Source organism: Harpia harpyja, chromosome 18 (assembly GCF_026419915.1).
Source record: "Harpia harpyja isolate bHarHar1 chromosome 18, bHarHar1 primary haplotype, whole genome shotgun sequence".
Classification (NCBI taxonomy): domain Eukaryota; kingdom Metazoa; phylum Chordata; class Aves; order Accipitriformes; family Accipitridae; genus Harpia; species Harpia harpyja.
The window spans coordinates 16,436,907-16,558,802 of record NC_068957.1 but is presented as its reverse complement, the minus strand read 5'-3'; the positions used below and the strand labels follow the sequence as shown (position 1 = coordinate 16,558,802).

General features: G+C 39.9%; 1 protein-coding gene across 13 annotated transcripts; it reads left to right on the top strand.

Annotated features, from left to right (window-relative positions):
- Positions 1-11,659: 11,659 nt before the first annotated feature.
- On the top strand, positions 11,660-99,091 carry KLHL13 (kelch like family member 13). 13 transcript variants are annotated; one of them, XM_052813404.1, is made up of 9 exons: positions 11,713-11,765; positions 22,300-22,364; positions 30,573-30,631; positions 76,840-76,981; positions 78,980-79,112; positions 79,307-79,503; positions 87,049-87,844; positions 95,414-95,527; positions 97,535-99,091. In XM_052813404.1, the coding sequence occupies exons 3-9, from the start codon at positions 30,612-30,614 to the stop codon at positions 98,020-98,022; spliced, it is 1,890 nt and encodes a 629-aa protein (XP_052669364.1). In that variant the 5' UTR covers positions 11,713-11,765; positions 22,300-22,364; positions 30,573-30,611; the 3' UTR covers positions 98,023-99,091. The 13 variants fall into 13 exon arrangements, with proteins under 13 accessions (XP_052669362.1, XP_052669365.1, XP_052669364.1 ...); XM_052813402.1 differs by lacking the exon at positions 30,573-30,631 and having other exon boundaries at positions 11,660-11,765; XM_052813405.1 differs by lacking the exon at positions 22,300-22,364 and having other exon boundaries at positions 11,664-11,765.
- The last annotated feature ends 22,805 nt before the right edge of the window (positions 99,092-121,896 follow it).

The following is a 121,896-nucleotide window of genomic DNA, read 5'->3' as shown; positions in this document are numbered from 1 at the left end:
TCTTTCTTCACAAAGAGACAATATATAGAGAGAGATATGATAAATTATTTCAGACATACGGTGGAACATCAACTATACAGTGAAACACTGAAGTTTGATTTTAATGTCTTTCCACTTAGCTGCAGGCTACAATTCAATTAAAATTCAAATGCCCTGTATTAAAGTGAGATTCCTCATCGCCCCTCAGGAGCTGCATAATAAAAAGCAGGCAGCATCCAGGACACCTGCCTGCATTTCTGAGCATCAGCAGCACCGTGGGCAAATATGAAGGATGCAGTGAGGCAGGAACAGTAATTTGTCACTTCAGGCTTCCTTGCTGATAATGTGGCGGGACCAGTGAAAGCTTCTGCTGTCAGAAATGTGTGTTTTTAATGGCAAGTCTGTTGATGAAAAAAAAAACACAGGAAGTACCTCAATGTCTTCTTTTCTCCTGAAAAGCCCAGGGACTTTGGGAGCTGCCTCTGGGACACTGCATACAAACCGTTCATGCAAGGAGGAGACCGAAAAGAGGGTTAAGCAGGTCAGCAATGATGCCTTGAGACAGAGCAGCTCTGAGCATGGACATGATTTTTCTCATTTAATGAGAATCCTCATTTCATTTCTGAATAAACTGACTCTGCCAGAAGGAGTCACAGAGGTGGCACATCACCCCACTGGGATGCACTGGCTGGCCAGGAAATGGAGTTGGATATAAAAAATATAAAATGATATTTAAAAAATGTTAAAAAAGATGCTTTAAATGGCTCCCTGAATAAAAAAAGGAATAAAGTTACTAATATTTTCAGGCAGCCCTGCATGGCCCAGCATGGCTCTGAGCATCCCAGCAGGCTGGAAACCGTGCGCAGCGGTGGCTGATGCCCTTGTGGGTGCACATCTGCCCATCCAAGGAAAATCGATTGCCCCTGGGGTATCCAGGGCACGCAGGTGGAAAGGAACAGCAAGAGCCCCTCCACCGGATAGTGGCAAGTGTGCCAAGGAGGGGAGGGGAGACAGAAGTTTGGTGTTAAATGGATGTGATAAATACACCTAGGCATGATGGGGTGGTCAGCGTCCTTGGGAAGGCACCCGCGATGTCAAAGGATTGTGCTTGGCCATGAGACGGCAAAGGATCATTAGCTGCATCCTTAAGCACGGACTCAACAGGGCTACCTGCAAGGCACAGCCCGTGGACTGAGCACGTTGCGACCTCTGCTTCTGAAGGGAAATGTAGAACCAGTTTTATTTTCCCCTCCCTGCTCAACCGCCTGGATTAAAGCTTCCCTGAGGATCCCTCCCTGGCGCTGAAGGGATTGCTAGAGAGCAGATATCCAGGGTGTCTGAAAGAAAATGGAGTCTCTGCCTAGTAAAGCCCCTCAAATTCCCAGCTGTGCAGGCTCCAATCATCACTTAAAAAACACTGTCACGGGGCCCAGACAACAAAATGCTGGAGAAAAGACGATCAGAGCTCGCTTCTGTGCCTCTGGTTTTAATGGCACAAAGAGGAGCGCTAGCTGTGCTCGCTCATCAGGCGCTCGCAGCTATTTCCAGGAGCCTTTCAAGGATATTTTGAAAATGCTTACTGTATAGTTTAATGGAAATTATTTTCAATGATGCGTTGAACCGAATGAATTACAGCTTCACTGACACAGACACCCTATATATTTGTATTACTTTCGATATTGCATTTCTGTTTTTTGTATGGGTTTGCCTCTATACCTCTATACCAGACGTTCTGTGTGATCCCTGTCCCATTATTCAAGAGCAATGTTTACAGCCATCACAACCCTGCAGCTGGGGCCAGCAGTAAATAAGGAATTTCAAAAGGAATTGGCTGGGTTCACCTCCAGTATTTATCGTGCTGCCAAGCACCTGTAATTTCCCTGCCAATACTGATGACCTGTAATTTACAACCCCCACTTTATGCTAATTCATTTTGTCTCATCGAAGGGAGGCTTGCATGCTGCTAAGAACTTCTGCCAAAACACAGAGAATCAAATTTTAAAATTAAAATAATATCTCTCCCCCCGCCCCTGGCAACAAAACAAGCGGGGTTTTACAGGCACTGGGGCACAGCAAGGAGGGCCGGTGGTGATCGAGATTTCTGTCAGCATTGACTCTCTTTGCTGTGCCCCCTCTTTCTCAAACACAAAATTTAGGATGACCTATTGATGGTTACAGAGCTCGTATATGCAGGAGCTTTTGCTCATGCAACCTCTACATGGCAATACACTGTATGGGAGATCGACTGGAACTAGTGAAACCATGACACTATGGCCTGATTGCTGTTGTTCATGGCCTAATGTGCCTCACTAAATGAAGCTCATGTTAGAAATATCATCAAGAGGGTAAATCTCAGTGGTCAGAACAGACATCCCTGAGCAGACCTTGCATAATGATCAGTCTGTTCAGGAGCTGGGCTGTGAACCTTGCAAGGAGCTCAGGTTGTTTCTCTTCTGATGTGTGTTGTGTTGTTATTTTTGTGAGTTTTACCTTCCTTGTGCCATTTACTTGGGCTCGGTGGGGGTCTCTGAAATTTGCCTCTGACCTCTTTGGTCTTACAGATCTTGGTCTTACCAACTCAGTATGCAAGTAGCTGAAATGTTCCCCTATTACTAAAGTATTGGACTGAATGGCTTCTTTGTTTTCCCTCCACAGTCAATATCCTTGTGCTGGACAGAAAGATAAGGGCATGGGCTTCTAGCACAGTCACAACTCAAAACTGAGGATTTATACCCGTACAGCATCTGCAGTAAAATACCCCGTAACGAGATAGCTGGTTTCATTAGATTCTGCTGATAGTGTGCACGCTGCAGTATCTCAGTGCTGCAAGCACATTTCATGACGATTTGTTTATCTCTGAAGAAATAACTTCGCAAATAAACCCTTCACCGTTGCTCCAGCAGTGCTGTTTAGCCTTAGTAGATGTGCCTAAATCTGCCTCAGGGCAGGAGAGCACTGTGAGTTTGACATGTGCTCCCTTGTTTTCGGGAATATCATAATGAGTGACAACATTTTATCCTGTGGCAACTTGAAACTTCTTTTTGAAGCATTGCTTTTGGAAATGTCCACTGGATAGTCCTGCATTGTTTCCCTGACCAGGTTTAGGAGTAGCTCAGAGGGTACTAAGGTGCTTTACTACTGGGTGAGCTCCGCTGATGGACGGAGTACTTCCACATCACTGACAGTTACTAAATTTGCTCCACTTGGAACCATCGAGCTGTTCTTGCTTGGAGACAGATTTGTTAATGTATTTCCTGACAGCAATGAATAATTTATTTTATATTCATTGTGATCTTTAATTGGAAGCGAACCTAAAGACGGATTGCTTGGATATAAGAACTATTGATTGCTGCAGAAAGCCCACTTAACAGCTTACATTCTGGAGGAGAAGAGTATACAGTTGCTTGCACCACTTTCGTGATGTTAGGGAAGGTAAGAGGCAGCTTCTGCCAGGAGGACATAGCTAGGTTGTGTCATAACCAACTTCAGTCAGGTCTTACAACTTTCACATGAGCACTGGTCCAGAGATCAGCATGAATGTTTGCAAAAGGCAAGCAAAATCTGGCTTTGAACACTTTTCTCATGATAGTAAAAATAATATATGACAGAAGTTTTGATATTGTTGTGATAAATGATAATTTATTAAGACATACAGGAGCTGTTAGAGTTCTAAATTTTCTATCCTTTGTGCTAATTATAAGGAAACAAAGGTGCATTGCTTTCTTCTATATGGAAAGAAAATCCCAGGTACCAAGCTAGCATATGGCTTATGCCATGTGCCTTGAGCAAAAGAGCAGTGCAGTGCTGTACTGCGCTGCTATATTGCCTCATCAAAAGCCACTGCTCTCCCTATTGCTCCAGGGGGAATTATATACATTAAGCCCTCCATCTGGCACAGGCCACTTTTCCTGCATCCTGGCTGAACTGTGCTGGCTGGAGCAGTTTCCTCTGCTGGCACTTGTTCCTTGTCCATCCCCACCTGTGGGAACTGGAAGGAAGATGAAAGTGATCTTCTTTATCCTGCCCCATTCCTGGCAAGACGAGGAGTGTTGAGCTCTCTGTTTCCTCTTTGTGATAAGAAAGACCTGTATCACCAGTTTTAGGAGTCAAAAGCAAGGTGATTTTACTGAAGTTTGAGATTTATTTTATTTTATTTTATTTTTTAATTCCTGTCATGTTCTTAAAGCTGACCTGAAGTCATATGAGAGGAGTTAGTACCATTTGCCAGCAGGGAACAAAAGCAAGTAAGCGTGCAATGATGAATTGTTTAGCCTGGAGAATATACAGTCTACAGAGGTGGAAGTAGTTATCTGCGGTGACTAGTAATCCTGTGCAAAAAGTATTACAGTTATTGCCCAAACTAGAAGAACAGTGAGGACTCGTAGAAGACATTGATTAACCCAGCATTTCTGTTGGCTGTTGGAATTTGTATACGGTAAATGAGAACGTAATTATTTCATAAGTCATAAAGCATCCCCATGCTGGCACATCAAAGCCCAATGCTGGTACATTCTGCTGTACAGACATTAAAAAAAAAGAGAGAGATTGATGGGAATGATAATAAAAGCCCCATTGTTGTGCATTTTGGAAATGTGTAGGGTTGAAGCTGAGTATTGTATCTTGTTTTTTTCCTTTGACATTTGTTGGAAACATTTCCCTACTTGTACTACTTCACTTATTGCCTAACGGCGAAGAAAGAATTACATCTGGCTATTTTTTTCCAAGATAGTAAAAGCTAGAAAAAAAGCCAAACCTTGGAAAAGAGACAATGAAGATACAAAGGTGGCTTAAAAAAACCCTGATAACAGAGACTTTGGACTTTATGGAAATCTATGACTCAAACTTCAAATTCCCACCCCTCTCCGGACTGTCTCAAAACGTGTATAAGAAATTAAGAAAAAAAGCAAGGTAGAGAAATAGTACAACTAAAATATTAAGTTGCCCCACTCCTCTTTATAAATATATATCTCAAAGAGAGCAAGCAAGGAAAGACTTTACAAGAAAATTCCTGTACGACTTAGAGTTGAAGGCGCTTGTGGAAGAACACCTGAATTACCAAAGAAATGGCTTGACTGAGTCCTGCACTGAGTTCTTGGGCACACCCTGCAGCCTTCCCCAGCTCCCCATATGGCTCTCTACTGCGACTACAGTGATATTTTATTATACTATTTTATAGCTAAAGAAATTTATTTTAAAAATAGCTATTCATCCAAATCTAAAATTCTGCTTCACTGAGATTAGCTGGAGGAAAACCACATAAACTCCAAAATTACTTTGGAGGAAATGACAACTTCCACTGCTATTTATTTTCTTTGAGTGAAATCCTTTGAGGTAAGGGAAGACTTGGGGCTGGGACTGGCAGACTGCAGTTGGTAAATGCTTGTTATTTGTCAGTCCTTATGTTCCCAAGGAAGGCTTCCAAAACAATTTAGTCAATTGAAGATGAGGAAGTCCTTGTTACAAATATAAGTGTTGCAACCATACAAGAATTTGCAAGGCAAAGAGGGTAAAACATTTTGTGCATCCACCATGATAACTTACACTCTGGGCAATGGACCTCTGGCCATGAAAGGGAGCAACGGACTGTCTGATCCTCACTTCACCTGTTTATACAAAGCTGGCATGATACAGTAGGTAAGATCTACTGCTATTTCTTAAAATGAATAACTGTCAGCAATCTTATCATATATAAGTTTAAAAAATAGGATTAAAATATCAGTGTTACTTTTATCTTAGCCCTTCATGTTCTCAAACTATAGAGGTTATTGTAGCACTGGACAACGTAAGGATGTAAGTGGCATATATAGGTCAGATACTGTTTTTATAGTTGCTATGTTAAATTTTGCAACCACTCCAAATTCCTGAGGCACTTAAACCTCCACTTGCACTGGATGGCCTCCTTTCTGCCTGAATGTTAGTTACGGACTGTACTCCCTGCAGTAGTCTTCTCTGATTTCCCCATCTTTACTTCCACTCCTTTCACATTTCATTTATCTTCCTGAACTCCTAAGGTTTGGATCAATTGTACCTTGAATGTTTTCTGCCTTTTTTTCCCCACACATGATGAATTTTAATGTTCAGTGGCCAAAATAATTCCCCTTTCCTACATATTTTAATATTTTGACTGTGTCTCTCCAGTGAGATGCTCCATTTACATTGTAAATGTTTCTCTGAGAATAGCAATGAAGTTTACACTGATTTCTTCCCTGTTTTGCTGCGTTTTTGCCTGGTAGAGAAGGGCAGTCTGTCAAAATAGCCTGTGATTCTCTGCTGCCCCAATAATTATCATTTCCACGGTGGGAGACTGTACAGAGGGCAAAGAGAGATGAGACATTAAGAGGGCAAAGAAAGACAAGACATTAAAAGTGGTATCAACAAAAATTAGTCTGTAGGTTTGTGTTTCACCGTCATTTTTACTTCTGTGGAAATGACTGTGGATGGTGAAAAAAGGTTGAAAATCAAGGCTTGCACCTGTGGGGTCTATCTGTATTATAATTGTAATTTAAAATGCTCATGCGTCCCAGCATATACCAGGCAGTTATTTCCTCTTCCAAGCACAGGGAAAAACTCTGATATCTGGTAATTTTGTAATTAAATGTGAATTTTTTGTAAAAAAAATGTAAAGGCACTGACTCTGCAAGGAGAGACATTTCAAATATCTTTTTCACAAAGCTTTAATATATATTTTAGTGTCATTTTCTTTGAGGGCTGCCTGTAGCTGTCTATACAGGCACAGCCATGGCTTGGTGAGCTTCAGCTGGCTCTGATCCTACCAGTGCTGGGGTGGTGAGGAAGGTAACACCTATTTCTCTGCCCTAAATCATGAGGCTGGAAGCTGGCATTTCCATTTTTCACTGTGGGCACCAAGGGTGTCTGGTGCTTGCAGCTCTGGGCAGGGAAAGAGGCTGCGAGGCTGTCTTTCCTTGCAGGAAGTATCATCTGGGAAATGGGAGAGGTGTTCCTTGCTGGTGTTCCTGGAAAGTGGCTGGTGCCTCCCCTGGGTGCTGCTGGAAGCAGAGATGGAGTAGGACAACGTGGCAGAGCACTGCTGGGACAGCGAACCTTCCGCTAGGGATTTTTATTTCAGTAACCCCCTCGGGGAAATTTCCAATTGGCACTGTGGGAAAACTGCAAGAATAGGATGTAGGTACGCTCCGCTCTGAGAAGATTTTTTATGAGGCTTCACCAGCCTCAGCAAACATGATTTATTACTGCTCAAATCCCTTCCTCCCTCTCAGAGGCTGGAGTAATACTCACGGAGCTGCTCCAGATGGTCGGCTGCTGAGCAGCTCCCGTCTGCATATCCTGCCTCTGGGATGGGATGCCAGCCTGCAGAAACAGCCATGAACCGGCTGCCTGCACTCAGCAGATGTTACTTTTTACTCCAGGTTAATAAAATGACTTGGAAAAACCATCTCTGTAGGATTTGTTGTGCATTAACGGATACCAGAGTAGTCAGCGAACTTTGGAAATGCACTGCGTACGGCTGGAATCAAGCTGTCTATAGCTGGGGGTGAGGGGGAAAGTCGAGGGCTTTAAAAATACTTAAAATGAATGATTTTTTTATCACAAAATATTTTCAGTGTTTACTGCTTGACAAATATGCACCTTGCCTCTCATTTTAGAAAGATTTTAATTTTGTGAGACTGTTATTGTGGCATGAATATGCAGATCTATCCAACACAGAACATTTTCAGTATAGAAAAAGTATAAATCCTGAAGGTAACTGTTTTCTAAACTGTAGAATGCAAAAGGTAAGAGGAAATAAAAAGTGCTCATGCAGCAGACGAGCTCACTTCAAGAGCTGGAAGCAGATAGATGAATCTCCGTCTACAGCATTGTACTTGGAGAAGGGGTCATGGATGGTACAGCTCACTTTGGCAGGCGATGCTAGTTGAAACAGCTGGAGAAATGCTGACTTAAATACACGTATAGGTACTCCCACTGCAACTCCTCACATGCTCAAATTAAGTTCACCAGTGACTATCTGCAGAACTGCAAATAGTGAATCTACCTCGTCACAAGCAATTGAAGCTTAATAGAGCTTAGTTCCTCTTCTACCCAAGTTCTGCGTTTGGCTTCGTAATAGATTCTGTTATAATTTATGGCAAGTGTTTCGAGCTCAGGTGGTGGTGGGTATGTGTTATCTTTTCTTTTAGATAAAATCAAGTTGTAGAATTTCTGAACAGGAAATACTGTTGCTTAATGGATATTGTTCTCTCCAGATAATCTGTAATATCAATGCAAAATGATTGCGAGGTGAATATAAACATGCTCTGTTTGAACTGGTAATTTTGTTCATTGCTTATACTGCTGTTAGATGCTGAAAACGTATCTTGCCACAGCAAACTGTGTTCAGTATAGTTGTCAAATGTCAGATTTGTGAGCATAAATACTTAGAATGATGATTTGAAAAGAACTATGCTATAAGTAGACTTTAATAGGAAATGTTTGTGATTACAGTCTTGTGGTAAAGTTATGTACAGCAACTTACCTTGTAAATTGCTTTATATTAGCAATTTTGTATGTTTGTCTTGTGTTGTGTTTATACTTTGAGAAGCCTGACAGAGAGTTTGCAGCAAATTTAAGGTGGATTTCTTGCAGAGAAATATGTAACAGAGACATTAAAAGCTTTGTAGAAAAGTATGCTCAGAACAATTTTATTAATGACAAAATAACATTTGAGCAACCCTAGTGCACGTATTTTCAATAAGAAATCCTTAGTGACAAAGCCGAGGTCTGCTGAACAGAGCTTTCCAGCCCTTCCCCTGCACAGCTGGGCTGTCATCTCCTGGGGGCTCCCAGAGGCACGTCTATGGGTTTTGGTGCTGAGATGTCCCAGGTAAAGCCTGGGAAAACTTGCGTGGTTTTCAATGTGGAACTGTTAGAAGAACACTGGAGCACTATTGGCACTTGATTCGCTTGCCAAGTCCTTAGCAAAAAAAGTGGGTATATTCAACTGTGAAATGAGATGGAACCTGGGCTGTAAAAAACTCACCTTCTGCCATGTAAGTAAGCAAAGATGGTCAGAAAGTTTCTGTGTGGTTAGAAGTGTGGGTTTGAAACTTGGACAAGAGCCCACGTTAAATGTGCATTGGAGACATTGCCTTGCCTTGGGAGTAAAAAGAGCTGCAAGAGCATTATATCTAGAGGGTCATGTGTTTTATAGCTACAGTCTGTTTAAATGGCAAATTTCACTTTCTTTCTAATGGAAAGAAATAAGTAAAAAGGTGAAGAACTCACTATTACAACCTGTCTTTTGTAAAACATTGTGAGCGAGCACATTCCAAGAGTGGAGTTATTCTGTTTGGGAACATTTGTGAAATATCCAGCGTATCACTATGTCCATGTCTCTTCTCAGCGGAGATGCGTTCCTCCCAAGGTTTTGTAAAGATAAGTTGATATTGGTACTGGCTCATGTGAGAGGTCATTTTCAAGGACAGAGGTAGGAAAAAATACACACAAAAAATGCTTTCTTTTGCAAATGAGATACTGAATTTCTTGTCAGCTTGAGTGTAGTGACGAGTTGGTTCTCTGTGTCTGAATTTGCTTCAGTTGCTGTTAATGATGTGAAGAGAACAGAAGTGAACCTGAAACTGCCCATAGCAAAATCTGTTAGAGAGTTACTTAACCAGAATCTCTTTCACTCTGACATAGACGATGCACTGGCTTTGATAAGCCAATTTCAAAAGTTTCCAGATAAAAAACAGCTTTAAAAGCAAGCAGTGTTGGAGATATGCAATTCTCAAATGATGTGGTATGGTCTCAAAGGTTGTTTAACCTTTCCTTTAGGGTTAAAGCTAGCATCTTTCAAGCCAAGGACATTTACCAAGCTGAACTTACAGAGCTGCTGTGAGGAGTGGGTTGCAGTCTTGGCTGGAAGGCTACCTACGGCTTCATAATTAGTTTTACATCCATTTCTGCCCTGAATTGCATTGCTGAAATTCCTGGAACTTCATTAGGGTTGACTGGGTTTAACTAAGGCATTATTTGCCCTAAGATACCTACACTCAAAAATTTGCTGAATGTTGGGGGTTCAGTAATTAAAGGTGTGTTTACAGAAAACAATACAGGCAGAATGGCAGAAAACAGTTCCCAAATCAAAGCCGCAGCCACATGAAAGAGAGAAGGGGCCTGCGAAGAAACTTCAGGATTACCATCCTGCAGTGCTACAGGAGCAGGTGAAGCAGTTTGGAGCTTTCTGGTAGCAAACGCCATGGCCAGGAGAGCAACTTGGGGCTGGCCTTTCACTTGCTAATAATGCTGGTCCCAAGTTAATCCCCTGGAGAACACAAGGAGATGTTTTTGTACATCTATCACTTACATTCGCTAAGTCACCAAGGACTGTTGCTGCCTCTTGCTGTCCTCCCTGGTCGTCCAGCCACTCTCCTGACCGTCCTCCTGGAGACAGACCCCATGCCGGCAGAGCTCCTGCCTCTGTGCACCCCAGCCCCCCCCCCCATCCACCCACCCATCCATCTATCTATCCATCCACCCATCTATCCATCCATCCACCCATCCATCCACCCATCCATCTATCTATCCATCCATCCATTTATCCATCCATCTGTCCATCCATCCACCCACCCACCCACCCATCCATCCACCCATCCATCCACCCATCCATCCATCCACCCATCCATCCACCCATCCATATATCTATACATCCATCCATCTATCCATCCATCCACCCACCCATCCATCCACCCATCCATCTATCCATCCATCCATCTATCCATCCATCTATCCATCCATCTGCCCATCCATCCACCCACCCACCCATCCACCCATCCACCCATCCATCCATTCATCCACCCATCCACCCATCCATTCATCCACCCACCCACCCATCCACCCATCCACCCACCCATCCACCCACCCACCCATCCACCCATCCACCCACCCATCCATCCATTCATCCACCCATCCACCCACCCACCCACCCACCCACCCATCCATCCATTCATCCACCCATCCACCCACCCACCCATCCACCCATCCACCCACCCATCCATCCATTCATCCACCCATCCACCCACCCACCCACCCACCCACCCATCCATCCACCCATCCATATATCTATACATCCATCCATCTATCCATCCATCCACCCACCCATCCATCCACCCATCCATCTATCCATCCATCCATCTATCCATCCATCTCTCCATCCATCTGCCCATCCATCCACCCACCCACCCACCCACCCATCCATCCATCTATCCATCCACCCATCCATCCATTCATCCACCCATCCACCCACCCATCCATCCATTCATCCACCCATCCACCCATCCACCCACCCATCCACCCACCCATCCATCCATTCATCCACCCATCCACCCATCCATCCACCCATCCACCCACCCATCCACCCATCCACCCATCCATTCATCCACCCACCCACCCATCCATTCATCCACCCACCCACCCACCCATCCCACCCCCCTCACCGTCCCGCGGGCACAGGGACCACGCCCCTTTCTTCTAGCCCCGCCCCTTTCACCACCCCTCGCTCCCGAGACACGCCCACTCCCCTAGCCCCGCCCACCGCGCCTTGCCCCCCGCCAGCGCCGTAGCCCCCTGGGCGCATGCGCACGGGCCCGGCGGCCCGCCATGTTGGCGCGGGCGGTGACGCGGGGTGCCGGGAGGCGGGGCCAGGCGGCGGCTGGGCGGGCGGGCGGGCGCGGGGAGCGGGGCCGCGCTCCCGGGCCGCGCTCGGGACTTCGGGAACGCTCCGCAGCGGGGCCCGCGGCCGGGGCCGGGCGGGCAGCCGCAGCCCGCAGGTGAGAGGGGTGCGCGGGGCCGCCCTCCGGTTCTGCCCCGCTCGGGGTCCCGGCGGGGCCGGGGGCCCCTGTGTCCTGCGGGGCCTGTGCGGCCGGGGGTCGCGGGCCGGCCCTCTGTGAGCGGTGCGGGGCCGGGGCGGCGGGGTGGGGGCTTGCCTTTCTGCCGGGGGAAGGGGGGGGGTCCGCCCCGAGGGCGGGGGGAAGGGAGCGGTGTTTGCAGCGGGGGGCTCCCCGCGTGCGGGAGGGGACGGGGGAGCCTCCGTTGCGCTTGGGGGGAGGGGGGGGTAACCTCTCTGCGAGGGGAGGGCCAGCGTGTTGCAGCGTGGGGGGGCCCGGTTTGTGAGGGAGGAAAGGAGGGGTGCCCTCTCCGCGGTCGGGAGTACCCTGCGAGGGGGCAGAAGCGGGGGTGCGCTGTGTGCAGGGGGGAGAGGAGAAGTGTGCCGTGCCTCCGGGGGGTGTAAGGTGGCCGGGGAGGAGGAGGAGGTTAGCGAGGGCAGGCGCGGGGGTCTTGCAGGAGGGGGGTCCTGGGTGGGAATGGCAGGGAACAAAGCGGGGCTGGCCCGGCTGGGGGGGGCGGGGGGGTTGTCACAGCTGGCGGCTTGCTTCGGGACTGGGCTGGCTGCTTTGTGCCTCTCTGAAAAAGTGTCTTCAACTCTCCTTTTCCAAGCATTGTTTTGCAGTCGTTGTAATCGTTTTCTTCCGTCCCCCGACCCTTTCTGCTCGTCAGTGTTTATTGTTCCTTGGGCTTTAAATAGGCTGGTTGAAGTCTGGGTGCAGGAAGGAGTTTTGGGGATTAGTTCTGAGATGCAGCCATTAGAAATGGGGATGTAATTGTAGGTTGTAACTAACTTGCTGGTTTCCTCTTCTCCCTGTTTGCATAAAATTTAGGCCGAGCTCTGTTTTTGCTAGGTGCTCTTCAGGACTTTTCGCCTCTGTATGAAAAGTGTGATATTAACTTGAGAGCCCTTGGAGTCTTGGCTCAGGTCCTTTGTATAATTCAGGACATGCAAGTCGCATTTCTTTTTCAGTTTTGTATGGCAAAGGGCTCTTGAGCTTGGATGTTCCGGGCGTTAATGAAACTGATGCTGACTTGGACCTGCTGTGAAGTCTGCATCAGAAATATCTCCCTTGGCCATTTAAATATGGCTCATATATTTGAATAGAATGCCACAGAGGAGTCTTCCTTAGTCTTTCCCCAGTGTGCTACGCATAGCGATAATGCTAATGAAGAACCTTCAGGGCACTCTCCCCACTTCTCTGATTTCACGGTAAAGCCTGTTCTGCAATCCCGTTTAATACTAGAATACGCTGCAGAGTGTTGATAGTAAAAAAAGTTTGGGTAGTAACTAGGATTAAATGCTATCCTGAATGCAATTCTTGCGATCTCTTTGATTCTATGACTTTCAAAATTATGCTCCTAAACATTTTCTTTCACTTCTGAAGTTCAAAAAATTGTAGTGAGCTGCCAGCACAAATTAGTGTGCTGCTCTGCTTCAAAGAAACAAGACTGTTTCTAGTGAGCCTTGGCTTGACACCAGGTGTCAAAAATGAATTAAAGTGACTTTGCCCCAGCCAGCATTTTTTTAAAAATGATTTTAAAGAGTTTTTTCTGCTTTACTGTAGAAGGTTCACTAAACTGAAAGTCATCTGAGGCCGTAGTTCAACCGTACCTAATCTGTAGCAGTAATAGTGGCTTGGGGACTTCTGTGACTTGTGGTATCACTGGCACAACTGGTGATGCCAGGCATGAAGCAGATCAGCAAACTTACCCAGCCAGAAAAAAAGGGTCATGCACAGACTCCCTGATCCAGTTTGCAGTGCAGTCCCAGAAATGATGGCAGAGCATGTCTGTGGGGAGATGAACACTGGGATCATCTCAGCCTGTGATCATTTGGCTCGCTCAAAGCAGGGCTGAGCGGGGAGAAGCAGAGAAGGGACTATGTTCAGCTGATATCGCTGCAGAGGCAGTGTGTGAGATTGATGATGAATCCTTCATTAAGCTCTAAGGGGGCTCAGAGGGGAAGTGAAATGCAGCTGCTGCAGAAAGGGCTCCTGTGCTGGCGCATGAACTGGCTAGAAGCACAGTGGGATTGAGCATACAAAGTAAAGCCTTGCTTTTTTCCCCCTGATTTCTGGTAACCTTAAATGTTTTTTTCTTTTGTTTTGCAACAAGCTGAGAAAAACATTGGAGTTCCGTAAAAAAAAAAAAAAAATCAAACTGTCTCATGTTAAGTGTATCTCACGGTAATATGATACTTGTGTATGTTTCTTTGACAGTGGTGATCAAGCCCAGGATGTCTGGATATAAAGGCATAACCTCTGCTGTCTGAATTAAAAGCTCCAATGATGTTACCTCAAGGGCTATATGTTCTTAGTGTGGTCCAGCTATTAGAAAGGGGTAATTAGTCCACACTACAAAGAAACATGTTGGTAGAGACTCCAAATGAATTTGCAATGTGTTCTGCTAGCACTACTATATCACCTCCACAAAGACTACAAGCAAAGCTGTCAAAAATGCTCTGCTTTTTCATGGTTGTTATATTGCTGAAGTAGCTGTGATGCTTAGTACGCCGCTTTTTTTTCTTTACTCTTTTAGTTGATATATGTGTGCTGGCAAAACTTTCTGAGAAACTGCACTATGGCAAAAATTGAACAATTATGAAGCATTTGTTTTAAGAGCTAGCAGCCTCAGAGAGAGTGTTTGGTGTTTGGCTGTTTCACTGTATCAATAGTACAAAACTTTTCTAATGACTCATAACAGCTTATGAAAGTTGACTTCGATGGCCTCAGGCTAGGTTTGCAGGGATAGATAGATGCCTTTATCTGGCATGGTGTATATGGGTGTCAGTGTGAGTGGGAGGTAAAAGCTTAAATACTTATATGGTCTACTTTCCTTTCAAGGTTCTCTGAGCTTTTTTAATTCTCACAGCTGTATTGCATTGTCAGAATACTGGATGGAAACTTTTTTATGGTTTCCTTTTTAACTATTTGTGATGCAACAGGTTTCTTAAAATTGGGAGATTAGAGCTTTACGGATAAATTGAAAATACCAGTGTGGAAGAAACTTTTCTTAGTATATTTGCTATCCCTAAGCGAAGTGTCTTTGAAAAACTAGGAAGTAATTAAGCAATGTTAGATAGTAGTCTCTGGAAGAAAAAGCATGCTTTCAGTGGGCATTCGGGGTAACTGATAAGTTTGCTGGTTTCATCTGAATTATTTTCATAAAACTTTGTCTCTAAGGGTGTTGCACAGTAGTAAGTGTTTGGGGGTGAAAGCACACCTATGCTATATAGTGCAGATGGCCTGTATCCTGTGTCAGAAGGATCTGACAAGGGAACTAAGCACTAAGTGCCTTGAGGTGCGAGATGCAGGGAGTTGCAATTTGTGACTTGGTATTGGTGACAGGAGTGTTTCAGAAGTGGATTTCTTGAAGGTATCTTTTGAATTATGAGGTAGGAAGGGATCTGTTTGGACCCAAGAGGAGCTTGCAAGCTGGAACAAAATTTAAGTCTGACTCCTTTATTTTGCCTGTGTGTTTCAGAAGACTAACAGTAAGAAAATTCAAAAGATTGCCCGTATTCAGTGTCCTATAGTGAATTTGATGTCTTCCATGCCTATTTTGAGAAGCTGTTTTTAAGTGAATCAGGTGTACTAAGTTTTTGAAGGAATGTACCAGCTACTGATTTGTGTTGTCAGTGTTTTTGCTTTAAACTTGTTCTGGGAAATATGTAATTTTGTTTCCTTTTGTGGAAACAGTGCTTTGTTGTAGATACTAATGACACTGGTCATATGATTTCTTGGGTCTTTTGTTTTAACTTCTTTGTGATTGATGCAGCTGCTTGCTGGTGCGTTCTATAGTTGTGAAATGCGAGAGATTTGTTTGGCAGTGCCAACACACTCTCTGTTTTTAAAGCTACTCTGCTTCGTTTCTTTAACATGAAGTATTTAAAATATGAGAAAGCATATGTACAGGTGAAAGTAGAAATGAAAATAGACTGTGAACGGAAGTTTTGCTTTCAAAGAAGTTCTCAACCTGTTGAGAAAAAGTTGCCCCAACTTGTAGTTGCTTAAATTTTGGGGAAAACTTAACCCCTTTTTCCATGTCCATATTAAAGAGCATCAATCTTACCAGGTTCCCCATGCCTGCTTGAACTGTCAGGTTATGCATTTTGCTGTTCCTTTCCAAGGGACACTGCTCCGGAGGGGTGCCCGGACAGTGGTGCCCATGGAAGGCCATCGACAGGTCAAAAGTGCTGATGTTTTTTTGTGCAGGTGTGGATGGGAGCGGAAGCAGAACTGGCTGTCAGTAGTCAAAGCAGCAGGACTATTTCCCCATGATGTCAGACACCTTTCTTTGGGTTCTTCTGCCTACTGGTGTACATACTAGTTTGTCCTGCCTCTCGGAAGTCTCTTAATTTGCCTGAAGGTGGGAGGTATAAGCTGCTTTAGGACAGAGGTCCTGTCTAAGCTGTTCCAGCTTGCTAGTAGAAAAACAGTTGGTACAAGCATGTGGGAATGTGTTGCGCAGGTCTCATGGTTAAAACCAGGGATGGGATGATTTGAGTTCCTGTCGTAGCTCTGAGGACTTAAAAGTAAATGTTTTAACAGGTATTGCAGTCCTCAGCATCTCAATGTGTTAGTCCCGCTATGAATGTAAATTTCCATCTTTGCAGGGAAGCAAGGGAAGAACCTTGTTCCTTTATTCTCGGTGAGAAAAATAAGCTGAGAGGGCCAATTTTATCAGTCTGTATCACTCAGAAATTGCAGACCAGGATTTAGCAACATGACAAATGAAAACCGTGGTGCATTGTAAATGAGCTTGATTACACCTCCATCTGATCAAGTGCAAACTGTTGTTATGAGGAAGGTAAGGTTCCATGTCATGAAAAAAATAAGGCAGAGTTTTTGAGATGTATGAGTGATATGATTAAATATTAGAAAGAGTCGTGTTAGGTTGAAGAAAGCAAGGATAAACATGTGAATTTCAACCCAGTTTCTTTTTCCGGATTGTTTTTTGGGATCTCCATGTGAGTGGTCTGTTCTAGTTTCAAGCTGAATGTGTTCCACGTGCATTTCATTTAGCATCGTGGGAACTTTGATTCTTTTGAATAACTGACCTTATCTGATAATGCTAATGTGAAATATCCAGCAGTATGTATGTTAAGGTGATGATCTGAAATATCCAGCAGGATTTTACTGTATTGGCACAAACCCCAGCTCTCTAAAGTTGAAGGCCTGTTTCTATTATACATTGTTGTAGTATATTTTCTACATATTTAAATAACTCTGTAAGAAATAAATGTGGAACATTTCTTTTAAATTTAAAACTTCTTCATAAATCTGTTATGGGTTGAAAACTAACCAGAAGATTCACACTTGGAGGGCAGAATCTGATGCTAGAGGCTTTGGAGGCAGTTTGATGCTGCAGGTACCTCATCTGATGCATCTCTGGGTGGTCCTGCCTTGTGCCCCAATCTCCTGCTGCAGCTCCCTTGGCAGAGCTAATGCTTGTGTGATTGCAGGGTGATTTCTTTCATGCTGCTTATCTCATGGGAAACTAACCCACTCAGTAATGTTTTTATCAGTTTCCTAACTCACCCTGTGGCTACACCTTGCTATTGCTCTCACAGGTAGAGACAGGAATGATGTGGCTGGAGGTGAGTGGAAGGAAAGCGGGACTGCTTCTCCCAGCAGATGCTGGGGATGGAGCATCAAACTCAACGCTGTGGGACCTGGACAGTGCTGCCACTTCAAACTAGTCATGTTTCCAGATGCCTTTAAAGAGATGTTCCTGGGACTGCTGTTCTCCAGGTAGCTTTCCACCTGTGTAGGAGCTGAATGATCCACATAAATTCATGCTTTCAGTAAATCTTTACATGAAAGCTTGAATTCTGCGCTGCAATAAGGTAGGGGGAAAGCTTTTGTCTTGGCTCTGGAGGAATCAAAGCACTGGTCTGTGTCTTGCTTGCAGATGTTATCTGGCTCCTGAAGGAAACCAAGAGGGAGAAATGGGTTGCTCTTCTGCCTTGTCAACTTTTGGTTTCTCAGTGCCTGACTCTCAAGTAGCTTCGGTGTTACGAAACAGGCATGGTTCTGGGCAAGTTTATGGCTGCCCACAGATTTTGAATAGAACAGAGGAAGTGAGTAGCACATCCGTTATTTAAAGAAAGCTGTGAGTGACACTAGAATTTTACAGACGTTGGCATGTATTCTGTATATATATTTTTTTTTAGAAGCTGATTATCCACCACGTGGGCCAGAGTTGTAGAAGGCTTATATTAATAGTTATCCCCCCCCCCAATCATCTCTCTGCTCACTGCTAGTGAGTAACTTTAGTAACGACTAGAAGTTACAAAATACATATGTGGTTGTATTGCTGTCACTTACTAACAACTCTATTTTATTGCCTATTTATGTTGGAAGCTTTTAACAGGAACAGAGTGTAACCAGTTTTGTTCTCTTTAATGTTGAATTTGTAATTTAGGAGTGATGTTACTGCATCTAGAAATTTAAGCGGGCTCTTGTGTTTGCTGTTCCAAGCTTATTTCTATACAGTGGAATTAAAGTATTTCCATCAGGGTATATGTCCTATGAGATATATTTTATAAAAACTAAAGATTTTGCAAGATTACACCTTTAAACTGGAAATCATGAATTAAACACTTGAGCTACAAAAGAATCAAAGGATAACTCTAGATAGTTCAGCATTATTGAATCTGAATTTACTAGATCGCTCAAGTTGCCTTGCATTGCTCTTTTAGTGGCTATGCAACTTAGACCAGTCTCTTTTGGCTGCTCACATTTGTCACGGAGGAGTAATGGTAAATGCATAAGCATTCACTGTTTCTGTTCTTCATTAGACTTGGGCAATATAAAACACTGACATCGTTAATGGTAGAAGGGTTAATGTTGGGAGTTTTGTAACCTAGGTGAGACTTGATACCATATCTTTCCCCTTAGTCTGAAAATTTTGTCCTTAATGTCCAAACAGGGAGTTTTGTTATTTAAAGGAGAGCAGTAATGAGATGATCATGTTATCGGCTATCTTGGAGTTGGTGGAAGTGTCATTAACTCAGCTAGTTACCGTAGTGATGTTGGTGGTATTGCTTGCTATGAGAGAGCCTGGCCCATATCTTTGCAAGTAGGCTAATCTTTTTCAGGAATGGTTTAATAGCTTATCTTAATGTAAGGTTGAATACATGGAGGAGTTTGCAGTGAGGCTCTAAATGGACCATGATACAACTACCCTCGCACCTCTCTTTAGCAAGAAGATAGAGACTGAGATGTTGGGGTTTTTTTTCCTACCACAATTCCTTACTTGTATTTTTTTTTTTCTTTATTTGTAAAACGGTCTTGCTGATCTATATACCTGATGGCATGGACTTCTAGAAAGTTTGCTATTTTTGGATGATATTAAATTTTAGGATTTCACACCTTTTTTTTTTTTAAAGAAAATTTTAATCACTAATAAGAAAGTATACTGTATAACTTTTAATGAGTACACCTAAATTATGTTAATACTATCCTATCTAGTCTATCCTCTTAATTTTTTTCCATGTGAAATTGATGGTACTATTTAAGAGCCACAGTGATGGACCAACACCTTGGTGTGATAGTGCTTCACATGCAGAGACCACAAAGGCAGTTTCTGTTCCCAAAACTTGTTATGCTACTGTAGTCTTTCTTTCACCTGTTATTTTTGTTGGGCTTGTGTGTGGTGGTGGGTGGGGAGAGTACAGCAGAATAACAAAATGGTTAACATTGTAGGCAACATCTTAGTAAGCATGTAGTCTAACTTTAGCCTATGGTGGTAGCATTTTTCTCTTTCAAAACTTGTAGCCATAAGGCAACTTGATAGATTTTACCAGCATCTCTTGCCTTTCTTCAAGGGCAAAGGCTTGCCTGCAGTGTTGCTATAGGTGCTCATGTGGCTGTCCTGGCTCGTGGAGCTCTGCGAGTTATATATTCTCTGAGAGCTAGGGGAAATAACTTCCCTGGAAAGGACTGAGCAAATGTAAGCAAGACTTGCCCTCTTAAAATTCATTCCTTGGGTGATGATGAGCGTGCCAAGAGCCCTAGTTTCTTTTGGGATGCCTGCAGGGGTTTCTTGTCTGGTTTTGCTGTTCGCCACCATTCCTGGTTTGTAGAAGGATTAAGTCAGTGAGGGGGCTGTAAACCTTACCTCTGGCAGCTGAGAAAATTATGTGAGCTCTTCTGCAGAATGCCAGCTGAAGCTGGGGTGGTCTAAACAGCCTGAATTATCACTCTTTGTATCGGTTGATCCTGAGTAAATAGGTTAGAAAGTACTTAAGAGTAGCTCAGCTGGTAGCCTTCTGGCAGAGAGCAAGGACAAGCAGCTGAGGGTGCTGAGCTCTTCCATGGCACAGCTGTATCTAGAGGAGGAGATCCAAACCCAGGGCAGAGGTTCACAAGCTGAAAGGCTGCTCCACAGGCAGAAATGTGGCTTCTCCCCTGCAAATAACCTTGTGATTAAAAGTGAAGTGAGAGAATCCCAGAGTTTATTGTTCTTGTAGGGAATCAGTGTATTTTCTGCTTAGGCTGTAGTGATCTGCTGGTGTGGAGTGAAAGAAGTGGTTAAATTTAGACATAGTTTATGGGGATGCAGGGGATGGCTGTAGTGCTAGCCCTGTTCTGACAGTGCTGCCAGGCTGGCGGGCGCCGTGGGGCATGGTGGGGACCAGCTCCCATTACTAGTTCAGATTGTTTATTCATTAGTAAAATTAATGGTAGGAGAGAGTTGGGCTGGAAAATGCGAATGAATGTGCGAGAGAAGAGGTTGCATGGCAACACTTTACAGTCCCGAACGTGGAGTCAAGAATAAATAATGGTGGAAAGAGAAGTGGGAGGAGGAAAAAATGAGTGGGTTGGAGGAAAAAACGCTATCTTTGTATTGACTTTATTGTTTCAGTGCCATCCCAGATGTGTCTAACAAGTCTGACATTGTTTGAGATTTTCCTTACTGAGAGCCTTTCATAAGGCCATCCACTGTAATGCTTGTGTGTGTCGCTGGAGTAGCCTGACACGGCTTTGCAGAGATGCAGGTTATGCAAAATGCTCTGATAAAGGGATGGTGAGAAGCCTGGATCTTACACCCAGTTTTAGACAGCTTCTTGCCACCAGGAACTACTTTCTAACCTCCTGTCTTTCTGGCGTTCTTCACCAAAATGACCTAAGAGGCTTCCTGATGACTTGTCTGTGTCATCCCCGACACATTAATATTCTTTTAATTCTAGAACGTATGTCTTGCTGATGGCTGGCATACATAGATATGCATCTGTAAAAAGCAAAATAATTTGACACATTTTAAGGAGGAGTATCAAAAGAAAGAAAGCTTCATGAAATAAGACTGAAATAACCTCTGTAATCTTCGGGTAACTGTTTTGGTGAAGAAGTTTGAATGTCCTATAGTGTTTCATTTCTTATCTGTTACTATTGGTTAACTTGCGGTTTCCTATGTGATTTTTGTTAGTATTGTTTCATTGTTTTAACTGGATGAATAACTTCAGGTCAGTTACAAGGGCTTGTAATTGAAAAAATGTTGTTTGTTCATTGAATTGTAGAAGTGACCCTTGCTTATTGGTGCTAACTGAATGTGAGAATACGAGTTGCCAAGTGTAATGTTTCAATTTTTTTCTTTTCCGAGAGGAAATGCAGAGGAAGCGAAAGCCGGCAGCACTGTTGCTGGTGTTTCCTCACTCTGCTTTACGTTAGAATGAATAAAAAAAAAAGACTGCCATTGCAAATGACAATACTGCTAATTCCTCTTTGCATTTTGGGGTAAATGGCTGCTTTTTTCCTTTTCAATTGGACATGCTATCTTTTCAGCATTAAAAAGAAAAGCAGTGTCTCCTCCCAGCTCCTGCTCTCCAGTTGTTAATTCTGGCCAGTAAGATGACTTCCAAATGGCTGTGAAACCTTTCGCTGTAACTTTGTGCTATTTCAACTCTGTTGTGACTGGTGCTCTTTTTGCAGGCCCAGCCAGATAGCTTCCTACTGTGATAGCAATTGTGGGGTGAATTTATGAAAAGCACACTTGGCTTAGTGTCATGATGCAAGGTATTACTTCTGTTAGGACTTCTGTACCTCTGTGACTTGTATGCATTTAGTGATTTACATAAAATGGTGGCTCTACTTCTGAGGTATACAGAGAGACTGTCTGACTAGTTTAAAAGCAAAATTAGCTCTGGCTTTTTTTATTCTGCACTATTGTTGAAATTGATTTTTATTTGAAGCTGTGGTCTTGCAGAATTGTGTATGAAATACTCTGTACACATGGAAAAGAATAGGATGCCACAGATTTGTAGTGAGTGATGTGAACTTTCCCTCCAGGCAAGAAGTGGGGCTATCCAATTTTCCACTCACAGTGGAGATAGAGCTCAAAGGGCTGCAGAAGCCAATAGTTAACTCTGTTGGAGATGGTATACCCTGCAGTTCTTTAAAATAACATCTACAGTGAATAATAGTGTGCAAACGTGTGTGACAATATTTTTTCTCTTCCTGAACCTTGTTCTAGATGTCAAAATTAACCTGGACTACTTGGGAATGGCGAAACATAGCCCTGGAATCCTGCCATGAACAGTAAGAAAGTTGAGATGCTTTCTGTATGCAAATAATTATTTTCTTTTAATGGCTAAACCCCAGTGAAACTGTTCCTGTTCAGTTAACATAACTAGGCAACACGTTGTGTAGTTCAGTGTGGATGTGCTCCCAGCTTTTCATGCAGTTAAGAGGCAGTATAGCAAGTCAGAGGGGTGGCTCAGTAGGGGGGCACTCTTCGGGGAAACAATTCTGGGGAAGTCTCTGCAGCCAGCATGACACTGGAGGTGGGGAGGCTGCTATGGGTGGTGCGTTATGAAATTATTGAGGTGGTAGCTGAAGAATGCTTTCCTGTAATGTGTAATTATATTGTGAGACTCCATTGTTATCTAGTGTATAATTATATCGAGACTCCATTGTCAGGGGATATCTTGAGCACAAATTAGTTTGAAATGTGATTAGACAAATTAGTGGAAGAAAAAATTGTGGAGTTGTAAAGACTACGTTCTGGATGCAGTTCGTGGGAAGTCGCTAAAACGCTGGCTGAGGGAAGCTATCGGAGTGCAGTGTCGTGTTACTGGCATCACTCCTGAATTGGCTGCTCTTAGACAGGTAGCTTGGCTAAATAGGTCTTCAGTCTGACCTTTCATATCTGGCTTGTGTGTGGTGTTTTCCTTGTATGAAACTTGGCATTTAATAGATGTTGATTAAATGGTTTATGCATCAAAGAAAGCAGGCACCTTGAAAGATACTGAGTGTTGATCAAAATACTCAGATATTTTTGTGTTCTTGGTAGCTTGAAACTTTCTAGTTTGAAGGATACATAAATATTTATGTATGTACATGCTCTGTATTCTTTATATAGCCTTTTCCAGATGTTGCAGGAGGCATCCTTAAATTGATGCACTGAAAATTATTCTGATGAATTTTCCCAGTACAAAATAGATGACTTATGAGAGACTGTGTGGGTGAGTAGCATGCTTGTAAAGTGTAAATTTTCAGCAGATGCTATTGATGCTATTTGTCAACCTTCACAGGGACAGAAATTAGAAGGCTTTTGTATTGTTAAATATCATGATTTGGATATAGTCAATTGGAAATGAGAAGCTCTTGGAAACTCTTGTATCTAAACTCTTCACAGAAGTTTAAATGCTTAACATGCAAATGTTCAAATTAAAAATACTTCATTTTCTCTTGTAGAACTCTCTGACCATGTCATGTTTAATTCTTCCATGGGAGCAGTGTTCTACCCAGGGCTTTCAAAAGCTGGTTGATATGCTTGAAAAGTTAGGCACTGTTAATATCTTGAAAATCTCAGAACTCTCCTTTGAAGAAAATACTGTAATTGTTAAATTGCTGTGGATCAAATTATGTAGCTGTAGGTCATTTATTAGAACAATTGATAAAGACACAGGAAGCTGTTTAGTTCTTTGTATGAAGTAGTGTATGTAACACAAGGAGATACTGTTAAGACTGAATGCTTTCAGCTTTTTAAGAAATTTGTTCAGCTCAGCTGAAAAAGATAAATGTATGTATTTGTAGATTATTAAACAGTTTTGAAATCTTACCAGAATGCAGCTAAAGCTTCAGTTTACTTTTTCTCATCATGGATAGACTGAGCTAACTATTTAAGCTGTGCTGCTCAGAGGTAAAACATTCATGCGTTTTGAACTGTCCTATTTAGTAAGTGTCACTGTTTGAAAGGTAAGTCAGGGAACTTTGCTGTTCACAGGTTTGCTCTGACAAAACCTTGTGATTTCTTGTGGAGTTGAGAACAAATGTCTGTAATGTCAGAGAATAATCATGCAGATACAGTGTAGTTAAAAGGAATTTTAAGGATGGAAATGATTCTTGGTCCAAGTTGGGACATCTAGAATGATCTTGGGTTTTTTGTTCCCTGCTAATCAGTTATCTAAAAGTTGCGTGACTTCTCTGGCTCTTCTTTTGAGCTGGTTATTGGAACCAAAAGAGCTAGACTGTTTTTAGAGCTAGACATCATCACCTCGCTGATGGTGATTGGTGTTTGAAGTCATGCTGACTGACTTGATCCAGAAGCATTTTTCCCAGGCCTTTATTTGCATATGTAGATTTTTTTTTTCCAAGGATGTGGTTTAGATGGAGCCTGCAGGTAAAGGACATGACCGATGAAAGTAACAGCAGGTGGGAAGGCTCAGAGTTTAATGGAAAGTGATTCCAAGGTGGCTTGTCACATGGATATTTGAATGGTAGCTTAAGGAAATACCATGGATTTAATTTCTCAGTGAAGCAGGTGGCTCTGATACGCTGGTGTGTGATATAGGAGAGGGGTGCCAAAAGGTTTTACAGCAGAAAATGGGAAAGTGGGCTTCAATGCTCTGAGCTTTTTGGCTTTTATTGTCAGATAATGTATGCTGGCTATCCAAAAGTCACTTTCGAAGACTGGAAGATTTCAGTCTACTGAAGTGTACATTATTTTACTAGAAAGCTTCACAGGATTTCACCTTCTGTTGTTACCACTTGTTTTCAGTCTGGTGTGACCTGGCCTTTTCACTAACCCTTCCAGAGCAGCTGATGCCTCTAAATCTGTGGCATACACTCCCCAGAATGGAGCTCCTGACAAATAGAAGCAATCCATGTAGGCTAAGAATCATGACTCTGTACTTTCAGGGCTCTTGAGAGAGAATGATTAAAAACCTTCCTCCAGTCATAACCACGGAGGCAGAAGCCCATGTTGCCTTTAATAGAGGAGTTGCATGGAAGATGCTTGCTTTATAGTCTGGGCACAGACAAACAGGAGTATGGGCATTGTCATCGGGAGGGACCTGCTCCAGATTGTGGGTGTAGGGATAGCAGTGGGACGACAACAGCGTTTTAGACAGCTGCCACTGCCAGACTATCTGGGTGCCGTGCACAGCTCCGAATGGTGCTTGGAGCTGCAGCTGTGGATGAAGAGATGGTGCAGATGTTTGGGCCAAGGGCAGAAGAGACAGAGCAGTAGTGCTGTCCAGGCAACAAAGCCGACGTGAACTCAGGGGAGTTACTAACCTGACAGGTCTGCATGGCTCTGACAGGGAGCTGGCTTGTCTCACTTGCGCTTTCCTGTGTTTTGGGACACTGGTCCCTGCTGCCTCCTTGTCCTCTCCCTGTGCTGGCACCTTAAACTCACTGCTGCGTGTTATCTGCAGCGTCCTCCTTGTCCCCCTCTCCTTTGTTCCCAGGCTGGGATTGCTGTGTGTGGAGCTGATCTTGTTAGGGCTCAGCCTAATGGGAGAAAAGTCCATTCTTTCTCTGGGGTTGGATTACACTATGCTGTAATTGCTGAAGATCCTGATTTTGAGAGTGTAATATAGGGGCATCTGATGTGGCATAGCATTTTCCTGCTGCCTATGGTGCCATTTTAAACTGCAGGTGTTTTACTTGGATGTGATTTATAACCAGTGTATTAATGGTTCGATCTTCTTCAGAGAACTGTTTTGACTTGCTATGTGGGTGAAATACTATACTGAGAAGCTTGTTTTTATACATAAAATATTACTGAAGACTTCTAAGCTTGTGTGAACATGCTGAAGCTTCATTTATTTTGTGTTCCTAAAATAAGTTGAATAAAATTTTTATCGAACATATTTTAAAAGTACATTAACAAAGGACATTATGTAATTGCTGTTAATGAGCATGGTGGCATTGCTTTTGGTGGGTAAAACTTCGTCACTTAATACAATTACTAAATTTCCGTTAGGATAAGATCTGTTCTGCTACCTAGGGTTGTAATTCAACAGTTTATTGGCTTCCTTTATGAGTTTTTTCAAAATGCAGTACCTTGGTTGACTGAAGCAAATTGATAGCTTCAGTTGTATCTTCTGTAGTCTAAGACAGGGTTTTCTTTTGTGCGTGGACTTGATTTTTATTGAAAATGTTTAAATATTTATATAATTCTAGTTTGAAGGTGGAAAATAGTAATGATTCTACTTGTTAATTATTGATTATCGGGTGATATTTGATATATGTTAATGCTGCTCTCAGGTAATGCTATTCTGATACCTGTTACAAAAACTGGGAGGCTATGCTCATGTCCAGAAACGTGTACAAAGTTCACACTGAGAACTGCCTACATCAGGCTGTTCTACATCCTGCTTTTAAGACAAAAGTGCCTTTTTAGGCATCTACTTATCTGTATTGAGAGACGTTCTCTTATTACTTCTTATTTAGAGATTGAGGCAGTTCTTTTAAGAGTATATTTCAATGTCAGATTTAATGGGCTGCTGCTAAAAGGGACAACGCTGCTTTCTTCTGCTCTTTGCACGGTTGCCCAGTGGGTGCTGGGGATGTGCGGCTGCCACCAGGTGAGTGGGATCGCCTCGCCTGTCTGATGGGAGGCAGCGCCAGCTGTGCCGGGTGCTGCTTGCCCTCCGACAGCCCTTTTCTGTTGAATTGTGCAGCTGGTTGGTTTGTTAGGTTCACCACAAGGTGGGCAAGACGAAGTTAGGTCAAACTAAGCGTAATGCGGAACTGCATCCTTCATTAATGTTCCCAGGCTAGAATTTAGCCTCTTGCTCCCTGTGGATTTAGTCAACGGTCTGTTCTTCAGCAGTTCTGTTTTGTTATGGTGTTAATTTTCATTGGCTACTGTGCTAGAGAAAGGACTGTGTTAATGTTGTAGGTCAGGCTAAATCACAGTGTCTTCCGGCTTTGTGATTTCTGAGCATCATTTGAAAAGAACTTGCCTTCTGTAGAAACGACGTGTTTGGTGATGTCTGTCCTCTGACCAGACAAGTGTGTTTTTCATGTTCACTCTAAGCTCGTATGTTTGCCACTGAGGATGAGTGTGCTTGTTCATTTAATGGCATCCTAGGCTGCCCTGCACACTTTATTGTATACTCTCTGACATGTCTTGTGCCATTTCTGAAGAGCTGACTGTAACTGATACAAGTAACCTACGTAAGCCATGTGCATTGTCTATCAACTCTGAAATATCTAGAGCATTCTGATAGAAGATGAAATATAGGCATAAAAATAAGTTAGTTTCACAGGGTGTCTATGTGAGTTGTGTGCACTGGCATATGACCAACATGTGATGTTTTTATTTATTTTATGGAGCTGGAATTAGAAATGCTAATGAATTTTACATGGGTCTTAACGACACCCCTTTTAAATTGTCTTCCTAAATTCATGCTGAAGGTTGTTAAAACAAATATAATGGGTCATATAGGAAATGAATCATTATTCATAAGTACATATATGTACTTGCTTTTGCATATCTGAAAGAAGGACGGCAAACTATAACAGCAGCAACAAGAGCAAACACCACAAACCAAAGAGATCTGAGGAGCTAGCACAGCAGTGAGAAATTCAGCCCCCAGCTCCTGGCGGGGGGTGCGAATTAGTGCTGGTGAGCAGATTTGTCGTTTCTGGGGACGTAGTGAGTAGCTGTAAAGTTTTAAATGGAAGTGTGAATTTCTCATATTTGTGTGTTGGGCATGTAGAATCAACAGTGAGGATGGAAAAGTTGATAGCAGCTCTATTGTTAAAGTTGAAAATTAGCTAACACTTTTCTATTAAAAATTTTATTTTTAACATGGAATTTGAATTATCTGAATTTCTGTGGTAATGACACTTGGTAAATATTGCTCATGCACTTGCTGAATTTTGTAATTTGTTGGAAGAAAATCCATCAGTTGCCAGTTTTAGAACTTGTGTACATCAGCTTGCCCATCCTGCACTATTCATTCTTATAATCTTTAGTTTTCTTCTATGTACAGGGCAAAAAAAAAACAAACCAAAAAACCTGTAGCATTTCTCTTGATTTTCTACTGCAAGCCAGCCACGCAGCTCCAAAGAGGTAGTTTCTTTTGTCCCATCAGCAGTGGTTTTAAAAAAAATGCCCCAAATTTAAAAAAAAGAAAAAATCCAGCTTTCACCTGGCAGTGTGATTGGCTCAGCTTGCTTTCACAAGCTGAGTAATGTGAGCAGATAACATAAGCTGTTCTGTTAAAACCTTACCCCAGAGAAACCTTCAAATGAGGGGCGGAGATATACAGGTAGAAGGGATTTCATTTTTGAAGTCACTCTAATAGCTTTTTATTTAAAACTAGGCAACAAGGTTAAATTTATTAGAAGTAGTACTGACTGTATGTAAATAGTTTGGCCAGTCTAATGTGTTAAACAGCCTCTGGAAGAAGCTGAAACTGATCTTTTCAGGAATTCAGGTCTAGTTTTGTTGGGTACAGCACAAATTTACTGTGTGCTACTAATACTTACTTCTCCAAAAACTTTTACAAACTTGCAGCTAAGTTGACTTGGAGTGACCTGTTTAGGGAAATCATGTAAAATGGAAGGATTTAAAAAAAACAACTTTTTTTTGCAGTTAATAATTGAAAGATCAGGTTTTCTTCCTAATGTTTAAGCAAGCTGGAGTGAGCAGTATAGTTGATACGTACAGATAAACAACCCTAGTAAAGACCACATCAAAGGAACATGGTTTTGACCTAACTGAGCAGGTGTATGGAAAGAAGATGCTTAACTATCTACACAAACTCATCTGTAGCGTATGCTTGCTCAAGAGGAGGCCAACTTCATTTATTTCTTGGAATTAATTTAATCCCAACCTTAGAGTTTTGCGAAGTTGAGGGCTGCCTGTCTTTTGATCCCTTCACACTGGTGTGTAATGTATTTCCCTCATCAGAGAAGCCTGAGCAATGCCCACAGGATGGTAAAACAAGGAGTGAGACTACAGTATCCGTCCTAACTACACTAACCACACTGCACATCACGTAGGACTTTGCAAATAACTGTTTCCAAGTATGATGATGGGAAAGCAGTTCAGATTTATGTGGTACTTTTTGAACATGTTAGTTTTATGATGTAGGATAGATAAAACATACCCTATTTACTCAGCAGATTTCTTTTAATAGAGGAAAACCTGAAGTTTATTTGAAATGAGAGGATGTCCCAAGGTGCAGGAACACTAGGAGTTGAGAACCACCTTATTCTACCAGCTGCTCTAGCATCAGTGGGAGGGAGTAGGCAAGTTAGATGCTGTTAAGCAATTCTGTTTGATGCTGTCTCTCTGTTATGGCACACTTAAAGTATTGCAAAGCACACACTGAATTTATAATTCATGCTAACAAATATTGTGTGCAGTTTCCTTCCACTAAATGTCTAAATCTGTTTTAACAAAATAAAATTTTAGGCAGGCTCCTAAATTAGCATTTTTGTGACCTACTTTCTGAAGTCGGAATTTTATTTGTAATGGTATGGAGCAATTGGAGGGGATAGGATGATTTGCAGAAGTTTCTGTTTTCTGTTATGTATAAACTGACCTGTTATTTCAAATCTGTTACACAGATTTACTGTTTTGTGACCATATCTAAAAATACTAATTTATTTTTGTATGTTAAAAGTATTAATTAAGAAATAGGAATTACTGCTTTGGGCTGTGAATTAATAGTAGATTGCTTTAAAGAAATATCTAATTCATACAGCTACTAATTTTTTATCATTCACTTATGTTTATCAATGTAAAATATATACAACACCAAAAATCAGAAGTGTGGCTTTTTTCAGGGATATTGCATAGTTTATATTTTGCAATGCTTGCTGCTAAATGATGTCAGCAAATTGAAATGTTTCAACTTTTTCACTGTCCCTTCAAGTGGAAGTACGAGTTCACAAACTTGAATATAGTCTGTAGTCTTTCGTTTTGGTTAATGGCTGTAAGATATCATATTGAGACATAAAAAAAATTGAACAAGGAGTTTTTATCAACTATATTCGATCTTAAAAATGGAACTCATTACAATTTTGGCCTCTTCTGTACAAATTAATGTGATTGTCTTGCACATAAATAATTTGAGCTGTTTCTCTCCCTCTTAAAATAAAAGGTGGCTTTAATGAGTCACAGCTTCCGTTTTAGTAAATTGTTCATGGGATAGGCAGGCTCAGGAACAACTGGGTTAAACCAAGAGATTATTTGAAAAATCTAGGGCATGTGCTCTCTCTGTTCACTTGATTAGTTTTCATAATTCATCCTTGTTTCCACAGCAAAGAGCAGGGTAATACATGCAAACAAGAAGCAGTTCTCTTTCTTTTGTGCTCCGTCATATCTGTAATTTTACTGGAGAAAGTCAGTGAAGTGGGGAAAAAGGTCATATTGTGTGTGAATGTTTAGAATGAATCTTGGTTTGTTTTGTGAAAATCCATGGGATCTGAGAGGCAGATGCTATTTTGGGATGTCTGTCTGTGACTCTGCTTCAATTCTTTTCTGTTTGACTACAGGTGCATGAAGAACAGAGGAGATATTTCCGCTTATCAGAGATGATGTGGAGAGACACTTTGTGAGTAACTGATGTGTTTTCTAAAAAGCCCCAAATGCTAATGTGGGAATTAAATCCCCCACCCCAACTTAGAATAACTGTGCCATTTGCCTAACAGTTTCATTTGGTTCTGGAAAGCTGTGAATATAGAGCCCTTCATGGAAACCGTAGACAAAGCTGATTGTTAGAATAAAGAGCCTGAAGACAGAGAATAGAATATGTATGGTTTCATAAATGATTAACCATGATGCCCAACTTTTCTATAGTGATCAGTCTACCAAAGGCTTTTACTGTTGACTGCTGAATGTGTTCTAGGCATCAGTTAAAAACCCCTGACATTGCGTATGTGGGTAACCTTCAGCAGGGTTAACTCAGTACTTAACAGAAGTCCTTCTGTCAAGCTTACAGGCACTACATAGTCTACATGACAGGTTATTAACACTTTATTGTCCTTGTCCAATTTTGATTGGAAGTCTGATATATTTGCTGTAATGAAGATGGGAATAGTAGCAGTTAATAGAAGCTTTCCTGAAAGTTTTCAGTTGTGTCTGCTGGAACACAACAATACTCTGGGAGCGTGCAGCTAAACTATGCTCCCAAAATATTGCAGGAAAGGAAGAACCTCTATGACAGAATATAACTGTATCTAAATAAGTACTTAAGGGATTTACTTTTGTGGAAACAAGGTCATTTTTTATGATCACAATTAGGTGATGGAATGTCTTATTTTTCAGATGGACTCCATAAATATGCTATGTTTCTAGTGCTGTAGTCTCATCAACCAGCTCTTTCCTTTGGGGCAATTAGTCCCAGTGTTTCCTTTTTTTTTTTTTTTTTTTTTTTTCCAAATTTGCAGTAACAGTTGAGAATTAAAGCAGCATGTTATTTTAGGATTTTCCATTATAGTATTCAAGCTTTTTTTTTTTTTTAAGTATAATACGAGAAATGTGATCTTGAGTGCTTTTTTTTTAAACCATAAGCTTTGATACGCTGGAGCTACTGCTTTGTTCTGATGATAATTGTCTAGGAGAATGGTGCCTTTGTGGATAACTTCAGTGCTTTTCTTGGCACTAAAGAGCTCAAGTTAGAATAAATGCTGTTACCTCAGGCACCTCGATTTCTAAATTTTTTTTGCATTTGTAGTATTAATGCTACACCGTGAAAAGTCTGTTCTTTTTTTTAATTGAAAAATATCCTTTTATTGTAATAGTTCAGCCAGGGTCAACTTGCCACAACTAGTAATCGCTTAAAGTACTAGGTAGGAAACAGTTTGGGTTCTTACATGGGATTTGCCTTTTTATCGCTTAAAGTACTAGGTAGGAAACAGTTTGGGTTCTTACATGGGATTCGCCTTTTTTGTTACCTGTATCTAAGGAAAAGGTTTTTAAATGGTTTTTAGGCTTCCGTCATCCTGGAGCCCTTTGCGTATTTTCACAGATATGGTTTTGTGATTTGTAGTTTAGTAACTACTTTAAAAAAATTGTCATTAATGATTAATTCCCTCATTCTGGGGTGAGGTTTGGCATCTGCAAATAGTGGCTGGTAGTCTGTCTTGCTTTCAGTCAAGAGAAAATCTGCTTCAAGATAATATTAGCTTGTAGTCATCTTTCCCTTGGCTTCTCCCAGGCTCTGCTTGCCAGTTCAGGATTTCTTTATTACACCATCCTTGCCAGGTGCTGGATTCTTTATGAAGCAGCAAGAGAAATCCTTGTGCTGATCCAGCTGACTTACCTAGGAGATAGTGTTGATTTGATTTACTCTGTGATCTTGAGATCGCTCTCTTGTGGCCTGTCGTGGTTTAACCCCAGCCAGCAACTAAACACCACGCAGCCGCTCACTCACTCCCCCCCACCCAGTGGGATGGGGGAGAAAATCGGGAAAAGAAGCAAAACCCGTGGGTTGAGATAAGAACGGTTTAATGGAACAGAAAAAGAAGAAACTAATAATGATAATGATAACACTAATAAAATGACAACAGCAATAATGAAAGGATTGGAATGTACAAATGATGCGCAGTGCAATTGCTCACCACCCGCCGACCGACACCCAGCCAGTCCCCGAGCGGCGAATCCCTGCCCCCACTTCCCCGTTCCTAAACTGGATGGGACGTGCCATGGTATGGAATACACCGTTGGCCAGTTTGGGTCAGGTGCCCTGGCTGTGTCCTGTGCCAGCTTCTTGTGCCCCTCCAGCTTTCTCGCTGGCTGGGCATGAGAAGCTGAAAAATCCTTGACATTAGTCTAAACACTACTGAGCAACAACTGAAAACATCAGTGTTATCAACATTCTTCGCATACTGAACTCAAAACATAGCACTGTACCAGCTACTAGGAAGACAGTTAACTCTATCCCAGCTGAAACCAGGACATGGCCAAAGTCCATGAAGACTTTGCCACAGTTGGCTGAGTGGCACCGATAATATGGAATATTATTTAATAATAATATAACTTTTAAGAATAATAATTAACATTTTTAATAAAAATGTTACCTTCTGTGATACCCTTTGTGAGTAACCAGAATAGTGGATTATTAGATTCCTGTCATGGCCCACATTGTTCTCCTTGTTTTCAGATTCTGGTCAGGGCTCAAGCAGAGTTCCTGGATTAGATCTTGGGGGCAGAGCTTCCTTCTGCAGCTCCGTGAACTGCTCTGGTCTGCCCCAAGACAGTCATCTTTTGGCAGTCCCACCTCTGACCCAGTAAGTCAGGTAGGACCTCCTCAGGGGTCTGCTACTTCCTCAGGCTGCTTCCTTCATGGATGACACTGTTCTTAAAAGTGTCCCTGTTTAAATTCTCCAAACTCAACAACAGAGATTTCTGCTGTTAGTAATGAGGTGAGGGGGTATGACCAAAGACTTGGTTTGGTTCGTATTCTTTTGTTTCAGCTTTCTAGGCTGCTTCCTTAGGACAAAGGAGCTTCTTCATGACTAAAAATCTTTAGCCTTTGAAAAAAAAAACAAACCAGTTCTTTAAACTCTTATTTTATCTTTCTAGAAGGTATAAGGGTGAATGGAGGAAGTAGAAGTTGTGTGGCCATCTGATCTGTACAGGCTACAGTGTGTTAGACAAGTGTAGTTGTATTTACTTGCCAGCTGGGTATCACTCTACAGAGCTTGGAAAAACTTGCAGTTGAGAAATAACTTCGTTATTTTTTTAATAAGAAATCTTTGTTATTATCAGCTTAATAAAATTGGAACTTGATTGATCTCCTTTTTTTCTAACAAGAAATATAGTTTAGGTATAAATGTTCCAAGTATCAGTCTACATAATTTAAAATATTTTCATAGTGATGCCACCGTTACTGATAATACATACATTTTTGAGTGTGTTTACAGATGTTGACTATATTTTGGTGTGGTAATTTTTGAAAAAGGGTCTGTGAAAAATAGACAACAGTTATTTTGTGGGGCTAGCATTTAATTTGTACCCATGGTTGCTGTTAAGGACCTTTTAGTTGCATACTATTCAGCTTTTCATGGTCTTCAGCATATGGCTGGGTCAGGTTATGCTCTGATACTTAAGAGAGCGGATAAGGCTTACAGCCAGCGACACCCACCGTGAACAGTGTTTCTGGATTTGCCTACATTAAGACTCCTCTGTGTCAGCATTAGTAGCTGCAATAACAGGTAATATTTATCTGGCTAGTTTCATTAGTTTTTACGGGATTATGCAAGGGTGAATATGGGTAAGATATAATGGGATAGCTTGTGAATGGAATAGAGTTTAGTCCTTATTGCAGGGTGGAGGTGCAGGAACTGGTTTCTTTTCTCAGTTCTATGCGTTCATAACCTTGGCTTTAACCTCTGTGCTGTAATACCTCTTTCTGTGAGCAGTATTTATACAGTTACATAAAGTTTGTGGGTTGTATAATGGAAATTGCTATTTACCTGTTACTATTGTTTTTATCACAGTTATTACTATGCACTCATGATGTGCAGTATTTCTGGTTAAAAGTGAAAAACTGTTTCACCTTTTGAATGTTCAAGCAGCAAGCTTTAAAGGGCTTAAAATATATACTGCAACTTAGTTCATTAAGTTAAAAAGTGGCTTTGCTAATAAAGTGAGAATGTACAATAAAAGCTTTTTCATTTAGTAGTATTGACTCCTACATTCATAAACTTCAAAAATACTAATTCCTAAGTATACTGGATGTTTAACTTAAAATTGTAGAAATAATGTACTTCAAAACACAGAGATGCACACCCATTCCCTATGGTGATTTTTTTCCTGACGGGCTGAATGAGGGTGCCTTGTTCTACTTGACATCTGCCCATGTCTGAGTAAGTCAAATTTGTACAGTAGTAATAGGTACTTGAGTTGTGCCCTCAGTAATCAGTAGATTAGGGGTGTATGTGACAAGTTGGACACCGAAGGGACATGCTGTATCTAAGCTATTCAGTCTGCTCCTGAATGGACTAATATGTTCCGTTGGCCTTCCCTGATCTTAGTAACACATAAAGCTTTATGCTCTTAAAATAACTGACAGTGAGCAGCTGGTTTCTTACCAGGATTTTTTTCACCACTAGTGAGGAGAAAATGGGATCCAAATGTCATGAGTCCTGTTATCTTCCTGGAGATAATACAGGTTTTTCTTATTTGCTGGATTGCTTCTGTGTGGTTTGTTGGTTTTTTTTTTTATGTGCAATGCTTATCTAATCAAACTTTTGTCAATGGAGTCTTATTTCACCAGTGTGGATTTATTAAGTACAGGTGGTAATGAATGAGCTTTAATATGCTGAAGTTGTAGCCATAGGTGACTTACATTGGAGAAAGGCTTTATGAGGGATGGAAAATGCAGGTGAAATGCAAGTCCTTTACAGAGTACTGAAGATACAGTAAAGCTGTAAGGACTCAAATGTTTTAAGAACACTTCTACATCAAATTGATTAGATGTTTTTGGGCCAACTAATAAGCTTCATAATATTTGATTCATCTTGCCATAAATATGTGAGAGTTTACATTTGGTTCATTGTGCAAATCCAGGGATGAAACGGCTGATCAGCTGACTTACAATTCAAAAGAATATTTCATTTAAAACAATGTTTCGATACACACACCTCAGCATTGCAAAAATTCTGCTTTCTGCTACTTTACTTTCAGTGCAGTGCGTTGAGACTGTCCTTGCACAGTGCCCTGACCTGGTGTCACATGCAGCCGCTTGTGGAAGCGGGTGAGTTTCCAGTCCCTGCCCCATTTGTGGGAAAGATGTGATGCTGTGTAGTAAGGTAGTTTTTTTTGTCCTTGGAAATCTTCAGGTAAAAGCTAACTTCGCTGGCAGTAAAATAAAGGCATTGAAGAATGGGAGTGAAGGGGGCAAGGGAGAACCCTTCTGCCACCTGTAACACAGGTTAGGTATGTGGGACTCACCAGCCTGGTTCTTCACAGCTTACTGTCCAAAACCTGAAATACAGCCTGGAACGGTGGATGTGTGTGGCAGGAGGTGCCCCTTCCACTACAGTCTGGAGAAACGTATCTGTGGGGTCTACAGGATGGGAAGTGTTGGTGGGGAAGGGCTGTCTGTCTCTGCTCTCGATGAGGTTGTCAGCTACGAAGTTGTAGCAGGCAGGCTGAGGTGTTAGTTTAGGCACAAGGTAGAGGTCGGAGGCAGTGTCATCTTCAAGGTCATTGGTGTAGAAAGAGAGGCTCATCTGAAATAGATAAACTTTAGAAATAATGTACAAAGAGAGGAGCAACCTCTGATGACTTGTGGCAGACACAAACTAGTGGATTAGAGTTTCAGTAAAAGAGAGCTCCAGCTATGTATTGTTCTACATGTCACTTAATGACTATTAGCAGACAGGTCTGGTTTTAAACTTTAATTACATACATCTTTATATAAAATGCCAGTCTGCGTTTGCTTTGAAATTTAACAATGACTCGGGTATTGTCAGACTTGTCGCTCTTAGCGTTCAAATTGGAAAGCCCATAACTGCCAAAACGTGGATTGACTTGAGATCCAAAATCCGTTAGGGCACAGATGCCAGTGTACTTAGGCAATGAAATAATCCCATTTTAGATCAGGAGCACAGAAGCATGATTGTGTTCCTGCAAATGTTATGCAGAGGTTGAAATTGCTGAATGGTTTTGAGATTATAGGTTTGATTGCGATTGTATAAAGGGTTTTCTTTTCCCATGTTAACAGCTCTAGAGGTTTATTCTGCTGTCTGTATGTCTTATTAAAGGTTGCTGTAGGTATGCAGTGAAACAGTTTGTATTTTGATTTGGTGCAGGCATCCTTCTGGACCGTTTTGGCAAATGTTTTAGGATGATGAGGGCAAGGCAGTAGATCTTTTGGAGCTTTAGACTCCTCACATTGGTAATGTTTCCATTGCTAGCTTGCATCCTGCATGTTAGAGTATATTTTTCACAAGCCAGATGTTTACATTGGTTTAATGTAAGTGTTGTGTGTGCTGTACAAGCTAGTTTTGCAGTAGAATGGTTTACATAAAACAAGAATTACTTGCACTGATTTTAAATATGGTTTTGTATTACGGAGTTCAGCATAGTGGATCCTGTTCTATGAAACAGTCTCACTTCCTTTTTAGTGTATGCGGCTTACCTGAAATTACACTGCTTGTAAATGGCATTTCAGGAAGTCTGAACTGATCTAGCATATGCCTACTACTGAATTTTAATGAACTCCTGTGTACAATATGAAGTGTGTTTGGTTTTTAGTAGTAAAGCTTCCTTAAATTTTTAGACTTGGACAGTTTCACACAACTTTTGTTTTTAATGATGATCTCTTGCTTTTGCTTCAAGGAGCCAAAACTGAATAGTTCTGGAAATGGTATGTTGATTTATTTATTTATTTAAAAAACCCCAAAAAACGTAGTAAGGAACATTGTCTTTTCAATTAAAGAGAAAAATCCATGGGGAATATTTCTTTTAAATGTTTGTCTGATGCCCTCTTTAATGCTTGCTCCTAAGCAACCCTGACTCAACAGATGTTGCATCTGGGTGCTTGCAGCTGGATCAGAATAGCCTCTAGTGGAAAGGCCCGAGTCTCTGCTACTGTGCCAGCAGAGTGCTTGGCAATCAGCTTGCACCTCTTGTCATGTTTAGTTTGGGTGGCTTTTGATCAAAGATAATCAACGTTTTGTACTGGGTTTGCAGGAGGTGAAGTGCTACTTCAACAATTGCTGCTTACTTGCACTTGTATTGCTCACCTGTGCTATGTCAACCCTGAGCTCCTGGCTCTTGCTGCAAAGGCTTGTGGATAGTCTACCTTACTGGAGGCAGTCTTGTGTTTTAAATATAAAAAAAAAAAAAAAAAAGAAGAAATTTATGAACTTTCTTATGAAGCAGATTTCTCATTTTTTACTTCATCCATATGAATGACTGACTCTGTGACAAGTGTAGATTTTTTTTTTTATTCTTTTGAATTTAAAGATACTATGCTTTTGCTTAATTTTATGTGTATGTGAAAATGCTGTGAAAAGTACAGCTCAATATCTAGTTTGCAGAAACTCTCCTTGGTAATATGTTGTTTGAATGCTCACCTGACAAGCAATGCTAGTATACAAAGATAAAACATCTTTCATCCAAAGTGCTTATAACTCAGAGCGCAAAATGAGAGAGCAGGTGCAGTTGGGGATCTATGGAAAATCAAACTGGGTGACTAAGAAGAAAGTTGTAGCATATCAGCACTCTGTCAAGTGCCATGTATCATTGCCTACTTGGTGGTTGTTTTGAAGGAGAAATTATTGCTGCTTTTTTTTAAGGCACCTTTGTGCATAAGGGGTCACATGAAAGACAACACAGAGGTGCTTGTTGGACAGTTTGCCAAAGGTTGATCTAATTAAGGGGAACAAATGTTGCAAAAGCAGCAAAGCTGAGCCCTGAAGGGCATTAGAAAGCAGCTTTTCATGCTTGATGTGGTGAGAGAAACAGGAGTATTGGATGGATGCACTGTAGTAAATTAACGTGTCTGAAGGCATAACACAGGAAGACATTTCAGAAGTTTCAAAGGTTTAAGAAATGTGGAGCTTTTCTGAAACCAGGATAATTTAATTTTGTGAAAGATGGATTTTACCTGACTAGATAACGAGGGAGAAAAGGTTGCATCTTGAAGATGTTGGAGAAATAGTTCTGGAAAAAATTGTTGTATATTTGATGGTAACTCTTTATACAGGCAGCACACACTTGTGAAAGATAGCTTTTTTTGCAGTTTATCCTAATTGACTTGATAACATAAATTGATAAGTCATTTATCAATGTAACTACATTTGTTTAAGGCTCTTGCTAGCCTGAATGTGTAAGTTCTTTAGAGAAACAGCACCCTTTGTGTTTCCTGTATCTTCAATCTCTTGCCAAGTGAAAACATCCTGCAAACAAAACACTCTTTCTTTACTCCCCCCAGCAAACAAATTACCAGTCAGGCAAAATTGCACATCCCTAACAATGTAGTACTGCAGGCAAGATGAAAAGCATAAATGTAGATCTGTCTGAAGACTCGAAGTAGTATGTGGGTAGAAAAGAAGAAATGAAAAGATTATTTTGATACAAATATTGTCACATTCACCCAAGGCTTTACAATATTAAAATGTCTAAAGGCCTAGTTCAACTTTTGAATCTCATTTTCATTCTTGATGCTTTGTTGGCAAAGAGAACAACTAGTAAAGTTCAGTGATTTTTTTTTTTTTTTTTTAATACAGAATATTTTCATTGTCTGGAATGCTTTGTGGTGACAAAAGTGGCGAAATACTGATTTTCATTGGAAAGTAACACATTTTCAAGACAGATTTTTTAATGAAGAAAAAAGGAAAAGATAAGTGCATCCTTGTGAAGGGAGTACCTCCATCTTCTCTACAACTACATTTTAGGTATTGGAAACCTGTGATTAGATCCGTCTAAACTTTTTCTTCTCTAAGTTGAACAAAGATGAGTAATTAAGTAAAAGAACAATTCAGTTTTCTCATTTCATTTACTGTTTGTGCTTCAAATTAGGATCAAGTCTGCTATTATTTCTGTTCAGACTTTTAGCAGTTGAAGAGCAGTGAATGGTCCTTGAATTGAAACGGAATACTATGATGATACTTCCTCCTAGATGTTCTCCTTGTGTTCATAAAGCACACATGAATACATGACAAGTTAATTAGAAATTAGCATCCTAGATTAGATCCTGTCTTTGCAGGCCAAAAGAAGACTAATTGAAGTTTATGGTAGTCAAGGGAGTAGCAGAAATACAGGCAACACAGCTGAGAAGTAGAGAGTAAATTCATGGAGAAAGAATTAGTGTGCAGTAGGTTTTCGGAAGATTGGAATAAAGGCTTTTCATTGAGATTGGCACTTTTTATATTGTCACAATTTTTCCTTTTTTAACATCAGACTTTTCAGTTGATGGAATTTATTCTTGAGTCAGTTTTCTTTCTTCTGCTGTTAATAGCCTTGACACATTTCTGTAAAAACCTCAAAAGGTAGTATGGAGATGGACAGCATGTAGATACTGTTATGCCTGTTAAGATTTTAGAATGTGGCTCATCTGCTTTGTGGCTTTCTGTGACTCATTTTTATTTCTTAAAACAAAAAGCCTAATTATTTTATCAAAAACAAAATATGGACTCCACAGATCTTTGGCAGGCATTTGCTACACCTTCAGGTGTTCTACCATGTAAAGCACACTTCAGTGTGTCTACTCTTATCTAAAATTACATATTACATTTCATCTCCTTTGGTCAACAGGGGAGTTACTAACCTGAGTGGCATGGATCATTCTGTGCTCAGAGGGGAGGTGTCAGCAGTGCTTCATGACAGGTATCTTGCAAGTTGTATTGGCTTTGTGTGGCAAGGTTTTGGTAGCGGGGGGGGGGGGGGGTGTTACAGGGGTGGCTTCTGTAAGAAGCTGCTGGAAGCTTCCCATGTCCGACAGAGCCAATACCAGCCGGCTCCAAGACGGACCCACCACCGGCCAAGGCCGAGCCCATCAGCAATAGTGGTAGCGCCTCTGGGATAGATAACATATTTAAGAAGGAAAAAAAGTTGCGGGGCACAGAGAAATGGCAGCCGGAGAGAGGAGTGAGAACATGTAAGAGAAACAACCCTGCAGATACCCAGGTCAGTGAAGAAGGAGGGGGAGGAGATGCTCCAGGTGCCGGAGCAGAGATTCCCCTGCAGCCCGTGGTGAAGACCATGGTGAGGCAGGCTGTCCCCCTGCAGCCCAGGGAGGTCCACGGGGGAGCAGATCCCCACCTGCAGCCCGGGGAGGACCCCACGCCGGAGCAGGTGGGTTCCCGAAGGAGGCTGTGACCCCGTGGGAACCCCGCGCTGGAGCAGGCTCCTGGCAGGACCTGCGGATCTGTGGAGAGAGGAGCCCACGGAGCAGGTTTTCTGGCAGGACTTGTGACCCCGTGGGGGGCCCACGCTGGAGCAGTCTGTGCCTGAAGGACTGCACGCCGTGGAAGGGACCCATGCTGGAGCAGTTCGTGAAGAACTGCAGCCCGTGGGAAGGACCCACATTGGAGAAGTTTGTGGAGGACTGTCTCCCGTGGGAGGGACCCCACGCTGGAGCAGGGGAAGAGTGTGATGAGTCCTGCCCCTGAGGAGGATGAAGCAGCAGAAATAACGTGTGATGAACTGACCGTAAACCCCATCCCCGTCCCCCTGCGCCACTGGGGGGGTCGGTAGAGAATCCAGGAGTGAAGTTGTGCCCGGGAAGAAGGGAGGGGTGGAGGGCAGGTGTTCTGAGATTTGGTTTTATTTCTCATTACCCTACTCTGGTTGATTGGTAATAAATTGAGTTAATTTTCCCCAAGTTGAGTCTTTTTTGCCTGTGATGGTAATTGGTGAGTGATCTCTCCTGTCCTTATCTCAACCCATGAGCCCTTTGTTATATTTTCTCTCCCCTGTCCAGCTGAGGAGGGGGAGTGATAGAATGGCTTTGGTGGGCACCTGGCATCCAGCCAGGGTCAACCTGCCACACAAGTGCCTGAACTCCTGCAGAGATGGCAGTGGGGTTTTTTTAGGATGGCAGCCTGGAAGCTTTTTTTGCCCATCTGGAAAACTGAGGAGTTCTGGAAGAGCTAATTAGAAGATAACTTTAAGAAACAAAAGGACCTAACAAAAGTTAGTGAGTTATAAGCTAATTTGTTCTTAAATAATGGTCTATGTTATTTTCAAACAAAGCAGAAAAAAAATCCAGCTTTAGTCTTAATGGTTCTCTAATCCAAGATTTCTGTGGATTTTTCTGATTTAGTTGATCCAGCTGCCCTTGCATCTGCTTTTAGGTATCCAAAGACCAAATTTAGAACAAGGAGGCAATAACAGTTACTTATCAAATTTTTCAGCGTGCTAAAAATGTTTCTGATATGGCTGGAAAGGGATTTGTGTCTTAAAATATACTGAAATAGCTATTCTGTTTTTCTTGATTACAGTCTACCTGCTATTTAGTCTTTTTGTGCTTATTCTTTTTTTAGAAAGAAAAACTACAGATTTAGGGCAAGAGTAGAGATGATCACTTTGTCCTGGAAGAAATTCCAGCAACCTTATTTCAGTGTCTTCCTTTCTTGAAATAAAGTTCTTAATAAAGGAACAATTATATTTTAGCTAACTGAACCTAATTTCAGGAAGCTATAGAATTGTTTACATTTTTGTGCTGTATTTTGCACACCTGTAATGGTAGTTTTGTCTGATCTGATTAATTTGTTGGAGTGACTGGTTTCATTCTTTTAAAGAAACTAGAAAAATCAGTATGTTTCTAGCGCAGTATCTTTCTGTAGAAAATCTTTTAAGATATACACTATATCTTTGCTAGTTTTCATGCTTTTTTAGTTGAATTAGGGACTTCATGCTTAAATGAAAACAAGCTTAGCTGCCTTAAGTTTATAATGAAATAGCTGCTGGTACAAGTGTTTGTGGCACTCCTTTGTAAAGGAGCTTCATTGTGCCAAGAATGTTAGTTTTGATTTGATTTTTTTCTGAGGATGTGACAGGTCTATTGGGTGCTTTTTTGCACTGCTATATGAAATATAGCAGCATGAATGAGAGTGTTTCAGTAGGGAAACAGTGTTGGTAGGATTTGTTTTCCCTTGTAGGTGGTTGAAAATATTGTTGCATCAAATGGCATTGTCCATGACTAGCAGTTTTCTGTTAATGCTGTTTAAGACTTCTACATTCTTAATTTTGATTGTTAATGACATTAAACCTTTCATTTAACTAGATTAATATATTTAAAGAACTGTTTTGAGCATTCTTCTTAAGAATGAATGCTCAATTATTTCTGTTCCAAAGGTTGTATTGACATTAAGCAACCTTATTTTTTAGCAAATTTAAACTAAAGAAATCTAATAGAGCTGTTTCTGTAGTTTCATTGACTGATGAAGTCACATCACACAAAGTACATCTTGTGTACTTTGATCTCAGTCTAAACAGATAATTCATGGGACAACAGTTTAAATTATTGAAGGTATGTTTTGGCAGTAGCTAAATCGTTCTTGAAGAATGATCCAGCTCATCAGTATGCTGCACTCTGCTTCCGGGGGGATTTTTCACTAGTTGTTTGATCTTGAATTAGAAGCAACAGATTTTCTGCCTCCCCCCCCCCCCCAAAAAAAAAAAAACAAAAAAACCAGGCACACAAGTGCCTTTTGTCTGCTGGATGCGTTTATGGTGACTTGAGCATATTCATTCTCAAGTTTCACTTTTCAGACTTCTGTTTGAGTGAAATTCTTACATACTGCTGTCACTCAGTGAATGCAAAGGGCCTTTTAGCAGTGTTTTGGTCAGTCACGTTTCTGCTTAGCATGAAGAATGGCTGTTCAATGAATAATGCTGTAAAACTTGAAGAAAAAATTCTAAAAGCTTTCCTTAGAGCAGAGTTGTTATGTGTGTTCTCTCCATCTTCAAAAGCTTCCAGTCTCTAGTAATCCCAAACAGTACGTCTTTGCTCCATCTTATTTCCCTCTAGTTTCCCTCTATGATTTTATTTAGCAGTCATGCCTCTCTCTGTCCATAGCAGTAACATTACAAGTATTTTCTCTCCTCATTAGGTCCATTAATTTATGTACTTCGTTCTTAAGCATGTGCACTTGAATGTTTTAGAAGTACCTTTTCATTTGAAATGTGAATATTGGCATTTTCATATGAAGTCTTTTGAATATATTCATGTAAGAGTTAAAGTTAGAAAAGAAAGAACTGGAAAAAATCCTGTGGATTATTTTGAGGAGATGACAAGCTTCTTATTTGTTGGACACTTGTGTTGGTCACATGTGGTCTCAGTATGGTGCGTATGACAGTGTTTGTGCTTGTTTAGGAGGAAATGATTTCTTAACCTCAGTAGAAGAATTAAGCTCTTCAGTAAAAAGTTTTTCTCCAATAAATACTTCTAGCTTTCCAAATTACTTTTTTTAACCAACCACTCCAAATGAAGTAAAAACTCACAGCTTTAGTGTTGACTTGCATTTAAATAAAAGCTCTGGAATTTTTTTCAAGATCGACTAGGTAAAAACAATGGTTTCTTTGTGATGGAATATTTGATAAGAAAGCAAAAGTTGATCTTGTATGACTAGAAATTTATGTGCAGGCTTGATGAATATATTGGAAGCATAACACAGGGTGTACTACTGTTAATATTTTTTTGCATGAAGAAAGGAATGGTGGTTCAAAGTAGAAACACCCTGTTGCGTATTTGAAAGCTGGGTTTTGGTTCAGGTTAACATTCTGGGTTAACTGCAGTTAAATGCCCTCTATACATGGCTTCTGGATCCTAACATCTGTCCAAATGTAACTTTAGTATATGGCTTGTAAACCAGTGCCTTTGACACATGAAATGTTTGCTACTTGATATTGATGTGGGAAGCAAATAGGTGTGGATCTGAAATAGTTTATACTATGTATGAAGGAGCTCAGCCTACTGCTTTTAGTGGGATGGCTAAACTTGCAAACTAGGCTAGCTGCTTGGGAGCCTGGCTGGTTTGTACTGTGTTCAATACTGCGTAAGCAGTTTTTGCTGAAGAGATCTGACTCTGGAAGGTTCTCCAACTGGTGACGTGATGTCAGCAGTGTAATGTAATCTCATGCTGATTGTCACTTTCCCTTTTGTTTCCATATGTCTGTCTTCTGTCACTTGGGTGGATGTGTATTGGTTATAACTGTTCTCTTGATGGCAAATGGTGGGTGTAGTGTTACGAGTAATTGTTTCCCTGCTCAGTTTGGTGTTTATCTGCATGCATCAAGTTAAAAAGAGGGGCTTTATCCAAAGCGACTTTATGCTTATGGTAGGGTGCTTTAGAGTCCTATATCTAAAATAATCTACTCAAACAGCATGTATAGCATTCTCCCTTTGAGGGAGTATGGGATTTGGTTTTTTCTGCATGTAATTTGTCCACTGTGACCCTATATTAAACGGGGCGTAACGCTTTTGGGTACAGACTGACATAGTTCTTAAACTGATAATTTAAGAACATTCAAAAACTTAACCCCTGTTGTTTCAAAAACAAATCATTTTAATATGCAGTTTAATCTGCCTTAGCTAGCAGCTGATCATCTAAACAAACACTTCTGAAATAAAAGTTGTCATCTTGAAAAGCAACAATGCCATCTTTAAGTTCCTTTCTCCCAGAAAATACTTTTGGCGCTAACGTTCAGCTATAATCAATGTCTTCGCCTATAGTCAAATATGGAAGAATTACATTGTTCTTTATTAATAAAGGGAAGTGGAAGAAAATAAAACTCCTCAGTGGGTGCATCTGATTAAGTTTTACTTCATTTTGCTGATAAGAAAAGAAGGCACCTAATTTTGAAAAGGGAAGTATACCTTTCTTTGTGGGTGCTAAATAGTTTGGTACTTCCTACATTTAAAAACAAATGAACAAAAGAAACCCCCAAAACAGCTGAAGGATGTGCCTTATTTGAAGGGGGAAAACCCCCCACACCTGGACACCAAAAAACCTTGCATTATAAAACCCAACCAATCAAAAAAAACCCCCACTTGCATATTCCATTTTTTTTTAATGCTAGAGGTGTTCTGTGTGTGTATGTTCATGTGTGCAGCTTGGTAATACATTTCTGATGATTCCATTGTCTTTGGACATTTGGGATGTGTCTGTGAGTCAGGTTTTAGTTCACTTGGATGCAAAACCAGGCATATATTAGAAAACAGTTGCACAGTGGTGGAGACTATGCTGGAAAAACAGGATACCCAATCTTGCTTGGATGTTCACTGTATGGGGAGATCAGCAGGGTTTGCATCTGAAATTGATTTGTTTTAATGAGCTGCACTTCAAGCTTGCTAACATTGTTAAGGATATCTTATAAAAATGAGAAGTGCTAGGTTATATTTGCATTAGTGTTCTGCCCTAGACAGTGAAAGTTGAAGCAACTGTTAAGTTTTCACATGATCTTCAGAGGTATTATAGAAGTATCCTGTAGGATCAGTGAAGGCTGTTGAGGGAAACAACTCTATTTTTCGGACAGTATGTTCTTCTACAGCCTGGTAACTACCAATCCTATAGATAGATGGACACTGAAATCTGAAATCCAGGTAGCAGTATGATTCCTGCAGGTTGTAGTAAATTCAACAACTGAAAATAACAGTGCATTGTTAAAATGCAGAATTATGTCTGTCAGAGAAAACTTTCAGCTATAACCACTACTATTCTGCCTTGTTACAATATTGTGTGTATATTTATGCCTGACCTTCCCGTGACATTTCTGAAACCTGAGCATCTTGCTAATCTCCTTCCATCTTCCCAAGCTGTGTTATCACATCCAGCTCCATCACATTGGATTCCAAACGTTTTCAGCATGCAACTGCCCTGTTCCAAATTCCAGACTTCTAGTTTCATTCTTCTGCTCCAGCTCACCTGTTACAGCCTAGCTGAATCAAAGCTGACAACCAGATGGGTGGAGGTGTATCAGCCAAGGATCTGGAAGGAAACTTAATTTGAAGTGAATGTGTTTTAAATCTTCAGACACTCTCAATTTACTGCTGTTGTCCCAAAGAGCATGGAGGTCATGTATCAACAAGTCAGCAAGTTCCTCAGTACCTCAGCTGGACAAGGATAGCAAAGCCGTATTTGCAGTTGCTTAAATGTGGATCGACGTGACTTGAGTGAGTCAGAGCAGTGTGGGAGTAAAGCAGAACATGAGAACTGAAGCAGAGGAGTTTGCAGGCTTTGTAAAGCTGTTCGCTCCTAGCTAGAGCAGCATCTTTGGCAGTTGTCTGGGTTCCTCTGCTCTCACAGCAAGGTTTTCTCCTCTCTTGTTCTGTCTCCCCGGTAATTAGAGCACCAATGTGACTGTCTTCAGTTCTGTTTTCAGATAATTAGAGCTGGGCCCATATAGTAATATACATAGTAGTCTGTCTTGGGTTTTGCTCAGGGGCTTTGCCAGGACATCACTGGTCTGTCATTGTAAACCGGAAATCCTTTTTATTGCTGCTGTTTAGTGGGGTGTGACAAAAACGTCGGCCGATGAGGAGTAATTACGTGATGTGTGCTGGCTTGATCTGAAGTTAGACTAGCCATCTCTCTGCTATGCATGGTTTAGGAGTAATGAGGAGTGTTGTTTAAGAACAGGAATGGCCTTGTTCTCTGGACAGTTAACGTACTGGGTTGTAAGACCATTTACAATGCAGAACTTGGGAGCAAAGGGAGGGAGAAGGAGGGTAAATGAACTGAATCACGTTACTGGAATTTGCTGTTAAAAAGAATTTATTCTGTGCATTCAACAATGGAAAGCTAAGGCTCAATTTTATTTTTGCCCTTTGGATTCAGTGTGCTTTCATCAGATTACAGCAGTGAAGTAAAATCTTAGTCACACTGTGCCTTGTGCATTGTTCTAGGGTGTTGATAAAAGATAATCATAAATAGGCTGCTTATCTGCAAATACTAGATTGTTATTTTTATATTGAGGTGCTCAATACGATGGCTGAGAATCCTGGACAACTTCTTAACTGTTTATTGAATGTAATTATTTAACATGCCTGGTAGTCTTCAAAGAGGTCTCTTCTTTTTCATAAATCAGTATTTTGTGCTGAAGTTGAGTATTGCCATTGTTCCTCACTGAAAGCACATTTCAGGAGTCAGCAAAATTTTGTCATGTTTTAAAAAAACCTCTCCCTAGCAGCTGCTTTTTCTGCAGCAAGGTGTTGGTAGTTTGCTTGTGTTTCTACTTCAGTGAAAGAATCGAGCAGAAAAAGGTATGTTTGTGCATGTTGTTGCTTGATTCAGGATATGAGCCAGACCATAAGTTTGCAGAAATTTGATGAGAAGCACTAAAGAAAGAACATTCTTCTGTAATAGTGTTTATGTAAAACTCTGTGGTCCAGTAGTTGCAGTAACTGTTGGTTTCCCTGCACACATTTATTATTCACTGGACAGTTTTTATTTCAGTATTTACAGGGACTCTTGTGGCGAATGTTCCTCTTATCTTGAGCTACCAACTCCATTTCCCTTCAAGTTCAGTACTGACCCTATTGAATAAATATCTGGCTTACTGCCCTGCCCTCCTCCCTTCCTAATCTGGCTGCTGTATCCTGTGCTTTTGGATTTGGAGTAGCGTATGGCTGGCTCAGCAGAGATTTCCGAGGTGCCCCCAGAATTAATCTTGCCGCCTTTTCATGTGTCCAGTATATGCTATTCAAAGGCCTCAAAAGCTTCAGCTTTCAAGGATTTTAGTGTCATGAAAGTACTGAGTTCATTTGAGATTGCCTTTGAATCGCTAGATGCCAACACTGCTTTTAGTTTAAGGTTTGAAATTTAGAATCGGTGTTCCAAGTGAGTGAAGAAATAAATGCTTTGCTAAACTGCAAAAATCATTCAGTGGCAGTTATAATAGTCTGTAAATACATGGGCAGGCAGGAGCAGTTCAGGCATGAAGGCATGACTGATGTCAGTGCTTGATTTTTTTTTTTTTGATTATTTTAACACTTCATAATGTGGGATTATAGCATGGCATTTTCCAGGCAATGCTTTGTGCAATATGCAGCAAGTCTTTGTTCAGGTGGCCACAGTCACATTATGCCTGGTCTGAGTTACTATCATGATTCTTCTGAAGTATTATTGTGCAACTTTAGTGTTATTTATTTCTGAGGTTCTCAGAAAATATTTCAGACAAATAATGTGGTGTTGCAGCATGACTTCTGGTGGTGTTTGTGATGAAAGTAATGTTTTGTACTTCTTCTCATGATGTGTGTATACCCTTCTTCATATTATCATTCTGCCTTGTGTGGGCAAAATGATAATTACAGCATCTCCAGAAACCAAACTGCTGAACTTCAGAATGAGTAAAAACCTTAATTGTAAGAACACGTTAGAGCAAAGCTTTGCTTAACATAAGTTTTGCTTTGTTTGGAGATCCAGAAAGTGATTATACAATGGGACACATATTGCAAAGAGCTGAATATATATAGCTGAAAGAATATGCAAAGGCTTGCGGGAAGGTGTGATGAGCAAGTGGGGATGCTTATAGATGTCGTTGTATTTCAGCTGTGTCTTATGTGGGTTCCGCTACTTGTACATGTAACATGTAACCTGAGCATGGTCTTGGCTTTGTCTGATACCTACACCAAACTTCCTAATTACATTTTAAATTCATGTAATTAAACTTGTGTAGTTCAAAGTTACAGTGGAAAACTATAGCCAGAAATATCTAATTTGTGGGTCAAAGATTGTCTAAGGTTGGAGAATTATTAGATGTTTGTGTTGTGAGGAACAGTGGAGGATCAGAGTTAACACACTTGGAGTCAGTTATCCACATAATTTATTAATGTTATTTCATACCTAATTCTATGCTTGCTTTCTTCTTTCACTGAAGATGCACTGCTTTTTCTGCTTGAGAAATTGTCGGTGGAAATTTGACATGTAGAAATGGTTTTATATTGAAGGCTTATGTTGGAAATGATTAAAAATTTCTTGAAGTTATGGCTTAAATTCATCCTTCCTTGTATGCTTAGCAGTACAGATTATATTGCATAGATTCAGGCATGATACAGAAGGAACAGTGTTTATAGTTGTTCTTATATACCCATGTATTTGTTCTACTATAGTATTAATGATGCTTTGGTAGTGAGAGGTAAGGGGGAGAAGTTTGATTGCTGGCCTTGTATGTGCCTCTGCTTGAGTTGCCTACCATGCCTCTCGGTACAAACCACTGTTTTTAATTACATTTCACAGTTGCTTCTGTGAATCTATGTCGTAAGAAGAAATGGTTACTGAAAAGCTGATGGTGTGATAGCTGAAGCATGTTATGTGAAGAAGTTTCCTCTTGTGTGTGTGTGGTTTTTTTTTTGTTTGTTTTTACCAGACATCTGCTAGTTTCATTTGAAGCGTTCTCTTTATTGTGTTGGGGAGCTGGTGAATAATGACTCCCTGTACACCTTTACTGTGCTTTTTGTGACACTATAGACTCTTAATGTATTTCTTGCCAATCTGTCTTCCATGCTGTTAAGTCCAATCTACAAGTTGTTCCTTGTAAAGAAGCCATTTCACAAGTTTTCTTATCCTTTTCCCTCTCTGCCTTTTCCAGTTCCTTTGCTATGGCTGGTGAGATGGGTCAAAGAGCAGTTCGTATCTCAAACCAGGTACTGTGGGGGAATGATGCTGCATTTGTCAGCAGGTAATAAAGGCTTAGGGACTTTAAGGCTGGACACAAGCTAGTCCAAGCTAATGATGTTGTACAAATCAACTGAAACTTTAAAAAAAAGTCCTATTTTGCATAAGTGTCCTATGTGAAGTGAGTTTTCTGGTTATGCTGGGGTTTTTTTGCCATTTAAAATGGGAATTTATGAAAATGAGTATTTGTCTTGTAGAGCAGTTCTTATGAATACCAGAAGGTGGCATAACTGATTTTCCTAAAAGTGTTTTGATTGCAAGAAATACAGAGGATGCTACTAAGCTTTTTTCAAAGCTGTTGGTCAAATTTTGATCTAAGGAAAGTTGGATCAGTTTAGCCCTCAAATATTTAAGGGTGCTATTTAAAGGGATACTCATTCTGCTCTTTTTCAAAAATGTCAAAGCTCTGGTGGGATTCATGCTGGCTTTTTATATCTAATGTTTTTGAAGTTGGAAGTAGTTTAACTGAAGTGCAGGAGGGAAGGAAGGGGTTGTCCATCATGTGTGCACTGGAATTCTTTCCTGAGCTGTTGTACAGAATTCCAGTCTCCCGTGAACACATCGTTTAGATATTTTGCTTCACCAGTCTGCAAAATGAGACCACTTCCTGCCTGTTCCAAACTATTCAGGTTAGCTGGTACTATGCAAGAATAAATTATTAATGTGGTAACTTATAATTTTATGGTGTAGCAACTCTACCCACATGCAGATTTATAGGTGTACCAATGTTAAGTGTTAGAAGCAGTAAGTGGAAAGAGTGTGCAAAAAAGACCAATAAGCGTTTAAATGAAAAGTTGTTTTCAGTATATGTATTTCATTCTGGCAAACTGGGAACTTAGTCTTTGCGCAGTGTTGCCATGCATTTAAAGACAAGTTGATGTAATAAGGCATTAAATACCATCTCATGTGATGCTTTCCTTCTCAGAGAAGCCTATCTCTGGTGCAGACATCTCCACTATATGGTGTGGATCAAAAAGTACTTAAATATACCTTGAAAGGAGGCATTGTTTCCATTCAGAGATCCAGGGGGACCTATTTGTAGAGCGAGTGTATTGGGCATAATTGGCAAGGTTTTGGTAGTGGGGGTGTTGGTGCAGGGGTGCCCTGTGTGGCATGAGGCTGCCGTGTGCCAGACACAGCTGGGTTGATTTTGCATTAAAACCTTTTTTTTTGTCTGAATAGTTAAATTAATTGGGGTAGGACAAACCCAAAACTTTTGAAGTATTGAGATATATGGAAATTTTTTCTTTCCTTCAGCTCCCTCTGGCAGGCAAACACCTGAATTACAACTGTTTTATTTTGAACTATTTCAGAGAAGGGCTTGTCCCAACTCAAAGTTATCACAGTTGTTTGGTGTTGTATATGTATGCAACAAAAAGAGATTTTCAGCTGTAGAAAAGTAGATGATGGCAGCTGTAGAAATATTTCTTGGTTTAGCTGACTTTTGTACAGTCTTTTTGTGCGTCACAGCTGTGCAATGCTGTTTCACCCCAAGGACCTCTATACCATGATCCTCTGGGGTTTTTTGTGGGTTTTTTTTTTGTTGTTGTTATAATATGGTCTCTCCTGAGCCTGCTGTGATTCACTAGAGCAGCACAGATGAGAGCAATGTTTTGCATAGAGTCTAACATTATTTGCAGAATTGTTAGACCCTTTTTTTTTTTTGCTGACTTAACTGCTCTGAGGGCGGCTGGAAGGGAAGTGGTGCAGCTCTGCTGTTGGTGGCTGTCACCTGGGCCAAGCCCTTCGACCCACCTCCGTGCAGTCCTCTCCTCCTTAGAGCTTCACTGATTTTTTTTCAGTTCTGTTTTTCCGAAGGACGGTTTGTCAGGGTGAAGTGACGTGGTCACATGTACAACACTATAAAGGTGTAGAAAACTGCCTAGAGCATGTGGTAGTGCTGGTAAAATGGCTCAGCAGTGGGACCTGTAGAAGCTACTACATGGACATTTCTGAAAGCACTGAACTTCAGTTTTCATTAGGAGTCAGATGTTTCAAGTTTTATGAAATAAAGCTTTGTAATCAGGAGACTAAATGATTTGACTTAAATATTTCATAGTTTTAAAAAATCCAAATAAGATTAGCATTCTTCTGTGGGCCTTTCTAAAAACAGCTTGTGCTTAGGCTTTTCTCGATATGTACAATTACTCTACGTAAAGCAGTATGTCCTGATTTGATCCTAAATTATCTGGATAGTTATGTTGTCACTAAATATGGATGTTGTAACTGCAGAGCTGTTCCAGTCTGCTAAGTGACTATCTTAAAACTGTCACTTTAAATCTGCTTTTGGAAATTAATTCATAGCTTGCATGTTTGCTCACCATGACAAACTTGAATGAAATAAATAACTCGCATCTTTTGAAACTTTGCCTAGGAACCATACACATACAGTTTTCTTTAAATTTATATTCTCATAGATGCTAGAGAAGAAAGCAGTTTGTAATTTTCTTTCTATAATTTAATTATTACACAGGAATTTTGACATTTGGTGAATTAGCAATAGAATATAATGGTGTATTTCAGAGAAATAGAACTGTTTAATATGAAGTGTCATTTTTGTGATCATTCTTTTTTTATCTTCTGGAAAAATCTAAATGTAAGCAAGGTATACATTTTGAAAGTATCTTTTTTTTTTTTAAATGTTACTAACCACTAAGATTGTGCTAATTTTGTGACATGAATATACTCATGATTGTACACCCTCCCTACACCCCATTCAGCTGAATGTTAAAGGCTGTGCCTTTTGGGTCTGTTGTATTACAACACTCAACAGTGGGAATTTATAGAAAACCTCTTTTTGCCGTAGAAGATGACTAGGTATCTTCTGAAGAGGTAGTATCCAACTCTGCAGAAAACTTTCAATTAAAGCTGTTCCATGCACTTAGGACTGCAAGGATGGTAACAGGTATTATTGAGGTGTAAATATTCCTTGAGCTGCAAACACACATCTTCAGTGTCTTTGCTCCTGGCCCCCTCCCAAGTGAAAGAACCTGTGAAAACTATCTGTTTTTGTCAATTTTCACTGCTGCTGTTGGAATGGAAGAGCATAAAAACAAGAGACTCAGTTATGTGATTTTGCTTTGTTTTTGGGAACAGGTAGTGTGGAGGCTATCACTAGCTTGATTTGCTGTGGAAGGGAGAATCCTGAGCAAACAAACCAGGGAGTTCCCCTACGTTGTCTTTCGGGAAGGAGTCTTTGGATTACACCTACCTTTGTCAAATGGGAAGAGTTGATTCCCGATTGCCTCTGGCTTATAGAAAAAAAAAAAAATTGAAGAAATTTAAAGTATGGGTGTTTAGTACAAGACTCCCTTTGTCCCATGTGGCCCATTCAGCTGTTCAAGCTTTGGTACTATTTCCACCTGTTCTCATAGCATTTAGTTGGAATGATCTGCAACTTGAAACTCCTTTTCTAGTGTAGAGAAATTGTACTTTTTTTTTACTTTGAATGGGAGAAATACTAATATTAGTGATAAATTTTAAACCGAACTTTTGGCTGCGTAAGCCTTTCACATGTCATTGTGTGTGAAGAACTTCAAGTTGCTGTTTCATAAAAATTTGTATCTAACATGCTTAAGACTAGTGGATGGCAAATAATTAAATTGATTGAATCTACGTGTCATATTTTTTGTGACTCCTTAAAGGAATCCAGCCAGCAGCAGTGAAGTGACCATGGGCAGTATGGTGCAGCAGTTTCAAGTCTTCTCCTAGAAGACTCATTCCCATGGTTTGGCTCCCAGGTTGCACATGGCGATTTCTGACAACCTGGACTTGAAGCATCAGCATCTTTCTCGAAACCGCCAGTCTTCCCCGAGGGACTCTGGCCTTCAGCAAAAGATGTCAGACTGCCCACACTGGAAATTTTGTGGATTGTGGGTTAGCAGACTGGATCCATCAGAGGTGACAATGCTGTGGGAATTCCTGCACGCAAAAAGTTAATCTTTTTGTCTTTTAAAGAAATTGAGTCATTACAGAAGCACACAATAAGAGCAATGATCAATGTGCTTTATTCTTGCCTCCCTATGCTTGCTCTTTTCAGTAGGGACTGCTTTGCGTAGGTGTGCAGGACCACAAAAACTCACTGCAGTGGATAAAGACAATAAGGTTTAGGGAATGCAAAATGATTAACAGATTCTATATAAATAATGGAAGAATGAAAGAAAAACTTTTATTTTAAGAATATTTTCAAAATACTTTAATCAACACATGACTAATGTAATTTGCAGTTTGCTGTCTGTGGTGCAGAAATACTGAAGTTCTTAGTGGCTGGTGCTCAATCCTAGCTTCCTTTTAATTACTAAATTGTTTAATATATTTGCATCATATGAGTCAGATGTGTAAATGTGTTTAGGCATACTTTACTAAAATAAATTGTGCAGCCAACAGACAATAACAGCTGTGGAGAAGTTGTTTAGAAATAAATTCTTTGTTGTTCACAGTTTGACCTAATAAAAAATAACTGTTGCTTCAGACCAATTATTTTCAGCAGGGTCAGTCTGGCTGCTGTGACTGTGCATTCAGATTTCTGTGGTGATTTATTATATATAATCACCTAGGGAAGATGAGCACAGTTCTCTGAATAAATCGGTGTTAATTCAAAAGCATTTCTTCTTAGCAGTATGTTGTCAGTAGAGTATATGGGCTTGGATCACAAGTTGGAAACCTTTATGAACTCACTTTAGTCTTACCTCCTATTAAATGTTTAAGACCTTATTTTACCTAATGCCTTTTATGTAAGAGTAGTTTGCCCAAGCAAAGCTGAACTTTTAGTTTTTTGCATATTATAAGCTATAGCTTGTCATTAAGTTAACAGTGCGTCTTAACTTTTGGAAGTGATTCCTTGCTGGAAATCTTACCTCAATTTTAGAGCAAAGCCTTCTTCAAGAATACACACAAGAAAATGCAGAGCATCCATAAGTGGCATAAAATAAAAACTACTTTCATAGCTAGAAATGCACGCTTAGGAATAGATTTGAGATATTTCTGAGACTCTCTGTGTAGTTACAAAATATATCTGAAACTGACTTTATTATTTTAATATATTAACCCTTCTAAATATTAAACGTGTGACTACTACAGGGATTGAGCTTGTTCATTTCTTGTGTCCCCCCCTTTTCCTACAAATTTCTGGGAAGCTGACTTAAGATTTAACCTAAGTTATGTTTTTTTTAAATTGTTTTAAAAATATCTGATTGTGACATGGTAGGAAATGGTGTGGTGTTTAACTGTTTACTGTTGCTGAATAATTTCAGAAACTTCATACTTAGACTATCAAGATATTTTTCTCGTTAATGAATGATACTTGCAAGGACCAGGGTTGTGGGTTTTTGAAGAATGTATGAAATGGAGAAAGTCATTACTCAACACGATTACTTCTCAGTCAGCCAGCTGCTGCCTCCTTGGTTTGCTGAAGAACATATATTTTGGTAGTCTCAAAATCATGTGAGAACACGAATCTTTCTTAACTGAGGTGTCTGGGCGGGAAGGGGAAGTGGCTGTGTCAGATGCAGGGTGATATATATTTGTCATATATATAAATATAAAAATAATGTGTGTGTGTATATATAGTGTATATATATAGCACACATGCTATATATATGAACGCATACACATCTATAGTACGCATATGTATATTTATGTATAAAAATAATTTTCACTGAAATGATGCATCCTAAAATGTTACTGCAGCAATTTCCTCATTTATACAGGAAAAAATGCTGAGTGGGTGGATGGCAAACTGCAGTACTTGTTAAACATGTGGTACATGCCCTGACTGCTTAACTTAATATTTAAAGATTTGGGGATTTTTTTTCCTGTTTTACAAATGGCCCTACACATATTGCTATAGAGACAGGAGCCTGTACTGCTTACAGCATTTAGACAGCAGGAGGGGTTGGCTACAAACCTAGTTTATCTCACTTCTTTATGCTTTACAGTTTATGATTATGCCTTGTTCCTTGACCAGTCAGCCCAATTTAAAATAATTAAATATATTTGATAGTAACTGTTTTGTAAGCATCTCTGTTCCATTTATGAGGCTGTGTGCATCTTGATGTCTACAGTGTAATTGCTTCCAAAAGATGCTGTAACTTATATCTGGTGTCTGAGGGCTTTCCCCCACCCCGGTTATTAAAAAAAATAAAAATTCTTTGAGACAACATAGTGGATAGTAAGTCAAAGTACATGTGTAATTCTCAGAACTGTCTTCAGCTATTTTAAAGCTTATTTCTTAATTTACTTTAATTGAAAGACTGTTTCTTTTTAAGGTCTTTGAGGTTTCTAGAAAAGTTGTAGTGTCAATAAAAGTATTGCCAGGTGCACATTGCCAATTTTTTTCTGTATTTCGATATTTGGGGCATGTTACAGTGTTGCTGTGAGGGGACTGCAAACATAACTATACTGGTTTGCTTTGGATTCCTCTTTAAGCAGAGAATTGCTTTCCCTTTGTATGAATTTTGGTGTGAATATTTTCACAATATATGGTTAAAGAAATTGTATTAATTAACTGACTCGTATATAGGGCAGTACTGTCAACACCATCTTTTAATTATTCTTTTCCAGTAATTGGAACAGCTGCAGTTTAATAGATTGAAAAGCCAGAGGTAGAAGCATAAGAAACATCCATACGAAGGGCAAAGAGCTGAATAAGGAAGCCAATTAAACTATCACACTGTCAGTTTTTTTAGGGAACCTGAAGAGAAATGTTATGCATCCTGATTTGCTCCTATTCAGTTTCTAGACTTGTGCCTTTACAGCTGTATTTAAAATGCTGAAATGAGTTGATGTTGAAATGATTATTGCATTTGAGCTCCATGGCTTTGATGTGAACATTTTACTGGATTTTGATGATTTTTTTTTTCTTCTGATTATTTTCTTCTATATCAAACTGGTCTTGCATAGTCATATGCATCAGCTTAGTGGGCTGGTAGCTGTAAGATACGCAAAAGACCAGAGCAATTCCTTCCAATGTGAAACTGTGTTTCTGCCTTCAGTTTGGAGAAAGCTTTGTTAGCGCTAATATCACATAATAGAGGTTTCATCATATAAAAAATACCTATTTTAAAATGGAAACATGGCTTTGAATCAATGAATTTTTAGAACATAGGTGTTGGGGAAAAATCTCAAAAATTCGGAGATGTTTACTGGTCTTAACACCACCATTTTAACCTATTTTTGTGTGTTGGCATCTTTTCTTACATGAACAAACAGTCTATAAGTAGAAAAGTAGTCTAAAGTTAGATAACATAGTATTTGTGACACAAATATTTAGACCATTCTGTTTACATTTCTAGATGAAAATGGGAGATGTAAATCACAGTCACTGTAACTTGTCCTTTTTTTTTTTCTGTAAGGCTAAAATAAGCCTGGGGTTCTGGAAGTGCAGAAGACTTCTCAGGTCACGCTAGAAAGGGTTTGCAAGACTTGAGAAAGTTTCCATATAGCATAACCCTATTCCACCTAGTGCTTTCAGTTCCTCTGGTGCTTAGTTGATGAATAAAAGGAGGGACGTAAGCAGCTTGTTAGAGCAGAACGGCAAATCACTTGACTGAACAAATGTTTTTTGGTTTTGTTTTTAACAGTTTAAGGGCTGAAGAAAAGTTAAATTCAATCTGTGTGAACTGATGAAAATCCAGCGGCATGTCTAGAAGTTAACTCTTACTCCGCTTAGTTTTCCTACAAAAATTCATGTGGCATTTCAAGGCTAAGAATAAATATTTTCAGACTGGTATAGTTTTACACTGCCACTGGGGTCTGCTACATCTTTCTGCCTGTGACTTGTTCTTCTTTGAACAACCATGAGGGGAAGTCTTATGGGAAATGCAGAGATGGTTTGAAAGTGTTATTGGAAGTATACATGCCCCAGAAATGTAAGCATACTGGGCTTTAAGAGGAGAACTTGTATTTTATAATGCAGGTAAAAGGCAGCAAAGGCAAACATATTGACGGTTGGTGTGTACAAAACAATGTGGTAGCAGCTTAACGTTCAATTTGTAGAAAGAAAAGAAGAGGGTATCACAAGAAAAAGGAAGAGAATCACAAGGGCAGCGGTTTTAGCTGCATTCCTACCCTGAAGATCAGGGAGAGCTTGCAGAGGAAAAGATGCTGTGATCAACATGCTTGCAAGGGCTGGTTCTGTGTGTGGTTTGCTCATGTGCTTGCGGAGTACGGTGCTGCGTGCCCACTCCCCTCATTTGGGGCCAAATCTTGCTTGTTGGTCAATAGTCAAGAAGGCTTTGGGGTGAGGGGTGGAGGAAGAGGGGTAAGAAATGCCTTGCTCCTTTAAGCACTCTTCTATGTACCCTTTTTTTGTGGGATCAGAGCTGCGCTATGGTACAGCCTCAATCAATGGCTTCTGGCTTTGCTAGTAGCTCGGGTCTGTAAAATGGCAGCTTGGGATCTTGCCTTTGGTCTTTTTAGTTTGTTGTTTTTTTTTTTTTTTTTTTTTCTTTTTATGCCACCTGTTCAGTTACTTTATGGAGGAGTTTTCTGCAGAAGTGCTTGATACCCTGTCAGTTATTTTGCTGTCAGTGCAGCTTTGGAAATACTAGTGTGGAAATGATTGCTTAAAACCAAAAGACTTCCTCTTTCTCATCTTCTGTATACAGAATAAAAGATATGTAAGAGACTCAGCTAGTAAGTAGAATGTTAACTTTAAGCAAGTTATAAATGGTAGATGCTTTTAATCTTGAATGTGAACTTGCTTGGGAGAAAAATGTAGAAAACAAGCCCCGTGAATGATCCTAAGAAGCAGTTTAATCTGTGCAGTTATCGTGGGTCTTCAGCATTTAAAAGAGTTTTAAACTTAAAGAAAAGCAGATCTCCAGTTTGGTGCTCCAGTTTGGTGTGTTTCATAGCACTTCACTGGAATAACTGTTTCCTCAGCAAGTAGGATTCTGCACAGAGCTGTAATGCTGCTTTTGGCCTTCAGTACCAGTTTATTTGGGGACGAGTGGCAAAGCAATGTACTGTGAGAACAGAAAATGTAGTATATTCAGTGGGTGCAATGCACTCCAAGAGATGAGGTTATTTTTCCCATATTTTAAAATGTGTAACTAAACTGTTGTTTTGAAGTCTTCATTAAAATAACAGAATAAAATACTGTGATTTTTTTGTTGTTGTCTTAGGAATAGTTTATGTAAACCGTAGGATACATTTAGGTAATCTTTTCCTTGGGAATATGCAACCGATTTGTGACTGTCAGGAAGAAAATGGTATTTAATTTTTTTTTTTCCTCCTTATGTGCAGATAGGTGATTCATTTCTCACATGGTTGTTCTTTTGCAAGTGAAAAGCATTTGCCTGTTTTTAGAGTACCTGACACTGCTACTTTCTTCAATTCCATATTTTGTACATTGGCTGTTTGATCAAGTAATGTGTGCTGGACTTTAGGAGGAGATGAAGTTGGGCAGTGCTTGGGATGCATACACTTTAAAAAAAAGTTAAGTTTACTGCTACTGGGTTTTCTGTAAAGGTTTTAATTAGGTTGCTTGTAAATGAAATGAAAAATGATTGGGAATAGAAGCACCCAAAGGGGCGTAGGTATTTGAGCACTAATGCTGGCCTTTGTGCCTAATGATCTTGTTGGGGGTCGGAAGTGGGAAGTAACTCTGCTTTCTGGATGTGCATTGATTGACTTAAATACCAGTAAATGCTTGGGAATGACTGTGTGGCTTGAGTTGGCTTTTATTTTATAGTCAAAAGTCAAGAGTTACTTTTGAAATAGTGGCCCACTGATTGTCCTTAGCCTTATTCTTTTATATTAGTAATGCTGCTGTTAATAAATAAAATGTGTAATCACCTCCTTGGGGTTGACAGAGCAGGGATATAGACTTTAAAAGCGGTTACCAGTTGGTTGCACTGGCTGTGCGCTCAATGTGAGGAAGGGACTAACAGCATTTGCTTATTGTATTTTAAGGCAGTTTCTGTATGATGGGAAATGCAAAAGCAAAATTGAGTGTATGAATTCAAAATTGTGGTATTTTTCTCTGTGGTTGTAACAGCTGCTATCTAACATCTCCTTCAACTTAATTTTTAGGCCTTCAGTGCAGAGAAGGCATGATCTAGTAGTCTGGTGTTATGTATATGTATGAGGCTGTTGCACTCAATATTTACAATGCGTGCAGACAAACATGGCTGTTGGCATGTAAATGCATGAATTCTTTTACTGAAAGTAAGACTTCTTTATGCTAAAACTGCATACTTGCTCTCTGCAGGGCTAGTGTTTCTTAATATTTATAGCATATAAACACTGTTGTCCTACGCAGCAAATGTCTGTTCAGCATTCAAGTAGCAGTTTCTGTGAAATTTGTTGCCTGCGTCAATGCTGCTGATGTGTAATTTAGAACTTCTTCAAAGAAGTGGGAGAGAACTCCTCAATTGTTTGTCAGATAGGTGCATTTGGTTTTGAATTAGTCCTCGGCTCTGATCATACTGGGTTATTTTAGTTCTTTGCCTGTGGTTATGGTAACAGCTTTAAATGCCCCAAACTATTTTGGGCAAACATTTTCAATAATAATGATCAGAACCAGCAATTATTCCCCGGTGATTTCATCCCCCAAATAAACTTGACAATGTAGGTTTCACCATTACGAAAAACCTATCAGTGTGTTATTAAATGTTATTAAAACGTTTAAATTTACAGAAATTCTGCTCCCAGTTCTATTCTTTATTGCTGAGTAGCGTGACAGGGTGTTGGCTTTTTTGTGATAGGATTAAGCTGTCCCGATGAACAGAAAAACTGTCATGCTGTACAAAGACTATTCTGAACTCTTGTAGATTAAACATCTTAGTATTGATTTGGTCTACTGTGGCAATATATTAAAAGTTGTTTGTTTTTTTTTTAAATATTGTTTTTTCCTGTAAGGGAGTCAATATAGTTGAAGCTTTATATTCTTTTCCCGAGAAACCTGCTCTGCTTATGCACAATATGCTATTAAATTCCCCATTCCCTTTTTAATAGCTTGCCTTCTATGCTCCCTGCTGTCATCAGCCCCGGGAGGTCACCAAGCAGAGCACAGAGTTGCAGAGTGGTCCCTGATGGACACCTGCGTGACCGTCTGCTTCGTCAGTTCTTCAGGCAATTTGTGAGCTGCTGGGGGGGGCGTTGAGAATTAGATTGTTGATAGCGTCCCCACAAAGACCGCTATTAACAGCGTGCTACTCTCTGCTTCTGTACTGCAGAAGACGGGGTGATATTTGTGTTCCCATAGCATGTTGTAAAATGCATGAGATTTTGCTTATCCTCCCTGGAAATGAGAATAGGAAAATGAGAGCATCCTGAACCAGAAGCTATTAGAAGAGCATGCAGAAACCTGCAGTGATTTGTGCTTTATTTTGTCTTCCTAGCTATGGATTAGAAGGACTGATTTTTGCAATGGGCTTTTTCCATAATGGCATTCTTGTATTGTTTGGTCAGAGCTTGCACAGGAGGAAAACAGGCTGCTGAATTTAGTCACTGATCTCTATTAGCCGTGGCCTAAGGCTATGCTGAGATTTATATCCCATTTGTATTGTTGCAGCTCAAAAGAAGAATGTTCAGAGGATGACAAGTGTATTCTGAGTAGGTATGTTGTTTCATTTTCATATGAAACCCATTTTTTTTTTTTCTGCTTCTATTGGTCAGAAATGAGGCTAATAAAAGAATATAGTACAGTGCTGCAGTGTCCCTGTTAAGGTAGAACAATAGCATCAGAAACAGTTCTTTAAAAATTAGCTGCTTTTATTAAATAAAGCTGCATTGTGCTGGTGTGCACAGTGCAGTCTGTCTTTTTTTTTTTTTTTTTTTTTTAAAACATATACTGCAGTCAGCGCTTCCCTAACGAGGTGGCACTATTGTTGAGTTAGAAGGATAGAATCATCATATTGCTTTAGGGGACAGCAGGATTTAAAAGGAGATGCCTTACAGCCCTGTTTTACAGATTGGAAGCATCGGTTTAAGGGCATTGGCAGAATCATTTCCTTGTTCTTAGCAGCAGCCACTGCTGTGTCAGTAGTGTGTGGAATGGAAGTCCTAGTTGGTAGTCTGTTATGGAAACGCTGTTTACTGTTATTGTAGTACCGTGGTGACAACATGCCATTGAAATGGAAAACGAGCTCTCCTGCTATCTGGAAATTCCCAGTTCCTGTGCTTAAAACATCCAGGTCATCGCCACTTTCTCCAGCATACATGTAAGTGAGAGAAATGAGGATAATAAGGTGGGATTGCTTTCGTGAGACTACCCTGTGGCAAAATACCCTGTAATATATTAAATGACATTGGCACTCAGAATTTTACCTTGTTTTCTGTGTAGATCCCCCAGATTTTATCCTGGATGTTTCCTGATGGATGTTGTGTTGAGTCTTTCCCTCCGTTGAAACGTAGAGAAATTGTGCAGATTAAGCCATATTCATAATAATATCGTATATGTTCATTTGAAAAGTTCATGTTGCTGTTAATTTGTAGAGCTGATCTTGAATTGACAAGTTAAGCTTCGAGGCAGGCTTTCTTTGTAGTGTATATGCTAACATTTCCTCCTCCTGACTATTACACTTGGAAATTAAACATGAAATCACCTGCTGTATTGTACTGCACTTCTGTTCGTGTAAGTTCTCATACAAAAGAAATCATCCTGCTTTGGTCTTGTTTTATTCTTGGAAGTCTTAGCCTTCATACAAATTGAATGTCTTTTTACAAAGTTATAATAAAAGCTTAAAACATAAATATAAATCATATCTGAATATTTATATACTTATGCAGTTTGTCCATGTAAAGTAGCTTTACATAAAAGAGTATTTTAATACACATGGAAACAATAAGCCTTTGTCTTGCCAAATCTTGATGGAGCTTTTGTTCACCTTTTGTTGCTGCGAGTTCTGTGTTAGCATATACAGGTGGCTTTTTTCCTTCTGTGAAATAAAACTAAGCATAGGGTACTGAATTGCTTCTGCCTTTATTTAAGGAAGCAGCTCTTTCAAAATGAGGAAGAGTTGTTTTAAAATGCACAGGTAGCAGCGTAGATGACTTCCCTATCTGGAAATTACTATAAAGACTATTACTTTCCAGTAGTATTCCAGCCTAATACCTACAATATTAGTACTTTTAAGCTTGTATTGTCTTCTTGCAGATAGGCTTTTGCTTCAGCTACTGTAGGGACATGATGTAAGAATTAGGTATTTACAGGTCCTCTAAATGTCTTCTTTTCTGGTTGTTGCTGAGAATTGCATTGATAAGCAGTGGAGCTGAAACAATACAATGCCGTATGTGTGGTCACTATTGTTCTCGGTCAGAAAGGCTGGGGTTTAAGGAGCTAACCTGGCTGTATAGAACCTGTGCTGTGCACGCTTCAATTTAAGATTAATTTTCATGGAAGTGCTTCAGCCTTTTCACTCACTGGATGCATCAAATATGCTTAAGGCTACCAGAAGATAAGCTATTTCCCATAAATTGCTACTTATTCCAAGTTTTTAAAAAATATTACTAAATACAAATAAAGTATCATGATAAAAGAAGAGTTGTGAGGCTTTTGAACCTGTTTCAGGGAGACACTGTCTTTAGTGTTGTATGTTATGCTTTTGGTTTTTAAACTATAGTACTCATTAAATGCAAGAAAAATCAGAAAAAGCCTAGTCTGATCTATCTGCTGCTGAAACTGAGTGTTTCTTTTGTGTGTCGCCTTTAAATTGCTAATCTAGCTCCGGCTTTTATGATGGGGATCATGTAGCTGATTATGTCAGTGTGTTGAAAGTATGTGAACAGGTTTAGCGATCATGCTTAACTATATGATGCTGAGCTTGTCTGGAGCATGAGAACTATGTGATCAGCAGCCTTAATCATCTTTTTATAATGAGTCAATGTATCCCAGTGTTTATGGAGATGTTTCTTCACTGGCACACAGTCCTGACATTAGCAGGACTCTTAAATGTAATGTTAAATTATTCATATACTTTATAATATAGGATGAGAAACATTACAAAATGGCACCTATTTGATTAGGCAGTATATATCGACTGATTAAAAAGAACCTTGTAATTTAGGTTGACCGGTAAAATAGGTGATGGAATTCATTATCTTCATTGCAGAGATTACAGTAAACTTGCTAATGTTTTACGTGATCTGATGTTTTTCACATTCATATTCGTAAGTTTTCTTTCGTAAGTTGTACTCTGCACACTGGCAAAAGGCTTATGTTTTGAGTAAAAGATTCAGGAATCAGTGGCGTGTGAAATGGAACATGTATTGATGTAAAATAAATGACCATAAAATTCTTGAATTCACAGATGAACACTTCTATACTTGATATTTTGGATCTAGAGTGTACAAGGGTATAATTGAGCTTTTAATCCCTTTAATACTTGACATCTTAATCTTACAGGTTTGTAGTGTAATTTGGAATGTGCAGAGGTCTTAAAGGTGATTTTTTTTTTTTTTTGGTACCTGAAATTTCCAGTTTTTCAGGTTTTTCTAGTAAAGTTGACCTTAACTTTAAAAGCTTCATCCTGCTTATGATTTACAAGTAACTTGTCTAGAGGTTAAACTGATTGTCAGGACACATAGATTTTATTAGTGTTTGTTTTTGGTCTGTGTACCCGATACCTGACCTCTGCCTTAGTTTTCTTGTATCGAAATGCTGAGACTGGCGGTTATGAGCATGTTTGGCTTCTTGGGTGAAGCAGGTGTCTATGTACAAAGTACCACTGTAAAACAGTGAACTGTCCTGCAAGCTGTGCAGCTGGGGCGGTTTAGCTGCAGTCTCTGCTTGAAAAGTTTGCGGTAGTTCCTGAGGTGGGGAATGAGTACAAAGAGTTTATTCCAGAGAGATCTCTGCTGCAGGGGAACTTATGGCTGGGTAATACGTGAAATAAAGGACCTGCTGAAGTTGAGTTGATGACTTTGTCGGCAAGGACGTGGTTCTGTTACTGAGAAGTCTGCTGGTTTTGCTGGGTCTGGTACTGCTTTCCTGGCAATGGGAAGGAGCAGCAGTGAATCACTGTCTCTTGGCTGGTGGTTTTGTTTGCCACCAGTTATTTATTAGCAATATTTTCAGGATATCGTGACTGCAAGGGGTAACTTCATGTTAGACGGAGGGCGAAGGGTCCCTCTGAAGGGGAATTCAGACATCCTCTGACTTCTGGTGGAACCGGTCCAGAGTAGCTTGAGCTTTCCACCAAGTTGATGGAGAGATCCAGTGACATTGGATAGGGAAAATTAGATAGTATTAGAATTGGAGCACTGGCATGTGACCAATATACGTAGGTGTAATGCAGCCTGGCTTAGTGCATGAGTTAGGAATGTGCAGATGTGTGTGCCTGCACGTGCATTTGTCAAGCTGCTTTACATTTTCTTTCATGACACTTACGGCACTGGGGTTTAGAATATAGATTCCTTTTGTCAAAATGAGTATGAAAGCCGTTACAAGTTTATGGTCAGCTAGTGAAATCATACTTATATTGCAGTTGTGTTGACTATGTGGGGACAGACATAGGTGACTTATATTACGTGGGCAGGTGAGCAGTTTCAGCTAGTGAATCAGAGGAAAGGACAAAGTGAATAATACTGAGTTGGAAAAGTGGTATTCCTTGGCATCGTAGATGTGTATTGACAGCCACATGTTAGAAATAAAAAAAAAAGCTGGTGACTGACATAAGCAGAGGTTAAGAATTGAAGCACTACTTCAGAGAGGGTGAGGAATGGTTCAGAATTTGGTTGTATATAACAGCTTTGAGGTGTAAAGGAATATGTGTCCCAATTATTGTTCATGGGTCATGTCATCTCATACATAAAAGAACTAAGAGGACAGTTCTTACTTATTCACACTAGCATTGTCATTTATATTGTTTTCTGAAGTTGTGCACATCTTCTAATAACATGAATGGAAGAAATGTTTGTGGAAACTCTGGAGATTAAAGTACCATGATGGACACCTATAAAGAATTCAATAATGCAAAAATACTATTTTCAAAAATACTATGACATAGGCATGTTCTATAAGCCTGTGTCATGTGAGAATGATTGTTAGCTGTTTTCTGAAAAGTTAAATGTTCAGTTAAGTGTTTTTAGTCTCCAACATGCCATGTTTAAAAATAAGTAAAATAAAAAAATTCTTAATGCCAAATAATCCATTTGCAAACTTAGTGCCTTCTATTCTTTTACATGGAATAGTGTATTGATATTTTAATGGAAACTATCCTTTGCATGTGGTTTTTACAAATAACTCACTAATGTTAGGAGAAATAAACAAATGCAATATTCCAAATATATTGCTATCGAAGGGTTTGCAGCACAGTCTGTCTATCCTGAGTCATGTGGTTGTGAAATTGTCTGATAGGAAATGCTTTGCAGTAATGGAAATCAGTTACTGTGCAGAAAAGTAGAATAAATTCTTAATACTCTGGAGTAATCAGCATTAGTTTTAGCTGCTTATATAGGTTATATAGGTTAATGCTTTTGTGTCTTCTTTCAAATCTCTGATTTGCTCTACAATGAGCTCTTTGCATTTATGCTATACAATGATAGATACTTAAATGGGAAAAGGTGTGTATGCATAATTCATCAGACTACCTGTGTTCACTTTTGTGAGACTACCCTATGTGTCTTCATTGGTCATTTTTAGTAAATAAACCCTTTTGTTGGGCTCTTGAGCATTTGACAGACTATGTGGTATTCACACCAAAACAGACTCACCTGTCTTTGGCAACATTGCCATTTTAAAGAATTACTTCCTAGATACTTCAAATTTCAACATGTTGAAAGTCAATGTGCAGGTCACTCCAAATTTTTTTTTTTTAAACTAATCGGACAGTGCATGCAAACAGATGAATTGGGTGGGTGGGGAATAGAAGGGCCTCATATCTTATAAATAGAAGACTGCTTTTAATCCCTGCAATTTTGTATATAGAGTTCTCATTTGTGCTTGTTGATCTTACTTTTGCTTTTTAAATAATAGGTATTTCAATAGATTATTCTAAGTTCAAAATGTGAAATTTCATTGCAGTAATAAACTGGCAAAAACGAGGAAAAAAACCCAAACCTGGTTGTCATGAAGTTTCCTAGTGCTAGTGTTTTTTCTGGACAGACCTTTATAGGTGGTGCTATGGTTTACAGGTCCTCAAAATCACATTCTCTTCCTTATATACCATGATGTTGCAATATTGACATTATGTTGTGACATGCTAAAGCATCTTTATTGAATTGTCTTGAATATGTTACTCAGCTTATTCTGCCAGAATGTCAGTTTTGCCAGTTTGTATTTTTTGCCATTAATTTCATTGTTATTGTAAGAATAATAAGAATAATAATAATAAGAATATAAGAATAATAAGAAAAATCTTGTTGTGCAATCACTTTCTACTCACTGGATTTCTAGTGTTATGCAGTACTTTCTGTTGAAATTTGGATGGGGATACCTATGGATTTTCATAAAGCACTTGGTGAATATTTGGGGTTTAAAATAATAGTCACTTCTTCTAAATGGTAATAGTGGGAATTGTAGTGTAATAATGTGTAGCTATAACACTTAAGTGGAAGTGCACATCTATATTATTGCTGTAATATTTTGTCCAGCAGTGACTGAGATTGTTGTTGCAATATCTAAGTTGCAGAAATGTGTTTTTTCATGGGATGGACAACTCACCTGCACCTGTTATCTGACATACTTAGATTTAAACTCTTTATCATGTAGGGGAAAAATATTTTACAATTTAAAGTAACTAATGCCCCCCCAACCCCTTCTCCCCAGGAGATTGTAATAAAGGAATGTTAAAACAACTGTGAGAAGTGACAAAGCAAGAGGAATGGTAGACTGGACCTAGGCAGCAGAAAGAGCATGGGTTAATTACCAAACCCTAATGTCAGAATCTTCTTTACTTTTTTTGCTTGCTTTTAAGCTATCAAAATTATTCTGTACATTATATAGGGAAAAAAACCCCAACATTCCAGAAAGGAGTTGTTTCTAAATCTGTTACAGGAATACAGTGGGATGTATATTCTATGACCAAATCTTGAAAGTGCATGTGCCACCTTAGACATAAATAAGTTTTTGTCTCCAAGGAACCATTCTGCAAACTTAACAATTTCCGTGTGTGTGAAAACTAACTTTAAAGACACATCAGGTAGAACCGTAATCTGCTGGTGCATGCAAAATGTTTTTCTGAAGTGTTTTGTAACGCACAGGAAATATTAAGCTGCGTAGCTAAAATTATGACTTCCCTTTGAACACTTAAGACCAAATATAAAGGGTAGAGAATAGGATATGCAGTGTCAGTCCAGTCTAAACTGTGAAGCCTTTGAGTGACTGTTGTATTTTACCTTTTTGAATGTCAAGGAAATAAAGTAGTTCTGCTTCTGTAGAAAAGCTACAAAGCATGTGTATTTGCTTTTTCTGTTTTTAAGAGTAGGAATCAATAGACTTAACACCAACTTTGGCAAAAAGTCATTAAAGAACCGTTTCTAATTTAGCATCATTAAACAATCTGAGTCTGCAAATTTAAGCTACAAATGGCTCAATGAATGTAAACCCTTTGTCAAATAGATAAATGTGGATGTGATACTAAGGCTCCCAGAGAGACTAAATGCTGTTAGGAAGAAAAGCTTTATAGCAATGACTGAGCCAAATATTGCTTTGTTTCTGTGGAAAACAAATTTGAATTAACCAGCGGGCTGTTTGAATTAACCAGCGGGCTGTAATTATGCTGCAAACAGCTTGAGACCTCTGATAGTTTGGTTGTTTAAGAAGGAATTTTGAGGAGACTATTTTCTGTGTGTGTATCCTTGGGAAATCATACCAAAACATTTGATGATGTTGTGTAGTCCTCTTCTGCTGGCTTTATGGGACCTAATTTTGTGCTGGCTTTGGTCACAGTATGGCCTTGCTAGGAAGTGATAAAAAAAGGTTCAAGTGATGTTGGGAATATCCTCATTTCTGTGTTGTCCTCCTTTCCACCCAGATTCATTGGCATTTGGAACAGTGATCGTATCTTCAATCATCTGTTTCTAGTAGCCTTCATCATTTCTGTTGACGTTGTGTGCTTGGGCAGAAACTTTTTGTCAAGATGGTGATTGTATGGTGAAGTCCAAACAGATGTGTCCGTATTTAAAAAAAAAAAAAAAAAATTCAAGGCTTGACATTTATGCGCTAGTCTCCAAATCTTTGCTTCTAGAATAGCTGGAGTATGTTACATTGAACCTGACCCTGGTTGAACGAGGTTCAGTGTCCCTGTCCTTCAAGTCAGTTTGTGTATGTTGTTCCCCTCGTGGCCTTGCTACCTTTGGTGATTGTGCTTGCAGAGTTTCTCAGGCTACATTGCTTCGGTACTTAATTTCCTCTTTAGATACCTTCTTAAGCTAGTCATTGCAATGAGCATCTCGTGCTGTAACTGTGTCCGAACAGCAGTTAAAGTTGGTGAGCTACCTGCCTCTGCTTGCTGCCTATCGGCATGGGTCCAGAAACGATCTTTGTCCTTCTCTGCTGATTTTGGGGGTTTGGAAAGCCTATATCCTCCTCTCCTGCTGCCCTTGGCCAGAGCCTTGTGAAAGTAAAATGCTGCTTCTCACTGGTTTGCTCTGCTATACAGAGCCTGGTTTTCTGTTCTCTTTTTACAGAACACATTTTAGAGGAAAGGTAGAAAATGGGTATAGGAATGTGTTTCTCTTGGAGTGGAGATTTAGAAGAGCTCAGTATAAAGTTACTAAACAAATGTTTAAATGTTCTGCTGTTACTGCTGTCCTAATCTATAAACAAGGTCAGGTGTAAAAAGTGAGATATTCAAATGTAAACATCAGAGCATTGCCCAAGGTGAGCAGTATTCTGCACTAGCAGCTGTAACTACTTTTGAAAATTGCACCCACAGCAGTTAAAATGCATGTTAATTCACTTGAGGTGAAGTCCTGCCTTCCAGTGCTGTTCTTGAGTTCATCCTACTTTCATATCTTTGTCCGCAGCCTGTGTCAGTACCTGTATGCCCCCAAATCAAGAACTGAAGTTTGGGGAACATGTTGGTTGGTCTGTTAAGAGAGGAGTTAACTTGCTCTGTCAACCTATTGGAACAAAAATGACCTTTTGTCTTTGTTTTTTCTTCTAGCTGGAGTAATGTATCTATTTTAAAATGAAAACTTGCATTTCCTATAGAAACTTTTGCTGTATTTTGTAATAAGAAACCATTAACAAATTATAAAACTAGTATTACTGGGTTACTGATACCACAAAGGAATTAAGTTTGAAAAACAGTAATAAAACCGTGAGATGTTATTTTAGGGGAGGACAAGTGTAAAAGTAACTTCTTTGCCCAAATAAAGGATTTCCTGAAATTGTATGGGTAGAAGATATGGAATGGAAGAAATGTGAAATACCATGATTGTGTAATTTGTTCACCTACATTATATTAATATTTGAATTCCTTAATAGAAGCATTATGAGATTTTCTTTTATACAGTGCTGCCATATCAGTTATGCTTGTTGAGCTCCTAGGTGGCCATGTAATTTGTTGGGGAATTCCTAAATTCATTACTCACAAAGCTGGAACATCTGTTCATAATAGGAAGACAGTGAGATAGTCAATACTTAAATTATTTTTTGGCAGACTAAGCATACTAAAATACTTTTTGGCAGATTATGCATACAAAGTAAAGAATTACTCTGTATCTAATAGTAAATGAGAGTTTCATTGTATTTCACTGGCTTTTTCATTAATAGGTTCATTAGCAAAATACATGCATAGCTGTATGTATAGGATAGCCCTGTAATATACCAGATTTTTTTGATAGATGATAAAATAGTAAAGATTTGTCATGTAATCAGAATATCTTAATATGAAATTGAAATCTGGTTCTTTGTTTGCTGATAAATACCAGAGTACTGGCACATGCCAGGAGTGATTGCCGAAGACGCCATTTACCAGTGACCAGAACACTTGCAGTCATGGTTCATTGAACAGTAATTTGACAGAGAAAATCAGGTTATAATCCTTTCAAAAACAAACTATTGAGCTTCACCAAATTAAGAATTCACTGTCTGGCCAATATGGCTTTGGCAAGCTTTTACTGAGTTATGTAAAGACTGTGGGTATTAAATAAATCAGAGAACATGCACTCTAGAATGTCTGTAGCTGTAGGCTGATCTTCTTTCTTTGTTTTCAAAGACTGCACTATGCTCTGACAATTTCAAGCAGATCAATGGTTTACTGATATAAATGGACAATCCCAAATAATATTCATAGTTCCCTTGTTTCTGTTGCATCAGAATGAGTTCAACTAGTTTTGAAGAAAACATCGTAACAGAATGTTGTTTTATTTCATTGCTGCCACTGAACTCTATACAAATTGGCAACTCATACTTTGAATATTCTAATTGAGAGTAAAACATGTCATAGTTTCCACAGATCTCTGCTTATCATGGGTCACCTGGATGCTTCTGAACTCTTAACAGGTTAATATTTGCTAAGTGCTTTAGAAAGCAATTTGCCTCTGTGAATCATGTTGTAACTCCAGCCAGTTAAAAAATATTTGTCAGTATTTGCTGGAAAGTTCCAGGACTTAAAGCATATTTTGAAGGAAGGTACAAATAGCAGTTATGCTAGAGATGTGGGCAGCTATGTTTGTCAGCAAGCCTTCAGCCAAGGATTGACTGAGTAAAGTTCAAATTCTGGGTCCGACTACAGGGTCTGGTATCCTGTCCTCATCACAGGCTTAGTGGCTCTTCTGTATTCATATTTCAGTTTGTACTTTAAAGTCAGTTCACAGTTTCTGTAATTCACTGCAAGTAATCTAGAGATTGCATACAGAATTGGGAGCAGTAGTGGACAGAAGTCCTGTAAATACTTTGATCAGTCTGTGTGTTTTCAAATTGCTTGTTTAGTATTCTCCTGGAATACTAAGCTCCTTAATGTTTGTGCTAGCCTAGATATTTACTTGTGCTACTTCTCTGTGTGCAGGGGCTAGCAATTAAACCTAGAAACTCATGAAGACCCATTGAGATGATTTCCAATCTTTTCATTAACAGAAGCCAACTGTTCTTGTTGTTACCCCACCATATTTTGTCCTGTGTTGTGACAAGATTTAGGGAATTATATACCTGATAATATTTAAAAGCCGCTGAACTTGTACCTTTCAAATTAACGAAATATTAAATAATACTACTGAATTGTTCCAATTTGAACTCTTATTTTCTCCACTAGGGTGGTGCTTAGCTATGGTTTTCCTCTGCCTGTGCTGTGAATCCCCACCCCCCCACCCCAACCCCCCAAAGCCCCGAACAAAGAAAAAAAAACCCCAAAACAACCAAAACCCCCCAAAAGTCAGTGTAGCTTCACATTAGCTTGGCAAGACTATTGAACTATTGCCCCCCCCATAGCTCAACATTTGGCTTATGGTCTTCTTTCTAGTTCTAAAGAAGTTGCACAGATTGTCAAAGAGGGTGTTAGGTACCTTTTAGTAGATGAACAAGATTAAAAATAATATCTTTAGAGAGAAAATAAATGAAAGCGCATCTAGTGGGCAGTCATCTACGGAAGGAAAACTTGAATTTTACATCTTGTTTTTAATGGTAAAAAGCAAAGCTATCTTCCTTCAAAATTGACAGGAAGTTAGGAAATTAAGATACATAATTAATATCCATATAATGCACACTCCATATTTCATTGCTACAAAAATACCAGTTGGAAGTATTTGGAGGGTTAACTTGGAGTAATGAGAAAAGCATGTGTGGATATAGTAGCTAGGAAAAAGCTAGCTGTACTTGAAAGAATCAACATAAGGTTAGAAAGAAAATTCTGACTGACAGGTTATTCTGTGATAACAACTAATTAACCTCCGGTGCCTTTCTCTGAACTCCAAGCCACTGCTTCCCAAAGTTTGCAGAAAGAGTCAGGCAGCTTGCTGTTGCAATGTTAATATTAATTTCATGTTAAATGCCAACATTCCCTTGTTCTTAACACTATAATGTTCAACCCCCTCCAGACCAAGTGTATGCATTGGAAGTGGTGTTAATATCAACATTTAGAGCAACTTGTTGTGAATTATCACTACATGTTATTGTAGTTTTAACTGTCTCCTCCAACTTTTCTTTTTTTAACCCTGGTTAAAATGCTACTGCTGCAGTTCTTGTTTAATGATTTCTATTGATCAGAACAATAAAATTAATTAGAAAATTAATTAGCTTGCTTCTTTGGTAGTATGCTTAATTGTGATGTACTGTACTTACAATAAAATAAAAACCCCCAATATGTTTACATTCATTATTATCTAATTAATTATAGTGCTTAGCAGACCTATGTTAATGAATGTAAATAATGCCTTTGGTAAGTGTCCAGACAAGACAGATGTACTTACTGTGTTTTTGCTGGGAATTCGGTCAGATATAAAGCATGTTACCCGTCTGTTCTGGGTGTGAATGGCAGTTACTTGTGAATATTCACTTTACAGCCCCCCAAACAGAAGTTATATTCTGAATAGTTTAAAATTTCTTTGCAGGGTACTTTAAAATTAGTCTTGTTGTATATGATGTAGTGCTTTGGTTTTGCTGTTTCTTTGTGTATTGGTACTAACGCAGTGTGTAAGAGCTGTTGCATTTTCACTTTGTCTTACAAAGACGGGTTTCTCTTGTTGCATGAAGATAAATGCTGAAACTGATACAAAGCCAATGACAAACTCATAATTTCTGGTCACTCTGGGAGTGCTCTTTCCCTCTCAGTGAATGTCACAAGGCGGGGATTCAGGGGATCAGCGCGCTGTCGCCAGGTCTTATTGCTGACTTGCATTGTAACTTCTGCCAAACCCAGCTCCTGAATGTCACTTTCTGCGTGATGGGAGAGGTACTCTGCCTTCCTACACTGTTAAGCTGTAGGTAAAAAAGGTGGTGTGTTTTGAAAACAAAACAAAGCAAAAAAATGCCCAACAACAAAACCACTTTTTTTTTTTTAATTTGTCATAGTTGTTTAGCTATAAAGGAAAAACCAGTATAGGAATAATGCAATTTGGTTAATAAATTTCTCATGGGGTCATATGCAGCCAAGTTAATGTTTGAGACTAGAACTGTAATATTCATATTCTCATGGATTTTTATAATGTGGAAGTTCACGATTTTTAATGTCTAATTCACATATGCAAAGTTCCTGTACATGCATAACAGCAAATATGGAAGAGAAATAGTGAAAATCTCTTTTGCAGAGGAGCATCAAATTGTGAGCTGCTGAGCTTGTGTGATATAGGTATTAGACAACTGTCCATTATGTACTGAAAATCAGGTAGGGGAAATAACTGCTTATAACCTGGCATGTTGAATGCCTACTTTTAAGTATTGCAAGTATTTTGAAATATATTGTATCCTCTGTGTTGGCTGTGCAGTTGTAACAAGGCATCTTGTGCTATAGAGGGACCTCGTAGGACAAAGCTTGGGAAGTTGTATGTCATGTGGCCTGTTCAGAAGAATGCTTCCATTATCACTGCCATTCTTGGAATAAATGAATTGTGGTCAAGGTCTTTGTCTTCATTTGTAAAACTTAGGAATTATGCTGGCTGTTGGGAAATAAAGTAGCATGGTGCATGTAGCAAACATGGTAAAAAGCCCGCTCCAAACAGCCAAGAAAGTTGGTGTGCTTGTACATTTCTTTTCCTAATGCTTTTAACTGATGTGTATATCTTCTATTTTCTTCTGAGTTTAGAAAAAGTATTTTAAAAGCCCCTTGATATAATGGCTATCTGATCTGACATTTCAGGGAGATACTTCAAGAGCAAATAGTCAGATTCATACTAGTTGAATCTGTGGTTCCTTCCCACCCATGCTTACCAGTCTCCCCACATTATTTTATATTTCTTCTTAGAAAGACAAGTACAAATTTAGAGGCTGGGTGTCCTTTGAAATTACATTAGACTCTTTCCTTGATGTGATTGTATTAAAACTAAAACAAACAAACAAAAATCCACACAACCCCCACCCCCAAATGCAAAACACCCTAGAACAAGGAGAAGAAAATATTTGGGGTCATGAGCTAGCAACTGCTCTGCTGCTGTGTTACATTGTTGTATGCATTTGTTGGATGCCAAAGATAGTTTGGAGAACACTTTTTTAAGGTATGCCCTGTAAAACTTTATCCAAATTACACTCTGGATTTGTTTTCTAAAATAGAGACAATATTGATTCAAAAATGACACAATTCTTGTATGCTGCAGTACATCCACATTCATTAATTTTTCGGATGTCTGAGTATTGGGTTGCTACATTAGAAGTCAAAGCTATTTAGATGTACCCTTGTGCCTATAATTTGTTGTTATGTCTGCATGCGTGATATCTTACTGTTTCAAACCCATGTACACTGTTGAATGGTGAATTCGTTTTGAATATGTTTTTATAGATGACCTTATGCACTCATGGGATTGAACAAGGCACATCAGTGCTATCAGGGTAATGTGTGAGTTTCAGAAACTGCTCTACATAGTCCATGTAACTAAAGAGGGTGGGGGTAAATTTTTTTTTTAAAAAGAAACAGAACTTTTTGGGGGGAGGAAATATGAAAATTATTTTTCATCTGCAAATTCCAAATTTGTCCTTACATAGTGATTGCAGTCAAAGTTGGGGGTGGGGTAGGGTGGAATTTAAGCACATGCTTGTCACTTTTTTAAAGTAATTTCTGAAACTAGCTTGGAGGCCAATGTAACCTACACGTTTAAAATTTGGAAAACTTATTGTATCTGAGATTTGCAGCAATTATGTCAAACTGCTGTGAATCTTTTTTGAAACATGGAGTCTTTATTAATAATGAAGATGCCCTCATCTGTGGGTGGATTAACAGCTTATGTTTGCTAATTAATATTGTGTATATACGCATTGTACCGCTATGCATACTAATAGGTAGTACATTAGATCACAGAAATTACAGGAACTAGTTATTGTTAATATTTCTGGAGATGAAATTTATTTACATTTTATAATAATTAGGGGTTAGGGTAGTTAGAATCTCATATGCATTAATCTTTATGTAAACCTAATTTACATCTCAAGATTAAAATGGAAGGCTAATAATAGTGCAGTAATTCTTTAACAGTTCTACCTAAAATTCTACCTTCCTATCTAGATTTGGACAGTAATTGCTTGGAATCAAAAACATAAGTATTGACTTCACACTAACAAATCTTAAATTAAATTTATGAAGTGGTTGCCTGCAGTGGCAAAATACTGGATATCGTGTCCTAAAGGAGTTTTTCTAGTTGTGTATTTCTAAAGGTAGCTTAGTGTTACAGCTTGAAACTCCACTATGTATATTTTCTGTCATTATGCTCATGCTTGAGCAAGATAATGGAAGCCATAAGAGTGAGATTACTGAACTTTAACATTACACTTACAGTTGGCAATCTGGTAAGATGTTTTATTTTGAAAACTGGATGAAACCCCTGCAAGCATCCTACCATACTGGAAGCACCCACAGAAATAAAATAGTGTGCAAGTGTCTTAATCAGGGAGGTGGGGGTGGAAGGAAAAGGAAAAATTTATTAACTGAAAATTTAAGTTTTTGAGTTATGCTGTTTTAGAGACTGTTAACGCTTCACTTGCTTAGATTACCTGAAGGGGACCATTAAGGACCGATTCTGTCACCTGCTGGTTTTGACCTATAGCCTCCATGCTCTTATGTTTCATCCCAGAAGACTGTGGTTTTAATACGCAAGAGCACTGAATGAAAATGAGTTTGGTCTTAAGGTTTCTTTGTTCTAATCTTCTTAGATCTCTGGTGGAAGAGGAGGATCCTCATATGAAAGTATCTCTTGGTAGCAGCGATATGGGCGTCTCTGCCCATCTACAGTCTTCTAAGACAGGGACCACAAGATTTTTCACCAGCAATACTCACAGTTCTGTGGTATTACAGGTAATTAAATATTCTTGTGCTAGTATTGATCTGTACTGAGAATTTTGGCTGCTCTAAACAATGCTTTCACTCAATAGACTTTATCAGACTAGTAATTCCTAAAAAAATCTCAAAAAAAGGCATGTTAGTGTGCTGTGTTGACAATGCCCACAAGCAAGCATAGCTTGTAACTTCTTTTACCGTGAGTTAAAGGTTTGACTTTTAGCAACAGCTTGGAAAAAAAACCCTGGCCTTTTCCTTAGGTTGTATCCCTGTCCACTCTCCATTTCTAAGAGGTCATATTGTTTAAACTATGAAGTGACAGCTGTATCAAAGAAGCTCACTTGAATATAATCATGTAATTGTTAGGCAAACAGTTGTACCATCTCCTGTGTGAAAGGTGCCTTAGGGATGTGATGAGGAGAGCTCCATGCTCCTTCTTTGTGTCCCTAAGGTGGCAGAGCCTTGCCAGGTTTAGTGTAATGCCCTGTGCTGGGTCTGACTGTGTGGCACTACCATATGGTAGAACATTCCTCTAATGGATAAAAATGTTATCCTCTCTGAAGCTTTAAGAATTTAAAAGTAAAGTCATTTTTATCCTCTTGTTTCTGCTGGAGCTTTTACATGCCATACAGAGTCAAGCTTACAGCTCGCATAGCTCTTGCTGCTTTCCAATGCAGTCTTTCTCAGGGGTGCAGATGACTTCTGTGTGGCATGACTCCTTGGAGAACTGCCACTTCTTTTTTCGATTTGCTGCCTAAATAGATTGCCTAAGTTCTGGGACAAAAATTTGACTCTTTTTTTTTTTTTTTTTTTCTAAATTCAGAGAAGCTAGTGATTCTTTTGGTTTAGTTTTGTAAGGCTTGGGCATCTGCGCATAGCTCTCCATTGTTTGAACACTAGGCAAAGTTTGCAGAGCTTATTTCCTCCTCATTCATTTTTTTTCTTCAAAATGAGCAAATGGAGAACCAGTAGTTGTAAAGCCTTGTTTGTAGGAACTACAGGCAAGTCGTTCAAGTCATTGAAATACATTAGTTTTATATAATCCTGTGTTTGCTTCTGATTTATTGGAGCTAATAACTCTTTTTTTTCCTTTGCACTCTGTTCTTTTCTGTGCAACAGGTTTGAATGTTAATTTCTTCTTACCTTTGCAGTTTTAAAAATACAGCCTTGGTTTAAGATACCTTAAATTTTAAACCATAAGGGCTGATGCCAAGACTTCTTGAAGTGTTAAATCATAAAGACAATATTTATATTCTTGTTAGTACTAGAAAAACAACAGACATGCCTGGTTAAGGGAAATTGTTTTATGTTTGAGCTTCTGTTCTGCAGTGTGTGAAGAAGGTGAGTATTCCACCTGTCCTCCAGTATCCCCAACCAGGCATATCTTTAGATGAATTTTTACTCTAGGATGCTGTTGTAGATGACTTTCTTTTTTATTACAGTTAGCCATTATAAGTAATTCATAAAAGATCAGATATATAATGTGAGCTTATTTTGGAGTTTTTACTGTGTAAACTTCGATAATAAATTTGATAATCATGGAACCAGGTGACAGCTTTCCTTTCAGGCCCCAGTATTTTGCAGCCTCTTAGGTTGCAAAGCACTTAAACTGGTGTGGAGCAGAAATATATCTAGAATGCATATGTGTCCAGAAAGGGTAGGTCCAAAAAAAGTATCAGTCCCTATGTAAACAATTGCTGGAGTGCAAGCTTACAAAACAAACTCCTTCCTGAAAATAACTTAATTAACGGAATAAAGCTACTTTCTAAGGCCCAGTGTACTTTGCATTCTTCAGCCATTTCTGAGAAATAATAATTATTCTGCTTGTTTTCCAATGAATAATTATCATTGACTATATTAGAGATAATGGTTGTAAGATGACAAATTATTTCTTGGTGACTTTACGGAACTACAGTACATATGTGCATAAAAGTAAATAAGTATTTACAGGAAGGAAATGAAAGAAATTCCTACTCCCAGATCGAATGGATGTTTCGCATTATGCTCTTCTTGCAGGGTTTTGACCAACTGCGAGTGGAAGGTTTGCTTTGTGATGTGACACTTGTTCCAGGAGATGGTGACGAAGTGTTTCCTGTTCACAGAGCAATGATGGCTTCTGCAAGTGATTACTTCAAGGCTATGTTCACAGGTGGTGTTTTTGTTAAAGTAATGCCTACCGCTATCTCCAAATTGCCATCGACTGGACACTCAGACACATGTTCAGTGTTGCATATGGGTTTTTAAATTAAACTTTAAAGTTATATTTTAATTTTGTGTAAGTTTATGAAATTATTTCAACCCAATCAAAATGATCATATAAACTTACCTACATGCCTTTTTCAGGTGGAATGAAGGAACAGGATTTAATGTGCATTAAGCTTCATGGTGTGAACAAAATAGGCCTAAAGAAGATCATTGATTTCATTTATACTGCAAAACTTTCCCTTAACATGGACAACCTTCAGGACACTCTGGAAGCTGCCAGTTTTCTGCAGATTTTACCTGTTTTGGACTTCTGTAAAGTGTTTCTTATCTCTGGGGTAAGGCTTACTACTTGTTTCACATTTACAATGATTAAGGCCTCAGTATGATTCTTTTTTTTTTTATAAGAACAATGACTATATAATAGTCAAAGTTAAGTCTAAACTTGCCATTATTCATAATTTGGATTCACAGAGAACAAGTTTGCTTTGTAGTTTTCGTGAAAATCTTTCTTCGAGTATTATGTACAGTGTGAGTTTGATAAAAATGTTACAACACGTTAAAATTCTTCCAATTCCTAAGTGTATTGCAGTGATGATAGCAGTGATGATAATCATAGTTCCCAGATTCATTACTGGATTTCTTAGTTCATGCCCTCACACTCTACATACCTCCGTAAGAAAGCTACTTGGTGAGTTAAATGAAAAAAATAACAGAAGGGCGAGCTGCTGTTGCTGTCTCTTAATATACTTTCTTGAAACCTTTTTGTTTGGAGGAATAAAGGCCACAATTGTAGTGATCATCACAGAGACCATTACATCTTCTCTGTAAACCAGTGAACTTGGTCACAGTCCTTTAGAATAATACATTCTCTAAAGGGTTTACTAATAGGGATGTTACAGAAATGTTGGTTATATGAGAAAAGTAGCTACAAGGATTTTATGTTGATTGCCATATTTTGCTAGAACTAAAAATGGCTTTGCCTACTGGGAAATATTTTTTCACAATCACCAAAATAAGTGCTTTTGTTAGCAGGGGACTGCCACCAAAGTAGCAACTCTCTCCTTTTCTACCAATAATAGTTAGTTAAAAGAATAATACCTATGTAGCACAGTTGCTTTTGTGCAATTGGAACAAATAAAAAGATTGCCCTGCAAAGCAGTATACTGTAGTTCCGATGCAGTACAGTCTATTTATGGTTTAGAGTTGCCCTGCTGATTTTTATTTATTAAAGAGATTAAAGTCTCAGGTCCTGAACCTGCTCTTGGGGGAGAGGAAACTTCTATAACAACCTTTTTTCTTCCTCCTTTCCTTCCCTTTTTCAGACTTGGTGTCCTGTTTTATTTTGAGGCTGTGCTTTAGAGAAGAATGCCGTGCTCCTTCAAGTTGAATGTCAAACAGTTTTGCAGTTTTCTCTGTATTAAAAACAAACTTCTGTTTTTGCAAAAGCAAGAGTGCTGCTAAAGATTCAGCTTGTTAAGTGGTAACTGGCTTCCTGTGATAGCTTTTTCCTGGGTTCCGTCTTCATGGGTGGGAAAGGCATGTAAGAGAAGAGATGTGATGTGAAAACACTCCATTTATCTGGCTCCAACCTCTTGTTAAAAGCATTGGATTTATACTCATCTGTTTAATCTTGTTATTTATTAGGCATAGCTCACACACCCATTTGATCAGCTTGGGTTGTTTTTCAGAGGTGGTATTTTTTGAACACCTTTTACTTCCTAAATCTCAGATATCAGAGGTTTCAGGGTCTCGCTGCATGACTGCACTCATTCTAGCATTACAGTCAACTTACTGCATACATTTTGTATGCTTCAGTTACGTTCACTTTATTTCTGTAGCTAAAACAGTGCAATCTCAGAATATGGGTGCAGTTAACCTGTTTTCTGACTTAAACAGAGTAAATAAGCAATGCCAATATATGATGCTTCAATACCTTTCCTAGTTCTTGCCTTGCTTTGTTGTATTAATATAACTCTTTGTCCTGCCAACAATAAGGAGCATCTACTTTGTGGGGCTGCAGAATGAGAGCTGTAAGAGCTGTGCTGTCAAAGCAGTTCTGCCTAGAGAGACACTTTGGCATTATTTCTAATGTTTCCTGGAGGTTTTCTGATGTTAATGTTAATTGCTTATATACCTTACTAGAAATCTCACTTTACCTGTAACAGGGAAATGAGCGTGTTCTACGTGAATTATATTATTATTTGGAATTCAGCTTTCTGATAGTCTGTAATGTGAAATAAAGAAGCAGGTATTCCCATTGCTCCTCAGAGTACAGGCTCAGAAATATGACCTCTCTAATGAAGACATGTACCGGGATTTATGCAAAGAGAACTCCAAGCTGCTAACAACAGCAATCGTGTTTCATAAGGAAAGTGTTAAGAGGCATTTAGGCTCTGAAATGCTACTGTTTTGCTTTTATTTTTGGCATGTTTTCTAATGGGCCAGTTCTCTGAGAATGTTGTGATAATGTTTCATTAATCTTGATACTCTTAAATCCCACACCACCTATTTTGCGTTGCTCAGGGTTCTTTTACCTTCCAGAATGATGCAGTCTGCCTCTCTAGGATTGATGTTGCTATAAATGCCAACATGGAATAAGGTCTTGGTGGTCTTTTGAATCGGAGGTTTGGAGCAGCCTCCCTCTCTGATGGGAGGTGAGCTCCAGGGACACTGTGTTGGCCTTTCCCCTTTCTGGGTAGGGCAGCTGCTTGTTTGTTTTGCTTTCTTAGGGAAAGAGCTTCTTTCATGTTAAATTGTGTTATTTGGAAGAATTTGTTTCATTGTTTAAAATTGCTTGTTTTCTGAAGGTTCCTTCACTTACGATGTTGCCTCAGTCGCTGTTTTGACTCAAGTAAGAAACGTCTTGTTTGATACTACATTTTGAAAGAATCAGGAAGATTTTATTCATTCTCATAGTTTTATTGATTCTCTTTTCTGAAATACTTTCGTTTATACCGGTGTCTAAGGGGACATAATCTTATTCATAGTATAACTGTAGAGGAAGTACAAAACTAGGTTTGTGCTGTTAGCCTAGTTATGTTCTCAGCATCCTTGTATAAAGAATTTTTGAATGAACTTACTTTTGAACTTGTTGGAACAGAAACAAGAGTTGGTGAGTAAATGGGTTGGATTTTTTTGCTTTTTTAATTACCGTATCTTAGCTTTACAAAGATTACTCCTCATTGTACTAGTTTCACTCCATTTTTGAAGGAGCATTTCTGTAATGTAAATGAGTTTTCTGAGCAAGTCTTGAGCTTATTCCTACTGAAATTAGCTGACTGAGAGCAGCAGCTGAGAGCTGATGTAACCATTCCCAGACAAATACTTAATTGTCTTTGAGTTGTCTAGGGAGTCCATTATTAGAGAGATTATAGAAGTCAGTTTATGTAAAGCATAGTGTAACTGTGTTACTTCATAAGAGGGTATTGGAAATATTTACAAAGAAAAACATAAGCTTAAGGTAACAGCTTAATTTCTGTAAAAAAAAAAAAAGTGAGACCTCTTCAAAGAATGATATATGTTGTAGCTGACTTGTAAGTGTTCTTTTATTTGTCCTGCATTTACACCCCTCCTGTCAAGTAGGCCATTGTTCTGATAATCTTCGCTTTGCAGCCGAACAGACTCCCAGAGAAACGCTGGAACACTTCCTGAGATGTTTTCAGTCTCACTTTTAGTATTGGTTTTAAATATTTACAGCTCTGCGATAGACTAGGACTACTCCCAGGTTCACATCTAAATGAGCCATAATATAATTAAAATTAATAAAAAGGCCATGGAAACGTTTTCAGAGTAGTGATTGCTAGAGAACACACAATAATGTGTTTGCAAAAGTAGCAGCACTGTACAGAACAGAGAAAGATGAGAAACCTATCCAAGTAAATTACAACACTCAGGAAAATCACAGTGTAATGGGGAAGGGGATGTTATGCTGTAATTAAAGAAAACGTTCCAAAACACTGAAAATTAATGTCTTGGCTGCATAAGAAAAGTTTATTCCTTCTATAATTCTGTGCTTTACATTTTTGTAACAACTAGCAAATTGTCAAATACTGAGATCTCAATATTTGGAAGTCTGTCTTGTCACAAGAACTTGGTTAACTGAGGATGGAACCAGATGGTCTCAGTTTTGTGGGGGCGTGGGATCTATGGGAACTGATGCCAGGGCTGGCTCTGACACACACCAGAAATCCACCTTTTCTAACGTGGGGGTATGCTCGATTCTGTTTTCTGACCTGGTCAAATTTCTGTGCTGTTATTTCTGGACTTCTGTGTATGGGAGTCCACAGAAAAATTGAGGATTTCAGGGGAATGTAAGCTCTCTTAAACTTAGACCCTTTGAAACACCATGTTAAGTCCTTCAATGTCTAACAGTCATTGCAACAAAAAAAAGTTAGATGCCTAAATGTTTTGCGGTACTGGGCTTGAGGACTTGATTTTCTGTGCATGTTATTTCTCCTGAATTGTTCTCCAGGGTTCTCATGCTTGCAAACTTTTTGCTCTATGTCCAGTTTTGTAGTATTTTATAGTCAATTAAGTTTTTACCAGAGCTTGGGAAGCAATTGCTTCAAAATTTCAAATTAAGTCAACTGCTTTCTTGAGAAAGTACCTTGGCTTTTGCATTTGGTTTGGTTTTTCAGGCTGTAATAACACTGTGCTGTGCTTGACCTTGCTTTTTTGAAAAGCTTTTTAGTATATTCTGGAATTTTTACTTCTGCTTTGTAACAAGCAATTACAATGAGTAATGTGAATGAGCAGCTCTGTGCAGTAGTCAAAGCCCAAGGAAGAAAATAGGGTTTATTTAAAACTCTCAACTTCATAAGAAGTTGCTTAGCTGTTTGACCAGTTATGGCTTTTAGCTGGTTCTGTGTATCTTTACTAGTTACTGGATTCACTGTACAGCCAGTCTTACATTTTCATCTGATATTTCCATTCCTCCCATTCGCTTCAGTGGGACTTCCCGAAGTAGCAGTTCCTTCTGTTGATGAGCTCCTGATTGACTGACTTCCATAGAGAATGGTTTCCACACCTCTCATAAGTACCATAGCATAAGTCAAACTTTTTTTGAAAATCAACACTTGAGTAACTGAAGTATTTAAGTGTTTAAATAGCATTATTGTACTTTAACACTGTCCAATTTTGACTATTTAAGTGGAATTGACTGTTGCATTTCATTCTGTTGAAGGATTATGTTTTGGCTCAGGACTGAAGAATCTCTAGAGTATATATTTTTATGACTGTGAAATCTTTGCAATACAATTTAGCCTGGTACATTGGTTGTTATCTTAGAGCACAATAAAATTGGTAATAGTACTTTTGGCAAGGAAAGTAACCTTTAAGAAAATATTTAATATGGTACCCTGATTTGGGGTGAGTGGTGGAATTTTAGTGAGCCAAACAAAGTGCACAATTTCATAAGCATAATGGAGAGTACTTGCAATCATAGTACGAAAAAGACCAACCCTGAGTGCAGTACAATTCCAGTGGTTTAATTAAAGTAGTATAAGATAAATTTTCTGCAAATTAGGGGGTGACTGGAAACGGCTGATGTTATGTTCATCGGTCATTAACAGTGTGTAATGTGTCAATAAATTTCTCAAATGTAAGTATTCCAGGAATATATTCAATTGCATAGATTTACAGTGTAACATAGTTATGATAATACATCAACTGGATGCGTGCTGGGCACTTGATAACTGGCATGCATTCTGCAATAGGTCTAAACACTTCATTGCAACCTGAATACCATGTACCAATGGTACGTAATCTGTACCTTTTTTGCTTTGATCTTTTGACTTCAAGCATGCCTTTTCTGTATGTGATAATGTCCTTCTCTCTGCTTACCTTGATATGGAGAAATTGCTGCATCGCTGTAGTTTGATGCCAGTAAATGTATTCCAAAGTAGTTTTTAAATACAATAACTGTATAGCAAGAGTTAAGATTTGTGGTACACTAAGTCAGCTGTTTGTTAAGAGGTCATTTTTCCATTGTTTTATTTTTATTATACAGCCTGAAAGAAATTTTAGAAGTAAGAATGCCCTGTTTCATTTACTTAATTTAAGGTATGCTGTTACTTCCATTATGCAGTTAATTTATGTAAATTAAAAATCCTAAAATGAAATGTACAGAAATTAGTTTGATACTGACTCTCAAAAACAGTCAAAAGAAGAAAAAATGTTTCTTAAGCATCAGAGAATGTTTATATCAAAAGATAATCAAATCAGCTAGCAATGTCCTATAGAACAATTTGACTTCTAATACAAAAATAATTTCCATGTATATATTGCGCGGATATTTTATAATAGAACTCCTGACAGTCTGCCACACATTCATCTTCTAGGTAGGACCTGATTACAGAATTAGCATTCCTGGAGATGAAGAGTTAGATTTGGAACCTTTGACTGTATCAAGGTGTTTCAGGATGTGTGAATGAAGACTTTTGATGACTGCAGATCTTAACTCTAGGGCAAGTTAGATTGGTTTCTAGTGAATTAAAAAAATCTCCTATTCCCATACTCATTAGACTTTTCTGTTGTCTGGTATTAAAGGGCAACAATCAGATTGAGTTATACAGTATTAAAATCTTGTAATCTCTGTCACGACCAGAAGGTCATTTGAAGGTTTTTGAATTCTTAGGCTGCAATCAGGTCATAGTCCTCCATCTTTATAATCTTTTTTAAAATAACCATGAGATTCAGAAGCTTAAATTCTTCTGGCATTACAAATATAATGAGAATCACAAAGTTATGGAAATTGTCAACATTGAGTAGGACTGACATGCACAGAGACTAGAAAGCATGTGTAAATGAAGCTTGGATTAGAATAAGGATGGAATGCAAAAAAGCTGCAATTCTCAGCAAGAAGCATTTGAAAATTGACTTGCTTTGCATATGTACCATAGCTTGATGAAATGAATCGGCTGGGTTCACTGGAGACCTGCTTTAAGTTATGTCCCATCTTTCCCATCTTTTTTCCTCCCTCTGCCTTGGATCCCAAGTGACCTCAGAAATTTAGGAACCAAAGATGTAACAAAGGTAGATGCAGCAACAGTGTAAAAGAGATGGTTACCAAGATATGGCCACTCGGGTATTGAATTAAATTAGGGTATGATCCATGCTGCTAAAGTATTTCATGTAATGGGTATTTCTAGGGGAAATCCTCCTAGGTTAATTATTAAAAAAAAAAAAAACAAACCCCCAAAAAACCAAAAAACAAAAACCCCGTGTGTGTGTATATATATATATAAAATCACTCTCTTTGTCTTATTTTTGACATGTATTTAGTTTTGAATATATTCTGTAAGAGCACCACCTTGACTTATTAAAGACCCAATTTTGTTCGTTTCTAAGGAATATATTCATGGGATTGAACACCGTAAATAAATTATTTGAAATTGTGGCATTGGAGAGGTAGCTATGCTATTCTCTTTGGCTGCATTATCACAATACAATTACAATAATATTAGAAAATGTCTAATGGCGAAACCTACTTTTCATTATTCTCTGTAACCTTGGGCTGGTCACCTCTCCCTTAACTTTCTACATTTTTTTCTTACAAAGATGTTTGCAGAGCTTTTCAAAGATGAAGTGCTGTATAATTGCTATGTATCATCATTGTATAATGTATTTGACATAATTAATATATGCCATCTGCTTGTTACTTGTCTCGTTTCTTTCTTCAAAATAAGGAATACATTGGATCTCCCCTTGCAGTCATGAATATATACATCACATTGAATATTTATTTGCTCATGTGTAAATCACCTTGAGCATTGCAAAATAATGAAATATTGCTGATTCTGTAGTATTCTTTAAATTCTACATTATCATTTAGGCACCAAATTAAGAAAGTGTTTTGATTCCTCTTTCTGTTTACTTAATAGGTTTCATTGGAAAACTGTGTTGAGGTTGGGCGAATTGCCAACACATACAATCTCACAGAAGTGGATAAATATGTTAATAATTTTATCCTGAAGAACTTCCCTGCATTACTAAGTACTGGTGAATTTGTGAAACTCCCCTTTGAACGTCTTGCCTTTGTGCTTTCAAGTAATAGCCTTAAGCACTGCACTGAACTTGAACTCTTCAAGGCGGCTTGTCGCTGGCTACGGTATGAGGAGCCTCGGATGGAGTACGCCGCAAAGCTAATGAAGAACATCAGGTTTCCGCTGATGACGCCCCAGGATCTTATTAACTATGTTCAAACGGTGGACTTCATGAGAACTGACAATACTTGTGTAAACTTGCTTTTGGAAGCCAGCAATTACCAAATGATGCCATACATGCAACCGGTTATGCAGTCGGAGAGGACGGCCATTCGATCGGACAGTACTCACTTGGTGACGTTGGGGGGAGTGCTGAGGCAGCAGCTGGTTGTCAGCAAGGAGTTACGGATGTATGACGAAAAAGCCCACGAATGGAAATCCTTAGCTCCCATGGATGCACCAAGGTACCAGCATGGCATCGCTGTGATTGGAAACTTTCTTTACGTAGTTGGGGGCCAGAGCAATTATGACACGAAAGGAAAGACGGCGGTTGACACGGTCTTTAGGTTTGATCCTCGCTACAACAAGTGGATGCAAGTCGCATCTTTAAATGAGAAGCGCACCTTCTTCCACCTAAGTGCCCTCAAAGGACATTTGTACGCAGTCGGTGGTCGAAATGCAGCGGGTGAGCTAGGTGAGTGTTTCTGCAGAAGCACGGCTTTTAGGCCTTGAAATACTGTCCTGCCCTGTGAATGGGTGGAGAGGAAACAAGTTGAAGTTGTTGGCGTGCAGCTTCTTTCTGGAAATACTGCAAATGATAGAGAAATTTATCTGGATAGTATGAGCAGTTAATTAAAGGGCTTCCACAAAAAAAAATGTGTATTGATACATAATATCCAACGTCTTTACCATCAAACATGAAGTAAGCATGTGTGTCTACCTGTTTAAACCTGTGTGTATATATATAAGCGCAACTATATAAAAAAAAAATCCTTACTTAAGCTGAGAAACCAAACCCACTCTTTTCACTCTTAAGGGATACATGACTTTCTGACTGAAACTCACTGTTGAATGAAGCTTGCGTTTTAAAAGATGCAAATTTTCTGAATAGTCATTTTGAAATACTAATAATTTTTTTTAAAGGTAGGCTAATGACCGAGTGATTTGTTTCACTCGCAGATCGGTGAGATCCAGATGTCCTGACATTCTGGACTTTTTAATTACTAAAAATGTTATATTTTGCCTGTGATCTCTGATCTTCTAACTACACAGTTAACTTATTTATATGAATGACTCTGTGCTGCTGCCTCCTTTTTCGCCCCTTGCAAATGATGATTCATTTTAGTTAACCAAAAAAAGAAATAATCCATTTCAGGGAAATAAGATGGTTGGAGACAAAGCATAAATACATGGTAACTTTTAATTTAACAAAAGTCTATAGAGGATGGCTGGTATTAATCCACTGCATTTTCCAAAGACATAGTGGTTAGCATTTGCAGTCAAGTCTGGGAGCGTACACTCAATTGTAAATTTGTCTGTGCTTTAAAATTGAAATGTTACTGTGATTATGCTTGGAATTTTAGCATAATATTATATCTAAACCAGATGTAACATTTCATTATTTTGTTTGCTGCTTTCAGCCCAATACTTAACCGTGTCTTGTCAAGTCTTTGTGGCAGTATCTCTTGCTGCTAAGATTTGCTTTTTAGAAATGCACTGGTATCTTTTAAGTGCAGTGAGAAACATGTTTAATTGAAACAATACAAAACCTAATTTGTGCTGCAGCATCTGTAATTTTTTTAATGAATACATCTCAGTCATTCACATACACACTTTGTTTCATGATCAGACTTCCTTAGGAAACATGTAGTACATTGCTTCCACTACACAAAACTGGGCTGGTTTTGCTAGAATTTTAAAATCCATTCTAATATTTGATGAAATGAGACATTTAAAAATGCCATCTGTTTCCAAACAACATAGGAAACTGTTTTCCAGTAACTTGTTTTCCCTAGACAGCCATTTTCTGATGCAGATCCAGAGGTTTTCAGGGTTTTTCTTACATGCCACTTTATCTATCTGAAAATACATTCTAAAAGCAAGCTTAATACCCTGCAAAAGACCAAATGTACAAACTAACCTGTATTGATCTTTACCTTGAGTATCAGAAAACCTGACCTTCACTGAGCTGTTTTCTAATGGTATGAATTAATAGCAGATAATCAAATTGCTGTACTTGTATACTGTACCATCTAAACAGAGCAGGGTTGTAAGAATGTCAGTGAAAAAGTTGCAAGTCTAGCAAAATCAATATGAAATAATACTGTCACTAAGCCAGTGCAACCTGTGTGTACAGCAGGCTTTAAGTGCAGTGTTTTTCTTAAATTAGATCAAGCAGTACTGTTCTGCTGACCTCAACTCTTCTGCAGCTTTAATTAAAATACAAAATCTTTCACCTGTCTAAAATGCTTCTGTAAGGATATCATTAAAATGCTGCAATGATTTCCATTCAGACCTGAAAAATGTCATTGGATCATTCTGCGGGAAGAGCACTCTATAAATGCTAAATATTGTAACCGTCTGATGCTTTGATTTGGGGCTTCAGTTTCTTTTCTTGTTAATTGTGAGGCAAGTAACTTCATTTTCATGTTTCTTTCATAAACCTTGACAGCTGAAAGATGAAATCCAGCTTAAACTTCCCATTCTTTTCAGATAAGAAAAACTTCCAAACTTTTCATAGAAGGTCAAATGTGTGTTGGACAGGTATTAAAGAAGTTGCCCTTGAGTTCAAACTAATTTCAATCTGTTGTTAGAGAGGAAAAATTCCCAAAAGCTAAATTCAGCTTTCCAGGAGATCAGCTCTAATGGAAAAGGGCCAAAGGATTAAAATTACTAAAATGAATTTCTTTATTATTTTTTCTCTTGACATTCATTGGAATAAAAATTACACTTTTTTTGAGGCTTTTTATCAAGCCTTCCCAAAACAGTTTTCAGATGTTTAATCTTCTGAGAACTTTGTAAATATGATTTCCTACCTCAGTAGTATGTGCTTTAGCAGTAATAAACAGCTACTGTTTTAACAGCGTGCTACTGAGAAAAGTTTGGTTCATTGGTAAGGATGAGTGAATTTGCATGTGGTACATGGATCGGAATGTGGTAAATGTATCTTTGAAGTGTACTGAATTACGAAATTATAATTCAGATTTTTCAACGCTGTGACAACTTGGGGCTGCGCAGAAGCTCACACCGCTCCTAGAAGGATTGTGCATAATTCTGGTTGGTTCTTTTAAAATGTCAAAGCAGGCACCTGCCAAAGATATTCCTAGAAGGCAGGGAGATGAGCACTCCGGCACAAGGATGAGACCAGCCTGGAGAGGGCAGGTGTGCAAAAGGCAAGACCTTTGGAAAAGGAGACAAAAGGAAAACTAGATGTGGTTCACAGAGATACTCATGAAGCAAAGCTCATTGGCAGTTTCCAGCTGTGCTGTTGTGCAGAGCACTGGATACTGTTTTGTTTTCTCAGACAAGTAGATTTTTGTAGCTCTTTTTTGAAATAGTTCGGTCGTGGTGCTTGATGGTGATGGCAGAAGCTGTGCCTTTAAGTATGAGAAAACTTGTGTAGTTAGGTACTTTCCAGATACTTCAGGCTCTGCTGTTGATAGGCTTGAGTGGAGTTTGAGATTTTTATATATGGGCTTTTCCTAAGCACTTTAGAGGATGTTGGGTTGTGAATAAACCACAGATTCATTGATACCTTCATCATCATGCCGCAATAAAGACAGAAAGAGAAGACGCCTAGTCCAGGGCAGGACAGTTACGTGTTCTTCTGACCCCTTGCCCAAAAAGTGGGAAGGTATTTATTTTCCAGGTGCCCTCTATGATGCTTAACCCTCAATTCAAACAACTCCTTGTTTATGTAAAAACTTCTCTGGTGAGTCTATATAATAGATATATACTTTAAATGTTGTTGGTTAAGAAGAAAAATATGCATCATTATCCAGCTGGGCTGTTTGCTGTCTGTCTAGTACTGTGTGAACACACCAAGGTGGGAACTGGAGGACCTCTTGCATAGGAGCTTATGTTGAAGTGACTCCTTGCAATGCTAAGGACAAAATTACTCAGGGCTCTGTTTAACCAAGTCAGCTTTGAGATCTACAGAAGCGAGCTGTATTATGGGAATAATGTAACAAAATTAAGATCCTGGGGTTTGGGACATCACGCACAGGTTGCTAAGTGCTGCTGTAATAAACCTCAAGAAGCATCAGAAGCTACTGATGGAGAAGTGGTAAATATCTGTATACTCCTCAAATAGCATCACAGATGGCACTATAAAATGAGTGCAGACTGAGCATCCCTTGGGACTGCCAAAGCTTTGTGTCTTTTTGAGATTGTTTAATTCTATTAAAATGAGGCCTGTCTTCCCTGGGTTATGGTAATGAACAGATCAAAAGTTCCACTGTTAAACATAAATAAAGCCTGATTTGAATCATTCATGCTGTTAAGAGAATGAATCCTTCAGTTGCATGCTATATAGGATATATGCTTAGGTTCAGTAAAGTAGCAGTTTTTGAGTGTGTTGCGAACTGTGCTGTCTGGAGATGATGTATAGAACACCCTGATGCCTCTCTTAAATTGATGGGCACCTTTAATAGCTGAAATTTTGAATATTGTTTTTCCTTTTCAGTGCAGAGGGAGATCTTGTTAAGAGAGAGAAGTGGAATGACCTTGCAAGGAAACAGGGAAACAACTACTCAGAACAACCAAATGGAACAGTAGGGTTTTTTTCAGCTGGGAAATAATTATCTTTGTTTTAGAGCATGGTAGATTTGAGATTTGAGTTGGAATGATTTGTCTGAAATACTGTCAAACAGTACTTCAGTTCTACTGGTGATGTTCAAGACAGTTTTGAAGCCACATCAGAAAGTGAGGGATCTTGGACTCAACAGCGTCCTTTCTCAGATAACTGAAGGTGATAGTGATGGCAGTAATGTCTACCAATTTCTGCATGTTTTATCTTCTCTTGCTAAAGTGGTCTTTTGGCTATGGTTTCTCTCTTAAACGCAATCGGTAGTACAGAGTGAGATAAACAGTTGCCCAGCATTGAACATCATGTTAATCTCGTTGCTGCTGGCTTTGCAATTGTTTTGAACATACTCTGCTCTTCCTGTCCTTATAGTGTATTAGAAATTTAAGTTCCTCACCTCAGCACAGAGTGGAAGTGCAATGGGAAAGAGGATGCCTTTGTTTTTGTGAAAGCAAGTAGAATGATGATTTTGGTGCAGCATAGCAGTGAACAGCAGGTCGGAAGGGTCTGCTGTCAGGGTAGAACTGGGACAGCTATAATTACTTGCATGTCAAATCTGTTTTTCTCTGTTCTTGAAATTTCTGCACATCTTTGTTTTCTTCTGATTGCTAAATAGAGCGGAGTAAAAGGAGCTTGCCTTTTTAGAAAAGAATATTGGAATGGATGAATACATTTATAGAAGAAAGAGCATGGGTTTATTTGGGGATTGGGCAAATACTGCATGTGGTGTCAGGATGGCAGTATGCAGAAATACAACCCATAGATTTAATTTTAGGTGTAATTTGTGGAATCAATTCTCTGTGCCTATACCTTTATTTGGGCAAGAGGCTGTCCAGTCTTCACTGGCTTTATGGCTGTGTAAGTCCTTGATGGATATACGAAGTCTGCAGCATGTCAAATAGGAAAAATACCCAAATTTTTTAAGATTATTTTTTTGACTTTATTAAAAAAAAAAAAAAAAAAAAGAAATCAAGCCTGACTTTAAAAATATTCATTGTAGAGGAATGCTTGAATGTCATTTTGTACCCTCCCTTATGCAGACTTTTATCTACCTGTACATGTGTGTAATGTGAAAGGCAGCTCAAGACTCATTTCAAATGGCTGAGGTAGGAAATGCAGTAAGAAAAGGCTAGATGGTAGGAAAAGTGTTTAGTGAAGGACGTGATCTCTTAGAGTAAACTTGGGAACTTGCTCATATTGGGCAGGCTTTTTAAGTCATGAATTTGACAGGGTAACAATAGTGTGTAGACACACTTCAGTTACTTTGCATCAGTTTTTTTATTTTTTGTCCATTGTACAAAGCCCTGAGATGGCTGGCATAACTGGGAGTCCATGTGCAAGGCACTCTTACAAAACCAGAAGCATTTCAGGCTTTGATTATAATTTTTAAACAGTTTCAAGAATATGAAATTGATTTGCAGGTATGAAATTATTAATGTATATAATTCATTTTGAAAGAAACAGGAATTTAATGTGTTTTGCCTTATATCATGAACTTAATGTTCTGGACCAGCACTTTTTTGTATTTCTTAAATTTAAATTTCAGCTCCTGGCTGAGGAAAAGCTGAAGAAAATCCAGAGTGCTATAACAATTTAGCAATTCTTATGTGCAATATAGATTTTTTTAATTATTTTATTTTTTATTTTTAACCTTAGATGATGCTGAACTGGTTGTCAAACAGTATTCCTGACACTGGAACCAGAAGCTTCTATTTTGAGTGTGTCTGCTTGAGATACTAATTGCATGGAATTACAAAATATCATTCTGTTCTGCAACAATAAGGAGGTTGTACATTTTACAGCAGCTAAAAGATGATTCAGAAGGTCACTGTAATGTGCTCTTTGCTAAATTTTTCCATGACTAGGGATTTTTTAGTGGTAGTCTGAGACCATAGCTATACCTTATTCTTCCAAAACGCCCCAAAGGATTTTTTTTAAAAGGCAGATTTGGAGTTAGGGTGAGGTACCTTGTAGTCACTGTATGAGTGTTACTGATTGATGTACTTTACTGGCCTGGCCAGTACTGCTAATTCTGCAGGCTTATACTAACACTAACTAGTTTCTGCCTTTTAAAATGGCAAGATTCTCAGATTCTATTTTTTTTTTTTTGTCTCTTTCAATTGATGTGTAATCCTGAACTGTAAGTCACCATCCCTGATTCCATACAGCTGGCTCAGATTTTCTACCCTTGATTGAATAAAAAGCTTGTTCTAGAGCAAGTAAAATGTCACTTTCAAAGACAGATTCAATTTTGTACGCATAGTTCATAAACATCTCAGAGAGATTAAGCATTGTATAACAAGCATTAGAATCTGATTCTTAATTTTAATTATTTAAAACAAGATTTAATTTGTCTTTAAGATAACACAATTATCAATAATTGCTTTGTGCATCATAAGGTCACTATATTACCAGGTTTTTCAGGATCTCTTACCTCTCTGGTCATATTGTACTATTCAAGCTGCCAATCTCTACAGCTTGCTCAGATCCATTATTAAATCTGTTTTCTATTTCTATCCTCTGTGCTTATTGCATAGCCCTTTTCCTGCAACCCCGCATCTCTTCCATCTCACTTCGAAGAGAGGATTCTTTCTCAGAAATGCTTTCTGCAAGGACGTCTGGCTCTGGGGTTCTTTTTAACTTAGTACTAACCTCAGCGATTTCTGATATGATAAATCGTTTGATCATTTTAACACTCCAATTCACAAAGAAAACTCCACAAATGGAGCTGTGTATCGACACAGGCACTGCTTCTCTCTATTCGAGATTCAGTGATGTTTCATCTTCTTGGTTTTTTTTTAAGCTTGGCTTTTGCAAACTGTTTGAATTTGTGACTTGCATATGCTGTGCTGTATGTTGCTGTGCAAGTACTTAATAAAACATGGCAATACAACAGTTGCTGTCCTCTTCTGAGGGCATAGGACCATTTCAATGTGAAATACCAAGAAGAAAATCTAGCCTGATTTTCTGCATGGGTGGGATGTTGCTGAAGACATGGGTCTGTTCTGGTTGCCAGATCCTCTTTGAGATAGGTTTTAAGTTTATTCCCTATCTCTTCCACAGCAGACACTGAAGGGAGTTGTACAAGAGGAAAGGGTAGAAGAGCTGAATTCACCCAGCTTTGCCATTTTCTCTGATGTCCCACAGCTGTACTTCTGGCAGGGTTCATGAGCTGGGGCAGGTTGTGTCTCAAGCAGGACTGGGAACGAGACAAGCGGAAGGCAAGAATGCAAGAGGGTTTTTTTCTTCCTTTTTGTTCCTCTGGGATGAAGCTTGAGGTTTTTGTGTATTGTCTCTCGACATGGTGCTTGGTAATTCCCCTGACGCTTTCTCAGCTGAACAGTGTTTCTCATTGATACTTCCTCTGTTCATGAATATATTACTGCCACTGCGACTGTACTCAAAACCAAATTGCCATGCTAGCTTCAACATTTTCATATTCTCATTTGTTTTAAACAGCCACTGTGGAATGTTACAATCCCAGAATGAATGAATGGAGCTATGTCGCAAAAATGAATGAACCCCACTATGGTCATGCTGGAACTGTGTATGGGGGATTAATGTATATTTCAGGTAAATAATTCCTATGATCTTATCTCTATGAAACAATTACTTATCTAACTTGTCCTATTTCAGTGGGAGACAATATAAATTAGTCTCTGGTTGCAGTAGATATGCTGTGGTATAAGCAGTCATGCAATTTCATATGAAGCCAGTCAAATATTGCAGAGCCTGGGAAAATTATTTTAGATAATATTGTGCATTTACATAGTAAATGACAGCTCTGAATTCCAAAGCAGCTATTCACTTTAACTGTCAAAATACATTTTTCTGTGTCAACACCACCTATACACATTTATATAGCAATAACCGTTAAACACATCTTCTTTGATACATTTTGGAAAGCATTGGAAATTGTAATCCTTTAAAGAACAACATCTACCTTCATTGAGCTAATGGAAAGGGATAAGTACTTTCACCAGTCTTTCATTTGTAATATGCTCAGTCCTATATGTCACCAAGGTTATAGTTTCATTCCATTTTTTTTTTCCCAAGCTGGGGGCAATAGGTTTTCTGAAAATCTGGTATCTGCTCAATTTTTAAAGATGATTCAATTTGTCTGTCAGTGATCTCTACAGAGATCACAGACCTATGTATGTTCTCCTACTGCAATTTTAAGGGACGTCGTCTAAGAACTAAGCTGAAATGCAGGGCAGGAGGTGGGACAAGGTTGCTTAGCTGTAAAGAACTGGTGGGGAGATGCACTGGAGCAGATTGATTCTCAGGGTATTTTGAATCAGGGGGCCTTATGCCAGTAGACTAGGAAGGATTTGTTTTAAAATTTACCATAAGGTACAGCTTCTTATTTTTATATGAGCGAGCCCATTAAGCTAGCTTCTAATCATTGTGTTGCTATTTCTACTTTTTTGCCCATTTTGCTTGTTTTACTGCAGGTGGCACGTGTATATGCTCCCTGCTGTGTTTTTTCATGTAGATGCTGTGTATTTCCCACAGCTTTTTCTTTTCCTCCTGTTCTCTCAGATATCCCAGTGAGTCTAGGCAGTTTTGGGGTTGAAAATGTGAAGATTGGTTCCTTTGTCATTAAAGCCTCTTCTCTCTGACAGGCTCCCAAGCACTGCCACTACTATGGCTGTCATTAAGTGTCAGGGCTGGACAGTCTTCCTAAGTTTTCTGTATTTAATTCTTACTGCCCAGCTGAAGAATTAAGTACTTTCTTACATAACTCCTGTAGATGCCATGCCATCTCTGTCTGCTAATTATCCAAGCGTGATAATTCGGTGTTGAATGGTTAGCCCAGCAGGAGGTTCTTCAGTAGCAGTGTGTTCTCTGCATATTTTTAGCACCTCAAATATAGTTGCATTTTGGTCTTAAACTGTAGCTAATAAGCCTACATTGTCTGAAATTGGTGTGACTGCTTTCTGACCTGCCTAGTGACCTTGCGGAAAGGTGGGACATTTCATCCACTGATGGGAAATCGTCCTGTGATTTCCCCTGAAGCCTCCCTAACTGCTTTTGCAGGGAACCATGGAGAAGGTAAACAGAGACAGAACCATAGGCATCTATTAACAGAAGAATACTTGAAATCTGTGTCCTCTCTCTCTTCAGTTCAAGTTGATGAAAAAAGTTTTCTGAAGAAAATTCTGCTATGTGATAAGACCGCTTAAAACACAATAGCACAGTATCAAAATTTGAAAGGGAAACAGATTCCTGTTTTCTTGATGGTGAGAAACAAAACTAGCAAACTGAACAAATGTAAGCAAAGAAATAATTTTGCCAAAATGAAGCATAGGTAACAATTTTTTGTTCTTTTAATATGCCAGTATCATCTTACATAACGAAGTACTGTATAAGACGTGGCTTCTTTCCATATTCAGATTTAAAGGAACAAGGTACATTAAAAATGTCATTTGAAATGGAGTACATGTGATAGTAATCTAAGCTAAAGTAAAGAAGTTTTAAGGAAGATGGAATTAATTCACTAAAATGTTTTTGGTTTTTTTTTCTTATTTAATGCTTATTAGGGTAAGCTCTATTCTAACATGTGTTTTATTTCTCTAGGGGGAATTACCCATGATACTTTCCAAAAGGAACTTATGTGTTTTGACCCTGACACAGACAAATGGACTCAGAAAGCTCCGATGACAACAGTCAGAGGTCTGCATTGCATGTGTACTGTAGGAGACAAGCTATATGTTATTGGTGGCAACCACTTTAGAGGAACAAGTGATTATGATGATGTTCTAAGCTGTGAATATTACTCACCAACTCTAGACCAGTGGACTCCAATTGCTGCCATGTTACGTGGGCAAAGTGATGTTGGGGTTGCTGTCTTTGAAAATAAAATCTATGTTGTTGGAGGATATTCTTGGAATAATCGGTGTATGGTGGAAATAGTTCAGAAATATGATCCAGAAAAAGATGAGTGGCATAAAGTATTTGACCTTCCAGAATCACTTGGTGGCATTCGAGCCTGCACTCTTACTGTTTTCCCACCGGAGGACAATACAGGGTCACCATCTAGAGAATCTCCTCTTTCAGCACCTTAGAAACATCCCTTGACTTATGATGTTGTAGTAACACCTTTGCACTGCATCATGGAGTCTATTATTTTTCTTCAGTAGTTTCTGTTAGGCTTAGCCTACAGCATTTCGTACAATTACTGGAAAAAAAAAAAGACTTTGACATTACTTGTGCTGTTTGTTTGGCCTAGAATGTTTGTCAAGTGGTTAACAAAAAAAGATGTACTCACCCGAGCCAAATGTTTAACAAATGAGAAGATACTGTCTATAAAATGTATGAACTAGGTACGTTATAAATGTTGTGTATTGGGTGTGAGGTACCTTATAGCTTACATTTGGAAGCCCAATGAGTCAAATTTGAAGACTGTATTGAACACATTCTTTCACTAAATTTCATAGTTGAAATCCTTTTTCCTTTCATTTTTGACTGCAGATTACAAGGGGAGGTAGACCACATCAATGTGAACTATGACAGAAGGTTGCCAAGGGGCCTGCGCTACCTCCCTCTTTTCACAGAGTATTTTTGACATATCTGTTTACCCACCTGACTTTGTGGGTGCTTTCAGAGCATATGAAGTTTCTTAGGCAGTGGGGAGAAATAAAATAATTTTAAAATATTAGCACTATACAGGAAGCGGACCTTGTAGAGGCCGGGAGTTTTTTTTATAACATATATCGAGTGTTTTTCCTGAGTCAGTTGAGTGATGCTTCAAACAAAAGACTTAAAACGTTTGGGTTTTTTAATTCGGGTTTTTTCAGGAATTGGCTTCCGCTTGCATGGGAGCACGCACTATTAACAAATGGGAATTCAGTGCAGTTGTATATTCTGTTGTATGCCTGTACTGAATATAGGTAGATAAGGGCTAGAAACATTAACTTAAGCCACTGAATTTGACCAAATCGTTCCATCAGATCAAATTTAATCTACCTTTTCTCCTTTGCTGTTGAGATAACTTGCATAATGTGTCCTCTGTATAGTCTCAGTTAATAGGGTTATTTAGCACAAAGTGCAGCTTCAGCGAGAGAGCTGCTTTTGCTCAGTGAACTTGGACTACCACGTTTTACCTTCTTTTGTTCAATAAAACTTTTAACTGCAGTTATTCAGTCTAAGCTACCTCATTAATGTATTTGGTTTTCTTGCTCTGCCTCGCTGTCTCCAGGATACGCATTACGTATATCTGTGTGGGTAGATTAATTTGCTAGGAAACCAATGCAGAAGTGATCATGAATGGGTATTTTTGACCTACTTTTAAGAAACTGTTTTGGCCTGATGTGTTCATTTTATTGTTAAGGACTGACAAAAGAACAAATGGTCTTAATTTTTTTTTTTCTTGGAGAACTACTGCTTATGTGTGCAGCCATGCAAATTTACAGAAATCTTTATCTGCTCCAAAATACAGTGCACTGCTGACAAATCGCAGCTCTGAGTGCTTATAGAAGGCTAATAACCATCATGCTTCTTCTGAACTTCCCATCATATGTTACAAGTTGTTTTGCTAATGAACACAGTCAGAGGGGCATCATCTGGGGAAAACTGTTTAAATTGGTTAGCTTATTTTATTGTGCTACCTATTACCAATAACCATGTAAAGCTTAATAGAATTTTGTTGGGAGTATGCTATTTGTATTTTGTCCCTGCTTGATGCATCAAGCAGCAGTATTACTATGGTGTCAATTTTGGAAATACTGATATTTATTCTTTATTCAGTTTACTAGCAATGATCACTACCAAAATGTACATGTAAGCTTTAGGTTTTATAATTGTTTTGGTTAAAATCAAAAGTAATTCTTCCTCTTTAAAAAAATAATCATCTTAATTCTGCATAGCTGTGTGAGGTTGTTACAGGTGTTAATAGTATCCAGTGGACACTCTTGGAAAGTAGCCAGTCAAGATGAATTGATTCATCACCTTAAGAATAGTCTTATAATGCTGTGCAAAGCACCGCATAGGAAAATGTTGCTGTGTCATTTAAGTATGTGTCAGTCATTGAAGTGTCACATGCTACTAATTTTTTTTCCAGCTCAGACCAGATTTTAGAGCCTGCTTGAGTTTAAATCCCCTGAAATCCATATTCCATTTCCGTTTTATTAATGAAATTAAATAGTAGTTGAAGTAGTTGCAACTCCTTTTGGATAATGTAAATATATCCTACTGTCTGTATGCTAGCGATGAAGAGATGCACTGTTTAAAAGTGAATATCTTCACTGGTATTCTCCATTTGGAAGAAGCTTAGGGTAGGTTCTAACCATTATGAGACAGACAGAAGTCAGGATGTCAAAGTTTTGTGTCTGAGCCTTGAGAATAGCCCAGGGGCTGGTATATGGCCACAATGTAGAGATTTATTTTTTTTAGTGACTCATCTATTCTACTTAAAGTGGAAGAATTCTTTTTGAACATCATTTTGTCATCAGTGTTGGATGCAGCGTAGTGGATTAAATGTAGTGCTTCAATCAAATTAATCTTTGAGGTTTTTTTCTTAAATCTCCCTCTGGATTAAAGTATTCATAATGACATTAATTACCATCTATATACCAGGATTGAAATGCAGACATCAAAGATTTTCCAAAAACTGCAGACTGTTTTCTACTGTAATGCAGTGTAAAATGACTTGATGCTCATTACATCTTTCTTAACCATAGCATAACAAACCCTTTCCATCTCTGAATCTACAGCTGTAGATTCATACATATAGATACAGCAGATATTCAATCTCCATTTTCAGTAGGGCTGCTTTTATGAAGAGTAAGTCCATCATAGTATCTAGAGCCAGCAGTGTCCAGATGATAAGCAGCCACCTCTTTTTTCATAAATCTTGACTGCTCTCATTTTTGCAGTTATAGTACCTAAATTAGAAAAGCATCTGGATAAAAAGCAATTAGTAGCTATTTGACCTGAATGCGAATAAGACTACATTAGTGTACTCGCAGGGAGAGCTGCTGGAGCTGTCTGCCCTCTCCTGATGATGGCAGACCCGCACTGCAATCTCAGAATTCATTTAGACTTTGGTTTTTCTGGTGCCCAATTAGTAGCAAGTGCTCACTTCCATATACAACTCGTCAAAAGGCCTGGCCAATATCCCTGCAAAGAAACACAGCACTCTGAATGACTTGAGATGTCTAGGATGACATTTTCCTTGTGCTGTGTTTTGAAACAGGACAAGAACGATGGAGAAGAAAACCTCAGAAAACCCAGGTTATTTGAAGTTTCTTTGCCCTATTCACATTGAAGAGCTGATTATCTGCAGCTGTCCAGTTTTCAGTGGTTCCCCTTCCCTCAAAGTTGTATAAAGTCTGAGAGTCTGGCCCAGGGAGAGCAATTCATGGCAGGACCCAACCTATCTATCTTGGGACATTTGCAGTCTTGGTGTTCTTGGGGTAATAGAGTTGTCATGAAGGGGTGAGAAATGGAGCAGCAGGAGGCAGCTGTCTGACAGCCTGACCCGTGGCTCTGGAGTTCCCTTGTACTGAAGAATCACTGTGAGTCTTAACCTGGGTGCCAGGACAAAGATGAGGTGTTCTCTTATACCAATGCCATTTTTTAATTGCCCATTCTGTTTCTGGGCAGGGGGATGGAACTTGAAGAAGTAGCATTTTAGTAACAGTCGGAAGCTCAAACCAATAGTCTGATTCTTTAGTGGAATAATGGAAATCTTGGATTAGGGCAGTTTGCATACAGATAAATAAAATTCTCCCCAAAGGCTTACAACCTTAATCTGATGGGCTGGTTGGACATCAAAAAATAATTTGATGCCACAGCAATAAGTGTAATACAAATGTCTGGAGAAGTTAATAGCCAAAGATTTGGGGATTATTTGATCTGGAAAGATCAGAGCACTTTTTTTTGCAAAGTTCTTTCTACCTACTAGAATTGTTGTTGCTTCTTAATTTACCCTCCAGCTGGTAATTACCTCATCTTTGCATTGGTGTCTGATTCTGCTGGTTCCTAGTTTTTTAATTCTTCCTTTTTGTAGCTGACATCTTTGTTATTTCCTCTGCTCCTAATCAGAATCAATAAAGCTGAAGCTTTTCTAGTGGCATGGTCCTCATGTCAAGGGAGAAAATAGCCCACTGCTGGTATGTAACATACTTTTGATAAATGTTATCATAATTCAGCTTGTGCATACTTGGAAATATATAAGCAGTTTTAACCTAGTAAAAGGTATGTGTGTGTTGAAGGAGAAACGCATGTCCCATTTGCTCCTGGCTTGCACCTTATGTGGTGTTTTAGGCTGTGTGTAGTGATAGGTTACCCAGAGATCTGGAGGGTGAGTCAAACTTTCTTATGTAGCACTTTATGCTTTCCACTGTCTGTGAAAATGTACTTTACTTGCACAGCATGTGTAGCTTATCAGGTATTTTTCTTTTGTATTTTAGTTAAAATGTGAATAATATTTCTTTGTGTACAGATGTGGTCAAGGAAAAAAAAAAGTCTTAAAATGCAGAGTTATGTATGCTTTGCTTAATGATAAAATTTTTGGTCCCATAAGTATTGCAGGACCTGTTCAGCTGTGAAAAGGCGATCTCAGTTTTGAGAACAAGCTAGGGAATTAGGATGACTTTACTGACTGGCACCAGTTCACATGTTCTTCTTGCCAGTCTTTTACACATCATTAAGTGAACTTCTTTTCTCAGTCTGTAGGCTCTATCTTTTGATGTCCAGCTCTGTTGGACCTGCTGATTACCTATTCTGGGGAAAACGTGGTGGGATTTGGTCCACAACAAATATCTTACTCAGTAAAACAGCATGGCTAGTTTTTGTCAGGAATTCTAGCATCAGTGATGCACAGGAGTCCTCCAGAGTTATTTAATGACCAGGTGATTTGTAGAAGATGCAGCCCAGATAACCTGGGAGTGGTGCTACATCAGAAGCCCTGCATGGTTGACTTTCCAGAAAGGATGATCTGGAATGGGGATTGTCTCCCCCTCTGTGTATTATTTTTGCTCTTGAATGCTGTTTTTTTTTTCCCCATTTGGGGAGTTTTATATTGCTGCTGTTTGGATTTTTCACTTTTTATTCATGAAATGAGTAATGCCTCTCAATCTGTAGTGGGAATGAAAGGTTCAGTTCGTTCTTTCTGTGCTACGTGCTGTCAGGCTATCCACATATTCATTAAAAAGTTTTCTATTTGGGGCTCTGTTTCCGAAGAATTCAGTTTGCAATGTGAAGAGATCTCAGATGAAAATGTGTTTGGGACTGGAAACACACAAAGCTAGTAAACTTGCAGAGTAAAATTATAATTCTAGGCAGAAAAAGCTTTTTTTTTTTTTTTTTTTTTTAAGAGTTTGTTGGCATGGTTCAGAGGTTTGTTTGGACATGGAGCTCCCACAGACTGTCTGGAGTGATTTTTTTTTTTTTTTTAATAATTTATGGTTGGCTTAGATGAAGCAGAGCTCAGTTGTTCATACCTGCTTGCACTCTTGGCTGGCCTGTTGCTGTGTTCTCCCTTAGACTGCAACATTCTGCACTGGCAGGTGTCTGTTTTCTCTGGGCAAATGTAAAAGCACCTCTCCTGTCTTCCATGCTGCCTGTTAATTGAGTTACAAAATAAATCTGACCTTTGATTCTTACATCTAAAGTACATTGTGGCTCTGGCCTGCTAAAGACCATGTGGAGCTGTGGAATGAGGACCATGGCTTGAACATCTAATTCCCTGCCAGCCCCTTGCTGCTCTGCAAAATGTTCCCAAACCCAGCAAAAATCTGTGTGCAGGAGGCAAATCTCTAAGGCTGACCTAAAATTTTAGTTAGCCTGGCATCTAAAGACCACCAGAATCTCCTCGTCCTCTTTTCAAGGAGGCTCGTGTACCAGAGCTGCTGAGTCCTCTGGAAGGGGATAAATACAGCGACTCTTTGGTATGCAATACTTCTTTCTTGGCCATTGATTCTGCCCTTTCTTTCTTCTGTGCCTGTATGGAAATTGCAGGAGGGAGGGCCAGGGTTTGGTCACACTTTCCAGATCTCAGTAGAGAGCAAGCTTGTTTACTCTCATCTGTCTGCACAACACTGTGGGGAGAAAGAACTGTAGGAACAGTTCAGATTTTAAACATTAACTCATGGAACAGTATCAATTAATGAAGGAAAAAATTAAAATTGCTCCACTTTAACGTGTGTTCCCCATATCCAGGATTGTTCCAAAATACTTGGCCTCTGTTGAATTAACAACATTGCCTTTACCTCCCTTGTTCAACATCACTGTAAAAAAAACTGCTTGGTTTCTTTTCCATTTGTTTTTCATTGCTTGTAACCTTTTCTTAGAAGTGTGGAAATAAATTTCCTTACATGTTTTATGCACTGAAATAAACACACCACTGATCACCTGAGTCCCCTCCCCATGTTTCTTATGCAGTGCCTGCCAGTGTATCTTTCCATATTTTTACCCAAACCTTTGACAGCTGTCAATAAATATCATTACAAAGTCATATAACTCTAGCTAATGGGTGCAGGCTCCTGTGCTGCATCGTTAGGTATGGTAAAGAAGTCTCATCCCTTTTCTTAACAATTAAATGCTTCTGGAAAAAAAATAATTAGCTTTGGAGAACAGGCCTGCCCTGCATCAGGCATTTAAATGCAGATTATTTTGGCCTGTACTTGTTAACCTGAGTTTTGAATATTTTACTCTTTCAGTTATATTTTTAGCAAGTAGTGCCTATGTAGCTTTTTTTAGAGAGTGTGTATTCCTTGCTAATAGATGGGTAGAGCACTGGCTTGTGAGGTTTACTCAGCCTTTGCCTGGCAGGCTCCCTTTCTGTCCACAAAGACTCGTTGAGAGCGATGCTCTCCCAGCTTCAAAGGAACAACCTTGTGTAACTAAAGAACCTGCACCAGGGACAGGAGAACTGGACTTGGATGGAAAATCAAAGCGGCTTCTTAATTGCAGTTAAAGAAAAGTCAATGTCTCAATTTGAAAGCCTGTGTTTCTAGAAAGGGGAGGGAGAGTTGCTGTCCCTTAGGCATGTTTTGTCGGGAGTTCAGGGTATTAACAATGAAAGGATTGTTGCTGTAAATAAAGACAATTAAGTAAATCCCCGAGTCTGTCCCCAAAACGGAGACAGATTGCTTCTGTTGATATGCTACACTATTAACATTTGACTGTGTGTATATACACGGGATGTCTCAAGTGCTCATATATAACGAATGCCTCACTTTTCTGCTGTAATCACATGAATGATGCCCTAGTTCCTATGAGTCATGGTGTTTTCTTTATAGGCAGTTCTGAATAATGTTTTAAAATTATATAGAATATTAAGAGGATATACTTTTGGGGGGGTTTTGTCACTGTTTTTTAAAGCCAGTTTCTGTATCTAGCTGTTACAGCAGTATTGTGTTTAGCTGAACCCAACAAATGTGAGATGTCAGGTTTTGGTTCATCATTCAGGTTTTTTGGAATTGCTGCTGCTTCTTTTTCTGTAGAGAGTTTTAAGGAGGGGATGTTTCTTCCTGTGGCAAGAAGAAACAAAGAAAAGGAAACATCAGATATGCCAACTGGATTATAGTGTATGCTGTCAGCAGGTCTGCAATTTGGGACAATTTTATGATTTACAATCCTGTCAAATTTATCTTGTTTAATAACCCAGGAGATTTCCATTTGGCCTGCAGTGACACAGTGCTGGGAAAGGAAAAAATCAAACGTCTTTGCGTTATTCCCCGAGCCGTAACTTTTGTCATATGCCGTGGAATAGCAATGCACACTTGTCTGCACCGAGCCTCAAATCCTGTTTCCATGCATCTGCCTGGGGGACGGGTCTGCGGCCGCCCAAAGCCAAGGACCATTGCCCGGCTGCCTCTGCCCCAGCTGGAAAGCTGAAGGTCAGTGGAGGGAGCGTGAGTTGTGAAAGCAGGGTGCTGGCTGTGCCTGTCTGAGCAGGGATGAGCAAGGCTCATAGTGTGGCTCCTGTGCAGACAGCAGAGCCCTGAGAATCTCTTCATCTGACAGCATAAAAGGCGGCTTTTTTTTTTTTTTTTTTTTTAATCCTTGATTGTTCATAGGAACTATTTGAATCTTGGCTCTCCAAAAGCATAGGGCAAACCTGAGCTGCAATCATTGTGTGTAGAGGTCACTATAAGAGGATGTCTAGATGAGGTCACTCAGTTTTAGCACTCATCAGCCACTGATTTTGGAGGTAGTCAGGGTTCCCCCCCCCCTTTTCTGCCAAGCCTTTAAATATTTCTCACACATTTTGTGTGTCTGATTCCAGGCAGGTTGGGGCATGCAGGGGCTAAGTAGTTAGGAACGTGACTGAGACCTCCTCGTGTCACCAAGCATATGTCCTCTACTTAGGGATGCTGATGAGAAAAAAGCTGCAGCCCTGTTTGCTATTCCCGTCCTTACTTCTTCCTCAAAGAAAACCAATCCTATTTGTAAACAGACATTTTCATTAGACCAGGCATCAGATCTGGGAATTTTAAAATGATGTCTCACATTCTCCATCTCACTCCTCATTTTTGCTGTCTATTCCAAATTAAGATGAATTTTTTTAGTCTTCTGTTAACACCATGTGGTGCGAGAAACCATGCCATTCAATAAACAGCTGAATCTTGCAGCTTAGGGTTACTCCAGAAAATGCGCTTCTTAAGGAATCACATTTCATTTTCCTCTTCCATATTTATACCCTTATAAATGTGGACTTTCTGGAATTTATATAACTTGATAAAGATGACGTATGCCATATGGTCGCTGGCACAAATTCCAGCTTCATTAACAGTCTACTGGCTGAAGGGAAATAGCAGTTACTATTTTGAGCAGTATAAAATCAGCCCATCAATTAGCAAACAAAAATTACAGGAGTTTCTTTTTACAGAAGCCCCTGTTTTGAGTCTTCTCCTCCTCCCCATGCCCTGCACAGATCTGACTTTGCAGTATCAAGCCGTTAAACCCTGTGTTCATCTTACTACTCGGCCATTGGAAATGGGTTGGAATTAAGCAGAGGAACGCTCGATTTGCAAGATGCAAATATGAAAGCTAATATGCAAAAGAAACCTCTATATTACTAAATCTTACTGGCACAATGTTTACTCAGAGTGGAGGGAGCGACCTGCTAGAAGAAGCCCCGAATGTTGCAGCTGGTGGGCAAAACCAGTGCCCTGAGAGCAGGAGCACGGTGAACCTCCAGCGGTACGTGACCTCCCAACAGTGTGGCTCTTCAGCTTCACAGTAACACGTGCTGCTGCTTGTCTGAGTTCTGCAAGCAGGTTCTGGATGGAGATCTGGGGAGAGCAGCGCCAGGGTCTTGGAGGGGCACCCTTGGCCCTGGCTGTCCATGAGCTGAGTTCAGGGACTGGGTCTTAGTAGGAGGGTGGGATACATCTTTATTTTCCTAATTCTCCTGCTTGTTGAAGGAAGACCTTTCTCTCTCCTGTTTCTTTTCTAAGCCACCTGGAAAGTCTGTGTTCCCTTATGCATGAAATGGGAGCAAATAATTTATGACACTCTTGATGCTGGTTATCATCTAAGGTTTGAAGGACTTACTGATTTGTTTTGGTTTTTTTTTTTTTTTTTTCCTTAAAAGCCCTAACATCTTGTGATCTGCCTGAAGGTAGATGATGGGTCAAGTTCAGAGCTTTTTGATGTCAACAGTAAAGACTATGCTGTCAAGTAGCTGTATTGACCACACATAGAAGGCATCGGAGAACCTCATGAAGAAGCACTGGTTGTTTTATGAAGACATTTCTTGAATTGCTGCAAGTAACTGGGCTTGTTGCAGGCGTGATTGAAAGTCTGGTGTGGTACAGATTAAAAGTCTAACATGGTATAGGCTACCCCTCCTGGCTCTGACCCATCCCTGCTCAAGTGTGGGAGGTGGCTGCAACCTGGCTGGGTGTCCCATTTGGCTGGTGCTGAGCTTCAGCCACGCTAAAATAGTACTGCCATGTGCGGGGTGAGAGGGCTTCCTCTCTTCTGATGAGTAACCGCTCAAAAAGTGCGGTGGCATCTCAGCCAGCTGCATTCTGAGCCAAGAGATACCCGTCCCTGTTGGTTTAATGCCTCTGCCAGAATGCTGCACATCGCTGCTGTGTGTCAAGACCCTAGCAAGGAAGACCCCAGGTATCTGAATTTACTAACACTAGAGATACTCATTTGGGTTTGTTAGGCAATTTCTTTGGTTTTCCTCTTCCTCCCAGTCCCTACCCCTTTGCTTGGAAAATACGCAGATGACTTCGTGTCTGACAGCTCAGAATACTGGAGGGGAGTGTTTCCCCACAGGCACCTCTGCTCCTGCAGATCAGAGCAGTTGTGGCACTCTGCAGTGTCTGTTGCGTGGGCTCCTGTTACCATAGCACTGCAGAGGTTGGCATCAAGGAGAAGGTCACCAGTACGAGCTGAACTGCAATAATTGTTTTAGTAACTCTGCTAATGATAGTGGAACTGAGCTGAAAATGTTCCTGTCTGAAAGAGTCAAGCCACAGAAAGCCACCTACTTCTTCCTCTATAATGCAACGGAAACTGGGTGTGCTCCTAAATGCAGTTAGTTTTGAAACCTAACCTTGCCTGGAATTGCAGGGGTTAATGCCCATCTCTACTTTCAGATGAAAACTTCAAGACTGGTAGGTATTTCGAAGCGTGCAAAGTAGCTTGCAGTTCCATTGCGTGTCTTCTGCTGTGCTGTCTGCTCTGTATTTAAGCTGTCTTGTCTTGCTAATCACATCACATCTGTCAGCTCTCTGTGGCTAGAAACAAATTGTAAACAAGCTGTCAAGGTGGAGTGGGATGAATTGTTTGAAAAAAAAAAAAAAAGGCGAAAATCAAACCACCTTGAATGGCTAAATAAAAAACTTGAGTGGCTAAATAGCAGCTAAATGGTCTTACTTCCATTTTTAGTGCTTGTTCCATCATGATGGTTTATACATCAACATTTGGTTGTAAAAATGCACACTACAGTGGCAAATATATGGCAGTTTCAGCCCTGCTCCTTCCCATTGCCTGTAGGAAGCTTTACCGCTTCTCAACAAGCTCCCACCTTTGCTTTCCATCATTAAGACACTGGAACGAGGTGCGGTAGTTTAGTGGCAACTTGATCTTAGAAACTGTACAGCCCCACCAGCCATTTCGCGAGCAACATTTTTCTTATTCAGGCCTTTCAAATTGTCTGATATTTTTGTGCTGCTTTTACCAGGTTTGCATAATAGGACTCTGATAATATGATCGCACACAATATAAGAGAAAACACATTCTGTAGGCAAGCAAGAAAGCTTTACAGTTTACTTATTCCATAACAGTAACTTTGTTTACTAATTAAAAGTAACTTTGGTTACTTACTAGAATATCTGTCACCAGTAATTGTATGTTCACAGCTGAATTAAGTGTGAAACAAAAAGGATGTAACAGGGGAACTGGTTTCCCTCAGTTGAAAAAAATGCAGTGTTAAATACTCAGATGCAAAGTTTTATGTTCATTTAAGGTCCATTTTCCTTCCAGCTCCAGTGAATGATGTGGAACAAGGTGAGATGTTTGTGTGTGGGTCACAGATCAGATTTATGTGTCTTGATGAAAAGCTATTTCAAGTAATTTTAGACTGAGGAAAAAAATCCAGAGCGCATTGCTAACATTACTACAGTCACAGGGTGGTGTGAGTTTTGTTTGTGGTTGTCACCAAGCAGCGAGGGAGCTTTTTTTTACCCAAACGATGTGATAAAATTAGTGGTAAAGTGAGAGGTTTTTGAAAGCTACTGTGATTTTTTTAAAGCAATTTTAGTAAAAATACTGCTTACCTTTCAACCTGTTTGACAGGTTCTTTACGGTTTTGCCGCTTAAAGGCAGTGGAGGCCAGGGAAGTGTTCAGCCTTGTGCATGTCCTTTTGTAAGGCTGCCTGGTACCCGAGAGCTTCGACACCCTCCTGGGGCACAGCTTTCCTCCAGGCAAGGGAGCATCTTGCCTGCAGCCAGGCTTACTGCAGGCGTGCTCAGCTTCATCTCTTGCAGCCTCTGTTTCCATTTGTGAGAGGAACTGGATTCAGCACTCATCTGCCCTGCAGTTTTGGGCTGCCTCTGTTGTTACTGGCTGCTCCTCACTCAGCCATGCTATTTGAGTGAGTGAGCTCCAAAGTGGATGCTTTCTGGAGAGTATAAGAATTACTTTGGTAACTTCATTTTCTCAATATAGAAGCTAAATGAAGCAGAGAAGGCAAACGAGCTCTTGGATGCAAAGTGGTTATTTGCTGTCTATCCACATCCCAAGAGGGTCCTACTGCCAGGCAAAATCTCTAAGTCTGGGTTTTGGGGATTTTTTTTTTTTTTTAACCGCCAAAGAGTTGTCCTGTATTTCAAAAAGCATCATTACATTTCTTCACTGATGGGTAATCTTTGATATGACAATAAAAATAAACATGTGGGTGTGACTGTTTTCGTCTTCCTGATGCTATTTTGCAAGGTAACTAGCTGCTTTCTCTTGCCTGTAAAGGTTAGAATTTATCTAAATAAATAGCCTAGTTGCTGGTAAATAAGGGAACTGACCTTGAGGGGCAGGGAGTGAGAAAGGGAGATCCTGATTTGTGCAAGGTTGAGCCCAAACCAGGCAAACCACCCCCAAGACCAGCACGCTCATGGGGAGGTGCTTTGCGTAATCTTAAGAATTCCTAGTTGCTTGCTTTAACACTTCTGTAAAACATACATTTTTCTTTTGCAAATTAGGCCTTTGTGTGAAAGGGCAACGCAGGGCTCGTGCTGCATCCTGCAGGCTGGAACACTTCTGCAAGGATGGTGTGAAAGCAGCACCCACTTTGGAGAATTCTACAAGCAACTGCCTGTAATTCAGGGGCCAAGTTCTTGTAATGAAGAGACATTGGAAAGCTATGACTTAAGAAACCAAAATGAGCCTGGTGTAGATGTAAAGCACTTTGAGGTGGTGTTTCCAGCTGGCACATAACCCTGCGAGGTCGGTATGGCTCGTATTAAGGACCTCCAAGAGGTGCCATAAAGGGAATGAAAGGACGTAGCTCTGGGTACGATGCATGGTCTGAGCACAGTGAGGCGTATGGTCTAATTTATACATGCACAAGATTATTGCTAGCTTTTGTGTGTAGTGGTTTGGGCTTGTTTTTTTCTGTTATATTCTCACAAGGAAATAGCTGATTGCTTTGACTATTTTTACCACGCGGAAAGGCATAAAGCCATCGTTTAGTTTCTTTGATGTATTTTCCATGTATATTAGTCCGTGCTGTTGTATTAGATAAGACTAACCATGATTTGCTAATGAGAATTACTGTATTCCCAGAGACAAACCAAGAGTATTTTTAGCAAGGGGATAGACTAACGAGATCACCAAGAGGATATGTGGTCGCATTAAATATTGCTACTTAATATACAGACATCTTGCAACGGATTAGACATTGTAAATCCAGTGCTCTTTTCAAGTAGGATAAGTATCACTTTGAAATTATATTTAATTGTCCACTCTAGACTTTTATGTCATTTAGTGTGTCTAGCCATGCTATTAGTGACTTACGTCAGGGAAAGCCTGCTGTGACTTTACAATACACAAACCTCTAGACAGTCCCTCTCCATCCTTCTCTCAGGGCAGCCTGTTGTTCAGGAATAAAGGCTTGGCATAAAGGAAAATAAACTTCAGCTGTACCAATGGAGGGGGGACACACGCCTGTTTCTATGTGTAGAAGAGCCCTCGAGGCTGATGGTCGTGGGATACCTGGATGGGTCTGATGGCCTGGGGGCCCTTGAGCTCTGGATCCAACCTACCTTAGAGAAGGCCCTGAAGTTGCCATTGTAGAAAGGAACCTGCTTTGAGGCTGAGAGATCTCTGAGAAAGACCAGCAATGGGGATTAAAATACTTTCTTTAAAACAATTAAGCCCTGAGGTTTAGCAGTAACTGCAAAATGGGTTAATTCCCAATTGGAGTTGCCTCTTACTAAGTGTCTGATGGTGTGAGAGCTGACATGCAGAGCTCCTGCCGAACTGTGCTAAATGAACTCCTGATGGCTTTTCTCCTCTAGCAGGATTAAAGCTGCCTTCCCCAAATTAACGCTGCCTTTTTCATGCAAAGAGTGCAGCAGCAAAACTCACTGGCATAGTAAGCATGCTGATCAGATGACTCACGCCCTCGTTCATGGAAATGATCCTTGAGGGCTGGTTGCAAATGCTAAGTGATGATAAGTGCACCCACCTGAAGCAGAAGGACCACCGGAGCCCTGGAGCATATTGCCCAGCATGCCAGAGGGTGAGAGCTCCCAAGCATAGCTGGTCCATGGGGAGGAAAAGCTTTGCCCTCTGAGGCCCCTGTCCTGGGGGGAAGATGCTGCAATTAAAGCCGGACCCCGGGGCAGGTAGGTTTTCCAGCTCTCATCACTCATCTTGGTGCATAACACCTATGAGTGAGCAAGAGACTTGCCGATGGCCAACACATTGCTGCCTCTGGCTCAGTAATTGGGCTCTGAGGCAGCAGCACCTGCCCAGTGAACATTTGCAGCTGCCTGGCCTCTGCGTGGAGGGGTCCCAGCCTGCACCCGCTTGCGTGTGGACGTCTCCAGCAGCGGCCCCGTGTCGCTGAGCTCGCGTGTGCAGCGAGGTCCCCGTGCACGGTGAGCCCTGCGTGCACGCTCCTGACGACGGCAGGGACTGCGAACCTCTGCGTGAGCAGAAAACCCTCTTCATTGTGTGCAGGGGAAGAGCCCAGGCTGGTATCCAGTTCTCTGCAGAGATTTTTAGCTGCTCAAGATGGGATACGCGTCTCTGCGGTCTGTGGGCCCTGCTGCTGATCTTTCCCTGTGCCGCCTCTCCGCGTTACAGCTGCCGTCCCCTCCTGCTGAGGGAGAAGGTTTCCCTTCTCTGGGCAGCAGCTTGCAGGAAACCCGGGGGCCGCGGGCGCTGGCGAAGCAGTGCCTGACACTCCTTCCTGCACTGCAAAACCTGAGGTGGGAAAGGTACCTGGGCAAAAGGGGGTGTTTCCAGCAGGATCGGTGCCCAATGTGGCTTGGCAGATTGTGCCCATCTGGGAGAAAGCAGCTCTTTTTGAGGGTTTTGAGCTGAGCAACCAAATGCATAAGTCATTTTGGGAGCTGCAGACTTAAAGGGTGGAGGGGAGAGCACCCAGCCCTGTCCGTGGGCAGCAAGAGCCCCGGGGCTGGGACCAAGAAGAAAACAGAGCCCCACGGGCATGGCATGCTCCAGGTAGCAATCTGCTGCAGCCGTCATCATCATCGTGATGTGCACAAGCAAAGGGAGCAAAGTCACCAGGAGCATGCATTTTAAATAATGTCAATATGTTCCTAAGGTGAAAGTTGGCTTTACGTAATTGCTGGTAAATACCAGCACTGTGATATTTCCTTGTGTCTAAACAGGTGCAGGCTGCTTCTCTGCAGCTGGTGACTTGGATGGAGCCTGGGGCTTCAGCAGGAAAAATAACGAAAGGACCTGCACTCCCCAAGCTGCTCTTTGGGAAGCTTATGGATACATGCTAAAACAAGAAAATCCCAGCAAGCTGCCAGCTCAAGCAATGCCTGTGGGATCTCCAGGGGGAAAGTGCAGTCGTCAGTCATCAGTCATCCATCGTCTTGTAGGGTTTTGCTAAGAAAACTTTTATCTCCCTCTTCCAGGTGAGAAGACTAGTGCTTGTGAGAGGGACGGTGTGAGCAGGGTCACTGGCTGTCCGCAGTGGGGAGAGCTGACCTGGCTGCATGGCTCAGCACTGGTAGGGAAGATTGAGTCTGGCTTGGTGGGAAGGAAAATACAGAATATGTTAGAGGTCTAAAAAACTGAAGGAAAAAGGAGTGCAGTAACAGGAGCAAGGGCGCATTCAAAGGGGAAGATGTGTAGGAGGAAAGATGTTTTTGTATCATTCCAAGGGCACATCGTGTCCCTAGCGCATCCAGCACCATGCCCTCTCTGCCCTCGGATGCTCCTCCTCTAGCATGGCACCAGCTCCTGGATCACACTTCAGAGGGTCTCAATGGCCTGGGATTTCTGATCCGCGTGTTGACGATGCTCGGGAGGACAACTGCTGTGCTCAGTGGGCACACAGTGGGCAGGCTGCTGCTTCCCAGTGGTGGAACTGGGAGCAGGGCTGAGCCCTCTAGTTACCTCTGGTCTCTGCACTTGCCATGGTCGTGAATCTCAAACCCCAGGTTGTAATGAGATTGTCATACAGAAGAAAAAGTGGTATTAAAGAAAATTAATAAATGTCAAAATCCATGTAAAAAAACCATAGTTCTCATTATTCATACAGCATAACACCCCCAGAATTGTAATTTCCAATTTTGTCTTCTCTGGCTGACCATAGATATGAATTCATTCAAATAGCAAGGAAGGAATTAAGTGTTAATTTAACAAAAAGGAAAGGCTACTAAGGAATTAGATTAGATTCTTAAATATAAACCTGTAAAAAGGCTTTCTGAGTATTCTCAGTCTGTCTTCTTGATAATTCTCTGCAGTAATAAAACAAAATGGTATCAAGTGTCTGGCAAAGTGCTGAGGGACTACACCCAAGCAGCAGAACAGAAGTGAGCTGATCCTTATAACGTCATTTTTTTTGGAATAAACTTGAAAATTTCGATTTGCCTCCTTGATGTACCCAGAGTGGCTTGAGCTGGGAGCAGCTGAAACTGCTGGCAGGAGTAGGTGGGTTCGAGGCATGGCCTGGGCTGAACATCATCCTTCATCATCTGGGAGGGCTATACTTAGCAGCAAGTTATCAAGGCTTGCGCATCAAATTTTAAATGGGGTTTTAAAAGCCCTTTCTCTAATGGAGCATCTGATTGTGCTCCATAATTAAAGATCATGGTCCAGCTGGCTCTGCCTGCGGAGGGGGAGGCAGACCCGGTGCACTGCTGCTTGCTTCTCTCTTATCTTCCTGGCTTGGCAGAGGAGGCTTCAGAGACCTGTCACAATGGAGATAAGGACAGAAGCAAATTAAGATTTAGGAATTTCTTCTGAGACTTTTCTAGGCAAAAAGAGGTTTTTAATTGGTTTTCAATTCTGTAGCAGTCAAAGGTCTTTAATTAGGTTTTACATCATTCTCTGGTAGTGCTCTCCTTTTCTACATTTAGCCCACCATGATTTGGGCTTCTTTAAACAGATAAAAATTTACTCTTTGTCTTTGTTTCAAAAAATCAAGGTGCTGACTGACTTCATGTAGATGCTAAATAGCAAATGAATTGTCGAAACTTAAGCCTGCTAAAGACAGTGTTTTAGTCTAATGCTGCTATATTTAGCTCATATATTCAGTTTGTCTGATAAATGTAGTATTAAAGACCTACTAACTTTATTTTAAATTATTTTTTGCTTTCCTTGCATCATTAGCTGGCAAACTGGCTTTATACTTTTCAGCTGGCACTCTTTTTATTTTTTTTTTTACCTCACTTCCCAATTTTTAAAATCTTTAAAAGAGCCTCACAAGTATCCTGTCTTGCAGAGCTCTGCTGCAGCATTGACAGTTTACAGAGTTGATTTTGGCAAATGTAAAAAAAAAAAAAAAAAGTATGCTTGTAAAATCCTTAATCAATTGTTTTTTTTAATAGAGCTCCTGCCCTGCAGAGCGATAGCTGGGACTGGTGGGTGCTGGCTTCGGTCCAGGCAGGCATGCAGACAAGCACAAAAGCCCCTTCCCTGCACCTCGTGCCTGGGGCAGCACAGCCTCCGGGAGGTGAGCCCTGACTAACACCTTCCAAAGTCAGTAAAAATGGTCCTCCTGCCTTGAGCAGATTTAGGGTTTGACCAAAAATGCATCAATACTCTACGAAGAGTCCAGGTTGTGGATTATTACTCAAGTCCAGACAATAGATTTGTTAAAAAACCAACCAAACAAGTGAGGAACCACACTGTCATTCATCCCATCTGGCTCAATATGAACTAACTTTTGGGACTAAATTGTTTTCTAGGTATTTCTGTTGATTTAACTGGAATTACTAAGAGTAAATGCTGCCCTGCTATGCTGTGTGTTGTCAGGAAATAGGCTTTATCAGTAGATGGGGAGATTTGCCTCTGTATACTGATTTACTCTATCCCCCAAAATGTTTTTATGCCCAAAATCTGCAGTGGTTTTGGAAGTTGCTCTCTCCCCTGTGCTCACATCTGCATGTGGACAATGTGGTGACGTCTCGGCAGTGCAGTTGTTTCCAATCGTGGTACAGGCAGAAAACGTGGGTGAGTGTGTGGGTGATGACGAGCCTGGAGGAGCTGCTCGGGACAAATGCTGGCTGATCCTGGTGCACCATGCCCCGCTCGAGGGAACAGCGCTTGTCTTCAGCCAGAAGGTGCAGTACCAACCTGGGGGTGAAACTGTAGCTGCCAGCACCATCCGTGGACACCGCCGATGTTGTTTTCCTCCCAGTGATCGGCAGTGCCATTTTGGTAACGCTTCCAGTTCCCGCAGCTTGCACAAAACCCTGGGTGCCTTTGGACTTGGGTCCCCTATGCTGCACCCGTGTGCCCTGTGTCTGTTCAGCTCCCAGCAGTGCAAAGCAGGAGGTTAATCCCAATTACAATAAGAGCTTATGTTAATAAATAAATGCTAATACAAGGGCTTTATCCAGGGGAGGGGAAAAGCCCAAACGTGTGGTCAAATCACATTAGTTCCACTATTTGAAATTATTATTATTATTCTGTCTGCATGGGAGAAGTTGCTAGTTTTGCTAGTAATTCCCATGAAGAATGCCCTTTTCATGTGCACTGGGGTGCTGCAGGCTCCGAAGGAAGACACTGCTGCTGCTGGCTCGTTGAATGGATTGGGCCTTGTGCTTTAACACTAATTGATCATTAGTTAGATAATAAGCCGCCGTTCGTTAGTCAATAGCCATGGCCATACAGTTTGTTCCACCCTCTCTCAAGGGTCTTGTTCTCTATGCTTTCTGCTGGATTTTCTTTAAGGATAGCCCCAGTTCAGTGCAGCTGCCTGCGATGCTGAACACCCCTGGGCAGATGGAAGAAGTTCCCCAGAATTCTCCTGCTCTGTTTGACTCCTTGCCGCTTGTTCCAAGAGGAGCTCAGCTCCCACCAGGGGCTCTCAGGGAGGGTTCAGTGGTTCCCCAACACCTTGTGAACAGCTTCATCACTGCCTCCATGCTTTGCCCTTGTTTCAGCCCCTTGTTATCGCTCAGGGGCTGCAGGGAGGATCAGCATTAAATTGGTTAAAAATGTGTATTTGGCAAGGGAAAGGCTCTGGCAGACCCCAATCAGGTCATGTACACCATATTGTACGTACACTGTGTTGTACGTACACTGTGTTGTACGTACACTGTGTTGTACGTACACTGTGTTGTACGTACACTGTGTTGTACGTACACTGTGTTGTACGTACACTGTAGTGCAGCCTCAGGAAGGGCTGATTGGTGACCAAAGTGTCTGCAGTGCTGCTGCTCTTCCTTGGGACCACTCTCTCTCAAACACGAAGCGATAAGCTTGGTGGGTAGATTTCCTTGGACAAAATTAGCAAATTGAGCGTGCTGAGAAGTCTGGGAGCTTTGCTTTCTATCCTGGGAAGCGTTTCTAGAGGAGCGGAAGCTCAGCAAAATCTGTTGCTTGATGCTGACTCCACAGCTGATCCAAAATAGCAGGAATTTTTCCATAGATATTTATAAAAGCTTTTTTATGCTTAAAAATCCTGTGGAAATACTTCTATTAATTCCTGCTTATGCACTGTCTTGTAATACTTTTTTTCTTTTTTGGCCTTCTTTGGAAATCGTGGTATTTTCAGTTTAAAAATTCAGTGGGAAAGAGTGCAAAATGCTACCTATTTGTTTTCCTGTGAAAACTGTGGTTTCTGATGAGCAGACATCCTCTACCAGATGTGTGCTTTGGTGAGAGGGGCTGGGCGGCTCTGCCTGCCCATGGAAGAGCCCAGGGCTGCCTCTGTGTCCAACCCCAGCACGCTGCCGCTGGGGATCCTGCTCAGGTCCATCAGCCACCTTGCAGGTGCAGAGGGATTGGGATGTTTTTGGATGCAAGCACAGATCCTGCCCTGGGGAAATCAAGCAGCGTCAGCAAGCAGGGTGCCTGTCCACCCTCCCCTGCATCCCCCGTGCTGCATCTGGGTCTCGGTGAGCTCCTGCCTGAGCTTTGGTCCTCCGACGTGGGGCTCATGGGGATACGGAGATGCTACCGCTTTAATAATAAACTGCTGTTTGTCTCAGCGGACACCGTCAGGTAAATGGAGTGTGAAAACATAATGACTCTGGCATAAATGGGAGAGCATTAAAATTAATGCAGTTTGTTGATGTAATTGGAAGCTCATTAGGGTGAGTGCTAAGCTTGCCTCACTGCGATGCTGTGGTCCAGAAGCTGAGCCTGTCCTGGCAGCTGGCTGTGCTGCTGCTCCTGGTCGTCCCTGTGCCCTGAGGGTCCCGGCTGAGCTGAGGAAATCCTGCAAACCTCCAAGGGTTTGGTGACCACGGGCAGGTCACCGCAAGGCCTCCTAGCTTGGTGCAGGAGTTGCTGTCACCCCTGTGTGGACTAAACCCTTTGCACCAGCTGAGCCTTCGCTGCTGCTCCCTATGGGGCAGAGGCCTTGCAGACACAGGCTTCAGCAGCTGGCATTATAAAACCCCCTTTTCCTCCACTGCTTGATTAGTTAGATGTGAAGTTTTTCTGGGAGGCAAATGAGAGCATCTCATACTCTGTCCCCTGCACATCTCCTTGCACAGAGGAGCTGAAATGCCGTCTGGGGCCCCAGGCTCAGCTCAGCACAGCACAGCAGAGCCAGCGATACACCGACCTGTGCGGGGCTGGTTAGCATGGCATTAGCATGGGTAATATATGCTAAGAAGTCACATGCACTGAAGACACTTCAGCAGCAATAGTCGTGGCTCTTCAAGAGGGATGATTCTGGTGGAGTGGCTTTCGATTTGTTCCCGGCCCGTACGTGTCTCCTCTTCAGCATGGTGGTGGAAATTGCTTCATTATAAACTATTTCACAGCAGCAGACCTCGAAAGTTTCTGAATTAGAAGCAAATTACACCACTGATTACAAATTTATTTATTTATTTATTTTTCAGATCTTGATTCTTCAGGAGATGAAACGTGTTTCTTATTGCTTCTCTTCCCAGGGACCTGGGGCAGTAATTACCAGCCCGATGCAGAGCAGAGGCAAGCCATGTCTCTTTGCAGCGCACTCTGCTCTTTAGCTGTATTAGTCTCTCTATCGCTACCTTTTATCTGACTCTCAGGCTGACCATTGTAAGGATTAAAAAAAGGCAAAGAAAAGCTTGGTAGTACAGCGCAGTTTTACACAGGTTTGATGTTACGTCTTCCTCTGTAAGACAGCTATTGCCTTGAACATGAACCTGGCATGTTCCTTGAACATCACAGCTCCTTCATGGACCAGGATCCTTAATGGCCACCATGAACAGGATTGTCATCACGGGTAATGTCCTTGCTCTGAGAAGTCCCATTTCAGCACAGCCTGCTGGCAGTCTCCAAGGAGCTGGTTCCTGCTGTTAATTCCCAGCTGCTCCACCTCTGAGCAGTAACTCACACAGGAAGATTTCACTGACTGCTGTGCTCTGGATAGATGAGGACAAGTGTGTTTCCCCGGTCCAACAAGGTAGTTTTCTTATAGGGAATGATGTGCTGTTGGTCTGGCATGATTTCCCATGGATGAGAACACATGGCATTTTATTCTGTTTTCCACTTGTTTTTATCCTGCTGTCTTACAGCTGATTATTGCATTCTGATAGAACAACAGAAATGCTGTTCCCCTAATTAGATTTATCACAAATGCCCAGCCTCCCAAGTATTGACAATTAGCAAGTGTTCTTTGGATGGAGGTAATTGTCCAATATGGGAACATCGATAAAGCAATGGCGTGATTAACAAAACGCTGAAAATGTGTGGATAAATCTGAAGCTGTCTGATCTGGGTCTTCTCAAAGCAAGAAAGCAAATAATAAGGTTAGTCAGAGGACAGGTTCATCACCATCATGAAACCAAATTGGTTTTTATAGGTTCATGTGATTGAAAAGATTCTTGCAGGCTGATCTGGCTGGAGGCCAATGAGATATGATTGAAGGTATTTGGGAGACTGCAGCTCCTCGCTGTAGCCTGCAATAATTACTTCGAGCAAGGTTAGTCGATACCTGCGTATGTCTCTTGCTTGTAATTCATCTAATCTCATATGTACAGCTTTTCAAAGATATTTTTTGGTTCTCTGCACTGTGATGGCTGAACAACAGAAAAAAATATACCTTAATAGCAGTTTGCATTGATTCTCGCACCAGAGAACTGCTGAGGTGATGATAGGCTGTGCTGTGCAAGCACTGCTGTCCATGGAAGAGCACTTTGGGCTATTTGGCTGATGTGGTTGGTATTGGCCAGCGTTAGGAAAAGAAAGGCTAACAAGGAGGCCTGGGTTAACACTTCTCCCTGGATAAAGCTAACGACCGTATCTAAGCATCATGAAATGTCACAGTCAGACTTGCAATTTTGCCTTGTCACTAGCTACTTTGTGTGACGCTGTACCAGGTACCCTTGTCCTCCAGCGAGTTGCGCTGACAGCAACTTCCCTTAGAGCATGTTACTTTTGTACATCTCCGTGTTTCAAACGTGTTTCTGGATCTAGCCACCTATTTCTGACCATTTCATATGTTTCGGTCCATAAGATTTCCTTGATAACTTCCTGGCACAAATGAGAAGTCTAAAGATGCAATGCCCATGTTGTTGTCTCTGCCTTGTTTGGTTCCTTGCCAAATGCTAGAAAGTGGGTTGCTACTGTCTTAGGCTTCTGTTTGGAAGTATCAGTTCCATAAATAATTATGTACGAAATCAGACTTTTTAAAAACACTTTGAAGTTTTTACAAGCATGACATAGAGTAAGAATAGTATGGAAATAGACCAATATTTCCCCTTACTTTGAAGTTACTAAACCCACGTCTAATTACAAAGTGATTAAGACTGAGTCACCACAATTGTGTCTCTTCTGCACACAGTTTTCAAGCAGTATTAATACTCTTAAAAATAAAACATTTCATAAATAGGAGTGCAGGAGCTGGGAGGTTAGACTCTTCATGCAGTCTGAATTTTGTGCTGAACTCCAAGTTGCCTTTCAGTGAGTGACAGCGCTACATAAAACATCAAAGCCATTCTGTGTGCTGCATGGAAAAAAGACCTACCTGCTTAAAAAAGCAAAATCAATGATGGAAGACGTTGCTTAGTTGTCTGTTTCTACAACTTTTCCTAGTCTTTTTTTAATAATCATTTATGTATAAGTTGTAGGATTAATGCCTGAGTTGCTTTAAAATGAGAACCTGGGGATGCTCCAAGGTTAACAATCGTATTTTTATTTTCATAGTGTTCTGTTTCAGTTATTAAAAGCTATTGCACCCGGTGATAACAATTACCCAGAACAACAGATAATTGAATAGGTTTAATGGAGCCTTGATTTTAAAATACTTGCTTTGAATGACAATGTGCAAAGTTAAATAAATGATGGATGAGCAAGATTAAATGGAAGAGAACTCTAATCTGCCTTACATAATATAGAAGACATTAATATAATTCTAAAATACCTGTAGTTAAAGGCTATGAATGTCGTAGTTAAAGGCTATGAATGTCATAGTCAAGGAGAACACGGATGCCACTAGCAACAGTTATGTTCAGGGTCTGGGCGCATTTTTACATAGAGCAGGAGCCCCTGAGCAAGCTGAATTTGAAAGTTAAATGCCTGAACACATCTGTAGGAAAGCACACGCTTATTCTGACTCGACGGTAGTGGCAGCTTGTGGAGGTGTAGGTTAGTTTTGGGTTAACACCCGGGTCTTGTTGGGTCCATCTGGACTTTTTCTCTGCCCTCCAGTCCACTGGGCACTCAGTATTAACAGCAGTTGTGTCCATTGTGATAGCCAGTTTTAGAAGATGGATGAGATTTCTGCAGAAATCCTCAAATTATCTTTTTAAAGCCCTTTGGGTGTGGAGAGAGCGGCTGGGACAAGGTGCTTTTACCCCACTATCAATTTAAGCAAAGGCTCTCA

What these genes read in the sequence shown, in the direction of transcription:
- KLHL13 (XM_052813397.1), top strand. Translation starts at nt 62,226, where the DNA reads ATGCCATTGAAATGGAAAACGAGCTCTCCTGCTATCTGGAAATTCCCA. An exon ending in CCACTTTCTCCAGCATACAT is followed by an intron (nt 62,324 to 76,839) that starts GTAAGTGAGAGA and finishes TAATCTTCTTAG; the next exon opens with ATCTCTGGTGGAAGAGGAGG. An exon ending in ACAGTTCTGTGGTATTACAG is followed by an intron (nt 76,982 to 78,979) that starts GTAATTAAATAT and finishes CTCTTCTTGCAG; the next exon opens with GGTTTTGACCAACTGCGAGT.